The sequence below is a fragment of the Sphaerodactylus townsendi genome, linkage group LG13 (assembly GCF_021028975.2).
Source record: "Sphaerodactylus townsendi isolate TG3544 linkage group LG13, MPM_Stown_v2.3, whole genome shotgun sequence".
Lineage (NCBI taxonomy): Eukaryota > Metazoa > Chordata > Lepidosauria > Squamata > Sphaerodactylidae > Sphaerodactylus > Sphaerodactylus townsendi.
In genome coordinates, this window is record NC_059437.1 from 44,382,321 (window position 1) to 44,525,135 (window position 142,815).

A 142,815-nucleotide genomic window follows, 5' to 3' on the forward strand; every position below is an offset into this window, starting at 1 on the left:
GCCCTGCTGGCCTTTTTAAAAGATGGTAACATCAAGGAGAGAGTTCACAGCAGAACAACAAACATAATAACATGTGTGGAATGCAGGACCACTAAGAAAAGGTGGAATGCACCGGGAATTTTTAGCCCTGACAAGAAAAGACCCATATGGGGATATAAGGCTCTTTTCAAACAGGTAAAGAAAGAGAAACAAAGCCCTCAGAGTTGCAGAGTCTGAGGCTCATTCCGCACATGCAAAATAATGCACTTTCAAACTATGCACTTTCAAAATAATGCACTTTCAGTGCTCTTTGAAGCTGTGCGGAATGGCAAAATCCACTTGCAAACAGTTGTGAAAGTGGTTTGAAAACGCATTATTTTGTGTGTGCGGAAGGGGCCTGAGTTTCTAGTTTAGGTTGCCTCCATATGGAAGTTTTGCTTTGCCTTGGATTCCTTGATGCAGCACTGCTTTCAGAAGCATCCACTTATTATCATATTTTTGTGCTTTCCCTTGATTTGCAGCAGTCCCTCCCAAACCTGGTTTTGCATGACTTTTTTTTTAAAGGGAAAGATCACAGTTAAAACACCTTTGCGCACCATGTGGAATGGAAGGTGTGCATTTCTGCAACTCCTTCTCAGTGCCACCATTTTTCTTACCTTTCTCCCCTACTGTCACAACTGCTAGAAACAGAAGGAAGTCTACCATCACCACCAAAGGAGGGATTTTACAACTTCAAAAAAATGGTACTACTGACATCACTATAGCTGTATAGAAGTCAGGAAAACCCAGAGGTGGGATCCAGCAGGTTCTCACAGGTTCCTGAGAGTAGGTTACTAATTATTTGTATGTGCCGAGAGGGGGTTACTAATGGGTGATTTTGCCATGTGATTTTTGCCTTAGTTGCGCCCCTCCTCTCAGCAGTAGCACGCAAAACTTGAAGAAGTGTAGCAGGAGGTGCACCGGCGTGCGTGGCAGCCTGCGCCTGTGTGCATTCGTTTCCCGCCCAAGGACCGGTGCAGCGGCTGCGTCCTTGCCACAGCCCCGCCCAGGAATGCCCCGCCCCCGGAATGCCCGGCCATGCCCCCGTCGTGCCCTGCCCAGCCCCATTGGCGCTACGCCACAGTTTGAATCCCACCACCATGGGAACCTGTTACTAAAAATTTTGGATCCCACCACTGGGAAAACCACAACTGGTATATTACAGATCAGGAGAATGGGTGGGTGGAGGCTGAAGGTAGACAGAAGTCCAACAGGTTGAGTTTTCTGCTGGGTGGATCAGTCATGAATTTCCCATGTCTCATGTAGCTTGTCCCCCCAAAGGAAAATAGAAGAGCCCAACTGAAAAACCTGCTCTGCCATTTATTTTATTTATTTTTTATTTTATTTAATACCCCACCATCCCCGGCTTAAGCTGGGCTCAGGGTGGCTAACATACATGACTTAACAACAATAATACAATAATAATTTAGATAATTAATGGTTTGAATCATTTTATAAAATTCCCTGATGGCAATTTAAATCAATTAAAATTATTTGCCCACACAGAGTCCCAATTTTGCCCAATCTTATAAAATCTTATTTGGGTGAAAAAAAGGGGTGTAAATTTCGGGGCCAATATAAATTCACAGAAATCCATATCAGCTTTGATTTTATGAACTATGAGGTTCATAAGGCATTTATCCTCAACCTAAACCTGCAGACCATTTTGGAATTTCAGGAACAGATAGTGGTCCCCTTGGTGAAGTGATTGCCATGGAGGGGGAGTGTGTACAGCCAATAGCAAAATGTTGGGAAGTTCCAAGCCAAGAATTATCTTATGATGAAGGCAGCGGCTTCTGAATATGTGCTACTTGCAGATACGAAGGCAATGCTTTCTGTAGATTTATGAAGCCCTCTTGCACCAAGTAAATGTAGGAAAGTCAAGATTGTCTCTTTACACTGAGAATTGGAAGAGGCCAAAAGGGCCATCAAGTCAAACCCCCTGCCATGCAGGAACACACAATCAAAGCACTCCCGACATATGTTCATTCATCCTCTGTTTAAAAACCTCCAAAGAAGGAGACTCCACCCACTCTTGAGGCAACGAATTCCACTGTCGAACAGCCCTGATGGTCAGGAAGTTCTTCCTAATGTTTAGGAGAATCTCTTTTCCTGCACCTTGAATCCATTACTCCATGTCTCTGAGGCTGCAGAAAAGGGTTTCTTCCCTATGTGACCACAGGAGAGGTTGCCTAAGGCAGAAGAAAGTCCCTGTCTGTAGGTAGAATGAGGGAACATGGTGGTAATTTGTTTATCCAGGAAGGCTTCAGCACTTGACTAGTCAGTCGGGCTGCAGTTACCTGTTTTTTTATGTTCCATTCAAGAGGCTTTGGATTTTATCCCCCAGGTTTAAGAAGCAAAAGGTTCCAGGAAATGTATCAAGATGCCCTGGGGCACCATGTTAAGAATTACTGTAATTGCTAGCGAAGTTGTCTATCCTGTCTTGGAGATCTGGGGGCACTTTACACAATACAAAATCCTTATGACTGTCACAAAGACTTTGTATAGCCTGCAGAGGGAATTCTAAGCCTCCCAGACCTATGTGGGCCTGATTCCGATGGTGACCACAGAACACACAGAGAAGGGGTTTCATCCTGCTTTATCCCTGGGCCACATTCACACCTTGAAAGGGCCTTCTGCTATTTGCTCCACTATGAATATAACATAATGTACCCATCAGGCCCGTGGCCAGAAAATTTGCATGAGAGGGGAAGGGGGAATCAGAACACTGGTCAGCCCATCATTATTTATTTTCTTTATAATTTATTTATTTGTTGCTTATTTACCAATTTTGTACTCAAGGTGTATACATAGTACAAAGCAATGTAGTTGAACAGCATGAGGGATCTAATAAGCAATGCAATAGGACTAGGATTACAAAAATTAGAAAAGTGCTAAAAAGTTTCAGACATTCTATATCACCACCACCACCACCCCACTTTTAAAATTAGGACCCTTCAGCCCTGCCGGCTGTTAATTCTATTCTAGCCAGTTGCATAGAAATTTCACATTTGGAAGATTTATGATTGGATTCACATCTTTTTACCTCATCTCTAGGTATCACCTACATTGGTAATAAGGGGGCTCAATACCTGAACCAGATAACCGTGCCCAGGCTCCGTAGAGCAATGATGTTGGCCCGTTGCAATGCCCTTCCATCAGCCGTATCAACAGGGAGATTTACTAAAACCCCTTACCGTCAAAGGCTATGCATATGCAACGGGAATCGTGTTGACTCTATAGACCATATTTTACTTTATTGTCCACTTTACACAGTACCCAGAGTCAAATACTTGTCACCCCTGCTACTCAAAAAAGAGTATGCATCTGACTTGCAAAAGATTACCTTTCTGTTGGACAGCCCCAGTAGTGATGCAAACGATGCAGTCACCAAATTTTTGGATTTGTATATAAAACAGTGCTTTAGGAGCAAATCCTGAACATCAGCCTCTCTACCTGTACATTTATTTTAGCTTCCCTCTACTTGGTTAAGTGGATCTGTGTATATAATGTTGTTATGCCAATAAAGGTTCTTTGTTTGTTGTTGTTACCTTATCTCCTTCCTTTTATTCACATAGAGAATTTGTACTTTGAAGATTCTTGATGGGTTTCACACCCACCCTAGTGCTGACTGGAGGGGCACAGCAAATGATTGATGGGCCCCAGTTGCCTGTTGCGCCACCCTGGCTGCGGGCCTTGTACCCAGACTTTTTGCCCCAAAGAAAACTGCAGCTCCCCCCAGTCATTTCAGGAGACAAAAACACCCCACAGCGAGAGGAGGCTCACACATACCATATTCATCAGAATCAAACCAGGGTTGCCAACTCGGATTTGAAAATACCTGGAGATTTAAGGGTGGAGCCTGGGGGGGGGGCGGGATTTAGGGAGGGGAGGGACCTTGGTAGGATATAATGCCCTGCACTCCACCTTCCAAAGCAGCCATTTTTTCCATGAAAAGTGGAATGAATGTTTTAAATAAATATATATGAAATAAATAAGTGATGTATGTAGTTGGGAGATCAGGTGTCATTCAGTGGCATAGCGCCAACGAGGCCTGGTGGGGCATGATACCCTGGGCGGAGCAGCGGAGGGGATGTGGCCGAGCTGCAGCAGGGACATGGTGGGGGGCGTGGTGTGGTGTTCCGGGGTGGGGCGGGGCAGATGGTGCAGCAGCAGGGGTGCAGGGTGCGCGCGTGCCCCGGGCACAGTTCCCCCTCGCTCTGCCTCTGGTGTCATTCCAGGAGATTGCCCGCCCCCGCCTGGAGTTGGCAACCTTAAAGTGAGCTCTTGTGCATTTGGAAGGCAGAGAACTCCAGATTTGCATCCTATACAAAGTTCTCAGGGTAGCCCCGAGGACGTCCGACTGTGCGAATTCCCTTGGTGTGATGATTTAAAACAATGGATTTAAAATTTTGGACGGATAATAAACATGCCACGTTTCGGAGTTCGGAGTTCACCAGCATTCCAAACATCTTAGATTCCCCTTCTTTCACGTTTGAGAGAATACCGAAAATGATTCAAGGGAGGTGATGAATGTTCACAAATAAAACTGTTTTGGACAGATAGCCTGGGGCTGATTAGAACAGCTAGGTAAGACAGCTGGGCAAGTATTTATCAAAGACTCTAAGACCTTGCAAAGCAGTTCGAACACAAAGGGCTTCTAGGCTTCCCCCAACCGAGGAGGCTGTATCGCTTCAAGAATTCCAGGAATCCATGAGGCTGTTCCATTAAACACCCCTGATTAGTGAATGTGCTGATAAAACCTCCGGGGTCAAAGGTCTCCCTGTGGAACTGAAGGTACCCCAGGTATCAGAGAATGTCTCCGGAATTTGGATTCCTTTGGCACAGTTAACCCTTGCTGCACTCTGTGAAAAGCCGCAAAGGAGGGAGCGATGCTACAGATCTGGCATCCTTTTCTACTTGTTTTGAGAATCTCTGTCGGTCTTGCTGAAGTCATTTTTGGGTCCCACGGATTTCAGCAGGAGAACTAAGCAGGATGTAGAGCCCAACTGGATCATTCACCTGAGATTTATGACCTGGTGACTTTTTTTTGGGAGGGGGGAGCAACATCAGTACAGGAGGCTGCAGTCCAGCGCCCAAGAGTGGGAACAGTAAGGAAGAGAAGGAATACTTAACCCCTTTCATTCCTGCTGTTTTTGCGTTTAGAAAAATCATATTTAGACAAACCGCATTTCTGTACATGTATCTTTTCTTCTGCGTGGTGAAAGCAGCTGGGAGGGGGTGGTGGTCCTTCATAGACACGAAAGGGAAATGAAAGGGTTAAGTACAGGGTTCCCGAACTCCAAGAGGAGCAGTCTGTCCCAGTTCTTCCCCATAAATACCATCATGAAATGATTTGTTTTGGTTAGAGATGCCAGGTGGGACTTGGGGATCCCCCAGAATTACACCTCATCTCCAGACTACAGAGGAAAAAACGGATGCTTCAGAAGATGGGCTCTGTATTGCACCCCATTGGGGTCTAAGTCTTTCTCAGACTACATCCCCAAATTACCAGGAGTTTCCCATCCCCAAATTACCAGGAGTTTCCCAACCTGGATCTGGCAACTCTACCTGGTAATCTAAGTTTAGATTCATAAGGCTATAAATGTGTGTGTATTTGTATTTATCTATTTCTATCTGCATTAAATTGGGCTAGGACATTGGCCCGTTAAGATTAATACTGTCTACTTAGACTGGCGCCATCTCTCCATGGTCCTAGGCAGAGGTCTTTTGCATCACCTCTTAAGGTAAAGGTCGTTCTCCACGCAAGCACTGAGCCATTACAGACCCATGGGGTAACTTTGCATCACAGCGTTTACTAGGCAGACTTTATTTACAGGGTGGGTTGCCACTGCCTTCCCTAGTCATCTACACTTTCTCCCCAGCAAGCTGGATCCTCATTTTACCCACCTCAGAAAGATGGAAGGCTCAGTCAAACAGCGTGGTGGAGTGGTTAAGAGCAGGTGGACTCTTATCTGGTGACCTTGGGCTAGTCGCAGTTCTCTCAGAACTCTCTCAGCCTCACCTACCTCACAAGGTGTCTGTTGTGAGGAGAGGAAGGGAAAGGAGTTTGTAAGCCACTTTGAGTCTCCTTACAGGAGAGAAAGGCAGGGTATAAATCTAAAGTCTTCCTCCTCCTCCTCCTCCTCCTCCTCCTCCTCCTCCTCCTCCTCCTCCTCCTCCTCCTCCTCCTCTTCTTGAGCCAGATACCAGAAACAACCTGAAACATGGGGATTGAACTCACGTCACGAGCAGAGCTTTGATTCCAGCACTGCAGCTTCCTGCTCTGTGCCACGGGGATCTTCTTCCTTAATCCTTTTAATTGGAGATGCCAAGGACTCTTTGCATGACAACTGGAAGCTCTACCAATGAGCCATGAGCGGTCAGGCATTTGTTACTTCACTCTGGGATCCAGAGACCTTGGGGAGAAAAGTAAGCCATGAGAAATGGCAACTGTCCTGATGGGCACTATATTTTTAGGAAATCTCACACAGGCAGGGATGGATTAACCCTTTAATTTCCTGGTGGACCACTGCCTTGGAGACCTCTGAAAAGCCAACAGAAAGCTGAGCTGAGCCCCAGCAATGCTGGCAGTGCCGTAGGGACCCTTTTGGCCCCTATGTGACCAGTGGCCGTGTGATGAATTTAAGCTTTCATGTTGCTTCATTCTGCACCGCTGCAGCTCAGGATCAAGCTGAGTGACCCCCAACAGGGCGTCCAGAATTTCAAGGGCTGCTTGGTTTAGCTTCTCCTTGCCTGTGGGTACTTCCCAGTCACCTCCTGGCCGAAGGCAAAACAGGAACAAAATAAAGACAGTGATTTGCCAGAGATGGCTACTAGAAAACACAGACTCTCTCTGGTTAAAAGGGGCAGCCGCCACGCATGCGATGAAGGCCATAATGAGATGAATGGGGGAGAAGCACAGAGTGATACCAATTACATCTTCGGCTCGCATTTTTTCCCCGAGTCCCTCCTGCCTCCGACTTCCTTCCAGATGTGTTCCTGCTGGCCTGACCCGGCTGTCAATACCTGTTAATTTCATTGCCATCTTTTCAAACCAGCTTGGAAACAAACAGGAAAAAAGTAAATTGGAGAAGGGCGGGGTCACCAGTGAGACAACTATTTCTGGCCCAAGGAGCAAAGCTATTAATGATGACAGGAACAAAACTTTGTACCCCTGCAACTCCATCCGGCAAATAGTTTCGCTCAGTATTCAGAGTTCAACTCTTGCCCATTGAGGGAAAGGAGCAGCAGATCTCGCAAGAGGGAAGGGGAGGTGGGCTGGGTTTCTGGGGTTCAGGTCTCGGGAGGGCACCCTGAGTTCGGGATGAATCTGTGTCTCCCTTGCAGAAATTCAGAGGGGAATGAGTCCTTCAGAAGGCCAGTGTGAACGCTGTAAATCCCCAGTCTCTCTGCCCACAAATAAATAGTTTATAGACAGTTTACACACATGGGGCCTTTTAGATTTAACTTTTAAAACATGGCTCTATTCCTCTTGATAAAGCAAAGAACTTACTGAAGAACCTCTGCTAGAGAGTCAGCTCTTCTGCAATTACTAGTTTATTTTAATTTTAATTTTATTTTTCGATTTGTATCTCACCCTCCCCCGTAGGCCTCAGGGTGGCGAACAACAACATAAACAGCAAAAACATCAATAAACATAGCATCATAAACAGCAAAAAACATCAATAATCATAGCATCATAGACAGCAAAAACATCAATAATCATAGCATCATAGACAGCAAAAAACATCAATAATCATAGCATCATAGACAGCAAAAACATCAATAATCATAGCATCATAGACAGCAAAAAGCATCAATAATCATAGCATCATAGATAGCAAAAAGCATCAATAATCATAGCATCATAGATAGCAAAAAACATCAATAATCATAGCATCATAGACAGCAAAAACATCAATAATCATAGCATCATAGACAGCAAAAAACATCAATAATCATAGCATCATAGACAGCAAAAAACATCAATAATCATAGCATCATAGACAGCAAAAAACATCAATAATCATAGCATAGTTGTCAAATCACATTCAAATTTACTGAGTGCAGTCTTAGACCAGCCGTATAAATATAATACATATAATGGCAAGCACATAACCACTACGTAGAGTTAAAACATTCATCAAACTAAATACAAAGTTTACAAAGTACAAAAACCATGATAAAATAAATATTACCCTTTATGATGAAACACTTGCCCACTTGTTTATTATTAGTTGTCGTTTTAATATCTGGTAAAGAGTCTCCAACCATTTTAAGCTCATGGGTACCTTTGGAATTTTGTGAGGGACTGGTGAGCACGCCCCTAAAATGGCCGCTGCAAGAGGCGGAGCCAAACTCAAGACCTCCCTTTTCGTTTTGCAAAAGAATTGCAGAAGAAGGAGGAAAAGAAATGTGAGAAAGCCAAAGGGGAAGAAAGGAGAGCGAAAAAGACTGTGGAATAAAAAGAAATAAAGGAAAGACCAGAGAGGAGGAAAGGAGAAGGAACAGAAAGGAGGAAATGCCCATTGGGAAGTGGGGTGGAGATGGCCATCAGCCAACTGTACCAAGTTTCAACTTATGACAAGGGATCTCCTGCCTCTAACATGTCCTTCCCAACACTGCTTGGAGTGACATCAGCACATTGCCAACATCACTCTAGCCTTCAGTCAAAACTACATAGAGTTTTGTCCAAATGCTAGAGCACCCTGGTGACACTATTATGTCACTGGCGAGGCTCCCCAGCGGCACAGCTATGTATCACATCCCTAATGAGCTACTTTCCTTGCCCAAACACCACCTTGCCCAGACATCACCCACAAATCTCCAAGCATTTCTCCAGAGTTGTTCTGTCTTGTGGGGTGGGGTGGGCTGGCTCATGACATGGGGCAAGTGTGAGCCACGGTCTGCAGATTCAGTGGTCCGACAAAACCTGGGAAGAAGTGACCTATTAGCTCATGGTACCTGAAGAGAGACAGGAAGGGGGAGGAAGTAGCCCCAGTGAGCATGATACACCTTCCAGGCTAATTCTCCTGATTCCCAGCTATCATTTAACACTGCGCCCGAATAGAACAGTGTGTTTTTACCCTCTGCATTCGTCTTTTCTCACCTTTTAGGTTACTTACAGTATGTGGTATTTTTAGCTTCCAAGTAGGTGAAATTTTCATTCTTCCCAATTACCTTCCCATCTGTCTCAAGTTTTGTTGTAGACCGGGCTTAGATCAGTGTATGCTATTGCTTTTGTTTATCTGTGTTTTCAGTGCCATTCCAAAAAGGTTTGCTCCCCAGTTCATTAAGCAGTCTGACAGGTCCAGGGAGTATTGGATTTATCTTAGGTAACCAAGCTAATGGTATCAACAAGAGGGCAAACTTTATCTGGGGGTGGGGTACAAGTTGCTTCCCTTTTCTATAGCACCCCAGTCAGAGGGCTATTGAGGTTAAGTGCCATTTTTATTCTTTTACAAGCAGTCGCCCCAGACAAAGAGGGTGACTGGAGGGAGGAGCAGAGCAAATGAATAGGGTGAGGAGAGATGCAACGTGGTTGAGTTTAAAAGGACACCAGCCTAAAGGGTGGCCCAGGGAGTGCCCCAAGTGACTTACATTGTTCTCCCCACCTTCGTTTTATCTTCACAACAACCCTGTGAGGTAGGTTCAGCTGTGAGTCTGTGACTAGCCCTGGGTCACCCAGCAATCTTTCATGGCGGAATGGGGATTCAAATCTGAGCCTCCACCAGAGCCAAAGTAAGGGGGAACTATGTCCGGGACATGTGTGAGCCCTGCGTCCCCGCCACGCCCTGTCAGCCACTGTCCCGCTTTGGAATGCCCCAGCCAATGTTATTATTGTTACGTTGTTTTGGTTGGCTTATTATTGTTACGTTGTTTTGGTTGGCTACTGTACATTCTCTGTAAGGCTCTTTATGGTCTCGGGCCAGGATGTTAGCTGGGTTGGTGCACAATATCAGCATCCTACCTGCTTAGCATGATTTCTGAGGTCAGCCAATGCCATCTAGCTTTTAGGGAGAAATATGTGCATCAAATGCAACTTGCTTCTTGGAATGCTAATCAGAATTATTTTTGTAAAGCTCGGCACCCTCTCTTGAAGAGCACATTCTCACAGAATTATACCCTTCTAAGTCCACTGAAAACAATGAGCTTACAAAGGTTTAACTCTGCTTAGGATGATGCTACTGGATTCATCTTCCCCTCCCATAACAAATTGGGATATACCACATAATTTTAGCTGTGCGTAACTATATTTTGAATTATGTCGTAAGCTCTCGTGAATCTGAGACCTCTTCCCACTCCCTTCTGTATCATCAGGACCCTGAACGTTCTTTGTATACAGCTTAAACCTGGTTTTAAAAAACCACTGCATTTGTACAAGCTTTTTAAAAAATATCTGTTGGGTGCCACACATGTCTTTTGGTTGTTGTTGTTTTTTAAACGCATCCTTCAATTCATAAAGAGGGACTGTTGTGCAAATAAATGGAGTGAAAATGAGGCTGTCTTGGTCAAAGGTGATCTTTTGAAGATGGGCCCCAGATGGATTCAAGCAGATATCCTCAGGGAAGGAATCCCAAAGATAAGATCCTGAGGTCAAGCAAACCCTAATTCAGAAGGAACGTGAGGACTGGGTGGGGGTGGGGGTGGGGGGTTGGAAAAGGCAGGACCTGTCAGTTTAAATTAGTGGGTCGAAGCTATGTTTCCTTTTGACACAAAAGCGGCCAGATTGAATGCAAATGAAACAAAAATTCTCTTTTCTTTTCTTTTCTACACTTTTCCCTCCTCAGTTGGTCCTCCTTGTGGGAGCAAGGTTTGGCTGGGCAACGGCTGACAGACCATAGGGACAAAAGGAGATAGCAGCTTTTGCAAATAGAGACAAATGCCTGCAGAGTCACTGTTTCTAGTTTGTAGGAAGAGAGGGGAAATGGCAGTGGTATTGTAGCATCGTAAAGGTACAGTGACACCAGACAGGGAAATGCCTGTATTTTAAATTGGGGTGATTGCTTCTGGAATACAGCAGGGCTTGGGGAGAGGAAGATTTTCAAAAGAGAAATAGAGTGTTTTTAATCATTCTTCTTCTGGACACATGGCCCCTTCCACACACGCAAAATAATGCATTTTCAAACCACTTTCAGAACTGTTTGCAAGTAGATTTTGCTATTCCGCACAGCTTCAAAGAGCACTGAAAGCAGTTTGAAAGTGCATTATTCTGCATGTGCGGAATGAGCCATTGTTATTACACCTGTTCCCCTTTTTAAAAGTTTACAGAGTGGGGATGCCAATCTCCAGTTGGTGGCTGGAGAGTACAACCAATCTCCAGGCAACAGAGGTCAGTTTTCCTGGGGGGGAAATGGCTGCTTTGGGAGATGTCCGACATTATACCTCATTGGAATCCCTCCCCTCCTCTGGGCCCAGGCTCCACCCCCAAAATCTGCAGGTATTTCCCAACCTGGAGCCAGCAGCCCTATTGCACAGACATGCTTGTGATGTACTTGCACCCTAGAAGGGGAGAGAAATGTGTCTGGGGGAGGGAGACAGCATTGCCCCCGCTCCAGGAGGGGGATGGAGATCTCCCAAAATTACAACTGATCTACAGACGATAGAGATCAGTTCCCTAGGAAAAAAAATTAGCTTTGAAAGGTGGTCTTTCTAGCATTATATCCCCACTGAGGCTCCTTCATTTCCCAAAGCCCCCTTTCCCTTGGTTCAACCCCCAAATCTCTAGCAATTTTCCAAGCAAGATTAGGTAATCCTAGAGGGAGATGCTCCCTGACCTGGATAGCCTAGGCTGGTCTGATCTCATCAGATCTCAGAAGCTAAGCAAGGTAATCCCTGGTTAGTATTTGGATGTGAGACCACCAAGGAAGTCCAGGATTGCAAGAAATAGCTAACCGCCTCTGAAGGCCTCTTGCCTTAAAAACACTATGGAGTGGCCATAAGTCAGCTGTGACTTGACGGCTAAGAACAGATAAGAGGGAAGTGCAGTAAAGACGTGTTGCAGGGAGAAGGGTAAATCTGGACTTCTCTCCCACCAGCAACTCTTCACTGAAAATTGCCCTCCCTTGAAACTACTTTCCTCTACAAGAAACATCCCATCTGAGTTTTAAAACACATGCATGTCTGTAACAATGCCACTTCAGCAGTGGCATAGGAGGTTAAGAGCTCGTGTGTCTAATCTGGAGGAACCGAGTTCGATTCTCCACTCTGCCGCCTGAGCTGTGGAGGATTATCTGGGGAATTCAGATTAGCCTGTACACTCCCACACACGCCAGTTGGGAGACCTTGGGCTAGTCACAGCTTCTCGGAGCTCTCTCAGCCCCACCTACCTCACAGGGTGTTTGTTGTGAGGGGGGAAGGACAAGCCCCTTTGAGTCACCCACAGGAGAGAAAGGGGGGATATAAATCCAAACTCTTCTTCTTCTTCTTCTTCATGGATGGAGTAAGATTAGTATCAATCACATTTACAGTCAGTGCACCATCAGTACTAGACAAGAACTGCTTATGTGACTTACAATAATGTCCTTGGATACCTTATCTTACCAGTAGCTTTTGATGGGTGGGTTGTACTCAGGGTCTGGTTTCCACAAAGAGCCAGCGTGATGTAGGGGTTAAAAGTAGGGATTCTAATCTGGAGAACCAGGTTTGATTCTCCACTCCTTCATCCAAGTGGCAGAGGCTTATCTGGTGAACCAGATGTGTTTCCGCACGCCTACATTCCTGCTGGGTGATCTTGGGCTAGTCACAGTTCTCTCAGAACTCTCTCAGCCTCACCTACCTCACAAGGTGTCTGTTGTGAGGAGAGGAAGGGAAAGGAGCTTGTAAGCAGTGGTGGGATTCAGCAGGTTTGCACCACTTCGGCAGAATCGGTTGTTAAAATGCTGCTTGTAAACAACCAGTTGTTAAATTATCTGAATTCCATTCCCACCACCGGAACCAGTTATTAAATTATTTGAATCCCACCACTGCTTGCAAGCCACCTTGAGTCGCCTTACAGGAGAGAAAGGTGGGATATAAATCCAAACTCCTCCTCTTTTTCTTCTGATGCCCTTGTTGCTGAAGTTATATGGATGAAACACAGAAGTCTGCAAGCATTGCTGTTTGCTTTGGGCATTCCATGCCATGCCCTGGACTATGGTGTGGTATGCCCTGGAGGCAAAGCAGAGGCTTTGTGGTGCCTTTGTTTTTGCAGATCCTGTGGCCAGCAAGGAATACAATAAACTTTTCCCTTTGCCTTATATTGGTTTGCCTTCTGTATTGTGGACACACTTGCAGTTGCCGTGTCTCTGCCCTCGCTGGACCAAATATCTACCAAGGATGTGCAGAGATGTTCTCCTGTGCGGTTCTTCTGGGACTACAGCTTTCTGCCAACCACTTCCTCAGAGGAGATAAAAAGAAGAAGGTCAGGCCATTGTAAACCACTTAAGACTATAAACCAGTCTAAAGGCCAGTTTACCTGATCAAATTGGCATGCTGAGAATGTGGGTTGGTGGGGACCTGTGCAAAGCTCGGCATGCGGAACATTCTCCACATGCCCGTCAGTTGCCCTATGGCTGCAACTGTGTGCGCCTCCTGGGAATAATGTCCCAGTGGGCCCATCTGGACTGACTTCTAAGAAAACATGCTTAAGATCAGGCTCCTTGTCATTTGGCCAGGATGGCTTTACTGAGCATTCAGCTATGAATCAAATTTTCATCCACCATGCTGTGATTGTGCAAAAGCACAGAATATGCACACAGCTTTTGCCTCTTGTGTTCAGTCTGGGGTATCCCATATCACACAATATATTACTTCTTATTTGTCCAAACTCCTCCTCCTCCTCCTCCTCCTCCTCCTCCTCCTCCTCCTCCTCCTCCTCCTCTTCTTCTTCTTCTTCTTCTTCTTCTTCTTCTTCTTCTTCTTCTTCTTCTTCTTCTTCTTCTTCTGTTGTCTTTGCTCCTATGCCAGTTTGTCAAAGAGTTGTCACTGTTGTCTCCGCCATCAAATATCTGTTCTTATGTATGATGTGTACATTGGATTGTTATTCCACTTTTACAATATGAGCGTTTTCAAAATAGTGTGCGTTTAAATAAACAATGTCCAAGGAAGTTGGAGGGAATGGAGCCTCAGCAGAAGGTGGGATTAGGCTGCCCATCAGTGATACCTGGAAACTGAGAAACAGGATTCTTCAGTGTTGGGTCTAAGGACAGTCAAAGAATAGATTACCTGCTCATTCAGATGGCCCTATTGATAGTAACTGGAAGCTGGAGCAAAGGGGTCTTCAGCGGTCAGTTCTGGCATGATACAGACATATATGGCTGCTGTCTCCTCTCCTTTTGATGGATTGGACTAAAGAGGAGGTGGTCTCGGACAAATCACATAAGTGTTCAGTTCCTGGCATCTCTAGTTCAAAGAATTCTGAAAGCAGAGCTGGGAAAGAGTGAAGCACCTAAAAACAGGGGAAAGGGACAATTCCTGGGTTAACTTAGATGGATCAATGTTCTAACTCAGTATAAGACTGTGACTATTGGTCACCCTAGTCAAGACCATCTATTCTATTCTAGATAGTCACAGTTCTACCATGGAGGTGGGGTAGAGGGGTAGGGTGCATGCTTCTAGTCTTGGGATTACACAGTATAAAACCCCAGAGACCAGTCCTAGAAATGCATATACCCAAAGCTCTGAAGCTTCCTAATACTTCTTAATGGTTTACCTACAACTGGGCAATGTGTTCATTAGACCAGGGAAAGAGGTGTATCATGCTAGGCTCTGTGGAGAATCTAAAAGGTCCCTCCATAAATATGGCATCCTCCTGATGCGGTGGGGTGGGGGTGGTGTAGGGGGTTAAGGGCCTACTCCCTAGCTTGGGAAACATGGATCCTGATCTAGCAGGTTTCTCATTTTGTTGGAAAAATCCTCCCCAAACTGGGCAAATCCCCCCCACATCAGGGGAACTCCCCCCCCCACATCAGGACACAGTGTTTGCATTGATATCATCCTTGTAGGGGTCACACGTCCTTGTATGTAGATGCTTCCCACTGCAAACCACTCATTTCTAAAGTGAGGTTGCAGATAGTCATGTAGGCCCCCAATCGTAAAACAATTTCTGTACTCCAGTGAAACCTTGGCATTACAGCAGACTGCAAGGATGCTTTAACTTTCTCATCGGCCCACCATAATTCCCAGTCATTACAGTCAACATGTGGAAAAGGGTGTTTGGAAGGATTTGATATTTGTTTCCTCCTTTACTATATGGCAACTGCATACTGGCCGAAATGTGCAAAATCCTAACCATGCTCAACCTAACTTTGGTTCCGTGTGTAAGTTCAGTACAGGGACCAACGTAACTCCTTCTAATCACTTGCTGTGTGATACTACTGCCCTCTAATGGACTCCAATACAATTGCTTGACTATTACATTTTACTTTATGATATGGGTTTTTGGAATCTCTTTTTTAATCAATGAACACAAATTGGACATAAGAGATCAAGTTTTATTTCCCCGGATCTGAGTGTCACTGTTCCACACTCCTGTTCCCCCCAAAAAACCCTCCACAAGAAATATAACGAGTCCTGAACTGTGTGTGTGTGTGTGTGTGTGCGCGCGCGCACGCATGTGAAAAATGCCATCAAGTTGCAGCTGATTATGGCAACCCTATGCAGTTTTTAAGACATGATACTAAAAGAAGTGGTTTGTAATAGACTTCCTCTGCATAATAATTATGGGATTTCTTAATGATCTCCCATCCAAATGCTTGAGTAAACTCTGTTTAGCTATTGGAATCTGAAGATCAGGCTTAATGACACTTTCCATCACAGCTCCCAAGTGTTCTTAGAATTGCATTATATGTTTATCAAATATAATAGTGACTGTATGGCCCCTATAAAGATAGCAACATCTACACCTAGATTTAGGATTTTGAAAACATCAGGAACACCTCCCTTCAGATCTGCAGAAAATTAAAGTCTCAAAGCACTTGTGTGATAACCTCTCCCCTCCCCTCTCCTCCCTCCCTCCCCCAAACCAAAGCAAAAAGTTTCTGAAGTCTGTGCATCAACCAAGATCACAAAAAGCAAAGCACTGGGGATTGAGCAGCATAGTTCCACAGTAACTCCAAATGGTGTGTAAAAACTGGGGATGATCAGGACAGGAGGAGGAAGAGGAGGGAAAAGTGGTGCAACCAAGGGAAGTAATGGTAGGGAAGCTGGCTGCAACAGGAGTGGTGTGGGATGGGATATCTCCTTTGGCTGGAGCAGCAGTGGCGTAGGAGGCTAAGAGCTCATGTATCTAATCTGGAGGAACCAGGTTTGATTCTCTGCTCTGTCACCTGAGCTGTGGAGGCTTATCTGGGGAATTCAGATTAGCCTGTACACTCCCACACACGCCAGCTGGATGACCTTGGGCTAGTCACAGCTTCTCAGAGCTCTCTCAGCCCCACCTACCTCACAGGGTGTTTGTTGTGAGGGGGGAAGGGCAAGGAGATTGTAAACCCCTTTGAGTCTCCTGCAGGAGAGAAAAGGGGGATATAAATCCAAACTCTTCTTCTTCTTCTCTGCCACTTCTCATGGATACTCCACTTGTAGATTTAATTTGCCAACTGATGACATACCTCATACCTTTGACAAAATGGGCTGTGTCATTATGGCCCAGTTTGCATGGGGTGTTTTCCTTGGGGCTCTTGGTTGTGCAGTGGGGTGTCCTCGCATTTCTCTGTTTACACACAACCACTGCCTGCTGAACAGCTTGCCTGCACCCACTTCTGGGTTGCTCCTGAACATCCGCCCCAACCCCCAGAATTTGTCTCCTGCATCCAGAGAGTGGAGAGAGGTGCCGTTGCCCTGGCAACGGAACCCACCTGCGGACGGAGGACCGGGGATGCAGGAGTCTGCGCATCTCCCTCGCCCTCCTTCCCGGAGCCTAGAGGAAGAAGAGAGGAGGAGGCGGCGTCTGGGCTTGAGAATGACCCGGCAGTGGAAGCAGCAGCGGCGGCAATGGCCGCCTCCTGAGGCTCCGGCGCCTGGTGAGTCCTTAGCCTGGGCGATGAAAGGAAGCTGCGGCCTGGGTCGCCATGCAGGGTTAGGCCGCGGTCGCCTTGGCAACCAACCAGTCTCTTCCCCCCATCCCACCCCACCGGCCATATTCTCGGGGCGAAGGAGGACTTTTGGCTCGTTTGAGTTTCTGGGGAGGAAAAACGGGAGCCTCGGGGAAGCGGGACTCGAACCCTTTGCCCTCGCGGGGGGGGGGGCCTCGCCTCTCAGCCCCCCTTTCTTTGTGGAGGAGTGCTGATAATGGAGAGGGGTTTGGAAGTAGTTGGGGGTCCCTACCCCCGTCCACCCCGGGCATCATGTTTGCTTTTCCCTGCCTCCACTAGTACAACGAAGAGCATTTGGAGGAGGATGCAGCGTGGAAATGCAACTTTCAAAATCCATTCCGAACTTTTGTTCATGGACATTATAAATGTTTTCAGTTTTATCCTTTTCCTAATCTGAGCATGAAGTTTGCCTTCTTCATCTCCACCACACATTGAGTTGATGTTTTCATTGAACTATCCACTCCAACCACAAGATTTCTTTCCCTCCAGTTCAGACCCATCAACATTTTATTTATTAATTAAAATGTTCAAAACCTGCCTTTCAAAGCAACTTCAGCTGCTGTATCACTATACATTTATAAAATACTTTAGCTGGAATCCAGGGTCACTTTCTAATATTTATTTGGATTTGAGCATCAGTATTTATAGACATATATGTATCTCTAGTAACGTACTTGTTTCTACCACTGATCAAAACAAGCAAATACATAACAATAACAGCTGAGAAGCAATAGTTGAATCCATATAGTATGTGAAGGGGCAAAGGAAAAATGAGAGTGGGGGGAATCATACCTTTGCAGAATAAAAACATAGCAGAGTTATTTGAAGTCCATACTAACAACGGAAAAAATAGTGTTTGTTACTTGCAGATTTTTTTTAATGTTGTCACAAGTCTCTGAGGTACATCTCACAGAGCTCATACTTTGTCATGGTGAAAAATAAAATAGAATGACACTTCTCCCTTTTTTAGGTTGACAAATTAAATTTGAACAGGGAGAAGCTTTTTAAAAATCAGTTCTTTCAAAAGGTTTTGTGAAGATGTGAATGTTTGGATATATGATCAGTGTTTATGTGCTTGTGAAACAAAGACATCTAGAAGGGTATACTTGAGAATATAATGGACTAACAACATAACAGAAGTTGTCTTTTTTCTCTAGGTTGATATAAGCCAACTTTTTTTAAAGATTTGAAGGGGCTTTTCATTACTCTGCAAAATGAAGACTGTTCTTATGGTAGCAGAGAAGCCATCTCTGGCTCAGTCTATAGCAAAAATCCTTTCTAGAGGTAGGAGTGAAAATCACATTTGTCTTGTTTGTTCTTTCACAGTATCTCTCAATAGTAATGTTTAATTCCATTAGGACCATAGATTGACTTGCTTGGGAGTAAGTCTTGTTGAATTTCCTGACAAACACACAAAGGGATCAGTTGTTCAGTGTATTTGGCTTTATTGATTATTGAATGATTTTATATTCTGCTGTTCAGACAATCAAGGTAGATTATGGTAACCTTGCTGCCTAAGATACAAATAATGCTCTCCAACTTCAAAGGAAATAGCAACTATAGGTATCCTTAGTTCTTACTCAAACATCAAGGTATACGTTCCTGAATAGACACAGAGAAGGGGCAAAGATATATATATATATCTCTGCAGGGAATTCCACAACAGTTGGACTATTACAGAAGTGCCTCGGCTCTAATCAACCTGCCACTTTGCATCAAGTTTTCCTTGCTGTAATTATTGTATTAACTGAACAAAACATGTACTCTGGTTGCTATAAAAATAAAACTGTGAAACTATTTTGGGAGTAAGAGATTTCCCCCCTTTTGCTGTCCATTAGAATTTTAAGCGGAGGTGCCCAAGATTGATATTGGGATCTTCAGAACAAAAGCTCTGTGTCATGAACCTTCATCCAACCAAGTTGTGTTTAGCGAATGGTATTTTTTGAACCATAGGTTGGCATCTCCTGGACTCTCATGTCTGATAGTGTCCAGGAGGAAGGCCACAGTAATAAATATAATACATATCTTATTGTGTCTTTACAATGTAAAGCATGGGTGTCCAGCTCTGACCCTCCAAATGTTTATGGACTATGATTAACAAATAAATTTTTTCCCCCAAAGATTAATTTTCCCCAACAAATTAGTTCTTTCCCTACTGGGAGTAAAGTTCTCTTTAAATGAAGTTCACTATCTTCTGTCCTAAGATGGATTTAACTTCAGGAAATTCCTTGTTTGAAAAGGCCTATAGTGCTCATTATTGCTATCAGTATGCCTATTTTTTGTTGTTCTTGTTGTAGGAAGCATGTCCTCTCGCAAAGGACTCAATGGAGCATGCTCAGTGCATGAGTACACAGGATCATTCTTGGGACAAAGTGCCCGCTTCAAGATGACGTCAGTTTGTGGTCATGTGATGACCCTGGATTTTATAGGTACAGCATTTACTGTTGTCTGTTGACAATTTTGTTTGGCATGGTCGGGCTACTGCTGTTTCAGGTCAAAAGGGAAACAATACTGCAAAGATAAGTGCAATTTTAATAAGCTGGACTCTAGCTGAAATATGTGACAGGCCTGATTTTTTAAAATTCTGGATTTAGACCAGCTTAGCATTTTAAAAGCCTCACACTTTTTGCCAGGATCCATAGCTTGTTTATGGAGTCTGGTATCTTTTGTTTTTGGAATTCCTGTGCAAGACAAAAGCACAAATGGAATAATTACACAATGTATTCACATTCCGTGGATTTATTGTTTGCAGTACATGCCTTAGGTTCTTCAGGCTATGCACCTGCTGAAGCATTTGTATGGCACAATGACTAGCAGAACCAGAAAGCACAAAGGTCTCAGAAGGTTGCTGTGTTTGTATTACAGTTCTACTTGACATTTTATTCTCTTGACTTTCTCTAGGCAAATACAACAACTGGGATAAAGTTGACCCAGCTGAACTTTTTAGCAAAGCACCTACAGAAAAGAAAGAAGCTAATCCCAAACTGAACATGGTGAAGTTTTTACAGGTATTTGCTTTTCAGACAGTTTTTAAAGCAATCATTACACTTGTCTTTAAATTATACTCTGTTCCACAAAATGATGGTAGTTCGGTCAGTTCAGGTGCAACAGCTGAGAAAATTGTATGCTTCCGCATTTCATATAGTCCTAAACGAATATGAAAATTATCATTCATTTTTACACACTGCCTTTGTCAAAACCATTATTTTGTGCATTATTGTACATGATACTTTGAAATGAGCATTTATGCCAAAATGTATTTTTTACTTTCAAATGGATGGGGAAAGCAGGGCTAGATAGACACTAGGACCCAAGCAGGGGATTCTACAACAAAGAAGGTCCAGCATGCTTTGTTTTGTGGCAGAGGAATATATAACCCTACTATGCCACCCCTCCCCTTTCGGGCTTGTGGAACATGTGTGTTTTACTTTAATTTTAGGTAGAGGGAAGAGCCTGTGACTACATTGTTCTGTGGCTAGATTGTGACAAGGAAGGTGAAAACATCTGCTTTGAGGTATGATTTTCGCTATAAAATATTAGTGTGAATTGTATCAAATTATTTTCATATTTTATTGACAGCAGTATTGGTGAGAACACACTGGTGGTAATCCATCATCTTTTAACTCTTTCGCAAATGTTAAATGTATTACATTTGATGTATAGGGACTTTTTACATCACAAATATGGAGAGGAAAATGAGGAATTTGACCTTCTTTTTCCTTTCATGATTATTGAATATTTTTGTGAGCATATTTTAAAACTTAGCTTACCTGATGACTAAAAAGTAAACTTAGATTTTCTGGAAAGTCTGCAGTCACATACAACTATGCATTGCAACTAAATGTAGCCTGCAAGTTATAGATTGTATGTCTCTGTATTTAAACTTACTTATAATTCGGTGGCTACAGTCCTATTCACACTTACCTGGGAATAAGCCCTAGAACCTTATGGATGAGGTGCATAGGATGCATCTGTATGTTTTTCGTGCTGCAAATTATGCTTTGTTGATCTTTGCATTTTACACATATTTATATTTTACCTGTTGTTTGAACTAAAGGTAGCTGGGATGGTTAAGTTTCTGCTGATAATCACTGAAAAACTAGGGTGATCGTTTGAATTTTGTGCCCATGGCAGAGTTGTGGTTCAAACCAAGAACTCCCTAATGTTTCCCTGTCTCTTGACCACACTTTCTCAGCTCATGAGGATCATATAAATGAGGAGAACATTTTAAACGCATGGGTTCAGTATAGAAAGCATAAACATTATTTCCTTTAGGTTCTGGATGCCACTGCTCCAGTGATGAATAAGCCCCGTGTCAACGAAAGGACTGTTTACAGAGCTAAGTTTAGCTCCATTACTGACACAGATATTTGCAACGCCATGAACCACTTGGGAGAACCCAACCACAACGAGGCTCTATCGGTGGATGCTCGTCAGGAGCTGGATCTGAGAATTGGGTGTGCATTTACAAGGTATCCCACTTGTCCACCTTCGATAGGGTGTTCAGCTTACAATGAACAGCAGCAGTTGTCCAGTTTAATGTGAATAAATCAAAAAATATTATGCTGAAATAGCAGTGCCTTCACCTGGCTTCTGAAGACTAACGAAGAGCGTTCCCACCCACCATAACCTCACTGGTGATGAGTTGCAGAATTGTCATATCAGGTTCAGACCTGGGGTGAAGCTGTTTTTGTGTTCTCTGAAATTGGTATGTATGTACACATGTAGTATGTGCGGTCCCTGACAGTCTTCTGTAGTAATTACTGATAGGGCCAATCTCCAGGAAGTGTCCTACTGAAACCAGTTATAAGATTGGTCATTTTCATCCCTGAGAGAGAAGCAGTGGCGTATTGGTTAAGAGCAGGTGCATTCTAATCAGGAGGAACTGGGTTTGATTCCCTGCTCTGCCACTTGAGCTGTGGAGGCTTCAGTTGGGTGACCTTGGGCTAGTCACAGCTTTTTGGAGCTCTCTTAGCCCCACCCACCTCCCAGGGTGTTTGTTGTGAGGGGGGAAGGGCAAGGAGATTGTAAGCCCCTTTGAGTCTCCTGCAGGAGAGAAAGGGGGGATATAAATCCAAACTACTACTCCTCCTCTTCTTCTTCTCCTTCTTCTCTTTCCTTTCCTCCTCCTCCTCAAATTCTGGGTACAAAAATTGGTATTTTCATATAATTTTATGAAAATCAATTATGGATCATGAGCTTTATTCCTATACGCATAATATTGTTTCTTTTAGGTTCCAGACCAAATACTTCCAAGGGAAATATGGCAATTTGGACAGCTCACTAATATCCTTTGGGCCCTGCCAGACTCCAACATTGGGCTTCTGTGTAGAACGGCATGATAAAATCCAATCATTCAAGCCCGAAACCTACTGGGTATTGCAAGCCAAAGTAAGTTATAACCCTCTTTCTTGTCCTGGACATATGATTTGCACAGTAGAATCATAGAGTTGGAAGAGACCACAAGGGCCGTCAAGTCCAACCCCTTGCCATGCAGGAACAGGCAATCAAAGCACTCCTGACAGATGGCCATCCAGCCTGTTTAAAAATCTTCAAAGAAGGAGGCTCCACCACACTTTATGGCCCTTGTGGTCTCTTCCAACTCTATGATTCTAGGATTCCATTGGACTAGCTTGCAAATCAGTTACTAGAAAGAATCTGAAGATATTTTAACTTATTTTTATTCCCTTCATTCCCAGGTTAATCATGAAAAAGAATGCTGTCTGACTCTGGATTGGGACAGAGTGAGGGTATTTGACAGAGAGATTGCTCAGATGTTCCTGAACATAACCAAGGTAGCAAAGGAAGCCAAGGTAAGCATTTAGAATTGTTTATATGGTTAGTGGCCTGTTTAAAACTCCCGTTGTTTAATTCCGTGGGTATGACCTCAAAGGCAACAACAGGTAGACTTTAAAGAGACACAGAACTGGGTGGTGGGGCAGTGCAATTCAAAATGAGACCAAAGCGGAGCCAGCTTGAAATGCAAACAAGCTGAACTACTTGCTGTGCTCTCGGCCTTGGATTAATAGAATGTGTGCAAAGAACATGGCGGGCGTGCTTTTGGGGCACAGCAGCAACACCTTCTTTTTTAAAGTATGCTGGTAAACACTATAAAGTTAAGAATCATAAGCAATTAATGCACATAGTAATTAACTGAAATCATTACATCATGTGGAGGTTTGCTGTTTTTAAAGCAAAATAAGTAGTAACAAATCCTTCTGGTTGCCCCCTGTCTAGTTAAAGTAGGCCTTTGGATTCCATTTAATTTCCCTAGGATACAGAACTGCATAACTATATCCAAGGACATTTACATTTCAGGCAGATCCTTAAACTAATTGGCAAGCCCTTGAAGGTAAAGTGTGGGCTTTGGAGAAACCCAGTTCTATCTGCTAGCTTCTACTCATGCGTATTCTCCCTATCAGCCCCTTGACACATGTCAATTTCTTCTCTATTAAAGAGAGGAAGCATGCAGCAATTCCTTCAGCCTATACTATAGTGTCCTCCTAGCTCATGACTTTACAGGAGCGGAAACACAGATCCTTAACTGTGCACCTTTTAAGTGGAAGGAAACCCTAGCAATTACACCCATTCAGTGGCTTCTGGGGCATCTGTCCCTAAAATGTCATCCCAGCTTACTTGAGGATGTTCTTTTGTGCCATAGGTAGAATCCATGAGCAGAAAGGAGAAGGCAAAGCAAAGACCTCTAGCTCTGAACACTGTGGAAATGTTAAGAGTCGCCAGCGCAGCTTTGGGTAAGTTTAAATCACAGGAGTGTAACTCTGGTACCTCAAGGACTTTTCTTGCAAGCCTTGTCTAGATGCAAGCAAAGGGAAGCTTTGCAAAGTATGCAGTGGACCCATTAGTCGTAATGCAGAGGGTACAAGCAGGAGCTCCAGAATATCCATGCCTTCCCTTGGCTGCCGTTCTTTCTCTCTTCAACACCCTAAGCATTAATTTTAATGCCATTGATTGCAGCAGAGCTCAGTTGCTTTATCTCCTGCTTTGGGTGGCCCTGCCATCTAGGCCTAGATGAGTGACAACTTGTGTAGTCAACCCCGCAGGGTCGTCGCTAAGGAATAGGCGAGACGCGGAGGAGGTTTCATCTGGCGGAGAGCGTCAGCAACAGGAAGCGCGGGTTTTCATGATCCTGACAACTCTGCCCTGTGCTGGTCTCTCGCACCTTTTATTAGGGTTTCATTGTGGGCGTGTAAAGGAGGTGGGTAGGGAGATGAGCGGGAGACCGGGAGACCTGGAGATCATCATGTGATGCATGATCTCACCTGGCTACGTGCGGAGAGGAGCGTAAGCGTCTGAGCCTAATCCTCACCTGGGGGCAAGACCATTGTCCCTGCGCCCGGTGACTGAGCCAGACAGTTCATGACCCGTGACTCATAGGGGGATGAGGAGTGGGGGGTGCGGTGCGACCAGCAAGGCCGTAGGTCCATTGGCGTCCCAACGTTCTACCACGGTGCTGCTGGGTCAGCAGTGCATCACTACATCTCCTCCTTTTTTACATTTTAGAAAAAAGGGGGACCGAAATGCTAAGGGGCGATTTAAAGGGACGCTTGACACCTCCACCAACTGGTCAAGCTGAACAAGCGGCTTGTGGAACATTAGAACTTGGCTGCGGGGTAAGTGAAATTCGCGGGGCTCCTTGCACACGTTACAGGCAATATTAGACACACATTGAACGAAACAAGATCCGATAACGAGGCACACAATTAAACCAATGCAGAGCTGTACAATAACACTCAACCATCCTCCCGGCAGCCAGCTCCAGAGGGCTGACCACCCATGCGGCAAAACATAATACTTCAGATTCGCTACAACTTCCTGCAGCTCACGCACTTTCATATGAATCAATTGGGGAATTATCAGAAAGATTAAAACAACACATATTATGTACATTCTCACAACCTTGGTGATGTAATAACAATAAGTAATCAATAGCGGCACGATTGTCTAGGGTCGCTTGACGAAGTTCCTGCTGCTCGGAGGCCAGAGCGTCCAGAGCAATGGAGGTAGAATTGATGGGCTTCGCAAGGGCACAGGCCAGCCGGCCAATAGTCTTGGTGTTACAGGAAACAAGTCGGGGGGGGCTCCCACAAGGGAAGTTGCGAGGGGACAGGCTCCGCCTTGGAGAGGGATGCGACTGCGTCGTTTCGACAGGAGGGATCGAAAGGCAGAGCGGAGCGGCGGCGGCGGCGTCCGGGCTCCTGGGGTGGAGCCTGGGGTAGCAGAGAGTCCCGGCAGACAGACAGGCGGAAATGCAGCAATAACAAATAACATAACTTCAAAAACTAGGGCATGCAATAAATTTAAACAGCAAAACATGGCTAAACGATACATAGGCTGGATGATGGGCGGAAGGAAGGCAACCCGTGGTTGCATAATTGTCCAATGCATGGCTCTTGCTGTTTGACTACCAAAGCTACAGAGCGATGACGTTAGAGTCCATGGATTTCTCAAGAGCGTAGGGAGAGCTACTGATAGTCTTTAGCATTGCGGGTTCAGTGATTCTCACGAGCAAGGTTGTGAGAGAAGGCGTGTTCCAACAATTATTCAAGCCGGGCTGAAAACAGCGGAGAGTTCCAAGGGTTAATCTATCAGGAATGTTCCTGGCTGCAACTCCAAGTTCAGCCAGGAGGCGGCAGAGAGGGAGAGAGAATGGCGGCTGTAGATGAGGAGCAGCGACACACAGCGTCAACCTTTGAGCCATAGCTGGCCCGAATGGCAGCCTGGGTTGCGATCTCCGCGGGAAGAAGGGGTGTACTGGTTCCAGGGAGGGCCCTCCCATCTTGGCCCAGGCTGGAGGGTGATCGGGCTCTCTCAACAGGGCGGCGGGGTCGGATCCTCCAGGGAGGCCCCGCTCCATCTCCGGGATGGGGCTGGCCTGGCATGGCGAGCTGGACTCCTGTATAGAAGAGAAAAACAAGCGACGCTTTCCCCCAGGGGTTTTGCGTGCTGGCTGAGTTAATTCGTTCTTATAGATGACAATGGAAAGCCCGAGCCCTGAGTAGCAATTTTGATAGAGAATAGAGAAGAGTACTTTGGATATGGTCTGCTGGATGAGACCTTGATTGGGGCAATAGGGGAACTACTCCCTTTTTTTCGCTTGTTTTGGCCAAGCTTTCGTTAGGCGCAGTTGGCCCATTCCGTAACGATCACTTGCAACATTCAAGGCGCAGATACAAGGCAGGGAATTGCCCGAAGGCTTAGGAGAAGGGAGAGCTCATCTCCTTTTCGGATCTTTGTTTGTAACACAATCCCAATTACAGCCTATGGTGTCGCTTTTTTGCAAAGCAACTTGAACAATTCACAATTATAGTCATATCGTAATATAGCGTCTATAGGAAAGATATAGAGAAGATGCAAAGAAAACAGTTCCTGGGCTTGAGGTTTGATCACAGGAGCAAATTGGAGAGGGTTTTGCAAAAAAAGCCCTTTATCACGAATCCTAGATCTAGAGGTGGGGAAAGGTCAGCCCATTAGAAAAGAGGGAGGGTGTGCAGAAAGGAAGGCGGGGGAAGGAGTTTGGAAGTCTAGCTCTACCTTCCCCTCCCGTGAGGACTTTGGCCGGTTTGAGCTGCTTCCTACCTTCACAGCGGAGGCTGTGTAAGATAGGGTGAATGTGGCTGAGAGACCCCCCCTTGGCACTGTGACTCAGCCAGGGAGCCCTCAGCAGAAGAATGTGGGAGCATGAAAATGATTTTGGCTTCATATGTAAACTTGCGCCACGCCAATGTGGCAATGATGTAGGCTCCAGATGGACCCGAGAAGGAAAAGGTTCTCAAAGGAGAGGTTTGGAAGAAAAGTTTTGAAGGTTTAAACTAAAGATGGAAGTGACTTGAAGCAGGTCCCCATCCCGGTATCCTAAGAGCACCTTGCACGAAGCTGTGTGTCCACGTTTAAGGCGGATGCTGTAATGGGCGAAGCCTTTCAAGGCATTGGCACACATAATCAGAAGGAGAAAAACTTTAATTGGAAAAGCACAAGAGCATAGCTTAGAAGCAATGGAAAAAATCCCTATGAGGGGAAACTTTAGGGGTCCTCTTGAGAAAGGGGGGCAAGACATACAGAACATACACTTAGGCATACAGAGCACATATAAAGTAGCGAGGGAGGATTTGGCAACTCTGATTTGAGATTTTGCTCTCTCTGAGGGTGCTGGACGATTTTGCTGCCACTGGGAGGCTTTGAGCTTAGAGGCTTTGCACACAGGCTCAGAGGCTATGAGATCTAGGTTTGAACCCACAGCTGGAGAGGGCCAGGGAGGCTTCTTCTTCACGAAGCGACTTTTGGCTTAAGGCCATTGTGCGAGCATCTTCCCCTTTCCATGCCTCATTGTCCTGTAGATTGGCTATGGGGCATTCTGAGGAGAGGCTCAAAAGCGGCAGTCCTCTTCCTGGTCAGCATTTCCTTTCTGCTGCAATTCAGTGACTGTGGACTCTGCAGAGATTTTGAAAATGCGTGCCATTCTGGGAGCACTAGGCCAGGAAGGCATGGAGTGACTTTGGAAGTAGAAGGGAGCTAGCAGAGCAGGAAGTATAGACGTAGAGGGGGAGCTGAGCAACGAGATTTAGATTAGTTGAACTTAGATTAGACTCAAGTGAGAGCATAGAGGCAGAGAGTGTTTCCGGTGAAACTTGGCAGTTTCTGCAGGATGTTTGTCCATACTTGGATATGTGGATGGCTCCCTTGGTGCATGGGGCCCATGACCCCTGGGATGATGAACAACCCCTGTTCAGCTGCTAAGGAAGCTTTTGGCAAGACCCAGCCTAATGGTCTCCGCGGGGGATGGGATCACTATACTCGAGCTGGGAGCAGCCGGGCGATCCCATGGGGGAGCTCTGGGAAGGGGTTTGAGGTGCGGATTCATCTCCGGGCTGGGAGGCTGCCCGGCTGGCCTCCCCAGCTGGCATTGGGAGCGCCCGGCCCTAGACTCTCCTGGGGGGTCTTCAGCCTCTGGGGAGAGACCCTCCTCCGCTAGGGTTGTAGGCCTCTCAGCCGGGCAGCCTAAGCACTGAAATGTCCTGGCTTGCCGCAATTGAAACACTGCCCTCGCTGCCTCATGGCAGCGGAGAGGAGCGGCTACTAGAAGGCTGGCTTGATGGGCTTAAAGACCCGATATCCTGGCAAGCTTTTGGCATGTCGCGGGCCAGCTCGGGTTCCCTTCCTAGGCCTGTGATCGCTTTATGCACTCAGCGGAGGCGCTCTCCCGGCAAGGCGCCATGAGTTCCTCGCCCCGGGCCTCGTCAACCTGCCTCTTGAGGGCCTCCTGGAGCCTGTTCACAAACTCAGCATAGGGCTCTTTGAGTCTGCCGGGTGCTAGAAAAACTTTGGGTTGGTTGCCCGGGCATTGGGGATTCTTTCAAAAACGCCTTCTGTAGGCGCATTCAGAGGCGCACTGTGGCAAGTGTGGCCACCGGCAGGACGCATCTGATTGTTGGGGTTAATGAAGCTGCATCAAAGCCAGAAGTTGAGCGGTTGTGTAGGCGCCGCCTGAGGCGGCTAGCCCTGCTAAAGCATTGCCGTATGAACTCGCTCTCCCAGATCACAAATTGTGCAGGGCTCAGGAGCATGCGGAAGGTGGTCTTCCAGTCGCCCGGAACTATTAAGTGATTCCTCGCGACCGCAGGCATGCCTCTCACATAGCTGGTGGACTCCTACGTCCCCAAGCACTGCTTTGGCGGAGCTTCCAGTGAGGATGTTGCAGCTTAAAGGGCGGTACTCGACAACTCACCGAATGATCTACCCTCCCCCTCAGTATTCGTGAAGTGGACTCGGGCACAATGCAAGAATCTCGGCATCGCCTTCCGTCAGGCTGTGGTTTCTTCTGCAGATCGTGGCACGCTCTGGCGAGAGTTTTGAAACCTCCGCCATTACGCATACTGACGGAGGTGCAGTGGCTTCGGTTAGGCGCGAGCAAGGTGAGGGGGCGGCTGGAGAGCCGGAATTGGGTGAAGGAGCAAGGGGGGCAGAAGGAGGACAGGCATCCACCAGTGGATAGAGAAAATTCCTGGGTTGAAATTGAAGAAGGTGAAGGATCGAAAAGGAGGGCGGCCTACAAGGGAGCCATAGGTCTGCAGGCTTACGGCTAAAACATTGTCTCCACGCCAGTAGCAGCTTACATCTGGCGCCAGCGAGGCTCCCCAAGAGTGCGCTCGGCGTTCTTCCTATAGTCCCAGATTCAATGTCCCCCCCTCTGGGCACCATGGACACTGAGCTTCAATCTCAACCAATTTGCGCAGCTCTCTTTACAGGGACCCTGCCGCGATTTCGCTAACGCTTGAAGTTCGCCAACGTGCTTGTACTATGTTCTGCTTTTGTAAGCTCCTATACTCACCGGTGTTCCGCTGGCCGGACGAGAGAGTGTCCTAGGACGCGTGTCTCTGGATGCGCCGATCCAGAGGGACAGGTATGACACCGAAACGGGGTGGGTCCCTGGACGCGCCGATCCAGCTGGACTTCCCTCGTATCGCCTTCCCCAGGCGCACGGTGAGCAGGGTGGAGGTTCTGCATTCCCTGGCTCGGCACCAGCTTGTAGCGTCAACCCCGCAGGGTCAAGCCGCTAAGGAATAGGGCTAGACGCGGTGGAGGAGGTTTTCTATCTGAGCGGAGAGCTGCCAGCAGCCAGTGGTGCTGGTTTCATGATCCTGGACAACTCTTGCCCTGTGCTGGTCTCTCGCACTCCTTTTATTAGGGTTTCATTGTGGGCGCAGGTAAAGGAGGTGGGTAGATGACTGAGACTGGAGACCTGAGATCATCATGTGATGCATGATCTCACCTGGCTACGTATGAGAGGGAGCGCATGCCTGAGCCTAATCCTCACCTGGGGCAAGACCATTGTCCCTAAGGCCTGTGACTGAGCCAGACAGTTCATGACCCGTGACTCATAGGGGGATGAGGAGTGGGGGTGCGGTGCGACCAGCAAGGCCGTAGGTCCATTGGCGTCCCAACGTTCTACCACGGTGCTGCTGGGTCAGCAGTGCATCACTACAAACTTGAGCAAGAACTCTTTCCCAGGGAAATTCGTCTGTCTCCCTCTAATGTTGCCTTCCACCAGTGGGTGAAGGCTTTTTTGCTCTGTTTGCCACACCCCTAATAACTGTTATTGGCCTCCTCCCTGGTTTTTGGTGGGATGTGTGTTTCTGTGTTGTGATCTTGCTGCGCTGCTGGCACATTGGTTGTGAATGTTTTGATGCTAACATCTAAGAGTTTCCTTTCAAATTACATTTAGGGATGGGGCCGCAGCATGCCATGCAAATAGCCGAACGGCTCTATACCCAAGGTTATATTAGTTATCCTCGGACAGAAACTACCCACTATCCTGAAAACTTTGATTTGAAGGGCTCTTTGCGACAGCAGGCTAATAACCCTTACTGGGCAGAAACAGTAAGTTTGTTTAAGTTTTAACTTTGATACCTACTCATATTTTATTAACCGGAGATGCAAATGTCAAGCAATCATTTCCTTGAAATGACTCTTACCCTGCAAAGGTGAGTGTGGGAAACAGTTGGGGCATGATGCAGTCTTCCACATGATGTGACTTCCACATGATGACAAGTCCCCCAGGCTTCCTCTTTGTGGCCACCAGTTCTGCACAATGGCAGTAGGGCTTCTACATGGCAGATCAGCCCATTTTTTCCCTGACCCAGACCCCTGTGGTCCCCCTCACTTGTCACTGCAGCCCTTTTTGTTTGTTTGTTGGGGAAAAAAAACACTGATTGAAAAGCCACTAGCGTTTTAACTGTGGGGCAGTAAAAATGGCATTGATATCAGTGTGACTTGGAAAGATCTAACTTTTCTCCTGTCCACAGTTGGCACCCTGGCTTTGCTATAGTCTTTCCAAGCAAGTCATCATAAAGCAGGTTTTGGAAAGATCACAGGAAAGCCAGAAGGTACAGATAAGCACTGTGGTGCTGTGTGGAAGGAGGGGAAGAAAACCCAAATTGCTTCTCAGTAGCATCCAAGCCGGGCTGAACACCTAGTATGGAAGCAATGTATGTTAAGAACTTCTGAGTCCTGAAGTGTTGAATTTTTTTATTCTATTGGTTTATGAAAATTTGTATCCTGCCTTTCTCGCCCTGAAATTGGATCGTGTCCATTGAATCTAACCCTTAGCCCATAGCACATTCATGCAGCTTTTCTTTTTTCCCCTTAGGTAAAAGCATTACTGTCGGAAGGTATTAACAGACCGAGGAAAGGCCATGATGCTGGTGACCATCCCCCAATCACTCCAATGAGATCCGCCTCGGAAGCGGAACTAGGTGTCTAATCATTCATCACTCTGACCTCCTAAGAAAACCAGTAGACCACAAGGAGGAGAATAATAGTTAATCATACTTGGAGCTTTGTCCATCGGGCAGACTTTGATGGAATAGTCTATGTCCGTGGTGGCGAACCTTTGGCACTCCAGATGTTATGGACTACAATTCCCATCAGCCCCTGCCAGCATGGCCACTTGGCCACGCTGGCAGGGGCTGATGGGAATTGTAGTCCATAACATCTGGAGTGCCAAAGGTTCGCCACCACTGGTCTATGTCATGATACCTTATATCTGCAGACTAAGTAAACACCTTGTGAGGCCAATACTGTAAACAGCATCTCCTTCATGCCAACATATATGCTTACACTACGTCCAAATGCATCATCTAGTGTTAAGATCAGACCTATGTCTGCAATGAGAAACTGGAAAAAGCTAGATTCAACAACAACTGTGTGCTCATCTGGTGTAGTAATGGGAAAATTTTTTAAATTAGACCTATTGTGTTGCAAAATTATGATGGGTATGGAGCATGTATAAGTATTAAAATAAGTGGTTTAAGAGAGGAAATAAGTTGTTGCCTACAATTTCCCCAATAGACCTCTTGTTCGTTTCTTCTAGAGCGAAATGCAAATTGAGTTGTATGGGTAACCATCCCTGTATCTTTCCAGGCGGTGATGGGTGGAGATTATACGAATATATCACGAGACATTTCATTGCCACTGTCAGTGCTGACTGTAAATACCTCCAAACGACCATTGCTTGCAGCATCGGTCCTGAATGTTTTACCTGCATAGGAAAGACTGTTATTTCACCAGGTAAGGGAAAGAAAGAATAAAAATTGTGCTTTTCATGCCTTTTAAATTCAAACTGAATTTTAATCCTTTTGCCTGTGAGTTATTGCTGACTGTTATAGAATCATAGAGTTGGAAGAGACCCCAAGGGCCATCAAGTCCAACCCCCTGCAATGTAGGAAAATGTGGTTATTATGTGGTTGGTGCTAGTCAAGACAACAAGGAGTGAAATAGGTGCATGTGTGTATATACATGTATGCTCCTACATGCACATTCCCAATGAAAAAACATGTTCTAATGCTTTTTTTTTTACCTGCCTTCAGGTTTCACAGAGGTCATGCCCTGGCAGAGCATTCCCCCAGAAGAAAGTCTTCCCAACTGTGACAGAGGAGATGCTTTCCCCATCAGTGAAGTAAAGTTGTTGGAAAAACAAACCAATCCTCCTGATTATCTGACTGAAGCAGAGTTGATCACCCTGATGGAAAAGCATGGCATTGGTAGGAGCTCTCCTCTGTTCTAGCATCATCAAACGGAGAAAGAGAATCCCTGTAAAAAATATTTACATCTCCATTGGCTGGTTGGATAAGTGATTGTGTTGTCAAATACATTGATTCAGACCAACCAGACATCCCATCAACCTAAAGCTCACGAGTAAGGAATCCAATATGCAGTTAGGCACTCAGGCATATATTGAGATAATTGGTCACATGGATGGGGAATTATAAAACAGCTAGCAGTAAAGCCCGTAGTACTAGCAAATACAATGGGCTCTAAAAATTGTTGGTGGGTTAACAGTGCCCACTGGGGTGGCCAACCCCTCCTAGTTTTCCTCTCCCCTTGGCCCCGTGTCACCAGCTCCCTCCTCTTCTTCCCGGACACCTGTATTGCCATTCAACAATTAATGGCGCAGTTGCGGCCTCCATCATTCATGACCCTCCCACAGGGAGTGGCCAATGCCTGCACCCGCTCTTCCTCAGGCAGCGGTAGACTGTACAATGATTGTAATTATTCAGCAGTGGGGGAGAAAGGTGAGAGCATGGGAGTGTGAGTTACCGCCACATTCTGCTGTTTTGTTTGTGTTGCTTTTTACCCGTTCTGTGTAAGCCATGGGTGCATTGCCATTGGCTGGAAGTAAGTCACAAGATGGTTGGCTGGAGGTGAGTGGTTGCCATCACAGCTAGCCTTTTACATAATAGGATACTGTTTGTATATTAGGAACGGATGCCAGCATCCCCGTTCATATCAACAACATCTGCCAGCGCAACTATGTCACCGTGGAAAGCGGCCGCAGACTGAAACCTACAAACCTGGGCATTGTTCTGGTCCACGGCTACTACAAAATAGGTCTGTTGGTTTCATTTTTTAAATACACCAGCCACATTCTTATTGGCCCCAATCTGCCGTGGAAGCCCATTTTGCAGTGTTGTACATTTCCTGTTCTAAGAACTCTAAAAGTGTCCATAGCTAAGGGGAAAATGGTTAAAAAAAAAAAGGGGGGGGGGGCTAAAAATACAGTCTGCTGATCTCTCCTATGCAGTTTTTATAGAAGTGAATAGAATTTGTTTCATTACAATGGAGCTTGGGTAATTGTCCACATTGCCCCCTATATATACCTCCGGTTGTTCTTATTAATACATGTCTTCTGTTGGGTTTTTCACTTAGATGCTGAGCTGGTGCTCCCCACAATCCGCAGCGCAGTGGAGAAACAGCTTAACCTGATTGCTGTGGGTAAAGCAAATTACCACCAGGTCCTGGAGCACACCCTGGACATCTTCAAAAGGAAGTTTCACTACTTTGTGGATTCAATTGCTGGTAAGAGTTTCTTTACACCTGATTCTCCCAAACTCTGGCTTCAGTGATGCAGACAGTTTTATGTCAAACATGCTGATTGTTTGTCGTATTCTTTAAGGGAAGGCAGCAGAAGTTGGAAATTCTAGTTTAATCGTCCTAACACTCAGATAGTGTGAGTTTTACTTTTTAATTTTTTTAAATTAGTTTTATTTTTTGCTTTAAATTAGAAGCAGTGGACCATGTTTCTTTGGACTATTTTTGGAATTGTCTTAAATTCCATTTAGATTTTAACAAAAAAAAACACAACTCCAGGGTTGATGAAAGAGACCAGAGACGAGTAAAAAGAAAACAACCCTGATCTTGTCAGTTTAAAAGAAACCTAGTTTGGAGAGGGCAGGCTCATGGAATTTGAAGATTTGCAGGTAAAATATTGTCTGTATTCAATAGAGCAGTCTAGAAAGTTCATCCATCACTAGAAAAATTGTTGCACTGTACTGCAGTGTTGGTAAAAATGAACTTACTGACAGTCTTCAAGCGCATTAAGTTCCCGGTGTTCCCGGTGTTGCTTATGGTGGCAAAGTTTTTATTTAGGCACAGTTGTGTTGGGCAGCTCAATTCAGGGGGTGGGGGAAGGGACTTGTGGAATTGGTGTGAGCTTGTGCCAACACATCACCGGCACCAGTGGCAAATGTGCCAGCAGAGGGGGCAAACTGGGCAATTGGTAGGTGCTGCACAGCTCAGCGGCACCTGACTCGGAGGTGATGCCTGGGCTCAGAGTTGCACTGGCCAAAATCTGGACACAGCTGGGGGCAGTTGGGGGTGGGCTAGGGGTGTTCCCAGGGTAGAGCCGACCTTAGCTTGCACTGGGCTTTTGGCCTGGGACCATCCCTGGAGCAAGTTCTGACTTACGCCACCAAGAGGGTAATGTAAGTCTGTTTGCTGCAATGGGGGCTTTTCAGGCAGCTTGGGATTTTTGGATGTTTGCTGCCTTCCCACGCCACTTGGAAGCCCTCTGGAGGTGGCTCAGTGTTAGAGCATCTGCTCAATATGCAGAAGGTCACAGGTTCAGTCCCCGGAATCTCCAGTTAAAAGGACCAAGCAGTAGGTGATGTGAAACTCTGGAGAGCCACTGCCAGCCTGGGCAGACAGAACTGACATTGATGGGCTAATTCTGTATTAAGATACAATATAGTCTTAAGATTTAGCTGACTGCTATAGCGTTGGGCTGGGTTGCAGAGAAGAAAATGAACAGCACTTGTGAACTGGACATACCTCAAATAGTCAAAGGGCACGAACTGTACACACTTGGCACCATGTTCCAATTTCCTTTCCCGTTGTTCCCTCCTCCCCCAACACTTCTAGTCTCTGACACAAATGTTTGCTTCCCCCTCTCTCACCCCCCCCCCATTTCTCAGAAAGAATACACTTGAAAACATTGATTGCACTCCTAACAACACTTCCAAATCAATGTAATTCCATTCCTAATGATCACACTCCTAATGGAACTTCCAAATAAATGTAGGCTTGGGTGCTTATAAGCTTGGCTTGCACTGTAGAATTTTATAAGGCACAGATCTCCAAAATGTTGATTGGAAAAATGCTGAAGATTCCCCAAATGACTGTCTACAGGGCAGATGAGGGTTGGGGGTTTTTTTGTCTGTCTGTTTTTAGCATTTCACAAGTTCATTTTTTTGTTTTCAAGGAAGGGAATGTGAAGCTGGTACTTAGGATCTAACATGTCTTTGACCTTATATTTTTGGCAGGTATGGATGAATTAATGGAAGTGTCTTTTTCGCCACTTGCTGCCACTGGCAAACCTCTCTCCCGCTGTGGGAAGTGTCATCGTTTTATGAAATACATCCAGGTAAAGCGAATCTGGAATTTAACAAAATGCAAAGGAGAAGAGTTATAACCAAGTATTGGATAAATCAATTGTGCAAACATCAGAGTCATGCAGGGGTCGAGTTAAATCTGTCTGCTGACTGAAGAATTTCAACTAAAACGAGGAGATGTGTATCTTAACGGGGTTGGTCTACTTTGTTCCTTCCAGGCCAAGCCGAGCCGCCTGCACTGTTCTCACTGTGACGAGACATACAGCCTTCCCCAGAATGGTACCATCAAACTGTACAAAGAATTGCGATGTCCCCTGGATGATTTTGAACTGGTGCTGTGGTCCTCTGGATCTAGAGGGAAGAGTTACCCCCTGTGTCCTTACTGTTACAACCACCCCCCTTTCAGGGACATGAAAAAAGGTTTGCCTCTACATTTAAACCTATGCTGTTTAGGTCTTTTGTGACACGTTTTTAATAATCTCCCTGTCATTGCTTCTGGAGACTTTCCTCAGTTGTCAGCCTCGCAATTCTGAAAAAACATACTCAAATACTTGAGTGTTAGGATTATTACTGATAGTTCATATCATTATAGAAACCTAGAGCTGGAGAGGACTCCCAGGACCCAACCTGCCCCTGCTCAATGCAGGAAATTCACAGCTACCTCTCCCCAGACCCCAGTGACCCCTGCTCCATACCCAGAAGAAGGCAAAAAACCATCCAGGTTATCAGCTTATTAGGGCATCCACACTCTTATCTTCAACTTCCAAAACCACCTGGCCAGACCCGCTGTATGGTGACCACAGATGGAGAGGGAATGAGGAGGGGTGGCAACATAAAAAGGAAGGGAAGGAATTCCCCTTTAAATAAAAAGAGCAGGCTTTGTACCTTTTCCCACCATTGTCACTGCAGCATAAAGGACCAGGAAGTAGGAGTTTGTCTTCCTCTGCTCAACTCTGGGTTATTAGCACTATAAACACCCCCGACCCACTTTTCAGTAGCAACTGAAAAAGCACACTGCCTCTGCAGACAAAGTACACTGCTGCCTCTCTAGTGCTCACAGTGCAGGAGCTCTTGAATCTCTCTCCATTTATAGGATTCAGGGGTGTTCCTGTTTTCCCTCTTCCTGGCTTTTTACATAATTGTCTTCGGGCAGGAGGAATCTATGAGCCTTTAGGGCAGAGGATACCCTGTGTGTTCCACCCAGTTGGTAGAGCCTCAGACTGCCTTTGCCTTTACATAACATGAGCAGGAACCAGTCCTCAGTCAATGGAGCAAGTCTGTGCCACCCTGCAACAGAAATAATTTTGGCTCACAGGAATGTGCTTGCCATTCATTCCTGTCATATGAGAAGGATTTCTGCTTGTGTTTACTTGCCAGTCAAACACAGGAATGCGAGCACATACATTTCTAACTACTCTCCAAAAACAGACATTAAGCAGCTTCTGACAGCATGATTTCACATACTTGAGTGAATGCTTTGGGAGTATAAATGAAGGTTGTAGGGGTCTGAAGATGTTGATTAATGAAAGTTAAGTTGGACTCAGAAATCCATAAATCCTGATTGGTCTCCTGGACAGAAGGGACCACTGTTGATCTGATCTTTCGCAGCAGAAGGAGACTGAAGCCAACTGGGACTGATCTCATGGAGCAGGCTTTCAGGGAACATGTAGGTCCACAAGTGTACCAGAATCCACAAAACCTACACTCTATGTCAGATCTGATCACTTCTGCAATTCCACAAGATTCCAACTTTTACTGTTAAAAAGCTCACGTTTCAAGTCTTCGCTATTGTGGAGAAAAAAAACCGAGCTGTCTTTGAACAGTTTCAAGAACACATTTCTTATTTAAAATTTCTAGTTCTCCTCAATTGGTACAGATCCCATTGTTTTCTCCTTAGCATTGAGTGCTCATGCTCTTACGTACCCAGCTTCCAAATTCCCACATCTCAGTCATTTTTTTCAAGATCTCTCGCAACATTTCTAAAAATTTACAGAAAGGAAGTCAAATTATGCAACCAAAATAAGTCAATTGTATACCTAATTGATAGAACTTGAAATATTGTGTTGCAGAAATTGTTGGCATGTGTGCATACAGAGATGCAAAATTCTAGACTCATCACATTTTTATCCCTCCCCCCAAGGATTTTAGGATGGTGCACAGGGTTCTCTCCATTCTGTCCTCCCAGTAATGCTATGTGATCATTCAGGTTGAGAGTGACCTGAGGTCACTCAGTGAGTTTAATGACTGAGTAGGATTTTGAACCCAGGTCTCCCTGACCCTAATCTGATATCCTCAGACCTAGCCATAAACACCAGGGAGGGGCTTTAGCCCAGTGGTAGAGCACATGTTTGAATGCAGAGTGTCCCAGATTCAGTGCCAACATTTCCTTTTAGTCTCTGCAAGCAGGTCTTGAAAGGAATTTCTCTGCCTGAGACCCTTAAAAAAACACTGCTTAAGAGTAGACAGTGCTGATGCAATGGTTTGAATGTTTCGAAAGCAGCTTATTTATCCGTGGTGGCTAAAGTGAACCTACCTGTTCAGAGGCAATAAACCTCTGAATACCAGTGCCAGGTGCCAACATCAGGGGAATGCCTTGGTCTCCATGCTTTCTTGTTGGTCCTCCAGAAGAACTGGTTGGCCATTGTGTGAGATGAAACAATAGATTTGATGGTCCACTAGTCTGATCCAGCAGGACTCTCCTTATATTCTGATCTAGCTTTGGTGGCTGTTTTTTTCTCCAGCACAGGAGGAGCCAAAATATGTCATCCAGGTTTTCTGATCGTCTGACCTGTTTTGTTCTTTCTTCAGGAATGGGCTGTAATGAGTGCACCCACCCCACATGCCAGCACTCACTGAACATGCTTGGGATCGGTCAGTGCGTGGAATGTGAGAATGGGGTCCTGGTCCTCGACCCAACCTCTGGGCCGAAGTGGAAGATGGCATGCAACAAATGCAACGTGATTGTACACTTCTTCGAAAACGCCCACAAGGTACGAGTGTCAGCAGAAACCTGCGAGTCGTGTGATGCTGCCCTGGTGGACGTAGATTTTAACAAAGCCAAGTCTCCCCTCCCTGGGAACGAGACGCAGCATTCTGGGTGTGTGTTCTGCGACCCTGTCTTCCAAGACCTGGTCGAACTGAAGCATGCAGCAATGAAGCATCCTATGCACCGGGGAGGACAGGGGAAAAGGCAAGGCCGAGGAAGAGGGAAAGGCAGGCGGCCCGGAGGAAGGCCAAACCCAAAGAGGCCAAAAGACAAAATGGCTGCCCTGGCTGCTTATTTTGTGTAACAGTCTCTAATAAACAATAGAACTTCATACAAAGTCTTTGTTCTCTGTACTCCTGTCAGTTTCTTCAGCCATAACAGCTTTAAAATTAACTTCTACATATTTGTCAAACAAGATTATTTTCTTGTGCTGCAGCATTGCAAACTGGCTGCTGCAAATTTCATTTGGATCAACGGTATTTATTTAAGCAACTTAACTGTGCTCAGTAAAAGTTTCTCGTGAATCTTTTTTTTCTGTCGCTTCCTTTAAAAAATTTTTTTATTGTATAGTATAGTTATATAACAGATACATGCTATGCTTTTAATCATACTATACATTTTTCCCCTTTTCTCCCTCCCCCCTCCTCCTTCTTTTTCTTTTTATTCAAGCAAGCAGCAGAAAGTTCATTCTTCGTATCCTTTGTTCCCATTTTTCTTCGTTAAAGCCAGCTTCTCTCATCCATTTCTCAAAAGTTAACCAAATCTTCATAATGTCTCTTAGTTTTTCTTGCCCTAACATATTTTTGACATCATCTCAAAAATTTCTAACTGTATTTGTTCCCAAACATATTCGTTTCTCGTGAATCTTGAAGGATTTTGCTGACTATTTTGAAATAATCATTCACTTCTAAGCTCTGTTCGGTTAAGCATTTTCTACTTCAGTTTGAAATGATGGAATAACGTGGCTGCCCCCTGCCAACCACCAGTCAGTGCCCACATCCAGTGAGAAGCTAGGACATTGTTCTAACTGCCCTATTCATTGCCACTGGCTTCCCCTTCCCAACTTGTTGCATAGGTTGAAGAGAGGAACAAAGTATCTTCTCATTTGGACATGCAGCTGAGTAAGATTGTAAGAAACTTAAGTGGTTAAAATTGAATTCATGACTATGGAATCAAAGGCCACATGGAGAAAGCAAGACATAAGTGAAAATATACAACATTACTGATGATTTACCTGTTGAATAATAATCCGTAGTTTCTGCAGCCCAAACACTGGTTGTTGTGAGTCTTTTTAAAAAAATTAAAATTACATTCAATAAGAAAAAAAGCTGAATGTAAAGCTTTACAAATTTATCTCCAGTTCTATAAACAATCATACAGATGTTAAGCTTGTTTCACCACATTAGTCAGAACAACACTCCATTTATCAAGCATCAAACGTTTTACCATGCAGTACATGTTACTCAGTGATACACATTCTTGTACTCTCTCCAACCACTTCTGCTTATTTGGAATGTTCCTTTTCTGGTATCTAGCAAACTAATCTTGCAAGTGCTTTATTAGAGAGTGGCACACACAATATTTCATTAATGAGTAACAAATATGCACTGGAGCACCCTGTGTGACAGTTTTGATGCACAGATATGATGTTGCAGAATACAGCCCATGGAAACTTTATAATAGAATAAAAAATCTGATAGCGTCATAAAAGTCTTGTTTTCGCTGCAAAAGAATCTGCATTTGCAAGGGACGATTCTGACCTCTAGGAAAGGAAAAATTTCCAGATTAAAACATGGCACCTTAAATACTAGCAAAAGTTTATTCCATCATCATTCACACACTTCTTCAACCAACGATGCTGCAAGTAGGGAAAATGCTCTGCGAGGTTACTCAAACCCAACCCGTGCTGATCTCCACAGAGTAGAAGTGGAGTAACGTTACAAAATAGTACAAGTGGAATGAGAGGTTTGGGGCTGCAGAGGCGTGGGTTCAAACCTTACCTGAAGCTCACTTTGGACCAGTCTCAGCTACTTCATAGTTTTTGGGGGTGGGGGGGATGTGTGTGAGAAATCATGTACGTGTCATAAACGTGTATGGAAGCATTTAAAGGGTTGTGGGTTGTTTTTTTAACGCCCTCCCTCTGAGTCGCTGTCTGAGGTAAATCCCGCTCTCGTCGCCCTCTCCCCTTCCTGAGAGACCGATTCCCCTCCCCGGCAGGAACCATTTCTAGGCGGGGCAGCTTCCCTCCGCGGCGGAGAGAGGCGAGAGGGAGGCGGAACGGCTCCGCCACAGCCAGCTGCCCTCGCCCGCCCGCCCTTCTGGCAGCCCAAAGGCCCCGAGCGGCGGAAACGGCAGCCATGGCCGCCCTGGACTTGGAGGCGGCGCGGGGATCCCTGGGCTCCCTCCTGCGGGATTTCCCGAGGCCGCTGGGCCCAGACGACGCCTTGCCGTGGAGTCCTCTCGGCCGGGGTGGCGACCTCAGCCAGGCCGAGGCGCCCGCGGAGATGGGGGAGTTGGCCCGGAGCTTTCTAGGCAGCAGGTAGGGCGGCACGGGAGCCATCGGTGGTGGGAAGGGGGATTGTCAAGGATTTGCCAGAAGTCGGTGCCCATTGCTTCTGCAGGGAAAGGGTGCATAAGGTCGCAGTAAGGGTGCATAAGGTGTGCATGTCGGTGCCCATTGCTTCTGCAGGGAAAGGGTGCATAAGGTTGCAATAAGGGTGCATAAGGTGTGCATGTCGGTGCCCATTGCTTCTGCAAGGAAAGGGTGCGTAAGGTTGCAATTCCAAGGAGAGAGTACTTCTTGAATGGGGGGAAAAATGAGAGAAAGTTCTTATTAGATAACAGACGTGGTGGGGGGAGGCTCCATCCCGCAAAGGGGGAAAGAAGCATCCTTGGCTCACGCGGAGATGGAGTTTAGGGTCATCCTCAGTGCACGCCTAGGGATCACTGCTGTGTCTTGCCTGGCATCCAGCTCTTCTTTCTTGGTATTGGTTCTGACTATTGCATTCATCTTTTCCTGGCCTTGGTTTTGGCTGTTGCATTCGTGCGCGTGGCAAGGTTGGGTCGAGGGGTGTGAGGAGCGTGGAGAAGCGCACGTGGGACAGGGTGCAAAGCGCGCTTAGTTGTGTGCGGTGCGAAGCAGTATTGCGGCATGCTTCCTGCTCTGGCTGCTTAGAATATTGTCTGTCAATGTGCTTGTGGATGAAGCGAGGAGTATGGACGAGCAGCGCAATGTGGTCGAGGATGAAGGGCGCATGAGGCCGTTGGTGCTCATGGAGCAGGGAATTCACGATGCATGTGGCTGAAAAGCGTGGGTACCCTGCATGAGAACTAATGAGAACTGAGCCCTTCGGGGGTAGGGCGGTCTATTTAATAATAATAATAATAATAATAATAATAATAATAATAATAATAATAATAATAATAATAACAATAATAACAATAATAACAATAATAATAACAATAATAACAATAATAACAACATAACAGTGATAGAGAAAAAACATGTTTGGATCATAGATGTTGCTGTGCCAGTTGACAGCAAGGTAGAGGACAAAGAGCTGGAAAAGATCACAAAATACAAGGACCTACAAATTGAAGTTGAACGATTGTGGCAAAAAAGAACAACAGTAATCCCACTAGTAGTCGGTGCTCTAGGAGGAATCCCAAGAAATCTTGAAAAACATCTGGAAAGCCTAAACTTGGACAGAACATCAGTCCACATGCTGCAGAAAGCAGCACTTCTAGGAACTGCACACGTTCTACGCAAATACCTCTAATATCCTAGGTCCTTGGGAAGGACTCGATATTCCTCAGAGGATGAAATTCGCCAGACACTTCTGTGCTGGGTGGGTTGTTATGTGTATAATAATAATAATAATAATAATAATAATAATAATAATAATAATAATAGAAGTTTACGGGTAAATTAACCGCGACAATAAATAAATAAAATAATTGAAGCAAGTAGTGTGTATGTCTCTTTAAGAGATTGCCACTGGCGTTTATGGAGATTGTGCGAAAAGGAGGACGCAAGTTTACTTCGCCTTTTGAGATAATGAAGACGAAAGGATGACATACTTACAGATTGGGTATGGAATGCTTCACATTTGGCACCTGTATGTGGTAGTGGAAGCAAAATGGGTTCTGAATTAAATGCCTTTTTGCTACCAGTGAAAAATAGAAGTTTACGGGTAAATTAACCGCGACAATAAATAAATAAAATAATTGAAGCAAGTAGTGTGTATGTCTCTTTAAGAGACTGCCACTGGTGTTTATGGAGATTGTGCGAAAAGGAGGATGCAAGTTTACTTCACCTTTTGAGATAATGAAGACGAAAGGATGACATACTTACAGATTGGGTATGGAATGCTTCACATTTGGTACCTGTATGTGGTAGTGGAAGCAAAATGGGTTCTGAATTAAATGCCTTTTTGCTACCAGTGAAAAATGAAGGTGAATTTGTTTGTAGGGAGCCGGGCTCTTCAGATGTGCTTCAACAGACACCACAGTAGCGTTTTACTGAGTTAATGATTTTGGTGGAGGGTCTTGTGGGACGATCTCTTACTTCTTACTTAGAAAGCGGTATGGGGATTGAACTGGCCGCTGTCTCCATGCAAAGCCTATGCTTTTCTAAGCCTCAGCTTCACCCCCCCAGTTCATAGAATAGGAAGTAAGGAGAATCAAAGAATATTGTTTTTGCTCTGGCTGCATTGATGTCGTGTGTGTGTGTGTGTGTGTGTGTGTGTGTGTGTACGCATCATGTATCTGTTTCGCCTGCATCTGTGTGAAATTGCATATATTTGGTTGCCACTTGTGTTTCTCACAGGTGTTGTGGCTTGCTAACTTGGGTGCCTTTAATGGGAGATGCTGGGGGTATAAATGTGTCAAATACGGGACTTGTCTGACTGTGGGTAGTCTAGTTAAGTGCTGTTAAAAGTTAAAGGCAGCAAGAAGGAAAGCCAGCATCCGCTACACAATACTTATTGGGGTGGGTGGATTTGGGTGTTCTCTTAAAACCGGGTGAAGATCAGGCACATGCAGAATTCATTAGGATGGAGACCCGAAAGTGCCTGTTTGGACAAAAGTTTGCCGATGTGATAATTGTGAAGGACATATTTTTTAATCGTTCAGGAGTACTTGGGTTGGGGCCTGCAGGCCTTCATAGGAGCTTCAAAGCTTTTGAAGGGCTTTCTGTACTGATGTATTGTCAAAGGCTTTCACAACCAGATTCAACTGGTTGTGGTGGGTTTTCCAGGGTGTTTGGCCGTGGTCTGGTAGATCTTGTACCTAATGTTTCGCCTGCATCTGTGGCTGGCATCTTCAGAGATGTATCACAGAGACATGCCAGCCACAGATGCAGGCGAAACGTTAGGAGCAAGATCTACCAGACCACGGCCACACAGCCCAGAAAACCCACCACAACCAGTTTCTGTACTGAGTCTCTACAGTAGGCGAAAAAGAGTAATCTATCCCTATGAAGGGGAAAAGATGACTGAGAGTTCATGACTGTGAATGTTCAGACTAAATTACAGGCACCCAGACAATGGATCAAATCTTATCAAGTTATGGCCAGTGTTTTTAGCCATTAAGCTCTTGCATATTTGTGGCCAATTACACAAATATTCTCCCGACTCAAGTCTGCCTCTGTTTTTTTGATTGAATTTTATGTGTGTGAGTGTAGCAGAAGCTGTCTCATTAAAGATATTGACATAAACCAGAACCTTTCATGTCCTTTCTTGGCTGCTGTCTTAACTCTTCTCTTTCACCTTCCAAGCATTTGACTTTTTAAAATCAAAGATGTTCTGGTTGTTGTACCCCGGCTCCCTTTGCATAGCCCACCTTGCTCATTTTGGCTCCCAGCAGTTGTACAAAATTCTGACTTCTTCTAAACAATTTGTCTCGTAAGGCCCTAAATTACCTTTCTTGTTCTTGTTTAGTACATTTTAATCTTGCAATAACCCTGTGAGGTAGGTTAGGTTGAGAGGGGCAGGCCCATAGTCACCCGGTGAGCTTCACGGCATACTGGGAATTTGAACCTGGTTTTCCCAGATCCTACTCCACCACTCTAGCCATTGCGTCACACTGCCAATCTAAATAAATGCCTTACAAGTTGTGCCTTTGTGCACTGGGGGGAGAAATGGATGGAGCGGATTTATGTTGGCACGCTACCAAAAGACCTGAGCTGAACATTTGTTTTATTTAAAAATGTTTATGAACTCTACTTCCCCAATAAGTGGGCCCAAAGAGGTTTACAAACCGTTCTGCAGCATATACATTAAAACATTACTTCATCATACTAAAATATAGCCTCAGTCCAAATTGCAGTGATAAGATCTACTAAAGGGCCTTCTTGGGATAAAGTTCCATGGAGCAAGAGAATCCTCCAAAAGGGGATGTACAAGTGGCATTTTGATTTGGAATTCAAGCCAAAAAATTCATTTATCTTCTTTTTCCAGACATAACACGTTCTTATATTTCCTTGGCAGGTAAGTAGCTCATGTATAATATTCTCAAAAGAGCTTGTCCAGGACTTGGTCCCATTATCTCATAGTCGGGTTTACTTCTGAATACATGTGCATATATTACATTGCTAATAGACGTCTGTGATGACTTGGTGGTGGGTCAGACCAATTTTGTATCTGCCAATAAGGGCCAACCCAGATGATACTACGAATAACTAGATGAAGAGTAGAAGAAGAGCTTGGATTTATACCCACTTTTCTCTCCTGTAAGGAGACTCAAGGCAGCTTGTAAACTCCTTTCCTTTCCTCTCCCCACAGCAGAGACCTTGTGAGGTAGGAGGGACTGAGAGTTCCAAGAAGATGCATTGCCCAGGGTTCTGTAATCATGATTCTTCAGATGTTTCATGGACTTCTAAGCACTCCTATCAGCCCCTGCCATCATGGCTGATGGGAATTGTAGTCCATGAACATCGGGAGAGCTGCAGGTTGCAGACCCCCTGGACTAGCCCAAGCTCACCCAGCGGGCTTTCATGTGTAGGAGCAGGGGGGAAAATCCAGTTCACCAGATAAGAGTGTGCAGGTTATGTGGAGAACTGGAGAACCCTACCAGGTTCTCCAGATTAGAATCTACCACTCTTAACCACTGTGCCACTACAGAACAGACTGGGATCTATGAATTATGAATTTCTTCTCAAATTCTGAATCTGGTTCTTCTTTGTTCTGACTGGAAAAAATAATCTGATATTTGTAAACATAGCTTAAGGGTATTGTACATTTTCCTGGTGGAGGGCAAACTGTAAAGCAGATTCTATCTTTATCTAATTGCCAGTAAATACATTCTGCAATCAGGGGCCAATTTCTGGCTGCCCCCGAAAATCTCCCCTCCCTACACCTTAAACTGCATTTAGAACCAGACTGTTACAGTAGAGGTCTGTGCTTTGATCTCCCAACATGTATTTGATCCTAAATAACAGCTGGGGCTGTGGTATCTAGCACAGGCAAAGGTGTGTGGGGTGTGGGGTGGTAACCTTTCCTACACACACAATTTTCCTGTCAAAACCTCCCTACCCATTAGCCCTGATGGGAAAAGAAGACAGGCATCCTATCTGTGTCTGTCTGCTTTTTTTCTCCTACCAAAGCTCATTGCAGTCTTGGGGTCTGTTTCTACTGGGAAAGCAGGGTGGAGGGGGAGATAGTTGAACCTCCCTTTCCCCAGTACTGTAATTAGATTCAGGGCCAAGAGTCAAAAACACACACTGGAGATTCATTCATGGATCTCCAACATGGTATAATTTGGCCCTGGGGTGTGCAAACACAGAATTCCCATTCAAAAAGGCTTTAGGACTTTTTGTCTGTCTGTGGTATTTCTACTCAGCTTTTTCTACAAAGAAGTCGAGTATTACTCATACCAAGAGATGCTGATTGTGTGTTGAAGGAAATTCTGGGAGGAACACAGATGCTGGGTTACCATCTCAGTGCTGATATAGAGTTTCTTTTGTTAAGAGAAAATGATGGGAAATGCTTAAATGTAGCTGAAAACTGGGAATGGCCCTCTATCTGCGAGTGGAGAGGGACAATAAACGTGAACCGTAAAATAAATTGATTTAAGTTACAGAGTTAGTCTGTAACAGAGTTAAGTTAGTCTGAGTTACAGTTGATTGACAGTTTCAGAGGGTAACCGTGTTGGTCTGCAATGGGACAGTTTCATTCAAGTCCAGGACCATGTTAGAGACCAATGAGGGGTTCAGGCTGTGATCTTTTGCAAGTCGAAGCTCCCTTCTTCAGACACAGGTAGAAATGGAGCTTTCTGAGTCTTTATATCTCAGTCAGAAGGTGGGAAGGGTATTGCAAAGGTCCAATACTTGTTGTAATCAGCTTGATTAGGCTGGTTGTGGTGGGTTTTCCGTGGCTAGCATCTTCAGAGGTGTAACAGACTTCCCTGTGTGATACACTTCTGAAGATGCCAGCCACAGATGCAGGCGAAACATTAGGAACAAGATCCACCAGACCATGGCCACACAGCCCGGAACACACACCACAACCAGTTGAATCCTGCCTTGAAAGCCTTCAACAATAGCTTGATTAGAGTTTGTCGTGGTAAATTAGCATCTAGTGAGATAAGACTCCTGTGTTCCTGTTTAGTTGGAGGGGGGCGGGGTGTTCCAGTGTTCCAAACTTATGAATTAACCCAAGTACAGCAGTCTCCTTTATAATTTCCCCTTGGAATGTTTTTGTTTGAGGACTGCCACTCTTACGTCAGACCTAGACAATTAAAATGTTCTCCCACTGGTTTTTGAGCAGTTTTTAATGTCAGATTTATGTCCATTTATTCTTTTGCTTAGGACCTTTCTGTACAGCAAAGCAGGTTGCAGGCAGGATACATGAATCTGTCCTCGCCCCAGGCTGTTCTTGTGGCTGGCCGTCCTGTGGCCAAAAAGTGCTTTGACTAGGAGGGGGGGGGGGGGCGTGCCTTTTTTTTTCTTACCTCCCACTGATGCACAGCTATGTAGGCAGGCACACATGAACCCCTAGAGCCTTGCTGACACGTCATGTCCCCAGAAGTTCCTTCGTGGCTCCCCAGATGGGAGCCAGTAGTTAAACAAAATGAGGAAACCGCAGCCACGCCTCCTGCCTGCCTGTTTTCTCAGCCGCAGCTGCAAGGCACGTTGAAACAAAAGAATCGCACAAATCGCAATTATTGAAAAACCCGGGTTGGGGGGGAACACAGAGTGGACTCTAGGAGCGGAAAAATCCCCCCCCCGCGCCGCAATCTGGGTTTTATCCTGCCCTTAACCTGTGTTTATTGGCCCATGCGGAAGAGAGAATAAAAGGGCACTTCTGACACCTGATTGCACTGGAAAACAATCAAATGAATCCAAGATGGCACGGCTGGTGTTGTTAGGGGGCAGAGTTGGCATCTTGGTTTGTTGCAGGCCCTGGTCTCAAAGTCTGCATCCATGTTTGGAAGGGTATGGCTGTGGGTGATCAGTTGTTTAAGGTTAGGAGACTGTCTGTGGTGAAGAAAAGGTTTGCCTGACTGCAAGAGAGGAGTATTGTTGTCCACCGTAGGTTGTATGTTATTAATGATGTATTGACCCGGCTTGAATTGAGAGCAGTATGTGACCTTCCCAGTGGTGGTCTGTTGTTTCATTGATTGACAGTATTTACTGCTAATTTGCATAAATACGCCTTATGGGTCTATTTTCCATCTGGTACATTTTTGCTCCCAGCACAACCCAGAATAACTGCAAAAATGTCAAAATAATATTGTTTATTGTGTAGAGTTGGCTAAAGGTATTCGCAGTGATCGTCAAAATATTGTATTTATATGAAGGATTTAAATGTAGTTACATGAAGTCAGTTTTATATGAAAATAGTGTATTTATATAAGTTAGTTTTCCAGAAGGTGAAGCAAACTGAGATGCGTTCAGCTGTGAAAACTATGAGGAATGGAAGTGTGATTCTGTCATGTAAAACGTATGCTAATAACGATGGTTTATGAAAAGCTGCTCAGCTAGCATGAATCCTGTATTCTGCAAAGCTGTCTGTGTGATTTCACGTTGGTATAATATTGTTACTGTTTTTAGATTTGAATAACGAATAAAATAGATATGCCTTTACCCTTGTTTGCATTGATAACCATCTCAGCATGCAGGAGTACATGCTGATAAATACTTGTTTGATCCACTTGCTTTCACACATGGATCTTAGCACAGGTATGCTAATCATTGACTCTGAAGTCCTTTTCTGAAAGAACAAAGGGGCATTTCATCAGACTTGCAGAGGAACGGAATGTACAAATGCACTTGTTTAAATTCATCCAGTGTGGTTCCTGTCCTTTTTTTCATGAGGCACTTCTAGGAAGATGGGCTTCCTTCTCCTTTGCAAACCTACTGAATTTTCAGACGGGCACAGTCTTGATTTTTCTTCAACCTGTGCTGAAAACTTCAAAAGCTTGTGTGTGAAATTTTAAAAACCACCCAGTTTGACTAGGTTTTCACTAGATGCTAATACACGTTTCCTGATGGCAGTTGTGACAAATTCCAGTACTTAGTCATATTTATTGCGGTTGCAGTGCAGCACACAAGGAGTTAAGGGAGGCTTCTTGTGATTGACTGGCTGCTAGAAGCAGAGTTCTTCAGTCTGTGTGTAGAGATTTTGAAGGGAGTTCTGTTCAGAGTGCGCTAGTGAACACCTGTCCAAAATGAGTTCCGTTCTATGGTGGCTTTAAAGCTCCTCTGATTGAGGGACTGGAGGGTCAGATTAAAGAGGAATCTGTACTGAGTCCTTGGTGTAACAGAACAGTCTCACTCAGGAAACACACAGGTTACGATTTTGATTTCTCTGAAGGGAATCCACTCTCGAATCCTAAGCAGTGAAGCTTATGAGAGTTGTGGGGGTTCAAATAGAGAAAAGGGAGGAAATTTACTTTCTCCCTTGGAGCTCTGAGGACACCTTTGGATGATTTCCGCTGCTTTCTAGGGAGGCAGGAAATAGAAATCTTCTCCCTCCTGTTTCCTGTGAAGATTGCCCTCCTCTTGCTCAGTTCTGGGACTCAAGCCAGCCTTTAAAATAACTTGCAATAGAAAAACGTCAACTTTAAATTTATGACTGTGTTAATATCAACAATGAAGAGCTACGAGAGAGTATAATAGTCAGAATAAGTAAAAAAGGAGTAATAGATAAAGGTATAGTGCCTCCTGATAACCATGACAAGATGCCTTCATTTGCTCAGAGGAGGACCTTTCACGGGTAAGTAACCAATGGTCGTTCTCACTCTGAGGACATCTTGGGAACCTCCCATAGCGCTGTCCCTATTTGTTGGGTAGTCATCATTGTCTAACTCTCATACATGCTGCAAGACTTTTCTCCCAAACGTAGCATCTGCAGAACTGTACGAGCTGATCTTGTCGTGTCTGATAATGGTAGAAGAAGAAGAAGAGTTTGGATTTATATCCCCCCTTTCTCTCCTGCAGGAGACTCAAAGGGGCTTACAATCTCCTTGCCCTTCCCCCCTCACAACAAACACCCTGTGAGGTAGGTGGGGCTGAGAGAGCTCCGAGAAGCTGTGACTAGCCCAAGGTCACCCAGCTGGCATGTGTGGGAGTGTACAGGCTAATCTGAATTCCCCAGATAAGCCTCCACAGCTCAGGTGGCAGAGCTGGGAATCAAACCCGGTTCCTCCAGATTAGATACATGAGGTCTTAACCTCCTGTGCCAATGGTGGTAGAGATTGACAACCAGCTAGCCGCCTTGTAAATGTCCTCTATAGAAGCGTTCTTGCTTAATGCAGCATTGGAAGCTGTACTTCTGATGGGATGTGGTGACACTGCAGGGAAATTAGTCATTCCAGAGAAACTTCCGATAACATACTAGACATTTTTCTAAAGCTGAAGTCAGCTTTCAGAGCTCAGTGATTGTCTCGACTTCCGGTTCCTAAGCAGACCCTTTTAGCATCTTTTCCTTTTCTTATCAGGAACGTGCCACCTCTTCTTGCGGCATCTCTGATTCACGCAGCAATCAGTGATCTGCTGCAGGCCGATCTCAGTGATTTTAAAAAGCAGCGCGTGGAAGGAGAAGAAGCCGGAGATCCTGCGATGTCTTTCTGTGAGTACACCTCACTGATACTGGGAAAACCTGTATCCTGAAGCCAAACTTTTACTGCTGTTCTGTAGCTGTTCAGCTGTCTTGTATAGTTCAGGGTCTTGATTCAAGGTTTGCAAATACAGCTTTTCATTTCACAATTTCATAGCAGTTGCTTTGTGCAAGATCTGGTCCACGGGCAGAACAAAACTGAATCTTGATACAAACTGGTTGCAATAGACCTTCAGGAAACAGAGAGACAATGCTGGCAAGTATGATTAGAACGTTGTTCTCCCCACTTCCGGGAACTGTTTGCTGCCCAAGCAACTGCCAGGCATCCGGCTAAAACAATTCGAGTAACTCAGTTTTTGATGAGTCAGTGAAGCTACCACAAGGTAATAGATCAGGGAATTCATTTCCCCCTCTTGCCACTCAGATCATCCAGCTGCCGCCTCCTCAAATCCTTATGCTGGGTTCCTGTATCTTTTCAGCAATAAGAAGAAGAAGAAGAGTTTGGATTTATATCCCACCTTTTTCTCTTGTAGGGAGACTCAAGGCGGCTTATAAGCTCCTTTCCCCTCCCTTCCCACAACAGACACCTTGAGAGATAGATGAGTCTAAGACAGTGTGGGATTCAAATAATTTAACAACCGGTTCCGGTGGTGGGATTCGAATAATTTAACAACTGGTTGTTTACAAGCACCGTTTCAACAACTGGTTCTGCCGAAGTGGTGCGAACCTGCTGAATCCCACCACTGGTCTAAGTGTGTTGGGAGAGGACTGTGACTAGCCCAGGGTCACCCAGCAGAATGTAGGAGTGCAGAAACGCATCTGACTCACCAGATAAGCCTTCGCCACTCAGGTGGAGGAGTGGGGAATCAAACCCGGTTCTCCAGATTAGAATCCACCTGCTCTTAACCACTACACCATGCTGGCTCTCAGAAATTTGCACAGATTTCTCTTTCTTACTCTCGGTGGTTCCCCATACCTCATCTTTCTGTCTGTGTTGCCTGTTATAACCATGCCTGTGAACTTAAATCACCTGACTCTCATAGCCTCTATTAGCCACAGGTCTTCTTTTTTAAATGGCTTTGCTCATTTCCTCTTGATGCCCCTTATGACAGAGACTCCCTCATGGAACATCTGGGTGGTCATCTATCTTCCCTCAGTCAACCCCCCCCCCCCCCCCCTTTGTACGCTTAGCAGGCCAATTGAATGGAACTTGAGAAGAAAAAGAGTATGTGGGGTGGGGGGTGGAAGCAACATTATCGGAATGAATGGGGTAAGCTTGAAGCATTCCTGAAAGTAAACCCAGTATGGAAAAGAAAATATTCCTTAGCTGTCACAGAATCAGGAAACACCAATCTAATTGAACAGGAAGTGAAAAAAGAATGCTTATTGGGGGCTGAGGAGAGTTTTCGTAATAAATGGTAGAATGAAAAGAGGGTAGAGAGTATGACTCAAAGAAGGGGAAACGTGTTGTAATGTGTACAGATGAAGGGGAAGAGGGCAGAAAATGGAAGCACAAGAAAGGTTGTCAGTAAAGATTGGGACAGAAGCCAGAATGTGGAGGGGGAGAAGTGAAAAAAAAGGCTGATTTCACTCCTAATTATCATAAGAAGGCACTTGGGAAACATAGGGAAAATCTGGATCAGAGCACTTTTTAAATATCCCTCTTCCTCCTTGTGTCACTTGTTGAAATGTCACATCTAAATTCCTTGGGGCAGGCTCTGCCTTTTCTTTTTTTCCTTGTGTAAATGCTCTATGTACATAAGTGACAGTGAGCAGATATCAAAGAAAGTGAAAAGGAACCCCATGATTTTAGCAGATGCTAGAAATCAAGAGCCAGAAGGTGTAGAGCAGGGGTAGGGAACCTGCAGCTCTCCAGATGTTCAGGAACTACAATTCCCATCAGCCTCTGTCAGCATGGCCAATTGGCCATGCTGGTAGGGGCTGATGGGAATTGTAGTTCCTGAACATCTGGAGAGCCGCAGGTTCCCTACCCCTGGTGTAGAGGATAATGTATAGGACCAGGTAGGACCTGAGAAAGCCAGGTTTGAATCCCCACTATGCCTTGGAAACCACCTGGGTGACCTTGGATCAGTCACACACTCTCAGCATTGACCCTGGCAAATATTTGGATGGGAGTCCTCCAGGGAGTAGCAGGGGTGTGATATAGAGACAGGCAATGGCAAATCAACTCTGAACATCTCTTGCCTTGAAAACGCTATGGAGTTGCCATAAGTCAGCTGTGACTTGACGGCAAAAAAGAAATGACCTGTTCTTGTGCCCAGACATTCTTTTGGACTTTTTCCTCTGAACAAAGGGAAGTAACGTTGGCTCCATCTGCTGGGGCAGCTGAAAACAACTTGCCATTTAACAGCATTCAGAATGACCCACTGCTTGATACCACTAGTCCATATATACTGTGCTTTTCAAAGGCTTTTCAAGATGAATATGCATTTTGGGACATGTGGTCATTCCTAAAAATGCTCATCTCTCTTTTATTATTCAAGGCTTTTTGTCGACAGGATAGATCATCCCAAATCCTCAGTGTTGTTCTGTGAATCAATTTGGGCCCCAATGTAAGATTGGACTGAGCAAATTTAATTTGGTCTTTAATCAAGAGGCAGCCACTATTCCACTGAGTATTCTGACAGGGGGTGAGCTCGGGGTGTCCCGAAATAGTCCAGAATTCATTTTCTTTCTATGCACTAAACCATCTTTGTTATATGAAATGTAATGTATCCCGAAAGCAAGGCTTGTTTTGAATAATCCAGAGACAAAAAATGACCATTGAACAGTCTTAATTAATCAGGAGAAAAGTGCCTGTTCTTAATATCATAATTTCTAGCAATGTTTATGATTGCTGTTTATAATAGCTTCCTGTTACTGGTAAGTTGCCTCCAGTTGCTAAAAAAATTGATCACTTCAGGTGTATGAAATCAGTAAGAGATGGCATTCTACATAATATTTTGACTTTAATAAATTCCATGGATCATATGCCATATTTCAGAGTGATGAAGAATTTGTAGCTACTAAAACCATCTTTGGCTCAATTGTGTGTAACATTATCATGGTTAAGAGTTCTGAACAGGCCCTAGAGCAGTGGTGGCGAACCTTTGGCACTCCAGATGTTATGGACTGCAATTCCCATCAGCCCCTGCCAGCATGGCCAATTGGAGTCCCTTCTCTTGGACTCCTTGTTGAAAGTGACAATTATTTATCTTGCTTAATCATAAACTTTGCATTCGGAGTAACTTCCATGTTTTGACATGCAACGGTGGTTATTGATGCAAATCTTATTAAAATATGATACCATCTTAGGTAAATAAGCCAGAATAGAAGGCTTCAGGTAGCTGGAAGAGCTAGAAGGGGAGCAAATGGTGCAGTTTTTCCTAGATTTGCTTCACGGTTTTTTTGTGTGTGTGTGCTAGTGCTTGATGGAGGCCCCTTGCAGCACCATTTCTTTAACAAGCTCTGGGACGTCTGTTGCAAATGGCAGAAACAGCTTCCACCACTGAAACCCCTTGAACGCTACCTCCAGATCTCCACCCACGCAACACGCAATTCCCGCCGGAAGATGGAGGACAGGCATGTTTCTCTTCCAGAATTTAATCAGCTGTTTGGCATGATGGTAAGGCGTCTGAAATAGAGAGTAAATGAGCAAGCTGCAACTACCGTGTTTCCCCCCAAATAAGCCCTACCCCGAAAACAAGCCCTATCATGATTTTTCAGGATTTTTGGAGGATGCTTAAAATATAAGCCCTCCTCCAAAAAATAAGCCCTACCAATCGGGTAGTTACAGTATCACTTAATTGCAGAGAATGCCCTGTGCTCCCTGCCAATGAGGAGGCAGCTTGTGTCACATGGGGAAGCAACGGGTTGCCAAGAGCCCGCCGTAATGAATTGTGAAGGTACCGTATTTCCCCTAAAATAAGCCCTACCCTGAAAATAAGCCCTAATGCATTTTTGGGTGCAAAAATTAATACAAGACCCTGTCTTTTTTTCGGGGAAACAGGGTAATAAAGATTCCTCTTCCACTGGCCATGTTGCAGATTTCGATTGCTTTGAGTAGCCATCTCAGGCCCTGGGATGGGACTAGAGAAGACTGGATCTTCCAAATTGGGAGTTCCTTGATTGCTTCCTTTGTCAGATCAGGGTGAAGTGGGGTGAACCAAGCCAGCTCAGCCTGGCCAATGTAAGGAAACCCTGAACCATATTGAATTTCTAAGATCTCCAAAGAACATGCTGTAGCATAAATATATACATAGACCCTTCAGTTGCTGTCATCTGTTGGGGGACCTTGGAAGGAATGTGTAACACAGAAGTTAATGTGTTAATGTCAGGTGACTTGCTTTATGAAAATGAGAGAATTGGAACGATAACTGAACATTGATAGTTGCTGAAAAGAGAAGGAACCAGTTCCTTGAAAGCAGTTCCTTTGCAGCCATGTTAATACAGAAAATACGTGAAGCAGACTCTCAGTTAACATTCCTTTTCGCAGTTGCTGGTGTGGAAAAACAGCTGCATGTGGTAGGAGTGTTTTCCAGTGATGCAAATCTCCAGTTATTGTATATTGTGTGCTAACATAATCAAGGCCACAGAATTTGGAATCCTGAAAGATGTCTGCTTTTATTTTTTTCTGGCAGTTGCATTTTTTGAGAAATACAGCTTTCAGAATTAAGGGTACATGACTGAAAAATCAGTGAGCGAGTTTATGCCCTGCATTCTCAGCCATTAGGGATGATTCGATACTATCACGAGCTGGGGCATTACTTACACGTCGCAAAAATTCTTTGTTCCACTTGTGTTTAATCCAGTAAAACTAGAGGGGTTTTGGCACCTCAGATTGCAGATGTTAGCAAAGATCTCTCCTTATGACCTTAGAGAACCAGCATGGTGTAGTAGTTAAGGGCAGGTGGGCTCTAATCTGGAGAACTTTGATTTCCCACTCCTCCACCTGAGTGGCAGAGGCTTATCTGATGAACCAGATTTGTTTCCGCACTCCTACATTCCAGCTGGGTGACCTTGGGCTGGTCACAGTTCTTTCTGAATCCCTCTCAGCCCTAAATCTCCAGTGAAATTCCAAGGATCCAAAAAATTCTTGAAGCTTGTCAGGTTTCCCTCGCCAGCCCCCCTTCAGCAAAGGGGGCAGAGTACCTAGGCAAACCTGAGCCCTGGGTAAAACCTGAGGTTGGATGCTCCCCATGGGCAAGTTCACCACACCACGACCCCCCCCAAATTTTTTTGCACCAGGTCATTTCTAAATCATCATTATAGAAAATGCCCCAACTCGCAAATCTGAACACAGCAATGGTGAAACACACAGGTTCTTTGATAGAGACTGGTGAGATAAAAGGTACGAAAAGCTGAAAATCAATGAATTGCAGTACCTGAAAGGGATTAACCCAGTTCAGGGAGTTTAAGCATTATTAGTTGCAGTTGCTGCATGGAACCTCTCATGTTCAAAGGCAGTATAGCCTCTCGGGGAGGCGAGGGCGAGGAGATGGGAAAAGCTTGGACCCAATTAGTAAACCCCCCCTCTCGGCATAGCTACTAAATAATTAGTAACCCACTCTCGGGAACTGGTGAGAACCTGCTGGATCCCACCTCTGCCCACCTCCCTTACAAGGTGTCTGTTGTGGCGAAGGAAGGGAAAGGAGCTTGTAAGCCACCTTGAGTTTCCGTACAGGAGAGAAAGGTGGGGTATAAATCCAAACTCTTCTTCTTCATAAAGAATGAACAAGTAATAAGTCTGGTAGAGGCCAAAGCCCAGTAGTAGAGTTCATGTAACACATACAGAAAGGCCCAGGCTTGATCTCCGGCAACTCCAGTTCATAGGATCTTACTAAGGTAGAGAATGGGGAAAGTCCTCTTTCTGCTGGAGATCCTGTAGAACCGTAGCCTGTTGGAAGAGATGGTCGTGAGGTCAGGATGCACATCGTTCAAGCCGTCTCTCTCATCTCTTGGCATGCCCCTATTGGAAGGATGGTGTGGACAGAGCATACTTTGCTGTGTTTGACGGTCACAGTGGGGTCGACGCCGCTAATTATGCAGCAGCTCATTTGCATTTCAACATCGCACATCACCACGAGATTGTGAAAAATCCAGCAGAGGCCTTGAAAGACTCTTTCCAGAAAACAGATGAAATATTCCTTTCTAAAGCCAGAAGAGAGGTGAGTATTTTGAGGCAAGCCAACAATACTTTTGGACAGTTATTTGCATGCTGGTGAGGGGAGGGGGGAATGAGGAGCAGTAAGATAATATAAGAACGAGCCTGCTGGATCAGACTAGAGTCCATCTAGTCCAGCACCCTGCTACTCGCAGTGGCCCACCAGATACCTTTGGGAGCTCACATGCAGGATGTGAAAGCAATGGCCTTCTGCTGCTGCTGTAAGTTCATCCCCAGACAATAACTATTTTGAAGCATCTTCGCTTCTATTAGTATGCTGAATATCCCAAACAAATATTTTATTGGTTCACTTAATACACATTATCCTATCAAGCGCTGTCCACAAATCTGAGGAAATGAACATTTTAATTCGGGTCAGTGTAGATCTGTAAATGGGATTTTTCAGAAAAGTAGCCATCTGTCTCTACCCAGTCTGATAAAACAGTGTTCTCACTCTTCTTCACTTAAATTCAGACTAAGAGGGGGGTGTTGACAAGGTATTGTATGCAAGCCAAGAATGAGGAGAAACACAATCCCCTAAATATGTGGTTTAGCTTCTACAACTGATAGCTTCTTTATTTCTCAGAAGGATGAGGGGGCTTGAGATACAAGCACAATAATTGCTCTTTAAGTCATTGATTTCAACTCATTTTGGGATTATTTCCTGAACAAGAGAATGCAACAAACAAAAAATTAGTTTGCAACTAAACAGCACTTAGGAGCACAATCCAAAACGTTGGACAGACATATAGTTTGTCTGTCTTTTGCCCTACAAAATTATCTATGTGGGGATAAGTTGAGTGGTTCCACAATTAATAAATTACTGTTTAGATCTCTTAAGACTCATTTATGAATTTAGAGCAAAAACACTATATTTGGGGATGGGGCGGTATAAAAATCCAAACAATAAATAAATAAATAAATATTTGATGGCTGAATGACTTGAACATTCCCAAAGTAAAAGCTGATTGTTTTCGGGAGGATCGGTGTGCCCCTCCAGAAGATGGACCGCGGGGAACTGCCATCTTTCAGCCATCTTTTTTTCCAAATCCTCCCAGCGGATTCAGGAGCAGCAGATGGCGAGGACGGTTAAGAATGCTCGTGTAACTAATCTTGGAGGATAACGGGTTTGATTCCCCGCTCTGCCGTATTTGAGCTGTGGAGCCATCTTATCTGGGAATTCAAGATTAGCCGGTACACTCCCACACACTCAGCTGGATCAGATCTTGGGCTAGTCACAGCTCTTCGGACGCTCTCTCTAGCCCCACCCACTCCCCACAGGGTGTTTGTTGTGAGGGGGGGAATGGCTATGAGATTGTCATCAGCTCCCCCTGGAGTCTCCTGCAGGACGAGAAAGGGGGGATATAAATCCAAACTCTTCTTCTTCTTCTTCTGTTTCTTGGAATCTAAGGGTTTTGGAAACGAAAACCTTAGAAGCACCTTAAATGGGGCCAAGAACTTCCATACAGAAAATGGTCTGCAATTACCTGCCAAACGCTCTCCAGATGTTCTAAACCGGACTGCAATACCCTAAACAGCCCTCAAGCCACCATGGTATAATAAAAACATCTCCCTTCAACTCTTCTCTGCAGCCTCTAAGGCCATGGTGGCAAACCTTTGGGAATTGTAGTCCCTAACATTTGGAGTGCCAAAGGTCGCCACCACTGCTCTAAGGGATGAGGAACCCAGTAAGTATGATGAGGTCAGAGTCCTGTAAAAGAAACTGAACCTTTTGCTCTAAAGCTGTTCAAGAAAGTGTGGAACTTATCGGCTAAAACACGGTACAACTTATTCTTAGCCTCATATCAACCCTGGAGGCATCAAGCAGAAGGATGGCAGACTGGAAGGGGGCCGAGGTCACAGCCTGAATCTGAAAAAGTGAATTCCAGCAGACAAACCAGTAAAACCATTGAAATCAAGTGTGTTAAACAAACGTCGCATACACAGAAGGCATCAAGAAGCCAGCCTATACTGGTAATGCCTGCAACCTGCTGCTTAACCAATGGCAGTGGGTAAATAATTCCGGCATGCCCGGAAACAAAAGGCTCTGCAAGCAAATTACTCACTTGACATTGAGAGGAATCTATGGCTTTGCATGATGCGGCTGAATCTCTGTCAAACACACAACGAACAGAGCCAAGGATTGCAATGTGTGAATTTGCCCCAGGTTTTTTTCTTCTTCATCATCCCAAATGGGATGTTTGCCTTTGGCTCCCTCTAATGGCGTGCCTGGTTCAGTAAAGAGCACCAGTTTCCCCTCCACAGTTAGCATCACACATTCAAGCACATTTTAAGACCCCCTCTCCTCTTTCTACTCCACAGAAGCTGCGTAGTGGAAGCACTGGAGTGGCTGCCTTGATTGTGGGGAACAAGCTCCACATTGCTTGGCTGGGAGACTCCCGTGTCATGCTTAGTGCAAACAGGAAAAAAGCCATAAACCCTAATGTGGATCGGCTCACAAGCTCAGAGAGAGGTAAATTCTGCAGCTCCTTGATCTCCCTGCTGTGGTCTTTGAATGGATTTTTGTTTTTATTTTTGTGCTTTTGTATCATATCCTTTTCCATATATGCAGAGCTGGATCTACATTTTTTGAATGGGGACAAGAGGATGAAAGGATGCCGCTTTGTATATCATATACATCCTTTTTGTGCTGATACCTGTCAATTGTCAATGAATAATTGCACTTCTACATTATCTAATCCATCTGTTATCTATGAATTCCTCCTAGAATTCCTTTTGAGTTCAAGGAGCAAGGAAGTCCATAGCCAGACAATGTATGTTAGATTTTAGGAAGATAGATTTTAATGAACTCATGGCAAAAATTCTGGAAGGGAGAGCGGCAACAAAAGGGCGGGCTCTCCTAAAACAAGAGCTTGAGCCATCAGTATTCCAGTAAGACGGAAATGTGGTTGAGCATTCACCATGACGGGGGAAATTTAAACTCCCAACGAAGGGAGCCAACTGCCCAAATAAAAATAGATCCAAAGTCTTTTTTTCTAGAAACTGAGATAGATGATTATTGATTATGCTATCAAAAGCACAAATCCTCCTATCTGGAAGAGACACTTATATTACATTCCACATGAAAAAAGGTTTCTTAACTGAAAACAATTCTTTTTTTTTTTTGTGATTTTAGTGTGTGTGTGTGGTGGTTTTTTGTTTTTTTTTAACAAAACTTGAATCAGAAAAGGCTATGCATTGAATTGGGAATGTAAACACCACAAAGTGGTGGTTAATCCTTCCTTGCTCTTCATCTCAGACCTTTTTTTGGTCTTTGCCCTTCCACTCTGCATCCCTGTTGTTTTTGAACTAATACAACCAATGAAGCTGATGGGCAGGACACTTAACAGTAGACATAAGGGAATAATTCTTTACACAGCGAGTGACTAAAATATGGAATTTTGTTTCTGGCCAGGGATGCTGAGCAGTGCTCAGCCAGGCTCCAGTTGCACAGCAGCTGTAAGTGCAAGGAGGCATGGAATGGATTCATCCGTTTTGAAGAAAGGTCTGTATCAAAGTAGTCTGAAAACAAGTAGGTGGTGCAAGTTTCACCTGTGGGCTGGTTATTAAAACAAACAACTCCAGTTTTAGCATAGAGATCATGAAAGAAAAAAAAAATTCTACTCCTACAGCTTAGATATTGGTTAGACAGTATGATAAACAAGAATAGTGTGGAGAATATGCATCCCATCCTGCAAAAACGTTCATGTCTCATCATTCGACTGAAGGTATGAAAGCTGAAAGAGACATCTTCTACAGATCTGGCCTGAACAACCAACCCTGTTCTCATTCTCACACAGGAATGCCCAAAATTTTCTCGCCTTTGTTGCTTTGGTAATTTGCCCGAGGCAGAATACTGGCAAGGTGTGCTTGAATAAACCAATCCCAGAATTCTACTCTGGTATAACCCCCCTCCCTTCCTCATTCAGACTCCTTGGCAAATCTGTGATAAAACTCTAGTAGGTGAGATCTTCAGACAAGCTTATTTCTGAACAAACTTACTTCATGATACACACACACACACACACACACAGCCCCAGGCTTGCCTCTTTTCCTCTATGCACAGTGTGTGCAGCAGCCAGGTGGGCAGCCACAACAGTACCCCCCCATTTGCCCAGCCCCCAAGGCAGTTGCCCCCCCCTCGCTCCCCCCAGATCCAGCCTGCATATGTGTGGGAATAATATGACTCTAAATATATTTATGCACGTGTGTAGATACATATTTGAAAGCAGTGGTGTTTAAGAACAAAATGGAGGAACTATGAGAGGGAGATTATTACATGTAAAAATATATATATCCGTTGAACAGGTAGAATAGAGAGATGTATCGAAAGGTTGTGAATGGAGCCCCGTTGCTTGGTGTCCTTGCACAATTCCAGCCCAGCCTCCTTCCTAGAGTTCTTGTGAGGACAAAATAGACAAGGGGAAGAATGTTGGGTCCCTATTTGGAAGAAAAAACAGGGTATAAATGCAGTAAGTAAATCAATTGATGTTTTTCCAGTTAACTACAGATATGGTAAAAACACTTCCAGTTTGGCATACAAGTTAAAGACTAGGACAGGGGAGACCTTTTGAGGATGATCTCAAACCCAGCCCATGTTTCTCTTTCTGCCCAATCCACCTCATAGGAGCGTTGTGAGGGTAGAACAGAACACTGCAATGAATATAATGTAACGCAATGAACAAGAAGTGCCTTCGCTTGTTCCCTTCCCAATGCAGCCAGAATATAGAATATCCACTTCCTGGGATTTTTCTTTATTTTGCCCTGTTGCAGCCCCATGTGCATTGGTAGTGTGATATGAATAGAATAATACTAATGTATGCCAGGAATAGCCATATTACAGCTGATTCGATACATGCAGCTCCTGTTCACTCTGTGAAACAGAAGAACTATTGATTAGAATAGGTGTCAAACTCGCACCCCTCCAGATGTTATTGACTACAGTTCCCATCATCCCCTGCCAGCATGATGCTGGCAGGGGATGATGGGAACTGTAGTCAATAACATCTGGAGGGGCGTGAGTTTGACACCGAAATGTTGATCTCGCCCATCTTCCAAAAGAATCAGAACGGCATACAGGATACCACTGTTTTATCCTCACCACAGGATAAGCTAGAGATATCTACATCCCCTGTGAGTACGTCCCACTGAGTTGCTCAGAGTAGAATTTGGTTGAGATCTGCTCAGTTCTTTGAGGCTCAAGCACTTTTCGCACTCGCCACAGCAGCAGCTCGATAAGATGTTTATTGGCTGATTGTAGGATGAGAGACAACGGATTGAAGCCTTAGGGGGCTGTGTAACCTATATGGACTGCTGGCGTGTCAATGGAACCTTGGCTGTCTCCAGAGCGATTGGTAAGCAAGATTCTTGAAGCTGCTCAGCCTGTAGAAGAATGATCCTTTGATGGGGTCTTCTAGCTTGTACACTGTGACTCAGAAGTTTCTGTGTGTTGGTGTTTCCACAACCCCAGATTTTGCAATTTAGTGGAGGAAGCTATGTTAAAGTACACTCTTAGCTCCAGACAAAGAAGAAATAAAAAGTGCAATCCTATGCAGAGTTATTCCAGTCTAAACCCACTAATTTCAGAGGACAGGCTGGAATAATAGTATAGGATGGCACTCCAGATGACTTCCAGGTGAAGGGAAATAGCTGTTTGGCATCAGCTGGCTTTTCTGGAAGTCTGAAACGAACAGGACAAATCCTCCCTTCCTTCCCCCAGATTTGCACAGAGCCATTTATTTTTCTTATTAACAGAGATGGCAGCATTTGCTAACCTTGGACTCAACTGCTGCCATTATTGCTCCTGCATGAACAGAAGACTCTGTGTAGCACACATTGCCATAGCAGCGCATACCTGACAGCACAAGTTGAAGAGGAGAGCGTTCTCAGTTCCTTCCCTGAAGCATCTCTAATAATACAGTGCTGAATTCTTGAATGGCTCAGGTGTATGTTAATACCAGAAACCGGTGCTGATGGCTGCTAATCTGTTGCTCGTTGGAATATTTAAATATGCCTTTAATGAGACATAATGATTTAGAGTGTTTATTGAGGACCGTGAGAAACAGGCTCAAATCTCCACTCAGTCACTTCAGAGTGGTGAGCAGGGCCGATATCTCTGGGGCAGTATTTTCCAACCTTTTCAACGTCACGGTACCCTTGACCTCACTCTTCATATCTCACGGTACCCCTGCCATCCTCCCCTCACCTTCCCCTCCCAGTTCCCCTGCTTGCCACCCCCCACCTTCCCCTCCCAGGGTGAAGGGAAGTACGGAGGGTGGGAGTGTGGGTGGGAAGTGGCTGCTGACCTTGCGGCAGGCCCTGCCCCCTGGGCCAGCTCCATATCCTTGCCAGTAGGAGACACCACAAAAGTGAGGGGGCTGGTAGCATTGCCGCGGTACCCCTGGGACATAATCACGGCACCCCAGGGGTACCACAGAACCCTGGTTGGGAATCGCTGCTCTGGGGTGTGCCCCCCTTTACCCATTAAAATCACACTTGTGGACCCATTTTGAACATGATGGGGGTGGGAATAGACCTGTGTTTAATGTCATGGGCCATACACATTCCAGCCTTGTAACTATTAGAACCTGAAAAATAAATTGGAGGTTTCCAGACCCAACAGAGGTACTGGGGGCAGGGGTGTTCTATATTGTTTGTGAATGTTACCGTTTCTAAATATCCCTCATAAATACAAGGTGAATGTGGAAGTTCTGGCTTGGGCAGAACATCCAAGGAATGTGGAAGGAAGCTAAAATGCCTGGCAAGGGTGGGTTTTGCATGCTGCTTTCTAGGTTTGACAAGTTTGACATAAGCAAAATGTGTCAAGTTTGGTTTGACATGTTTGTCAAAAGCAAAATTCAAGGGGGAAATTGGATGCTTTTTTCTGAGCTAAAATTTGAGCACCTCAAAGAAAGCCTTTAAAAGTTCCCATTTATTTACTTAAAATATTTCTGTGCCCCTTCTCAGTGAGACTCCTCTGATGGCTTTGTGAGCATCCTTTTAATGCTTTAAGCATTACATCTGCCCCTTAAACACACATCATGTCCCTGATGGAATTTTGAGAGATTTTTGTTTTAGTGTGTGAAGTGCTAACAAGTCAGTTCTTTTTTTTTCTTTTACATTTTATTGAAATTAAAAATACATTTAATTAATAATTCCATACAGTCATATAGCGCATATAACACATACAGTCACGACAAAGTAAGTAAGTAAATAAGGACATTATTCCGCCTCATAGAGGTATCTAGTTTTGTCGAAGTCTTTCACGGCTGGATTCAACTGGTTGTGGTGGGTTTTCCGCGCTGTGTGGCTGTGGTCTGGTAGATCTTGTTCCTAATGTTTCACCTGCATCTGTGGCTGACATCTTCAGTGGTGTATCACTCTCTGTGATACAGAGCTGAAAAAACAATGTATTGTCAAAGGCTTTCACGGCCAGATTCAACTGGTTGTTGTGAGTTTTCCAGGCAGTTTGGCCTTTCTCAGATCTTGCAGGCTGAGGCTGGTGGCTTTCTGGATTAGTCCATCTCATCCTGGGTCTTTTTTCCTACTGCCTTCCACTTTTCCTAACATTATTGTCTTTTCCAGTGACATTTGTTTTCTCATAATATGAATAATAGCCTCAGTTTAGTCATTTTAGCTTCTAGGGAGAGTTCAGGTTTGATTTGATCTAGAACTCACTTGTTTGTCTTTCTGGCAGTCCACAATATCTGTCAAACTCTCCTCCAATACCACATTTAAAAGGAATCAGCTTTCCTTCCTGCCAGTTTAGTTTTCACACTTATACATAGTAAAACAGAACACTGTCATGGTATGAATTATCTTTTGGTCCTTCACCTTAATTAAAGGAAAAGCTTGGGGGAAAGTAATTGGGATGGTCAGAAAGCAATACCACAGATGCATGTTGAGATCTCTTCTACTTCCATTTCTTAGGTGACCTGTTACAGAAGCCTTATATCTCTGGTTGCGCAGACGGTGCGTCGTTCGAGTTGACGGGCGCTGAAGATTACGTGCTTCTGGCCTGTGATGGGTTCTTTGATGCCATCAGACCCTTTGAGGTGGTGGACCTCGTTCTGGAGCACTTAACCCAAAGCCAAGGGGATGGCCTTAAGGCTGCCGAGAGGCTGGTGGCCGCGGCCAAAGAGAGTGGCTCCAGCGACAACATCACGGTCCTGCTGGTGTTCTTGCGGGAGCCCCGGCACGTCTTGGCCGATTGCCTCAGAGACCCCAAAAGCTGCTCTGCTGAGGGTGGTGCACCAGACCCGCCCTTTAACTTTTTCAGCTCTGAAGTAACAGGGTAGAGGCCACAACCAAATCCACTCAAACTACAACATCCAAATGCACGCAAGTAAAACAGACCTCTTAACACTGGCGACAAAGACTATTGAGCAGTGGACAAAATGACCCGACTGCATTTGCTCAAGTGTCCAGGTTTTCACAGTCTAGATGGACAAAGCAGCCTCATGTCACAGCGGGGTAAGCTGCAGTACTGCAGTCAAAGTTCTGATCACGACCTAAGTTTGATCCCAAAGGAAGTCATTTTAAGGTAGCTGGCTCACAGTTGACTCAGCCTGTCATCCTTCCGAGGTTGGTAAAATGAGTACCCAGCATTCTGTAAATGACTGGGGAAGGCAGTGGCAAACCACCCCCATAAACAAAGTTTGCTTAGCAAACATCATGATGTGATGTCACTTCATGTCTCAGTAATGACCTGGTTCTTTCACAGGGGACTACCTTTGCCCTTACCTAGATGGACAGACTTGCATCTAGATTGTGTGGCTTCAGTGCAGATAAGGGTTCACTGGACAGCTCTGCAAACTTCTTCTCTTCCCCCATCCCCATAGAAAATTAACATGTCAGGGGAAGGGATTTCAGCGTAGCTTTCTCCCTGATGTGCTGCTTTTTTCTTTATGGGGAAATTTGTATAATGGAGCTCTCAATTATGTGAGCTTTCCTTCTGTAGTCTGATGCAGCCCAGATGCTGTGAACTAAACCTCAAGAGAGCTTGTGCTTTTACAGTCTCAGTTGTTAGCTCTGAGCCAGGCTCACATGTCTTCAGAGGTGGTGAAGACCATATAAGCTATAGATGAACACTTGGGACTCTCTGGGATCATTTGGAATAGCACTTAAAGAGGATTGCATTTAGCTGCTTATTATTATGTCTGTGAATAAGCTACCGTTGCCACCACCAAAGACTTACTAATTCCTGTGTACAGATTCAGTGTTAAAGTGTTGGAGAGCAGGCTCTTATACTCTAGTCCAGGGGTGGCCAACTTCCAGATGTTCATGGACTGCAATTCCCAGCCAGCCCCAATTGGCCATGCTGGCAGGGGCTGATGGGAATTGTAGTCCATGAACATCTGGAGCACCATAGGTTGGCCACCCCTACTCCAGTCTATAACATGAGCCAAAGCTCTCCCCTTGCTTCACTGCATACCAAAGAAAGAAAGTGAATAATGTGTTTGTGAAGCTTAAGGGAAAAGCGATTTAAATGAAAAATGTCAGCAACCAATAATCCACTAAGACGCCAAACCTCAAATTCCTCTATGGACGAGCAGTTGCCCGTAAACTTCATGGCGGCAATGGAAATGCAGCTGATTCACCAAATGAAAATTCCTACACAAGTCTCATTTGTTCTCTCGAGTCTGCAAAATAACAAGTTGTGGCTTTTCAGAGTTTTGGTGTATCCTTTTGTCATCCAGTTGGAGGAAGGATGGAAACCTGTGTTCCTGTCTTCCCATGGTGAAGTATGTACAAAATTAAGTATTTGGGGGATGTTTTATACTGTTTTTCTGTGGTTGCAAATTTTTATGTTTGGAGACTTTTTAAGCATTGTATTTTACAAAATGCTATATTTAAATCAGGTTTTAGATGTACATAGGTTATTTTTTTCTTGGTTTTGCTGTTGGTTTTTTTTAAGAGGCCATTCTCAAGTGCCACGTGCCCTTCTGACAAGGATGGGAAAGGGCTGCTTTTTTCCTATAATATTGTATGGAGCATGTGCTAATGTCATATGCATTTAGGCACTTAAACTATACCTATTTTGATGTATGCAACAATTGAATATAGTTCCCAAACATTTCCGTTCCCCACCATAGCATAGTGGTTAAGAGCAGGTGCACTCTAATCTGGAGAACTAGGTTTGATTCCCCGCTCTGCCACTTGAGCTGTGGAAGCTTATCTGGTGAACTAGATTAGCTTATGCACTCCCACACAGTTGGGTGACCTTTGGTTAGTCACAGTTCTTTGGAGCTCTCTCAGCTCCACCTACCTCGCAGGGTGTTTGTTGTGAGGGGGGAAGGGAAAGGAGTTTGTAAGCCCCTTTGAGTCTCCTTAACAGGAGAGAAAGGGGGGATATAAATCCAACTTCTTCTTCTAGGTAGGGTCCGCCGCAGTTAGTCTTTGGATGGGGAACCTCCAAAGATGTCTAGGGTTGGTATGCAAAAGAAGGCAATTGCAAAGCCCCTCCGCTTTTCTCTTGCCTGGAACATCCTGTAAATGGGGGTCACAATGAAATGGTTGTAACCTGACAGCATGTTCTTCTCACCTCTCATTTTCACGCGTGTATTTTTTAAATCCTTACAATGGAGCTCCTACCCTCTGCTTTCAATAGTATTAAAACAGACTCAGTTTTAATCCAGTGGGTCTTCTGCCAGCATATGTTGAGCTGGGTTCAGGATCTGACAGATGTGTTCTGTAGTATTTATTCTTGTTTCATTTGCTGACTTGGAAAACCACTTGGCAGGTGGTCACATTTTGGAGCCATGCTTTCTGATTCGTGATCCAAGATGCCTCCGAGATAAAAGCAGGCATTGTGTTTGTTGAGTCACAGTCTCGAAAGGAGACGAGAGGCCAAACGTCAAAGGCAGAAACACCTCTATTGAAGTGTTCATTTTACTTGGGAAGTAGCCAGCTAACAGAAGATTAACAACTCAGAAAATGTGCCAACGTATTATAGAAACGGCGAGTCAAAAGTGTTCGACTAAGAAGAAGATGAATTAAATTGCACTGTTGAAGATATACCACCAGCAGATCCTCTTGGACAGCGTCTCACGACCCTTTCACAGGTAAGGTATCTGCTGTGAAAGGAAATCAGGAAAACATTCTTGCCTGATTAGCGTTGACAATGGGAAGCTGGAATATCAATAGCTTCTTCTTTCTGAACTGGTTTCCTGCACATGCCGGGTCAATTTTGTAACTGTCTCTTCCAAAGGTCACAATTTTGAGTGTCTTCTGGGGTAAGGTTCTTTGCCCGCAGGTCTTCATTGATTGTGTCCATCCACCGTTTTTGGGGTCTGCCACGTGGGCGGCATCCACCAGGTTCTGAAAAGAACCAGACTAAATTTCTGTCGGGTGGTCCAGGCTAGCCCAATGTTACCAGATCTGGGAAGCTAAGCAGGGTCAACGCTGATAGTACTTAGGTGGGAGACCACCAAGGAAGTCCAGGGTCACTATCCAGAGGCAGGCAATGGCAAACCACTCCTCAACATCTTTTGCCTAGAAAAACTTATGGGGTTGTCATAAGTCAGCCATGCCTTGATGCAGCTTTTCACCACCAAATTTCAGCCTAAATGCAGTCAGGCTAAAATCCAGCCTAAATTCACAATTGCTACCCGTTTGCCCTTCCAGCTGCAAATCCCCCTTGTGCTATTCCCCAGGGTCTCCTATCCCACAGTGTTTTTTGGCAATCAGTACAATAGCAAATTTAGTCTGAATCGAACCTGCCATTTTCCTTCATCATTTCGCTGCAATGTTAATCTGGGCGAAGTCATGAAAAAAAGGGGGGGGGGGTCGTCTGCATTGCACCTGAACTGGGGTGGCAAAACTGTTATTTATGTGCCTGGTTCCTTCCCTGGCTGCTTGCATCCCCCCCCCCCCCCCCCCCCCGGGCATACTTCTGTGAAGACCATATTAGCAAGCTAAATCTGCTCAATCTGCCCCCCACCAGATCATAAACAGTAAATGGGCAGCGTGCTGATGTAAACAAGGAGAGCTCTTTGAGGGGAAAAGGCTTCCTGTCATAACCTGTTAATCTGTTTGACACGCACTGTTCTGCAGAGCTGTTCGGAGAGCGAGAGAAATGTGCAGAACCATTTTTAGAACCGTGGGGGAGGGGAAATTAAGCACATCCACCCTCTAATAGTGGTGATGGGAGCTGAGAGGATGGGAAAGCATTTAAGGATTATTAGGTGCCTTTTTTTAAAAAAGGGGGGGCCTACTCCAGAGATTGGATTACAAACGTTAGTTTCTTGCAGATAAATGCAAAGTGCTGAAAGAAGTGAGAAACCTGTGCAGGAAAGAAAAACCGAAAAAGGCATTAAATGAACGAGTGAGAACACAGACACTGCCTTATGCCCTGTCAGACCATCAATCCGTATGTAACCTATTGTTGCCTAGTGGGAGCAACTCACCAGGGTCTCTCCCCCAGGACTGCTACTGGAGCCCCCTTTAACTTGTAGTGGTGGAAATTGAGGCCTTTGAGAGCCAGAGTGCACTCTAATATGGAGAACCGAGTTTGATTCCCTGCTCTGCCACTTGAGTTGTGGAGGCTTATCAGGTGAACCAGATTAGCTTGTGCACTCCAACACATGCCAGCTGGGTGACCTTGGGCTAGTCACAGTTCTTTGGAGCTCTCAGTCCCACCCACCTCACAGGGTGTTTCTTGTGGGGAGAGGGGAAGGAAAGGAGATTGTAAGCCCCTTTGAATCTCCTTACAGGAGAGAAACAGGGAATATAAATCCAAACTCTTCTTTGTGTGCCCAGTAAATGCTGGATCACTCAGCCATGACCCCTCCCAAATGCCAGGGCTGCTGGCGAACAGCATGTGCCAAACAGTGTCTTAAGTGACACTTGGCCGCCATTGAGAGAGTACATATGCCGTGGAATATGTACACAAGTGGAGGGAGAACCACTTCCATATATGCAGATACTTCTGCACACCTGCAGCTTGTAAGTCAGTGTCCTTGGCTGCTTTTGGCTTGCTTCTGCATGCAGGGGAATTCTGATAAGATGAATATCTGCATATTTGGCAGCTCAAACAGCACTAATCATGGCAATGACTTTAATAGGCGACACTTAGTGAAACTGAAGAGTGGGAAGGCGTATTGCTCTTATTCCCCCACCCTTACTTTTTAAGTGCTCTGGAAGCTATTAGCATCTTTGTGCTAAAAGCCCTAAAAACTTGCAAAAGAAAAGTTATCCCTGCTTGAATTGAGCCTGATCTGCTGCAGCTCCATTAGAACCCATTAGTTAGGTCAAACAATCGAGGGAGGAATGAAATCATCATCAAGTGTTAGCCCAAAGTGGTCATGTTTGGGGTTTTGTGAAAACTTTTGCTTGCTGGAAATCAGGGGCGTTTGGGGGGAAATGGCACCTGGGGACAAACCTTCTCTGGGTGCTGCGCCCCCGCCCCTGCTCCCTCGTCTCCCTGCAGGCCGACTCCTACAGTCCCCAGGGCCTGGGGAGGGCAAAAGCTGGCCTGCACAAAGGTCTGGGGGCGGGGCTTGGGGGAGCCGCCCATCGCCTAACCCCGCCTGCCTGCAAGCCTGCAGCAGGCTTTCTTTTGGCATCTCTCCCCATGCATACTGTAGACGCTACCATATCTTGCAAAGTGTTATGTATGGGCAAGCATATTGGTACTTGCACTTAATTTTCTATGCTATAAACCTTCAACTTCAAAAACTCTGGCTGAATTAGGTCCTCTTGTATTCTTTAATTGCAATCAACAGGTAGGTGAGGGGAGAATTGTGCAGGACTGCAAAAGAAACATACCCTAACCCTTCCAACCTCTAACCTTTGGCTGCTGCATCATGTACTCGATCACATATCTTCAGTAACACATGACTTGGCCTTTTCAAAAGTGAAGCTTGCAGGCTTCTTAAAAAGAAACTGAAAATAGATTCTCAGGAATCCCATTCTGCATTTTCTACCTTGTGGACTGCATAAAATACGATAGCAAATAAGCCGCTTGTGCACTTCAGCCTACCTGGAGACAATCAAATAACTAACATTAATAATGTAGCAGGCTCAGAACATGTTGCTGGCATTTGGCATCTTACATAACTATAGAAGTATAGACAATGAACTGCTTCAGTAACCATGTACGTTGATTTAAAAATGTCAGTATTAAGGGCTGGGAGAATACTGGATTGCTGCTCTCTGTTGGCAGCGTTCCCTCCTTATTTGGGGGCGCCTGAAAAGGAAGCCAACCCCAGAGGCAATTGCATTTAAAATTAACAAAACTCTTCTGTGTGTCATTTAAATGCAATCCTATTTATTTGGGAAGACAGTCTGCATGTGTAAGATTGAAACAAGGTGGGCTTTTTATAAGCTGTGGCTCTAGCTGTTAATCAGTATTCTTTTCTTCAGTGTAAAGTGTGTGCGTGAACTGTAACCTCATCGTTCGATCACAATTTGTTAATGCAGATTGTATATTTGCTTGGATCTTTCTAATGGTGCTCATGCGCATTTTGCAGTTGTTGTTTTTTTTAATTGCTTTGACCGTTCTTTTGTATCTATGCATATCTTTCCCCTCTATTTGCAGAGTGTGTTGTGGAGAAGGGAAAAGGAAGATGCCCTCTGGCTTTAGGATGTGATGTTTTGGAGTGTTAATAAAGGACTTAAAGACTGCATTTTCAGTAGCCTGTGCTTCATTTATAAATGGCTGGAACACAAGAACTAATTTTAAAAACAGTGTGTTCAGTTCCCAAAACCACAAATGCCAGATGCATGCTTTTTCTTGCAGTTGGTACTTTGGAAGCCCTTCCCCCTCTCCAAACTGTCGAAGTATTTCTTAACAGGGAGAATGGAGGATGCTTGTGCTGTTACCCTGCATGCAGCTGGATCCCTATCAGCTAAATTGCAGCTCCTTGGGTTTTCCAGCTGCCATGATAAGAATTTTTTCTGGTGGAAATTGAGAAAGGAAACCCAAGCCACAGTGCATTAGTCTGACAGTAGTTCTGAGAAGGATGAACATGCACTCTAGGGACACCGCCCTTGAAAGGAGCCATAATCACTGTAATGTTTAGCATTTATATTGCGCTTTGGAGTGTTCAAAGAGCTTCATGCATCTCGTATTGCAATCCTTATCCACCAGGCTCACTGGCCTTGCCCTGCTAGGATCCTGGTACATTGGCTTGTGGCTGCACAGAAGGGAGTAGGGGCGTACCGCCCAGGGGGACATATGGGGTTCAATGTCCCCGGGCTGCAGCCATTTAGTCACATGGGGTGGAAATCGCCCCCACACACCTCTCCTCCTTCCCCCTGGGTCATACACTGACTTCAAGACAGTCCCCGCATCTTTCAGAAGGCTGGAAGATGGTGCAAAAAAAGTTGTTTGGCCACCCGGGGGGGGGGGGGGGGGGCAGAAAACTCAGATTTTGCACCAGGCTACATTTTCCCTAGATTTGCCTGTGGAGGGGAGCTAAGGGTAACATGCTTGTTACAATTCAGATTCACAACAGTGACTTCTGGTCTCTCAGTCACTTAATTACACAGGGAAATATTTTGTAACCCAACTAGATGTCATACAGAAAGTGCATGAAAAAGATAAGCCCTGCTCACAAGCTTACCACACTGGATGAAATTTTGCACAGTGATCCTAGGGGTGCAATCTCACCTTTGGGTCTGCCATGTGGCTATCTGTCATCAGCACCAGGTAGCTCTCCCAAGCAAGTTGTGACAAAATCCGCTGTGCCTTAAGAGCTGTGAGGGGGTCTCTTGTAGAAGATGGTCTGTGATACACAGTATTTGGTTGAGACATCCTCCCAAGAGGGTAGCCTTTATCCAGCAGGGAGATTGACCATTGGTACTTACCTGGGAAGGGTCCTTCTCTGAATGGAAGGAGGACAACCTGTCCACTGTGGTCTCTCGACGACTGCTCTGGCTCAGGGCAGATGACAGGAGATTTATGAATTCATTGGCCATTTCCTGGACCGTCTTTGTTCTAGAATGCTCCGCTTCACAGCATTCTAGAACAAAAACGGTCCAGGAAATGGCCAATGAATTCACAAATCTCCTGTCATCTTTATCCGGAAAAGGGTATAGCAGCTGGAAGGCGGGGGTGAGTGAGATGGGCTGAACTCTGAAATGTTTCCTCCCCTCCCCGCCCCCACCATTCCTGCCAGGTGCTGCTGCGTTCTGCTAAGCCTGTTGTGTGAAACAACAAAAAGAAAAAATCTGTGAATCTCAGCATCTGGCTTTTATTAAAAATGGTGATAGAATTTAATTCTGTGTTGCTTAGGGAACCAGCCCAGTTGAAAAGGGATGGGGAGGATAAATGCAGCGACTCAACAGTCAACCCAAAGCGCCAGAAACCGGCACTACAGATAAGTTTTTACCCAACTCTCTGGGGGTTATGCGCCCTCCCAATCAGCCTCAGCTTTCTCTCTGCAATAGAGGAAAGAGCAGTACTACAGTATGCGAGGCGGCTCGTTTTGGGGGACAAGGAGACCAGCTTTAAAAAAAAACTACATCAGGAATTCCGCAAGCTGCTTTTATAAATGGGAAGTCAGACCATGCGACCCTACTCAGAAGTAGCTTTGTCACGCTTCTGGTAACCAGCAGCAACTCTCCGGGGTTTCGGCTTAACTCTTTCACAACCCCTACTGCCTGATTCTTTCAATGAGAGATGTTGGAAATTGAGCCTGGGACCTAATGTATGTCAACCAGATGTTCAACCCCTGAGCTACAGGTCCTTGCTCTGTTGACTTCTTTGACTACGCAAAGGCATGGTTTAATTTTGAGCATGAAGCTGATAAGGCAGAGAGGTCCCCTGTTTGGCCTTGCATAAGTTCAGTATCTTGTGTAAACATGGGCACAATCTGGGTATTGTGGGTTTTCTGGGCTGTGTGGCTGTGGTCTGGTAATTTTTTGCCTGTATCTATGGCTGGCATCTTCAGAGGCATGTCATAGTATGATGTGTTTCTCTCCATGGCACAGTGCGGAGTGATTGTGTGGTGAGGAATGTGTTTTGTCTACCACATGGGGATGGGGGTTTATACGATGCATTAGCATGTGCCTGTGTATAGCATCTTTATTATAATTTTAACCAATATTACATCACATAGCAGCACATCAAACATCAAGTGCATCACATACAAAAAGTGCATTAGCATGTGTCTTGGTGGAATTCATTTGCAGTTGCCTTGAATGTCTCTGGATTTTGGTTTTGGTGTTTTCTAGTACCTGTATTCAGGTTTTCTTTATTTTCAGCCTCTCTTCCTTTTTGTTGAAACTGTCCTGGTGTTTGTGGATTTTACTGGCTTCCCTGTACAGCCTGACGTAGTAGCTGTCAAGAGTTGTCAAGAATTTCTGTGTCTTCAAATGAGATCTTATGTCTGACTTGGTTTAGATCATGTTCATTTCAGGTCAGATTAGTTGGCAGCGCCTTTCATGTTCTTTAATTCTCATCCGAATACTGCGTTTTGTAGTTCCTACGCATACTTGTCCACAGCTGCATGGCGTGCGATTTCTGCTACTTCATTAGCATGCCAGCAGAATATCAGCAAGGCTACAAATATCCAACAAAATATCCAAGCAAAGCTCACATAGCTCTTTAGATGGGATGCTGAGTCCATTTGAAGCTGCTCGGGGAAACTCTGGGTGATTCCGCACAGGCCCAATATAACTGGTGCGGGCCTTCCTTTGAAGCAATACAGGGGAGAAGTTCCCACAACTGCCCCCAAACACTTCTAACCTGTTATATTTGCCTGAATCTGGGTTAAACCAAAGTTGCTAAATTAGCAACTGTTTCCCCTTCAACCCAGGTTTTAGATGGTTCCTGCTTGCCTGTCCAAACTACGGCAAGCAGGAAGCGTTCTATTTTCCCCCTCTTCCATCCACTATTATGGTGGATTCCCCAGGCAGCCACCATTAGAGTGGATTCTCTAGGTGGCCTCCATGTTGTTGTGCTGATAAGTGGGGGGGAGGGGTTCTTGGGTGCACGGTTCACAGGGAAGCAGCGTCTCCTGCCGCCAGGATCCCAGGAATCCCGGCTGGCTCCTGCACCCACCATGCAAACCTGTTGCCTGTGCAGAATTGGCTTCTATTGTTTTGCCTACAACACATTAAAATTGGATCCAACCTTGGGTGGGTCTGTGCATGCAGCAGAGTTAGGTGGTAGATAGTTGAGGATGGACTGCCCAGTTTCCTACTGCTAGTAGGGATACTCCTCTTGAAAGTTCCTCCTTGGGGGAAGCAGGAAACACCAACAAACTCTCAACAAAGAGAAAGCTAGTACATCAGGGAGAGAAGATTTAACCTTTGGGCGCTATGCTGCTTTTCTGGCTAAGGGATTTTTAAAAATAGGAAAATATTAGAAATGTGATATCTACCTGCAGCTTGTACAATCCAAGGTACCATCTGAACACCGCCCCATTCTGCATAAACCTTAGAGATGTGTATGGCCATTTGTATATACTCTCTCACCCACTATCTTGGGAGCAATACGAGGCCTCTCATTTATTTTACAAAATTTATACCCTGCCTTTCTGCCCTTATCAGGGCCACCCTGACAGCTAACTAAAATATACATCATAAAGAGCCATTAAAGCCAAACAAAACCACGTAGTTAAAACCAAGCTGGATGGATTGCTATCTGTGTAACCCAACACAGGAATAAAATGTTGCTGTATCAAACCTAATTAGATTTTCCTTTTTTAAATTTGCAGAGTCTTTGTTTGAACAGGTGAAAAGAAAAAAGATAGTTGGAACCAGTTCTGGCTTGGTAGCTAGCTGTGTTAGGCCATCAGTGGTAAAACTACAAAGTGTTTTATTGTACTGTCTTCACATTTATCAGAGCATAAACTTTCATGACTCACAGTTTACTTCCTTAGAAGCACGGTTACTCTGTAAAGAGCTGCTGAGTTGCAATTGCCGGCAGATTTGATATAATCAAACTGGAGCTCAACAGGGACACGAAATGGTTAGCTTGCTCTATGTATTTCCTTTTTATTTCAGACAAGCCAAAAGCCTCCCCCCCCCCCCCATCATTGATGAAGCTATGTTTGAAGGTGCATGAAGAGCTCCTCTTCTAGAGTTCATTTTAGGAGTTCTCTTTCTTGAACTCAAACGAAGGCAGAGTGACAGTGGTGGGATTCAAATAATTTAACAACTGGTTGTTTACAAGCACCATTTTAACAACCAGTTCTGCCAAAGTGGTGCGAATCTGTCGAATCCCACCACTGCGTTATACTCCACCTTCCTTCTCTTTGGAAATCCAAAGAGGTTTACATCATTCTCCTCCACTCCCATTTCACCCTCACAACAACATTTCTGTTAGGTAGATTTGGATAGCAAGCTTGATTAGGGAGCAAGCTTGTTTTCTGCTGCTCTGGAGACTAATATCAGGAGTAATGGGTTCATGGTGAAGGAAAAGAGATTCCACCTAAACATCAGGAAAAACTTCCTGACAGTAAGGGCTGTTCAGCAGTGGAATGCACTACCTTGGAGTGTGGTGGAGTCTCCTTCTTTGGAGGTTTTTAAAGAGAGGCTGGATGGCCATCTGTCAGGAGTGCTTTGATTGTGTGTTCCTGCATTGCAGGGGGTTGGACTTGATAGCCCTGGCGGTCTCTTCCAACTCTTATGATTCTAAGAGTACATGACTGACCCAAATACATCCAACAAGCTGTCCTACCTCACAGGGTGGTTGTGAGGAAAAACAGAGCAGAGGAGAATGTAGCAAGCAGCTTCGGGTCCTCCTTGGGTAAAAGGCAAGGTAGAAAATAAGTCTATAAATAAAGAAGAGACTTTGCCCTTCCAGAGGCTGTCTTTATCAGAGGAGGATGTGTGACTTGGAACCTTCTACTATTTTGCACCCCAACGCCAACATCAGCCATCTTGCCATTGTGTTCGCAATTGTTTCCTCAAGAGTGCTGCAGGGTCAATGAAGAAGATTCCTGTTCTATGCATCACAGAACCCTGGTTACAAGCCTTGGGGCCCCCTTTTAACATCAACATGTTTCAAGGACCCCCACGCAACCGTCATTGAACTATTAGTGTCCAACAACTGAGAAAGTACATAATGACAAAGAAATCAAAATGGGAAGGCTTGATGCGCATATGTATTTGTGGATCCCGGTTCCCTGACCCTCAGTTTGGGAACCGCTGCAGGAGGGTAAGGCCCCTTCCGCACTCGCAGAATAATGTGTTTTCAAACCACTTTCACAACTGTTTGCAAGTGGATTTTGCCATTCCGCACAGCTTCAAAGAACATTGAAAGCAGTTTGAAAGTGCATTATTCTGCATATGCGGAAGGAGCCACAGACAAGAAAGGTGGGAAGGCAGGCATTCTCCATTGGAACCCCCTCCCACTGAAGATGGTCCAAACCCTTTTCAAAAAGCTTTGCAAGACCTTCCTTTGGACTAACTTCCCAAGGCTTGAGAAGGAGTAAAGATGGGGCCCCCTCAACGTATTTGATTAAATTTGGGAGCAGAGTTGCTTTTGTATTAGCCAGAGCCCTCCAAATGTGAAGGTCTATAAATGTGACCGAACAATGTGGTGACTTTTGAGGCAGTCCCTTCCACTGTTAAGCGCGTGCACACCCCGCTCGCTCGTATGAGGTTCGCAAACGCTCAGCGGCAGCCAGGATTGCCGTGTTGCCATCTGGTCCTCCCCCTCATAGTGAAAGCTGCTGGGATTATGTAATAAGAAAATGAAAAATATTTTTGTACCAAGTCATCTGTGCTCCCCCCTCCCTCCTAATGTTCCTGACCAAATTGAAAAAGAAACAAAAATTGCCAAGGAAAAAAAATTATTTCATGCTGTTCTACAGCGTTAAGATGGAAAACTTTCAGCAAACAGGTGCGTGGCGGAGATGAAGAAAAAGGGATGGTTTTCATATCCCACTTTTCTGTACCTTTTAAGGAGTCTCAAAGCAGCTTACAATCATCTTCCTTCCCCACGACAGACACCTTACAAGGTTAGGGGGGACGGCACTGAGAGAGTTCTGAGAAAACTGACTAGTCCAAGGCCACCCAGCAAGCCTCATGTGGAGAAGTGGGGAATCAAACCCAGTTCTCCAGATTAAAGTCCACCGCTCTTAACCACTGTACCACGCTGGCCTGGGGACTCTCCTAGCTTTCCCAGACTATATGAAAATCTTTCCCAAATGGCATTAGCAAGGAAGATGTTAGGGGAATACTGTGTAAAGTGATTTTAGTCCCTCTAGTCTTCATTAGTACTTTGTTGGTAACTTCTGTGGTGGCATAGAATTGGATGTTGGGGCAGGTTGTGTATGAGGCTGGGCTGTCCCGGTTTCCTGGGCCTCTCCATACATTTGATGTATAACTAAACAGAAATTAATCACTGGTGAACCACTGGAATATAGCAAGGGACAGTGTAGTATAATCGTTAGAACGTTGGGAGGGTTCAAACGTGTCGATCTTGTACTTATAGGACCTCTTTCTCTGTCTCTTGCGCGCGTGCGCGCACACAACATACACACATATCAGCCAGCGGAATGAGTTCATCAGCCAGCTCGGCGATCAGATTAGGATAGCAATAATCGCAATGGCCAAGTTTTGCTATCATGTTTGGTTGCACTCTGGATGTTTCTCACGCTGATCAAATGTCTCATGTGATTTGATATGTGCGCACTGAAGATCCAGAAGTCAGCAAGGTAGAGTCTTTCATTGACTTTATTCAGTTACACAGGAAATCAGCTGATATCATTACATACCAGATTTGTGACAAGTTGCAAATAAATGGCCTTAAACTGGAATGCTGCTACGGCCAAGGATATGACAGTGCCACAACTATGGCTGGACACATTAGCAGTCCACAGAAACGTATTTGGGATATGAATCCCATAGCCGTGTTTGCGCTACGTAACAATCACTCGCTCAGTCTTATTGGCGTGTGTACAGCTGGTGCTGGGACACAGTCTGTGACTTTTTTTGGCACTGTGGAAAAGGTCTACACATTCTTCTCAAGCTCCACCCATAAGTGGGATGTTATTAAAGAACGTGAACCAATGCACTTAAAGCAGCCATGTGACACAAGGTGTAGTACAAAGCATGAAGGAAATAATAGAAGCTTTGGAAGTGTTGAGAGATAGACCAGAAGAAACCTCTGAAACTAAGGGTGATGCAGGAAGTCACAGAATCATAAGAGTCGGAAGAGACCCCAAGGGCCATCAAGTTCAATCCCCTGCAATGCAGGAACACACAATCAAAGCTCTCCTGACAGATGGCCATCTAGCCTCTGTTTAACAAACCTCCAAAGAAGGAGACTCCACCACATTCCAAGGTAGTGCATTCCACTGTTGAACAGCCCTTAATGTCAGGAAGTGCTTCCTAATGTTTAGGTAGAATCTCTTTTCCTTCAACCCATGACTCCTGGTCCTAGTTTCTGGAGCAGCAGAAAACAAGCTTGCTCCCTCACCAACATGACATCCCTTCAAATATCTGAACATGGCTAACATGTCACCTCTTAACCTTCATTTCTCCAGACTAAACATCCCCAGCTCCCCCAGTCTCTCTTTGTAGGGCATGGATTCAAGACCTTCTACCATTTTGGTTGCCCTCCTCGGGACCCATTCCAGCTTGTCAATATCCTTCTTGAATTGTGGTGCCCAGGACTGTACACAATATTCCAGGTTAGGTAAGTTTGAGGCACACAATATTCTAGGTGAGGTCAGTTAGCTTGCATCGTGACCTAACCTTTATCTTATTCTTGCATTTTTGGAGCCCAGTACCAACCTAAATTAATGATGCTCAGATCTACCTGCAGCAAGAAGGACTTGTGTTAGATCAATGTGGGCAAAAGTTGAAACCCTTGGCTCAGTCAGGAAAAACTAGACTGTCTAGTGTCAAAAGGCAACTGAAAATGCTTTGCAAATGTGCAAAACGTAAAACATTTCTACAGAGAGAAGAGTTGGAAGACATAAGATTCCTGGCGAGCAGAGTTGTAATGCTTGCTTGACCTTCATACAAGAAACATGCAGAGAACAACTGGAAGCAATTGATCAACTTTTAGATTAGATTAGATAAGATATTTAATTTATATACCGTCTTCCCCTGGAGGGCTCAGAGCGGTGCACAACATAATAAATAAACAATAACATAACAATACAATAGGACTAATAATACAGTAGGACTAAGCAAAACAACAACCAATGTTACACTAGCCCTACAATGGGCCAACAATTCAACAAATACTTATCAATTCTATATCAGGTTAACAGTCTAATAACAGATTAATGAGCTATAACCACATCAGCAGACAACAACATAATATTTCATAACAACAATAACATAGCACAATAGCATAGCATTGACAGAAATTACAAAACATACAATGCAGGTGAATACGCTTCACCAGCGATTTGCTTTCCTGCTAATCCAGACGTCGTTGGATACTGAAAAGATAATTTTATCAATGAACAAATGTAGCACACTTGTGCTAAGTTCACAGGGTCGAATGCTGCAGCTACGATTGCCGAAATAAAGCACCTTTGGTGCCACGTTGTCAATCCTGATGAGCAGACTGCTAGGTGGACAGCCTTAGATTTGCTTTGGTGGGTGTACAAGTGGCAGCTGTAAGACAGTTTGATGAACTTTGTTGTGAGTGACAATGAGAATCTCTTTAACTATCACGATCACTGTTTCAACTACCAGTTGTGAAAGAAGTTTCTCAAAACTTAAATAAATCAAAATATATCAGAGATCATGATGTACAATGAGTCAAGAAAGGCTGAGTAACCTAGCAATACTGTCAATTGAGAGAGATTTCAAGGTAAGTTTCAGTACTGTTATTGAAAAAAATAGCACAAATTAAAATCCCGCGATTTAAATAAATTTGAGTATACTACCATTAAATGCATTTTACTTTAATTACACCAGTATTTTCTTAAAATGCAATACACATGCCTGAGGGGTAAGGGTTCAATACTGGACTGGTGGAAGAGACACAGGGAGTGCTAACGGCAGGGCTGGAGTGAGAGGAAACTGCGCACCTGCCATGCCCCCGGCATGCCCCTGCCCCGCCCCAGCACGTGCCTGGTGCATCAGCAAGAAACCCCACGCCTCCCTTGGCTGCTTGGTGGCGTTCCTGCCTAGGGACGAAAGAGTGCCCTCTGTCCCAGGCTCCCCTCCCATTTGGGGAGTCCTACGTGGGGGCGCCACCATTTCAGGGTCATTTGTGTGATTTTTAAATTTTTTTGTGTTTTTCACGTTTTTTTTGGCCTGCAGGGAAGCATTTTTAAAGCTACTTAAACACCAAATTTTGGGTACCATCAGATACTGTGCCGATGATACCACCCAAAGTTTGAGTGATGTTTAGTTCAGAAACAAGTTATGGACCCCCCAAAGGGTGCCCCATCCCCATTGTTTTCAATGGGAGGTAACAGGAGATGGGGGCTACCCATTTGCGAGGGACCATAACTTTGAAATTCACCATTCTTCACCAAACTTGGGTGGTATCATAGAATATTACCAGATGATACCCTGAGGTACCTGTCATCACTAGCTAAAGATACAGGCACCCAAGAAAAGTTACCCAAGATTCTTTGTTTTGCAGTGACTTTGCTCCATTGTAGCCAATGGGGAATTTCTGGTAGCCAGGCAGGCTGCACATTTTTTTTTGAATAGAGGCACCAGACTTTCCAAGGTGGCTCAGGGAGGCCCTCCTATTGGCATCAGCAGGCATAGAGACCTTTGCTGAGGTTCCATTTTATGGACCCCAAAAGGCTTATTTGTTTCCATGCTCCTGCACATGAAAGCCTGCGGGCTGAGTTCTCCCAGAACTATCTCCAGCTCGTCCCCCCCCTCCACTCCAGAAGCCAAAGCTCACCAAGCAGTGCTGTGCAAAACCTCTAGGAGCCACCTTGAAGAGTCTGGTGCCTCCTACTCCAAAATGTACAGCGAACCTCAATCCCAGAATCTATAGGCTCTTCAGCTTAGGATTCTGTGGTGGGAAGAATTACTTTTACCACCATAGACTTCAATAAGGGCTTCTGTTATGCCAGATGGCTCTGTGGTAGAGGTTCAATGGGAGGCACGGGGGTAGGGGTCTTGCTCTGGGTGGGGGCATTCCCTGCCGGGCTGCTTGGTAGTCCTGAGACCAACAAATTTGCTAAAATGCTGGGCACCAAGTTGAGAAGGTGAACCTGATGCCCACAGCATTAGAGCCCATCCCAGGCAAACTTTAGTGCCCCCACCCAGAGCAAGACCACTACCACATTGCCTCCTGTTGACACCACCACAGCCAGCTGGGCAACAGAAAGCCCATTGAAGTCTATGGTGGGAAAAATAATGTTCCCACCATAAAACTATGAAAAGAGCCTGAATTCTGGGAATTTCTGAGTATGTAGCACTGACCACACATTTTAAGATAGAGCCAGACTTTTCAAAGGTGGCTCCAAAGGGCCAGCCCTTCAGGTAATATCCAAGCTTGGTGAGCTTGCTTCTAGAGAGGTAGAGAGAGTGAGTTGAGAGAGTTCTGAGAGAACTCAGCCACTTGAGCTATGGGCAGGAACATGGAAACAAAAATAAGCCTTTGGGGCCCATAAGAATGGAACCCTCGAAGCAAAGGTCTCTATGCCTGGATGCTGCTATTACCAGGAGGGCTTCCTGGAGCCACCTTGAAAGTCTGGGTATCATCTTCAGAAATGTGCAATACTCTCAGAAATTTGTGGCTACAATGGGCCGTCACTGCAAGCAGAATCTTGGGCAGCTTTCTTGGGGTGCCCATAGCAAGAGTTAACCATTTTTAAAGCTAGTGACACAAAGAATTTCAGGGTATCATCTGGTAGCTATTCTTATGATGCCACCCAAGTTTGGTGAAGTTAGGTTAGGGACAAAGTTATGGTCCCTCAGATGGGGAAGTAACCCCATCTCCCTATTAACCATTGAAAACAATGGAATGAAGCATTCCGACGGAAGTGCTGCTGAACAAACATCCTCAAACGAATTAGTATCGAGAACGTCTCTGAATGATGCCCCTGAAATCATGGTACTGTTAACTTTAAAAATGCCCTCTGAGGCCAAAAAAAGCCTAAAATACCCCAGCCAAATGCCTTGCATTCGCATTTGTTCATATTTGGGCAGGACATAATCAGACAATTTTTATCCGAATGTGCCCAAATTTGCCCAGATTCCGGCTGAATCTGGTATTTGTTTCATCTAAATCTCCAACCCTCAAAAGTGATGTTGTTTCAAGGTGGGGGAGAATCTGAGCTCCCTAGTTTAAACACCATTGAAAGTGATGCTGTTTGGGGGTGGATTCCACTGGAGGTGTTTTGTGAGAGATGATGCTGACATTTGTTTGGTAAATGTTTTGCTGGGGGTGGTTTGTGAGAGATTTACATGCTTAATACCCACTTGCACTGGCTTGGAGTTGTTTCTCAGGCTAACAACCTACCTCATAGGGTTGTTGTGATTAGGAAATTAGGAAAAGAGTTGGTGGGGAGAGAGCCATGTATGTTTTGCTGGGAGTGGGAGGTGTTTTGTTAGCTGGTGCAAAAAATTATTGTTTGTTCATGGTGGAGGCGGGTGGCCGCCCATTGGCGGGGGTGGGGGGGTGGGGCGCCAAACTCAGGTTTTGTCCCCGGGCTCCAGTTTGCCTAGGTTCGCCCCTGGCTACGCCACTGGCTAACAGTCCACACGTTAGGGGATGCAATACTTGTTTTGCCCTGGGTGGTGGCAACCCATGACATCACTTCTCTCCCCTTCCCAAACTCCATCCTTCCCAATCACTGCCCCCAAATATCCAGGAATCTTACAAGCCACAGTTGTCAACTCTGCTCTGAGCGCCTAGGAGGAAGGGTGGGATAGAAGCTAAACAGACAGAGCATAAGGACTGTTTCCTCAATCAGACCACACTCCATCTAGTCTGGCATGCTTTATCTAACAGAGGCCAGCCAGATTCCTTTGGGAATTAATAATCAAGGCATACAGGCATCTTCTGCTATTTGTCTTCCCAGTAGCTGGTAATTAACTGACTACAGAGGTTCCATTACTAGCTCTTAGGGCAAACAGCCTTTCAAAGTGGAAGGGAGCCATTTCAAAACCAAATGTGCATGTCAAGCAAGAAATGCAACAAGCAAACAAAACTATGGGTTCAGCTTGTAAAAATTAATTTACAGCTGTCATTGGTGATGACAGAAGCCAGACTTTGCTGATCTATACAGTCAGTCCAGTGCAAGAAGCTTGCAAAACCAATACATTTCTTTTTGCTTTGTTTATGATCTATCACGTCTGATACTTTTTGGCACTGTTTCTAATTTTTGGATCCTGGTCCTATGATATTGTTTGTTGGATGTCTCGGGCTATTTGTTTGCATGGTTTTACACTGTGTCATCTGCCTTGAGATTTAGTGAGAACGACAGACTATACATTTACATTTATTTACTTTATGCTCCTTGTTTCTCACAGAAACTTAAAGCGGAATACAGACAGTGAGTCAGTACAGTCAACAAAATGAGACATTCAACAACCAGTGCATTAGGATTTTAGAAGTCTGGAACCACCAGAAAGAACTGAAGCATAGTATTAAGTATTAAGATGACACATTAAGCCATACAGAAATTACATAATAGGATCCTGCTTACAGGATCCTCCTGAGGCCTCCAGGAGATTTGGCGGGGTAAAAATGCAACAAACAAATAAATAAGCTACACACAACAATAAAGACCAGAACTCTCACAGCCCCATCCACACAGCCAGGCGCCTGGATGCAGCACTGCAGCAGCACTGCCCAGCCATTCCCAGGAGGGTTTTCTGGTGGCGCGGAGAGCCAAACAGGCAAAAGAAACCACCAGCCATCGGAAAGGCCTCCAAAGCGCTCCCACTGACTTAGGCCACTAAAAAGGTAGCATCAGTCCAGGAGCAAGGTGTTGGGGTTACTGGCAGTGGAGCTGGGGTGGAGCAGACTACTGTTGTCTCTGCCCCCAACCATGCCTTCAGAACACCCCTGCAACCTGTTGAAGGCCATGGGGGCAAATGCACCACTGTGCCTGGCCACCTAGGCAGGCAGCGGTGACTGCTGACCGGCAGATCTACCCCTCTGCCAGTGCCCTGGTATAGGTCGCGCAACCTCCAATGCTAGATTCCTGCTTGATGCCCATATCTTCTTCCAATCAAATTAATTTTAGTTGCACTAGAACATAGGTGTCAAACTCGCAGCCCTCCAGATGTTATGGACTACAGTTCCCATCATCCCCTGCCAGCATCATGCTGGCAGGGGATGATGGGCCCCCCACCCCCCCCCCCCCCCACCCCCCCCCCCCCCCCCCCCCCCCCCCCCCCACCCCCCCCCCCCCCCACCCCCCCCCCCCCCCACCCCCCCCCCCCCCCACCCCCCCCCCCCCCCACCCCCCCCCCCCCCCACCCCCCCCCCCCCCCACCCCCCCCCCCCCCCACCCCCCCCCCCCCCCACCCCCCCCCCCCCCCACCCCCCCCCCCCCCCACCCCCCCCCCCCCCCACCCCCCCCCCCCCCCACCCCCCCCCCCCCCCACCCCCCCCCCCCCCCACCCCCCCCCCCCCCCACCCCCCCCCCCCCCCACCCCCCCCCCCCCCCACCCCCCCCCCCCCCCACCCCCCCCCCCCCCCACCCCCCCCCCCCCCCACCCCCCCCCCCCCCCACCCCCCCCCCCCCCCACCCCCCCCCCCCCCCACCCCCCCCCCCCCCCACCCCCCCCCCCCCCCACCCCCCCCCCCCCCCACCCCCCCCCCCCCCCACCCCCCCCCCCCCCCACCCCCCCCCCCCCCCACCCCCCCCCCCCCCCACCCCCCCCCCCCCCCACCCCCCCCCCCCCCCACCCCCCCCCCCCCCCACCCCCCCCCCCCCCCACCCCCCCCCCCCCCCACCCCCCCCCCCCCCCACCCCCCCCCCCCCCCACCCCCCCCCCCCCCCACCCCCCCCCCCCCCCACCCCCCCCCCCCCCCACCCCCCCCCCCCCCCACCCCCCCCCCCCCCCACCCCCCCCCCCCCCCACCCCCCCCCCCCCCCACCCCCCCCCCCCCCCACCCCCCCCCCCCCCCACCCCCCCCCCCCCCCACCCCCCCCCCCCCCCACCCCCCCCCCCCCCCACCCCCCCCCCCCCCCACCCCCCCCCCCCCCCACCCCCCCCCCCCCCCACCCCCCCCCCCCCCCACCCCCCCCCCCCCCCACCCCCCCCCCCCCCCACCCCCCCCCCCCCCCACCCCCCCCCCCCCCCACCCCCCCCCCCCCCCACCCCCCCCCCCCCCCACCCCCCCCCCCCCCCACCCCCCCCCCCCCCCACCCCCCCCCCCCCCCACCCCCCCCCCCCCCCACCCCCCCCCCCCCCCACCCCCCCCCCCCCCCACCCCCCCCCCCCCCCACCCCCCCCCCCCCCCACCCCCCCCCCCCCCCACCCCCCCCCCCCCCCACCCCCCCCCCCCCCCACCCCCCCCCCCCCCCACCCCCCCCCCCCCCCACCCCCCCCCCCCCCCACCCCCCCCCCCCCCCACCCCCCCCCCCCCCCACCCCCCCCCCCCCCCACCCCCCCCCCCCCCCACCCCCCCCCCCCCCCACCCCCCCCCCCCCCCACCCCCCCCCCCCCCCACCCCCCCCCCCCCCCACCCCCCCCCCCCCCCACCCCCCCCCCCCCCCACCCCCCCCCCCCCCCACCCCCCCCCCCCCCCACCCCCCCCCCCCCCCACCCCCCCCCCCCCCCACCCCCCCCCCCCCCCACCCCCCCCCCCCCCCACCCCCCCCCCCCCCCACCCCCCCCCCCCCCCACCCCCCCCCCCCCCCACCCCCCCCCCCCCCCACCCCCCCCCCCCCCCACCCCCCCCCCCCCCCACCCCCCCCCCCCCCCACCCCCCCCCCCCCCCACCCCCCCCCCCCCCCACCCCCCCCCCCCCCCACCCCCCCCCCCCCCCACCCCCCCCCCCCCCCACCCCCCCCCCCCCCCACCCCCCCCCCCCCCCACCCCCCCCCCCCCCCACCCCCCCCCCCCCCCACCCCCCCCCCCCCCCACCCCCCCCCCCCCCCACCCCCCCCCCCCCCCACCCCCCCCCCCCCCCACCCCCCCCCCCCCCCACCCCCCCCCCCCCCCACCCCCCCCCCCCCCCACCCCCCCCCCCCCCCACCCCCCCCCCCCCCCACCCCCCCCCCCCCCCACCCCCCCCCCCCCCCACCCCCCCCCCCCCCCACCCCCCCCCCCCCCCACCCCCCCCCCCCCCCACCCCCCCCCCCCCCCACCCCCCCCCCCCCCCACCCCCCCCCCCCCCCACCCCCCCCCCCCCCCACCCCCCCCCCCCCCCACCCCCCCCCCCCCCCACCCCCCCCCCCCCCCACCCCCCCCCCCCCCCACCCCCCCCCCCCCCCACCCCCCCCCCCCCCCACCCCCCCCCCCCCCCACCCCCCCCCCCCCCCACCCCCCCCCCCCCCCACCCCCCCCCCCCCCCACCCCCCCCCCCCCCCACCCCCCCCCCCCCCCACCCCCCCCCCCCCCCACCCCCCCCCCCCCCCACCCCCCCCCCCCCCCACCCCCCCCCCCCCCCACCCCCCCCCCCCCCCACCCCCCCCCCCCCCCACCCCCCCCCCCCCCCACCCCCCCCCCCCCCCACCCCCCCCCCCCCCCACCCCCCCCCCCCCCCACCCCCCCCCCCCCCCACCCCCCCCCCCCCCCACCCCCCCCCCCCCCCACCCCCCCCCCCCCCCACCCCCCCCCCCCCCCACCCCCCCCCCCCCCCACCCCCCCCCCCCCCCACCCCCCCCCCCCCCCACCCCCCCCCCCCCCCACCCCCCCCCCCCCCCACCCCCCCCCCCCCCCACCCCCCCCCCCCCCCACCCCCCCCCCCCCCCACCCCCCCCCCCCCCCACCCCCCCCCCCCCCCACCCCCCCCCCCCCCCACCCCCCCCCCCCCCCACCCCCCCCCCCCCCCACCCCCCCCCCCCCCCACCCCCCCCCCCCCCCACCCCCCCCCCCCCCCACCCCCCCCCCCCCCCACCCCCCCCCCCCCCCACCCCCCCCCCCCCCCACCCCCCCCCCCCCCCACCCCCCCCCCCCCCCACCCCCCCCCCCCCCCACCCCCCCCCCCCCCCACCCCCCCCCCCCCCCACCCCCCCCCCCCCCCACCCCCCCCCCCCCCCACCCCCCCCCCCCCCCACCCCCCCCCCCCCCCACCCCCCCCCCCCCCCACCCCCCCCCCCCCCCACCCCCCCCCCCCCCCACCCCCCCCCCCCCCCACCCCCCCCCCCCCCCACCCCCCCCCCCCCCCACCCCCCCCCCCCCCCACCCCCCCCCCCCCCCACCCCCCCCCCCCCCCACCCCCCCCCCCCCCCACCCCCCCCCCCCCCCACCCCCCCCCCCCCCCACCCCCCCCCCCCCCCACCCCCCCCCCCCCCCACCCCCCCCCCCCCCCACCCCCCCCCCCCCCCACCCCCCCCCCCCCCCACCCCCCCCCCCCCCCACCCCCCCCCCCCCCCACCCCCCCCCCCCCCCACCCCCCCCCCCCCCCACCCCCCCCCCCCCCCACCCCCCCCCCCCCCCACCCCCCCCCCCCCCCACCCCCCCCCCCCCCCACCCCCCCCCCCCCCCACCCCCCCCCCCCCCCACCCCCCCCCCCCCCCACCCCCCCCCCCCCCCACCCCCCCCCCCCCCCACCCCCCCCCCCCCCCACCCCCCCCCCCCCCCACCCCCCCCCCCCCCCACCCCCCCCCCCCCCCACCCCCCCCCCCCCCCACCCCCCCCCCCCCCCACCCCCCCCCCCCCCCACCCCCCCCCCCCCCCACCCCCCCCCCCCCCCACCCCCCCCCCCCCCCACCCCCCCCCCCCCCCACCCCCCCCCCCCCCCACCCCCCCCCCCCCCCACCCCCCCCCCCCCCCACCCCCCCCCCCCCCCACCCCCCCCCCCCCCCACCCCCCCCCCCCCCCACCCCCCCCCCCCCCCACCCCCCCCCCCCCCCACCCCCCCCCCCCCCCACCCCCCCCCCCCCCCACCCCCCCCCCCCCCCACCCCCCCCCCCCCCCACCCCCCCCCCCCCCCACCCCCCCCCCCCCCCACCCCCCCCCCCCCCCACCCCCCCCCCCCCCCACCCCCCCCCCCCCCCACCCCCCCCCCCCCCCACCCCCCCCCCCCCCCACCCCCCCCCCCCCCCACCCCCCCCCCCCCCCACCCCCCCCCCCCCCCACCCCCCCCCCCCCCCACCCCCCCCCCCCCCCACCCCCCCCCCCCCCCACCCCCCCCCCCCCCCACCCCCCCCCCCCCCCACCCCCCCCCCCCCCCACCCCCCCCCCCCCCCACCCCCCCCCCCCCCCACCCCCCCCCCCCCCCACCCCCCCCCCCCCCCACCCCCCCCCCCCCCCACCCCCCCCCCCCCCCACCCCCCCCCCCCCCCACCCCCCCCCCCCCCCACCCCCCCCCCCCCCCACCCCCCCCCCCCCCCACCCCCCCCCCCCCCCACCCCCCCCCCCCCCCACCCCCCCCCCCCCCCACCCCCCCCCCCCCCCACCCCCCCCCCCCCCCACCCCCCCCCCCCCCCACCCCCCCCCCCCCCCACCCCCCCCCCCCCCCACCCCCCCCCCCCCCCACCCCCCCCCCCCCCCACCCCCCCCCCCCCCCACCCCCCCCCCCCCCCACCCCCCCCCCCCCCCACCCCCCCCCCCCCCCACCCCCCCCCCCCCCCACCCCCCCCCCCCCCCACCCCCCCCCCCCCCCACCCCCCCCCCCCCCCACCCCCCCCCCCCCCCACCCCCCCCCCCCCCCACCCCCCCCCCCCCCCACCCCCCCCCCCCCCCACCCCCCCCCCCCCCCACCCCCCCCCCCCCCCACCCCCCCCCCCCCCCACCCCCCCCCCCCCCCACCCCCCCCCCCCCCCACCCCCCCCCCCCCCCACCCCCCCCCCCCCCCACCCCCCCCCCCCCCCACCCCCCCCCCCCCCCACCCCCCCCCCCCCCCACCCCCCCCCCCCCCCACCCCCCCCCCCCCCCACCCCCCCCCCCCCCCACCCCCCCCCCCCCCCACCCCCCCCCCCCCCCACCCCCCCCCCCCCCCACCCCCCCCCCCCCCCACCCCCCCCCCCCCCCACCCCCCCCCCCCCCCACCCCCCCCCCCCCCCACCCCCCCCCCCCCCCACCCCCCCCCCCCCCCACCCCCCCCCCCCCCCACCCCCCCCCCCCCCCACCCCCCCCCCCCCCCACCCCCCCCCCCCCCCACCCCCCCCCCCCCCCACCCCCCCCCCCCCCCACCCCCCCCCCCCCCCACCCCCCCCCCCCCCCACCCCCCCCCCCCCCCACCCCCCCCCCCCCCCACCCCCCCCCCCCCCCACCCCCCCCCCCCCCCACCCCCCCCCCCCCCCACCCCCCCCCCCCCCCACCCCCCCCCCCCCCCACCCCCCCCCCCCCCCACCCCCCCCCCCCCCCACCCCCCCCCCCCCCCACCCCCCCCCCCCCCCACCCCCCCCCCCCCCCACCCCCCCCCCCCCCCACCCCCCCCCCCCCCCACCCCCCCCCCCCCCCACCCCCCCCCCCCCCCACCCCCCCCCCCCCCCACCCCCCCCCCCCCCCACCCCCCCCCCCCCCCACCCCCCCCCCCCCCCACCCCCCCCCCCCCCCACCCCCCCCCCCCCCCACCCCCCCCCCCCCCCACCCCCCCCCCCCCCCACCCCCCCCCCCCCCCACCCCCCCCCCCCCCCACCCCCCCCCCCCCCCACCCCCCCCCCCCCCCACCCCCCCCCCCCCCCACCCCCCCCCCCCCCCACCCCCCCCCCCCCCCACCCCCCCCCCCCCCCACCCCCCCCCCCCCCCACCCCCCCCCCCCCCCACCCCCCCCCCCCCCCACCCCCCCCCCCCCCCACCCCCCCCCCCCCCCACCCCCCCCCCCCCCCACCCCCCCCCCCCCCCACCCCCCCCCCCCCCCACCCCCCCCCCCCCCCACCCCCCCCCCCCCCCACCCCCCCCCCCCCCCACCCCCCCCCCCCCCCACCCCCCCCCCCCCCCACCCCCCCCCCCCCCCACCCCCCCCCCCCCCCACCCCCCCCCCCCCCCACCCCCCCCCCCCCCCACCCCCCCCCCCCCCCACCCCCCCCCCCCCCCACCCCCCCCCCCCCCCACCCCCCCCCCCCCCCACCCCCCCCCCCCCCCACCCCCCCCCCCCCCCACCCCCCCCCCCCCCCACCCCCCCCCCCCCCCACCCCCCCCCCCCCCCACCCCCCCCCCCCCCCACCCCCCCCCCCCCCCACCCCCCCCCCCCCCCACCCCCCCCCCCCCCCACCCCCCCCCCCCCCCACCCCCCCCCCCCCCCACCCCCCCCCCCCCCCACCCCCCCCCCCCCCCACCCCCCCCCCCCCCCACCCCCCCCCCCCCCCACCCCCCCCCCCCCCCACCCCCCCCCCCCCCCACCCCCCCCCCCCCCCACCCCCCCCCCCCCCCACCCCCCCCCCCCCCCACCCCCCCCCCCCCCCACCCCCCCCCCCCCCCACCCCCCCCCCCCCCCACCCCCCCCCCCCCCCACCCCCCCCCCCCCCCACCCCCCCCCCCCCCCACCCCCCCCCCCCCCCACCCCCCCCCCCCCCCACCCCCCCCCCCCCCCACCCCCCCCCCCCCCCACCCCCCCCCCCCCCCACCCCCCCCCCCCCCCACCCCCCCCCCCCCCCACCCCCCCCCCCCCCCACCCCCCCCCCCCCCCACCCCCCCCCCCCCCCACCCCCCCCCCCCCCCACCCCCCCCCCCCCCCACCCCCCCCCCCCCCCACCCCCCCCCCCCCCCACCCCCCCCCCCCCCCACCCCCCCCCCCCCCCACCCCCCCCCCCCCCCACCCCCCCCCCCCCCCACCCCCCCCCCCCCCCACCCCCCCCCCCCCCCACCCCCCCCCCCCCCCACCCCCCCCCCCCCCCACCCCCCCCCCCCCCCACCCCCCCCCCCCCCCACCCCCCCCCCCCCCCACCCCCCCCCCCCCCCACCCCCCCCCCCCCCCACCCCCCCCCCCCCCCACCCCCCCCCCCCCCCACCCCCCCCCCCCCCCACCCCCCCCCCCCCCCACCCCCCCCCCCCCCCACCCCCCCCCCCCCCCACCCCCCCCCCCCCCCACCCCCCCCCCCCCCCACCCCCCCCCCCCCCCACCCCCCCCCCCCCCCACCCCCCCCCCCCCCCACCCCCCCCCCCCCCCACCCCCCCCCCCCCCCACCCCCCCCCCCCCCCACCCCCCCCCCCCCCCACCCCCCCCCCCCCCCACCCCCCCCCCCCCCCACCCCCCCCCCCCCCCACCCCCCCCCCCCCCCACCCCCCCCCCCCCCCACCCCCCCCCCCCCCCACCCCCCCCCCCCCCCACCCCCCCCCCCCCCCACCCCCCCCCCCCCCCACCCCCCCCCCCCCCCACCCCCCCCCCCCCCCACCCCCCCCCCCCCCCACCCCCCCCCCCCCCCACCCCCCCCCCCCCCCACCCCCCCCCCCCCCCACCCCCCCCCCCCCCCACCCCCCCCCCCCCCCACCCCCCCCCCCCCCCACCCCCCCCCCCCCCCACCCCCCCCCCCCCCCACCCCCCCCCCCCCCCACCCCCCCCCCCCCCCACCCCCCCCCCCCCCCACCCCCCCCCCCCCCCACCCCCCCCCCCCCCCACCCCCCCCCCCCCCCACCCCCCCCCCCCCCCACCCCCCCCCCCCCCCACCCCCCCCCCCCCCCACCCCCCCCCCCCCCCACCCCCCCCCCCCCCCACCCCCCCCCCCCCCCACCCCCCCCCCCCCCCACCCCCCCCCCCCCCCACCCCCCCCCCCCCCCACCCCCCCCCCCCCCCACCCCCCCCCCCCCCCACCCCCCCCCCCCCCCACCCCCCCCCCCCCCCACCCCCCCCCCCCCCCACCCCCCCCCCCCCCCACCCCCCCCCCCCCCCACCCCCCCCCCCCCCCACCCCCCCCCCCCCCCACCCCCCCCCCCCCCCACCCCCCCCCCCCCCCACCCCCCCCCCCCCCCACCCCCCCCCCCCCCCACCCCCCCCCCCCCCCACCCCCCCCCCCCCCCACCCCCCCCCCCCCCCACCCCCCCCCCCCCCCACCCCCCCCCCCCCCCACCCCCCCCCCCCCCCACCCCCCCCCCCCCCCACCCCCCCCCCCCCCCACCCCCCCCCCCCCCCACCCCCCCCCCCCCCCACCCCCCCCCCCCCCCACCCCCCCCCCCCCCCACCCCCCCCCCCCCCCACCCCCCCCCCCCCCCACCCCCCCCCCCCCCCACCCCCCCCCCCCCCCACCCCCCCCCCCCCCCACCCCCCCCCCCCCCCACCCCCCCCCCCCCCCACCCCCCCCCCCCCCCACCCCCCCCCCCCCCCACCCCCCCCCCCCCCCACCCCCCCCCCCCCCCACCCCCCCCCCCCCCCACCCCCCCCCCCCCCCACCCCCCCCCCCCCCCACCCCCCCCCCCCCCCACCCCCCCCCCCCCCCACCCCCCCCCCCCCCCACCCCCCCCCCCCCCCACCCCCCCCCCCCCCCACCCCCCCCCCCCCCCACCCCCCCCCCCCCCCACCCCCCCCCCCCCCCACCCCCCCCCCCCCCCACCCCCCCCCCCCCCCACCCCCCCCCCCCCCCACCCCCCCCCCCCCCCACCCCCCCCCCCCCCCACCCCCCCCCCCCCCCACCCCCCCCCCCCCCCACCCCCCCCCCCCCCCACCCCCCCCCCCCCCCACCCCCCCCCCCCCCCACCCCCCCCCCCCCCCACCCCCCCCCCCCCCCACCCCCCCCCCCCCCCACCCCCCCCCCCCCCCACCCCCCCCCCCCCCCACCCCCCCCCCCCCCCACCCCCCCCCCCCCCCACCCCCCCCCCCCCCCACCCCCCCCCCCCCCCACCCCCCCCCCCCCCCACCCCCCCCCCCCCCCACCCCCCCCCCCCCCCACCCCCCCCCCCCCCCACCCCCCCCCCCCCCCACCCCCCCCCCCCCCCACCCCCCCCCCCCCCCACCCCCCCCCCCCCCCACCCCCCCCCCCCCCCACCCCCCCCCCCCCCCACCCCCCCCCCCCCCCACCCCCCCCCCCCCCCACCCCCCCCCCCCCCCACCCCCCCCCCCCCCCACCCCCCCCCCCCCCCACCCCCCCCCCCCCCCACCCCCCCCCCCCCCCACCCCCCCCCCCCCCCACCCCCCCCCCCCCCCACCCCCCCCCCCCCCCACCCCCCCCCCCCCCCACCCCCCCCCCCCCCCACCCCCCCCCCCCCCCACCCCCCCCCCCCCCCACCCCCCCCCCCCCCCACCCCCCCCCCCCCCCACCCCCCCCCCCCCCCACCCCCCCCCCCCCCCACCCCCCCCCCCCCCCACCCCCCCCCCCCCCCACCCCCCCCCCCCCCCACCCCCCCCCCCCCCCACCCCCCCCCCCCCCCACCCCCCCCCCCCCCCACCCCCCCCCCCCCCCACCCCCCCCCCCCCCCACCCCCCCCCCCCCCCACCCCCCCCCCCCCCCACCCCCCCCCCCCCCCACCCCCCCCCCCCCCCACCCCCCCCCCCCCCCACCCCCCCCCCCCCCCACCCCCCCCCCCCCCCACCCCCCCCCCCCCCCACCCCCCCCCCCCCCCACCCCCCCCCCCCCCCACCCCCCCCCCCCCCCACCCCCCCCCCCCCCCACCCCCCCCCCCCCCCACCCCCCCCCCCCCCCACCCCCCCCCCCCCCCACCCCCCCCCCCCCCCACCCCCCCCCCCCCCCACCCCCCCCCCCCCCCACCCCCCCCCCCCCCCACCCCCCCCCCCCCCCACCCCCCCCCCCCCCCACCCCCCCCCCCCCCCACCCCCCCCCCCCCCCACCCCCCCCCCCCCCCACCCCCCCCCCCCCCCACCCCCCCCCCCCCCCACCCCCCCCCCCCCCCACCCCCCCCCCCCCCCACCCCCCCCCCCCCCCACCCCCCCCCCCCCCCACCCCCCCCCCCCCCCACCCCCCCCCCCCCCCACCCCCCCCCCCCCCCACCCCCCCCCCCCCCCACCCCCCCCCCCCCCCACCCCCCCCCCCCCCCACCCCCCCCCCCCCCCACCCCCCCCCCCCCCCACCCCCCCCCCCCCCCACCCCCCCCCCCCCCCACCCCCCCCCCCCCCCACCCCCCCCCCCCCCCACCCCCCCCCCCCCCCACCCCCCCCCCCCCCCACCCCCCCCCCCCCCCACCCCCCCCCCCCCCCACCCCCCCCCCCCCCCACCCCCCCCCCCCCCCACCCCCCCCCCCCCCCACCCCCCCCCCCCCCCACCCCCCCCCCCCCCCACCCCCCCCCCCCCCCACCCCCCCCCCCCCCCACCCCCCCCCCCCCCCACCCCCCCCCCCCCCCACCCCCCCCCCCCCCCACCCCCCCCCCCCCCCACCCCCCCCCCCCCCCACCCCCCCCCCCCCCCACCCCCCCCCCCCCCCACCCCCCCCCCCCCCCACCCCCCCCCCCCCCCACCCCCCCCCCCCCCCACCCCCCCCCCCCCCCACCCCCCCCCCCCCCCACCCCCCCCCCCCCCCACCCCCCCCCCCCCCCACCCCCCCCCCCCCCCACCCCCCCCCCCCCCCACCCCCCCCCCCCCCCACCCCCCCCCCCCCCCACCCCCCCCCCCCCCCACCCCCCCCCCCCCCCACCCCCCCCCCCCCCCACCCCCCCCCCCCCCCACCCCCCCCCCCCCCCACCCCCCCCCCCCCCCACCCCCCCCCCCCCCCACCCCCCCCCCCCCCCACCCCCCCCCCCCCCCACCCCCCCCCCCCCCCACCCCCCCCCCCCCCCACCCCCCCCCCCCCCCACCCCCCCCCCCCCCCACCCCCCCCCCCCCCCACCCCCCCCCCCCCCCACCCCCCCCCCCCCCCACCCCCCCCCCCCCCCACCCCCCCCCCCCCCCACCCCCCCCCCCCCCCACCCCCCCCCCCCCCCACCCCCCCCCCCCCCCACCCCCCCCCCCCCCCACCCCCCCCCCCCCCCACCCCCCCCCCCCCCCACCCCCCCCCCCCCCCACCCCCCCCCCCCCCCACCCCCCCCCCCCCCCACCCCCCCCCCCCCCCACCCCCCCCCCCCCCCACCCCCCCCCCCCCCCACCCCCCCCCCCCCCCACCCCCCCCCCCCCCCACCCCCCCCCCCCCCCACCCCCCCCCCCCCCCACCCCCCCCCCCCCCCACCCCCCCCCCCCCCCACCCCCCCCCCCCCCCACCCCCCCCCCCCCCCACCCCCCCCCCCCCCCACCCCCCCCCCCCCCCACCCCCCCCCCCCCCCACCCCCCCCCCCCCCCACCCCCCCCCCCCCCCACCCCCCCCCCCCCCCACCCCCCCCCCCCCCCACCCCCCCCCCCCCCCACCCCCCCCCCCCCCCACCCCCCCCCCCCCCCACCCCCCCCCCCCCCCACCCCCCCCCCCCCCCACCCCCCCCCCCCCCCACCCCCCCCCCCCCCCACCCCCCCCCCCCCCCACCCCCCCCCCCCCCCACCCCCCCCCCCCCCCACCCCCCCCCCCCCCCACCCCCCCCCCCCCCCACCCCCCCCCCCCCCCACCCCCCCCCCCCCCCACCCCCCCCCCCCCCCACCCCCCCCCCCCCCCACCCCCCCCCCCCCCCACCCCCCCCCCCCCCCACCCCCCCCCCCCCCCACCCCCCCCCCCCCCCACCCCCCCCCCCCCCCACCCCCCCCCCCCCCCACCCCCCCCCCCCCCCACCCCCCCCCCCCCCCACCCCCCCCCCCCCCCACCCCCCCCCCCCCCCACCCCCCCCCCCCCCCACCCCCCCCCCCCCCCACCCCCCCCCCCCCCCACCCCCCCCCCCCCCCACCCCCCCCCCCCCCCACCCCCCCCCCCCCCCACCCCCCCCCCCCCCCACCCCCCCCCCCCCCCACCCCCCCCCCCCCCCACCCCCCCCCCCCCCCACCCCCCCCCCCCCCCACCCCCCCCCCCCCCCACCCCCCCCCCCCCCCACCCCCCCCCCCCCCCACCCCCCCCCCCCCCCACCCCCCCCCCCCCCCACCCCCCCCCCCCCCCACCCCCCCCCCCCCCCACCCCCCCCCCCCCCCACCCCCCCCCCCCCCCACCCCCCCCCCCCCCCACCCCCCCCCCCCCCCACCCCCCCCCCCCCCCACCCCCCCCCCCCCCCACCCCCCCCCCCCCCCACCCCCCCCCCCCCCCACCCCCCCCCCCCCCCACCCCCCCCCCCCCCCACCCCCCCCCCCCCCCACCCCCCCCCCCCCCCACCCCCCCCCCCCCCCACCCCCCCCCCCCCCCACCCCCCCCCCCCCCCACCCCCCCCCCCCCCCACCCCCCCCCCCCCCCACCCCCCCCCCCCCCCACCCCCCCCCCCCCCCACCCCCCCCCCCCCCCACCCCCCCCCCCCCCCACCCCCCCCCCCCCCCACCCCCCCCCCCCCCCACCCCCCCCCCCCCCCACCCCCCCCCCCCCCCACCCCCCCCCCCCCCCACCCCCCCCCCCCCCCACCCCCCCCCCCCCCCACCCCCCCCCCCCCCCACCCCCCCCCCCCCCCACCCCCCCCCCCCCCCACCCCCCCCCCCCCCCACCCCCCCCCCCCCCCACCCCCCCCCCCCCCCACCCCCCCCCCCCCCCACCCCCCCCCCCCCCCACCCCCCCCCCCCCCCACCCCCCCCCCCCCCCACCCCCCCCCCCCCCCACCCCCCCCCCCCCCCACCCCCCCCCCCCCCCACCCCCCCCCCCCCCCACCCCCCCCCCCCCCCACCCCCCCCCCCCCCCACCCCCCCCCCCCCCCACCCCCCCCCCCCCCCACCCCCCCCCCCCCCCACCCCCCCCCCCCCCCACCCCCCCCCCCCCCCACCCCCCCCCCCCCCCACCCCCCCCCCCCCCCACCCCCCCCCCCCCCCACCCCCCCCCCCCCCCACCCCCCCCCCCCCCCACCCCCCCCCCCCCCCACCCCCCCCCCCCCCCACCCCCCCCCCCCCCCACCCCCCCCCCCCCCCACCCCCCCCCCCCCCCACCCCCCCCCCCCCCCACCCCCCCCCCCCCCCACCCCCCCCCCCCCCCACCCCCCCCCCCCCCCACCCCCCCCCCCCCCCACCCCCCCCCCCCCCCACCCCCCCCCCCCCCCACCCCCCCCCCCCCCCACCCCCCCCCCCCCCCACCCCCCCCCCCCCCCACCCCCCCCCCCCCCCACCCCCCCCCCCCCCCACCCCCCCCCCCCCCCACCCCCCCCCCCCCCCACCCCCCCCCCCCCCCACCCCCCCCCCCCCCCACCCCCCCCCCCCCCCACCCCCCCCCCCCCCCACCCCCCCCCCCCCCCACCCCCCCCCCCCCCCACCCCCCCCCCCCCCCACCCCCCCCCCCCCCCACCCCCCCCCCCCCCCACCCCCCCCCCCCCCCACCCCCCCCCCCCCCCACCCCCCCCCCCCCCCACCCCCCCCCCCCCCCACCCCCCCCCCCCCCCACCCCCCCCCCCCCCCACCCCCCCCCCCCCCCACCCCCCCCCCCCCCCACCCCCCCCCCCCCCCACCCCCCCCCCCCCCCACCCCCCCCCCCCCCCACCCCCCCCCCCCCCCACCCCCCCCCCCCCCCACCCCCCCCCCCCCCCACCCCCCCCCCCCCCCACCCCCCCCCCCCCCCACCCCCCCCCCCCCCCACCCCCCCCCCCCCCCACCCCCCCCCCCCCCCACCCCCCCCCCCCCCCACCCCCCCCCCCCCCCACCCCCCCCCCCCCCCACCCCCCCCCCCCCCCACCCCCCCCCCCCCCCACCCCCCCCCCCCCCCACCCCCCCCCCCCCCCACCCCCCCCCCCCCCCACCCCCCCCCCCCCCCACCCCCCCCCCCCCCCACCCCCCCCCCCCCCCACCCCCCCCCCCCCCCACCCCCCCCCCCCCCCACCCCCCCCCCCCCCCACCCCCCCCCCCCCCCACCCCCCCCCCCCCCCACCCCCCCCCCCCCCCACCCCCCCCCCCCCCCACCCCCCCCCCCCCCCACCCCCCCCCCCCCCCACCCCCCCCCCCCCCCACCCCCCCCCCCCCCCACCCCCCCCCCCCCCCACCCCCCCCCCCCCCCACCCCCCCCCCCCCCCACCCCCCCCCCCCCCCACCCCCCCCCCCCCCCACCCCCCCCCCCCCCCACCCCCCCCCCCCCCCACCCCCCCCCCCCCCCACCCCCCCCCCCCCCCACCCCCCCCCCCCCCCACCCCCCCCCCCCCCCACCCCCCCCCCCCCCCACCCCCCCCCCCCCCCACCCCCCCCCCCCCCCACCCCCCCCCCCCCCCACCCCCCCCCCCCCCCACCCCCCCCCCCCCCCACCCCCCCCCCCCCCCACCCCCCCCCCCCCCCACCCCCCCCCCCCCCCACCCCCCCCCCCCCCCACCCCCCCCCCCCCCCACCCCCCCCCCCCCCCACCCCCCCCCCCCCCCACCCCCCCCCCCCCCCACCCCCCCCCCCCCCCACCCCCCCCCCCCCCCACCCCCCCCCCCCCCCACCCCCCCCCCCCCCCACCCCCCCCCCCCCCCACCCCCCCCCCCCCCCACCCCCCCCCCCCCCCACCCCCCCCCCCCCCCACCCCCCCCCCCCCCCACCCCCCCCCCCCCCCACCCCCCCCCCCCCCCACCCCCCCCCCCCCCCACCCCCCCCCCCCCCCACCCCCCCCCCCCCCCACCCCCCCCCCCCCCCACCCCCCCCCCCCCCCACCCCCCCCCCCCCCCACCCCCCCCCCCCCCCACCCCCCCCCCCCCCCACCCCCCCCCCCCCCCACCCCCCCCCCCCCCCACCCCCCCCCCCCCCCACCCCCCCCCCCCCCCACCCCCCCCCCCCCCCACCCCCCCCCCCCCCCACCCCCCCCCCCCCCCACCCCCCCCCCCCCCCACCCCCCCCCCCCCCCACCCCCCCCCCCCCCCACCCCCCCCCCCCCCCACCCCCCCCCCCCCCCACCCCCCCCCCCCCCCACCCCCCCCCCCCCCCACCCCCCCCCCCCCCCACCCCCCCCCCCCCCCACCCCCCCCCCCCCCCACCCCCCCCCCCCCCCACCCCCCCCCCCCCCCACCCCCCCCCCCCCCCACCCCCCCCCCCCCCCACCCCCCCCCCCCCCCACCCCCCCCCCCCCCCACCCCCCCCCCCCCCCACCCCCCCCCCCCCCCACCCCCCCCCCCCCCCACCCCCCCCCCCCCCCACCCCCCCCCCCCCCCACCCCCCCCCCCCCCCACCCCCCCCCCCCCCCACCCCCCCCCCCCCCCACCCCCCCCCCCCCCCACCCCCCCCCCCCCCCACCCCCCCCCCCCCCCACCCCCCCCCCCCCCCACCCCCCCCCCCCCCCACCCCCCCCCCCCCCCACCCCCCCCCCCCCCCACCCCCCCCCCCCCCCACCCCCCCCCCCCCCCACACAGCATGGCCAATTGGCCATGCTGGTAGGGGCTGATGGGAATTGTAGTTCCTGAACATCTGGAGAGCCGCAGGTTCCCTACCCCTGATCTAAATCATTGTAATATATTATACATGGAACTTTCTTCAAAGTATTCAGACTGGTCTGAATGTCCCTTCCATCCAAGATTAGGCAGATAGCACTTAGGGTCTTCTGTTGTATGACTCCGTGGAACACTCTCATCATCAAATGCCAGGTGAAGAGTATTTTCCATAGTTTTTGATTGATTAAAGTGTAATTGTTAGATTTCTTGCTCCTGGATTTTTTGTTCTATTTTTGTGTTGTGCTGATTTATTTTTAAAAATTATATACCGGTAAGCCTCCTTAAACACAGTGTGAAAAGGAAAAGAAAAATATTTTAAATAAAAAGCTGGCTTTGCACAGCAAGGGGTATTTATGCACTGTTCTGAATTTTGCTGTCTGTAGCAGAGTCTGGTGGCTCAGGCAAGGCAGTTATTAAAACAGTGCAGATAAAACCCACAAATACACCACCACCACCCCAAAAAGTGCTGTTTATACCCTCTCAGAAGTTCACGCAAACAAGCCTTGCAGCACCTCCTGAAGATTTTCACTATGGTGGCTCCCCAGTGTGGTATCTGTGGGCACCATTTGTGGCACTTGCAAGGCGTTGTTAGGAAATAGGCAGGGCCAGGTAAGACTTTTGCCCAGCAAGGCTTCTGATTGACTATTGAATATTTGATTGGCTGTGCAGATTTTTTAAAAATGCTGCTTTGGCAGCAGGTGCCATTATGGCATAAGGATCTGCTTTGTGCTACTGAAGTGAAGCTGTGACCATCATTGTGCTGACTGGCTCCACCCTCCTGTGGTAGCCATTTTGTTTCTGTGCCCACCATGTCCATGGGCTCAAAAAGTTTGGGGACCCTTGCATAAACCCAGCTACAGTGTGGCAAAAGCATGGAGGAGTATGGCTAGATTGACTGTGTCTACAAATTTGCTTTGCCTAGTCTGTAAAGAGACAAGGTTCTAATTTGTAGTAGCAAGGAATCTGGATTGTCAAAAATGCAAAAGTCCAGAACAGACGGAAAATGAGGCAGCCACAAGAGGCCTGAATGTGTGTGGGGGGGGGGGGGGGATGTGCGCAACGTAGGTAAGAGGAAAGAGCCAGGAGGCTTAAAGTTCTAAAAAGTGGTGGTCATGGAGTGTGTAAGCATGCAGAATTTGTTTTAAAACTACTGAGGAACAAGAAAAGGGACTATAGGGTTTTGAAGAAGTGTGTAATCATGGGGCGTGGTTGATGCTATAGTCCAGAGTTTGGGGTTTTGAATAGTGAGAGAGGGGCAAGCGTTTACTACGGGACATATTTGCATGCAGTGATATCTGGGTTTTAGCAAACTGCTCCCACACACACCAAGTATTTTGTGCATGAATGACTTGACTTGTTTGCTCTTTTAATGAAACATTTTATGAGCTGTGATGTTATTCCCATTTCCTTAATATGAAAGGTGGGACCTACAAGTAAATGAGGAAAGCAATCTGCAAAACAGGCTGTAAATTTGCTTTCTATTTTATAAAGCTTATATTGCATTATGTAAAAATGAGATCATTTTAGTCATATTAATATTTAGAATAATAATGCCTTTTTTCTGTTATTAGATCTGTGATTTTGGATTGGCTCGTGTAGCAGATCCAGATCATGACCACACTGGTTTCTTGACAGAATATGTAGCCACACGTTGGTACAGAGCTCCTGAGATCATGTTGAATTCTAAGGTGAGAGGCCAACTGCGTACAGGGAAAGATTAAATATGTGTTTGAAGCATTTCTATACTGTGTGTTGTGGTAGAATGTTCTTCTGGATCACATACAGATTGATGTTACCAAGCAGTTGAATCTGGGGCTGGAAATCAGGTATCCTGTAGCCACAGGAAGCTAAAACAACTACCACTCAATTGCTGAGGAAGTGGGAAACAAGCCTTTCTTCCTCCCTTGTATGCCATTTGAACAGACTGGTCTGCATTTCCTTTAAATCCTTTAGATGTAGTCTTTCTTACATTCTTGTATCACAAAAGATTCTGTACATAACAGTCATGGATCTTGCTAGTAGTTGTGTCAGTGAGTTCCCTCTGTTCTTGGACCCAAAATACAGTTGAAGACTTTGTCAGACCTTCTGACTTCAGAAGTCTTCATTCTAATTCCAGTTTTCATCATATCCAAATCTGGGGATAATTTTTTTTCTCCCCACAAGTGGAGAGTCTAAACAGAATTCAACTAAAGCTTGGAATCCTAGTTTGTGGGGTACATAGGCATAACTACTGCAGTGTATGTACTCAAGTTCCAGTAAGAACCACTTCACATTACGGGGCAGTGGAATTCACTGCCATGAAGTGGAGTGATGGCCATGGACTTATGGGGATGTTGGACTTATGGGGATGCTGGATAGGGAGGAGACATCTATAATTGGCTGCTAGCCATAATAGTTAGATGGGACCATCATGTTCAGAGGTAGAATGTCTGTGATTGTCAGATTCAGGGGAACAATCTGGAGATAAGGGCGGTTATCTGTTGGCATCTGACTGACCACTGTGAGAAACAGAATGTTCTGGTGACACCATAAACAGTGGGGTTGAATTAGCCAATGTTGTCATTCTCCTGTAGGTGGGGGGCATCTCGGATGGGTTTTCTTTCACTCTATTATTAGGAGTCAGGAACTTGAATTTCATCACTTCCTGTACCGTCCTCCGCCTCTCTCTCTCTCCAGTGTAGTTCCTGACTCTAATAGGAGTGCAAGGACTTTGACAGAGCTCCGTCACTTTTTGGGTGATTTTGGCAGTTCTAACCACCATCCTCCATGCTGTTTTTTCCCTACTGTGTGTTTGTATACCCAGTCAGTCTTTCCCAGTATCTCATTCTCCCCCCCCCCCCTTTCAATCAGTGGCAGTTGATTCCCAGTGTTCCGTCAGTTCGGGCGCCATTTTGGAGTCATTTTTTCCAGCGCTTAGTTCCAGATAACCCCATTTGACTCGGAGATATGCAGCTTCATTTGGGGGAGGGGGACTGTTAAGTAGGTTTTTTTTAAAGAAGAAAATTGCCATGCAGATCTCTGTGCCTGCAAAGACAAGTGCTTCAAAATGTACCAGTTTTTCTTCCTCTTTTAATTATTTACCTGTTTCTGGATTGAGAAAGCAAACTAACGTATAAGACAGGTAGGATCATGGACACTCTGAAACACCGCAGTGGGTCCCCACACACACAAGCAATATTTTATCAGTTTGTATATTTAACTGTGGAGGTTCAATATCAGCAAGGTTTTTTTTCCTTCTTTTCTGTAGGGTTACACCAAATCTATTGATATTTGGTCTGTTGGCTGTATTTTGGCAGAGATGTTGTCAAACAGACCCATCTTTCCAGGAAAACACTACCTTGATCAACTGAACCATATCCTTGGTAATGATTTTATATATAAAGTGTATGATTGCCTTGACCTACAACCTCCCAATTTAATGGTGCCAACTCTTTGTATTTTTATTTTAAAACATATATAAGACTTCTTCTTTGTATATAACATTTTATAAACAAGGTTGCAGACCACTGGAAGCCTCGTGTGTGAACTCCAGTATCTAAAATGGGAAACAAGGAAACAAAAGTTGCTTTATTGTTTGATACAAATGTGTTTTTAGACTTTAGGCTTAAGATGCACTCACACTAGCATATCATTTCTTGAGAAATGACTGCTTTGGAAGGTGGACTTTATGGAGTTATATGTAGCAGAAAGCCCACCCTCCCCAGGCCCCAACTTTCAAGATCTCCAGGAATTCCCCAGCTCCAAGTTGGTAATGCTACCGCAGAGACTTGGATGTCTCATTAACAGCTGCTGTGGAGTTACTTTCTTTCTGTCCACCATTTAGCTGAGCCGCACAGCTAATCTGCATTCTGTGCTGAAAAGAAAATGAAGATCTGGCTAGAATAAGCTTATTTTGCTCAGCAACAGACCTTTGTTTTATTCTGAAGGACATTATTTCTTCTAGAAGGCAAATCTTCAATTTGCAAAACAATAGAAACATGTGCAAAGCCCAATTTAGAGTCCTGATATCTTCCAGAGAGCAGCCCAAATTCAAGCAAAACAAACAGGCTTGTAAGAAGAAAAATTGCCACGTTTTGCACCTCTTCATGACAATCTGCAAATGAAACGGGTCTCTCTCCTGCAAAATCATGCAGCTTTTCTTTTTCTCAGTTCTGTGAAAATCTAGTTTGTTTCATATTAGATTACCAATTAAAATAACAGCACTGAAACTCCCCTGCGTATTGTGCATAACAATGTAGCTAGACTCTTAATAGCCACCTTTATTCCTTGGCTGCACAGCTGCTCTGGTATTGACTAGAAGGTGAGCAGTTTTTCTGCAAAAATGCTCCTTCACCAAGCTCCAGTTTTTAGCTGCAGAGTACCTCATTGAGAACAATGGCTCATGCTGCTTAAAGGCAACTGTTCTTATTAGGATTGGGCTAAAATGGTGGGCAGCCCCATCCAAAGCCATAGGCAGCGGAATGCGGCAATGCAGCACCACCCTGCCACCTCCAAGAAGGTTTTCTGGAGGTGTGGGGAGCAAAAAAACCTCCCCTGCTGCCGGAAAGCTCCATAGGGCTTAGTTGGAGGGCTGGGGTGCTGCGCTCCCAGCCCAAAACCTGGGAGAGAGCCAACAAAGCTGGCTCTGTCCCCGGGAATACCCCACCCCCACCCCCCAATGGCATCCATTTGGGATGCCAGCACAACCCTGACAAGGCTTGTTCTCCCTGCTTTTGCCACAACAGGGCTGAGTGGTGGGGGGCCACCAGCACGTCTGCCTCCTCCACCGGGGCAAGTGCCTTGGGGAGGGTTGACTTGCTGCCGCAAGGCCACAATTCTCCTGCAAGCCCTTTCACCTCCCCCACTCATTGGATGGGGCTCTAAGTTGCACTCATGCTGAAGTGCTGACTGCTTTTTCTTGTCACAGCTATCGCAGAGTAAAAGAAAATATAACACAGTGTTACAAAAGGAGGAGTGAAATCTTCAAAGATAATTCAGCTTGTCTTGTCTTCAGGCAAAAAGTTAGTGATTCAGATTAATTTTCGGTTCTTAGTTTTGCGACATTAGGCAAATAATTTGGGCTGGAAAGGACAATTTCTTTTTCACTCAGGGCAACAGGGGGATTGATAGCTGTTAATGTCAAGTGTGAAATGTGTGAATGGAATTATGTTCTCAAATGGTTGCCAAGTTCCATCTAAACTCAGTTCTGTCTAATGATACTAAATTTGTGCAACTGTTTAACAGTCCTGTTTTGTTTCCATAGTAATTTTTTTCTGCATTTTTAGGAATACTTGGATCTCCTTCTCAAGAAGATTTGAACTGTATAATCAATTTGAAAGCCAGAAATTATTTGCTTTCTTTACCATACAAAAATAAGGTGCCGTGGAACAGGCTGTTTCCAAATGCTGACCCCAAAGGTAACATATAAGATACAATGTGAAGGAATGTTACGGTCAATATGTCTTGAGCATTCATACTTGTCTTCCACGTGCGTCATAGAGTGCAGTTTTATAGATTATAAACAAGCTTAGTCTAATCTCAAATTCAATGACTATTTTTGGTAATCAATCCAAACATTTGGTTGTGGTAGATTTTCCAAACATTTGTTGCATCCAAATCATTGTTACCAGTTCATATTTCTTTAGGCTGAATTCAGAAGGTTTACTATGATTACACAGCATTTACTCAATGGTTAATCATCAAGATACCAAATCCATGTAATACCTTTTTATTAGGACCAATCAAATGGCACATAATATTTGGTTGCCCTGAATCAAAAGGTGGGTAAAGATGGATTTGGTTTCTTGTCTGGATTTGCATGAGCCAAGACACCAGTTTTCAGTTACTGTGGTTGAAGTGTGAATTGTGAGAATTGATTTAAAGCATGTCCAGTATCTAAGTGGGTTGTAGGCTCACAGAACTTGGCAGCCCTGTCATGTATTCCAAAGTCCATTTCACATTTTGGTCACATTTTGGCCAGTTCTCACACGCGCTCATATTGACTGACTTATTTTATTGTGTTATTAATAAAATGCCTCAAGCTGATTATTATCCTTCAGTAATGTACTGTAATTGACTAATTCAGCACTAACTAAGGAGGGCTGAGTTATTAAAACAAATTGGCTGACTGTTTTTTGGCCAGTTTCTTTAAAGTTTTAAATTCATTTGACAAATTTGTAAAGAAAAGGCTTTCAGTGTTATGAGTTGTGGTCAGATACCTCTGTTTTCATTATTGGCATAGACTAAGGAACAGGCAGCATGAACTCACGTATGAAATGAAAACTGAGATTCAGTGTCCAACAGAGATGGGAAGCAGTGATGTATCCAGAATCTATCTTATCACCCTAATCACCATATAACGCTATTTTCTTGCATATTCATGCCACGTTTCACATGCTGTGCATGCGCAACACTCCTGTTCAGTTTACCTTCACAGTATGATGGGGCTGAGTCTTGGCCTTCTTCTCCACTGTATGTCATTGTGTTTATACATTTGGTGCAAGGGCTGTAGGAGGAGGAGGAAGATCTTTCCTCTACCCACAAATACTTACAGGTAAAACGCATGGGTTGGAGCAATGACAAGCTGAATGTGCCAAATCCAGTCTCCTACATAACACTCAGAAGTGATGCCCAGTTATCCCTGGGGGGGGGGGGGGGGGGGGGTGTGTGTGTGTTTTTTTTTACTTCTCACACACTGTGTTCCTGCCAGGGCAGCATTCTGCCTCCCGTCATTCACACAAAGCTGAGTATGTTGAAACTGAGATACCTTCTGTCATGCACAGGAATAACTTGTTTCAGAAAACACTATGTGTAACATGATGTCGAGAGAATAGCACTACTAAGATGACTGCCACACAAGACTGATTTTAAAATTATCTCCTCTCCAGCACTTGATTTGTTGGATAAAATGTTGACTTTCAACCCTCATAAGAGAATTGAAGTAGAAGAAGCGTTGGCCCATCCATATCTAGAGCAGTATTATGATCCAAGTGATGAGGTAAGGGGTCCTTTGCTCATCAGAGGTTGCTGCATTTTATCTAAACTCTTTTGGGTGGACTGAAGTACAAATATAGCTACTTCCACAGTTCAGACTATATTGGAATATTTATTGCTTTTTTACTTTATACACTGTCTTTCTCCCCAGTGGGTTTCCAGAGGTGCTTATAGAATTCTCCTGTCATCCATTTTATCTTCACATAAATAACTCTGTGAGATGGGTTAGCCCGGGTATGACTGGGCTGGGGTTAAACAGCAAACTTCTGTGGCAGAGTGTGGATACAAGCCTGGGTACAACATTCTACTCCTACACTCGCTCCAGAATAGAATATTGCATGAAAAGTACAACTTCAAAAATGTTGGAAGTAGTAGCAGTAAACATCTGTTTAAGAACTGAATGAAACTTTTGACCTTGATCTGCTTCAGTATTTGGCTTGTTTCTCCAGTATTCAGAGTATTCATCTATGGTGTACTCTTTAAATATTGACTAAAATGATGTAAAATGCAAAATCTTTATGTTATGGAAGTATTGTAACTGTTTAACTGCATTTAAACTGAACCACTCTGTCTAAATGCCTGGCAGCAATTTCATGTGTTAAAACGGACTTATTTATTTTTAAAGCCTGTAGCTGAAGCTCCCTTCAAGTTTGACATGGAGTTGGATGATTTGCCGAAGGAAAAACTGAAAGAACTAATTTTTGAGGAAACTGCCCGATTCCAGCCAGGATACAGATCTTAAATTACAGATGGTACATAAAATCACACAATCTAACCTACAAACACAGAATGTATGATGACACTTCTTATCAAGTCAATATGCTAATAAGTGTTGAAATATTATACTTTATGTTTAAGTACTGTAGCTTTAAAATCAGCTCAAGCATTTTGCTTGTTGGAACAGCCTTGCAAAATCACTGAGCACCTCATGAGTATTCAAAAGATATTCAGAAAGTGCTTTAATAGCAACTTGTGTAAATTGTTTAAGGTAAATAAATACTTTCCTCTCTTTAATGAAATATGAAATCATTCAGGTATCTGATAACTGGTATAGTGTTCCTGAAACACCTCTTAAAATATTTTCCCTTAGCTTCTGTGTCAGGGCAGAAACCTCACTGTGCTGTCTTATACTGAAATAGCTCAAACGTCTGTAGCCAAGCGTATACTAAAGGTGTTACAAGAAATGCTCGAAAACAGTATTTGTTTTTTGCTGAAGCTCAAACTATGGCAGATCAGAATTTAGAACATTAGAAATGGCTCTTAATACATGTTTTAATCAGAGTTTTGTGGGTTAGAATCACACCTATAGTGGCACCATTTTCTATTTCAAGTATAGACTTTTGCACAAAGTCCCAATGGTGCAGTCCTCCATTCAATAAGGGCTTAATACTTGGCTACGATGCACGGACTGTGAGGTTTGCAATTGTGTATTAGGGCAGTCCTGTCAATGCTTGGTATGTTTGGCTATGAACTGCAACCCCAAGATACTACACCAGAAAACTGGAATTCTCAGAGACATTTAAGTAAAATAACTGTAGTCCTTGTTCTGCTTAATTATTGGCAGTCATCAAGAGGAACAAAAAACTATTCTGGACATTCCCAGATCATTTGACACTCTAATCCCTAAATCTCTGTCCCTTGCTTTTGGACTCTTGACTCTTTCAGACTTTTTTCACCTGTCATAAAGTCTATAGAAGTCTTTTCAAGTAATGGAAATGTTTCATTAAATAATGAAAGTTCATATTTACCAGATGTTGAGTTCTGTACCCAGCATTTAATTCTGCAGCTGAATAAAGTTGAGAATAAAAACTGTTCCCACTTTAGTAAATAATCTGATAAAAAAGAAATCCCTCAGTAGAGATATTTATTCATAACTAGAATTTAATTTGCATTTAAAAGATGTCTGACCAGTGTTGAGCTAGGAAAGGAACATATGTAGGGATGTGGAGAAGACAGTGATTAATCCTGTTTGATCTTCAATCCGAGCCATTTCTTGCTTGGATTTTCAGAATCCAAGCTGTGGTTCATCGTCTTTAAAAGTCATGTGCATTCCAGGTAGAGCATAAGTTAAATAATCATCTACTATAATTGTATGTCTTCATGGGATACTAAATCCAATGTTGTTGTAGAAGTATTACCAGGGGAGGGGGGGGGGGGGCAAGATTTGAAAACATTTTCTAAGACTTTGGCGGTGGTGCTGCAGCTGCTGCTGCTATTGAAATGCTGAAATATGATTATTGTGCCCCAAGTTTGATCTTGGGTATATAATTTAAACTAAAATTCTGAACAGTTGGCTCTGTATCCAAGTAAGCATGCAGGTGAGGCTGTTGATCAGTGAATGTGTGTTGGTTTCGTGATTAAAACATGTTTGCTCTCTTCTCCCTTTTCTTGCAGGAGAAAGGCATCAAAGGGCTGGGCATACATCACAAATGTTCTCTTCCTGGTTCTCTGGCCATGTCAGGTGGCCTCTCTCAGCTTATCCACTAACTACTTCAAGCCATTCAGGAGGGCAGTTTCTGGTAGTCCTGGCTTCTATGCTTTCAACGGATTCTTTATTTATGCCGGAGAAATTGACACTCCTATGTGTAACGTCCTTCATTGGCATTTTACAGTACTGTCCTTTCACGTACATCTACAACTGATGCATATGAACTGCTCCCTTTCTGATTTGAAAGATGCAGTGTTTCGTTTCTGATTTTAACCAAGATGATCAGTAACAAATGTTGGCGCCGTGAACCATTTTCTCTCCTAGGTTTTATTAGCGGCATTTTTAGGAAAAAGCTATGATTTAAGGCACTTTAAATCAGTGGAGTCCCTATTCTTTTGCACTTGTGTTAGCAGTAGTGGTTTACTTTAACAATACAGACAAGCAGAATAACACCATAGTCTACATTAATGTTTATTTGCTTGTTCTGGGTTTTTTGTTTTGTATTTTACCTATCAATTAATGCAGGACATTTTACTTTAAAGGCATTTACAAAACTTGCTTTGTTAACAAAGCTATGGGGAAAAAATCTCCCCTTCAGAGATTCTAGGTACTTATGCACTGTTAAAGGAATGGTACTTCCAGAGTTCCTGCTGTCATATTTACGCGATGCGTGTTGAGAGAATGATTTTGGACAAAGCTTGCAATTTCCTTTTTTGGAAGACATCCATGTGATGTGTATCGGTAGCTAGATTCTCACGTGACTTATTGTAAACTCAGTCTACTCTCGGGTACCAATGAAATACTTCAGGAGTTCCTGTTAAGTATAACTTTTGAATTTTATGTGGAGGTCTTTGTTAAAGGAACACTGCATCTTTAAATTAGAAAGTTAGGGTTTACCGTTTCTTTCCCAGCATGTCAACATCTCATGTTTATTTCTCATAACTTGCCCTTGTCATGGACTCAGTGAATTTGATAGTACGTCACACGAACTGTTGTCGGATACTTATTCCAGCATTGTACCTAATGCTGTGTTGGGCCCACCGAACAAAGCTATCGCTAAATCATGTTTCATCTATACCTTTTTAAAAAATGATAGCTCTTCAAGTATTTGTTTCTGGAATTGTATACTGTGGAGTTGACTAGATGTTATGTTTCAGTGCAGTGCCTCCTTTCCCCACTGCTCTGTGGTGAGAAATTTGCCTTGTTTGAGATAATTACTGTGCCCTCGCATGACTGTTAAAAGCTTCCTGTGCAAAGATGACTGTCTAAGTGCCACATGCCTACAATTGAAAAAAAAAGTTACCTCCAAGTTGTGTTAAATGAAATTGGGGGGGGGGGGGGATTAGTTTTGCTCTAGCTATTCATTTCTCTGCTCTGTTTTATCTTGGCAGTGGTGAAGAACGGATTGTACAAAGACTGCTTACTAATATAAAAACACACTTGTGATTAATAAATAATCCTGTATCTTTATGTTAAGCTTTCAAATAGCTTGATTTGCTCTTTGATAAAGTGTTTAGATGGAATTATGGCTTGTTTGGCTACTGTAGTATTTAAGAACTCTTGCTGATGTGTAGCACTCATTCTGTTTTTCATACATTTTAGAAACCTTGATTCTTGGGATGTTTACTCAGAATAAAGTCCCACTCAGATCAATAGGACTCACTTGCATGGAACTGTATATAGGACTGTAGTTACCAATTTGGCTGAAGTTAGTCAAGTTCCATAGAAAGCAATAGGGCATAAGTTAATCATGACAAACTTGGTTTTCTTGGTTTCAGTGAGATTTAGTCAGGTGAAACTTCAGTTAGATTGGGACTCTGGTGCACAAGAATGCTTACAAGACTCAAAAATTTAAGTTTTCCTTAATGTATATTTGAAATATCAGCCAGCTGAAGCTAATGCTAATAATGTGTTTGTCTTCAAAGGGCTTTTTCTATGAATTTCTGTGGTCCATAATCCTACTATGTAAAGCACACATTCAGAGCACTGTAGGGACAATCCTGGGCAGATGTCAACTCCTCTGTGATCCCGCACTTGGCTGCTTGTACTGGGTGTGGAAACTTTGCCTTTCTGCACATTGTCCGTTACCAAAACATTGCCCCTTGCTGAGTTGAAAGCCCCAGCTGTCCACCTGCATGATGGTTACAAATTTAATCTGGTGAGTTTTGAAAGACAACTGTTAATGAAAACTCTGGTGGTGGTAGAACTGTGATCTTATGATGGAATGGCTTTGGCAGATTTTTTTTTTTGTGTGTGTGTCCCTGTGTTGGTTTTGAGTTTTTAACTTTTTGTATTATAAATTACCTTATTGACTTTACATCCCTACACAAGAAGACATGGACATGATGGTCTCATATCTGGTGCTTTGAGGCATTCTTTCTGTCTGTTGCAGCAGGTTGGCTTGAAACCACTAACTGCAGTCATTCAGTGCCGCTGTGCTTGAGCCGCTGCCTGATCTTGAGTGGGATTTTTGGCAGAATGGGAAGCCTTTTAAAAGAAAGAGCTTATAACAGTGTGCTTTTTAATAAACACTTTTAATACCGATTCTGTTTCTACTTACCATTTCTAAAACTTCTTACGAAAACAACTACTGTGAGGTCATGTAAGAAAAGTGGTGTAGAAGTGTTCAGAGATCTTGGGTTTGTGGACTGCATCTGCTGTGGTTGATGTGAGCTGAATGGAGAAGTGCATATTGCCTGGTCCACTGTGGGGAATCCTTGAATTCGTAGTCAGTTTGGAGACTATGCATATTGAACAGGCAATATACTAAACTAGTAGTAAAGTAGGGGAAGAAAGACAGCGGGCCTAGATAGGGCAGGGGGGTGAGGGCAGGTAGGGGCTGGGAGGGCTTGCTTGTGGTGGTGGGGAGGGCAAGGGGACTTTTGGAGCTCCAGGGCAGGGATGGAATATTCAACAACAAACCCTCCACTAATAAGGGAGCAGGACGTGAAGACTATAGTTACCAATTTGTAGTTACCATTAGTAGAGGGTTTGTTGTGGAACATTCCATCCCTTAGTGCTTTATATATTGGTAAGAGTCATTTTGTCAACTTGTGGATATTCTCCATTCCACTTCTGCTAACTATGACACATTCTGGCTGTCAAACATTCCAGCCATAAGTTAATAGTACCTTACAGGTCATTTGGGCGTGATGTAACGATATCGTGTGTCCTGGCTGTGATTGAACTTCGCTTTAAGGCCTAAACTCTTCTAAAGCCATATTTTATGTGCCATTCATGGGGAGCCTTGTAATGTATGCTTTGTTTTCAAGAAACAGTTAATGGAAGACAACCTGTTTCCACTGTAAAATTTTAAAATATGAAGTTGCCTTATACCGAGTCGGACCATTGGTCCACCTAGCCCAGTACTGTTGATCTTGATTGGCAGTTGCTTTCCAAAGTCTGGGGCAGAAGTTGCTGCCAGCTCTGCTAAGATGCATTTTTGACTGGACATGCCAGGGTAGAACTTGGGTCCTCCTGGCATGCCAGCTTTAAGCTCCGCTGCTGAGCTGTCGCCCTACCCATTCTATGATCTATTCATAACTTGCCTGAAAGATGTTACCTGACAGAATGTAGTGGGGATTTGATAACTTTTGTGAATAAACTGGTTTCTGTACATTTTTACAGCCCCATTGCTTTAACGTAACAGTTTTAAAATGGCTCAGATATAGCATTCATAGTATATGATTTTATTCCCTTGCATAGTACTTCTATATTTATAAAGCAATGTTTTGAAGCAATTCCAAGTTTAAGGGAAAGTATTTTTGTAAGTGTAGTGGTTCAAGTCCAAGAATTTCTTTAACATAAGTTCAAAATACTTTAATGCTTTAAAAAAAAACACTGAAATACATCTCTAAAGAAATGAAAAGTGCACATTAGTAGAGCATTCTAGTCATCTGTATTGTAGCATGTGCTGTGACTGGAACCGAAATGGAATATTGGATATGGCGACAGAGCTGATTTTGTGAGCTCAGAACAAACTTCTCCATGGTTGCAGCAGGTTTACTTGGCTATTGTTGCCTTTTCTTGTGGTGTTTCAGTGTCGAGTGAGCACTCCTGAGGAAATACTTTGCTTTGTATTTGCTTTGTACTGTCGGTGCCTTAGTCATGTACTCCAGACATCCCACATAGCTAATTTTTAGTTCATGTTTAAGTTAAAAACTAAACTAAACTTAAAACTAAAGCAGAGTTTTATAAAAAGTTTTCTGTATGTTACATTATAACTAAACATTTATATTGTGTGACAGATTTGTGATTTGGTTAATATAATATGTATAGAATTATTGTAAGTAGAAAAAGTTTATATTTTGTCTTAATTATGTTGATGTAAACGTATAATTTTTTTAAAAGAACATCAGTTAATTAAATTGTCTTGTTAGTATATGCCACCAAATTCTTGTAAAAACAAATGTGACAAAATCATTAAATTGTGATCTTGTGTTACCAAAATAGCATAGTACTGTACATATGTAGAATGCTCAGAGACTGTCTTGGAGCAAAATAAACCCCTGTTAACTGTTGTATATTCGGGTACATATCAGACTTTTATAGCACATCATGAAATCCAGTCTTTTAATTGATTTCAAGTTGATGTGGGTAAATAATAAAGCTATAATTTTCTTCTGCTTATGAATTATGAAAGCTCACTGGCTGTAATGTCTAAACTGAGCCAGTTATGTCAGCATGTACACTAGTGTTACCTTGGATCAGCTTCAGAAGTGACTTTGATTAGTGCATTTCATGGTTTCCACAACACTCGTGATAATAAAACTGTTAAATGGAACTAAAGGATGCAGAAGTTTTGACTGCATTCTTGTTCTTTTTACCAATTAAGGCCTTCCTCGTGCAAGTGAAGTAGGTGTTAGTCCTCGGGTATTGAACATTTTGCAGCATGCTCAGAAGAGAGCACTAAAAGACTGGCATCTTCCCAACTGGGATAAATTAAGAGGCCAAAATGGCCCTGAAAGAGACTCCTCCTGCCTCCACAACAGACCTGGGCGGGAAGAAGGAAGAGAATCTTCCCTGGCCCCACTGGGGTGGGGGGTGGAAAGGAACTGTAACTTGCACCTGTCCACTAAATGCAGATGGAGGCCACTGGCTCCTGTGAGGGGAGCGTCAGCAGCTTGCAGAAGTAGCTCCCACCCACCGACCCCTTGTACAAGGCAAGGACTTGGAATAGTAATCCCTGCCCCAGAGTCAGGGTAGGTGCTCTTAGTGCATTTTAACATCTCTGACAAGGAAGTGATGCACATCACGAATGTAAAGGTTCAGCACATATATGCAGAAAGACTTTTAAAAACCAGGTCATGGCATAGGAAAAAGATCTGAAGTATGTCTCAGGCCGTTTCCACACGGCCTGTTTATGGCACCCTGGGAACGGTAAAAACGCCGTTCCCAGGGAGCCATTCGCACAGGCGGCGCCGACCTGGCGTCGCTCCCCCTCCCGGCGTCAAGCCGCCCTGAAAAACAACCCTTTAAAGGGTTGTTTTTCCCTCAACAGCGTGTTCCTGGCGGCGCGGTGCAAACAGCACCGCCGGGAACAACTGTTTCACCCCGATCCGACTCACCTTGTCCCGTCACCGGCCTGCTGGCCGTCGAAGCCCCGCCCACGCTGTCCTCCGACCCGGAGGGCAGCGTGGGGGGGCTTCGACGGCCAGCAGGCCGACGATGGGGACAAGGTGAGTCGGACGGGGAGGGGGGAAGAGGCAGCTCCATGTGGAGCCGCCTGCCGTCTGCCGGCCTCTCCAGAGGCCGTCCGCATGCTTGCATGCGAACGGCCTCCGCCTCCACGCCGGCAGAATTCTTGCCGGCGTGGAGGCGCCTGGGGGGCCGTGCAGAAACGGCCTCAGTGAGTTGCAGGTTGAATTTTACTTTTATAGCTGTTATACCATAAAAAGCAAATGGGTTATTGCTTGATTACAGCAGACTAGTAGCAAGTTGTGTCCTAAGCAAGCAAGCTTCCCCCCCCTTTTTTTTTTCAATAGACATTCACGTTCCCCTCTGTTCACCCTACATAGACTTCAGGAAGCACTGCTGTGGCTAATGTCTGACTTTAGATCCCTAGTACCAATCTTATCCGTATTCTGTTAGAAAACATTAATTAGTATTTTACCCAAGGTATGATGTGGCCCAAAAAATCACAGTGGAACAGGGTCATTTCCATCTTGTCCTAATCAGATTGGGTATACGGGATTATTTTGTAGAGTCTGAAAATATTAGGTAATACTGGATAGGTGTAGCCTGTCTTGCTAGATGTAGAGGCGATACTTGCAAATGCAGGTATATATGTCAGGACAGAGACTATTTAATATACCACATAAACTCAGGGTACCCTTCATATTGGTTGTAGCATCTGACAGAAAGTATCTTGTATAAAAAATAGCAGTAAGGTTCTTGGGGCAACATGAACAGCTGAGACTGAACTACAGCCTCTATCAGCCAATCTAGAGGGGTTGAAGTTCATCTTTAAATAAAGATCTGGCTACCCACTGTAAGAAGCCAAATGATGGAACACATGGGAGTATTTGTGTAACTCAGTATGGCTGTTGTTAACATTATTTTGATGAGAGACCACAGAAAGGAAAGATTTGCCACGAAGCAGGCAGTTCACAGAGCTCTTTCAGCCCCTTCTTTCTCTCCCCCCTCCTTCCAATAATGTCCATGGTTTCATTACAGATCTGAGGATGTTCAGTATAGAGACATCTGCTTCCACGGTTACAGCTACATCCTCAGGAGATTAGTCAACTGTTACAGATTTTAAAAGGGATGCTCGCAGATGCTGGTATTGAAAGCCGTAGCAAAATATGTGCCGCTTGAAGCAAGCAGTGGAAATAATAATCACTGTGGTGTTCTATTTTTAAACTGCTTATATTGCTCCGTCAGTTGCTTGTCACCAGCCTGGGAACAGTATAGTTTACAATAACTCTTACAGCTGTGAGAGCATTCTGTGTGCTAATGGGTTTGCTTTTAGAAGGCTGCTGCTACCGCCCTGTTAATTGGACTTTAAAGCAGCCAGCCATATTTATTAATACACTGTGCGCAATAACTCTGGACTGGGTGATTTGGTTACAGCTCGAGAGCCGTAGACTCTTCCCAAGCAGCTCAGATGGGAAGACCTGCTCATTCTACCTTGCCACAGTACAGCCGAGACAGCTGCCGTGGACCTGGAGACTGGAGGGGAGAAGGAGTGCCATCCAGTCATAGCCAACTCCCAGTGTCCCTTCATGGGGTTTTCATCCAAATGCTAACTATGGCTGGCCCTGCTTAGTATCCAAGAACTGATGAGATCAGCCTAGCCTGGGCTATTATAGCTGAACTGGGTTATGCAAGACCTCCTGGAGGAGAAACTTGAGAGACTTATGGGGGCAGGTTCAGGGAAGAGAGGAGGGTTAGAAATTGACTGGATCCCCCCCCCCCCCACACACACATGATCACCTGCTGCTTTGTTTCCTTGTGGCTTGTGCAGGCTTCTGCTTATTGGGGCAGCAGGGTAATGTGCAATGTGAGCCCACCAAATGCAGCAGCAGCAACTGCCAGGGTCTTTCTGATTTATAGATGCTACCAATCTTGGGGGAAGATACCGTCTGGACAGTGAAATCCCTTACAACTATGAAACTTCTATGGAAATGTCAGAGCTCCCTGTACAGATTCTGCTGCTGTGGTCCTCAAATGACATGGCTTGTGAGTAAATCACTTCCATGAATGAAAAATGACACAATGCAAAGTGGTGTTTGGCCATGAGATTGAAAGAAACAGGAGTTGCCATTGGAAAGAGAGTAAGCTGCAGGGGAACCGTCTCTAGCCCCGTGCTTGCTTTTGATTGTGGCTCTTTAGGCTCAGGGATGCTGGCTGCCCCTGTAATAGAGGAACAGTCTTGCCTCTGTAAGGAAAGAGGTCCTGATTGCTAAAGAAACCGCAGGAATAGCTGAAGCTGTGACTTACCTAAATTGGCACGGCGTGTGCTTTCTTTTCCTGTACTTTCAGAAATGGGCTCCAGTTGTGCTAAATCCCACTTCAATAGAGGCAGAGCTATAATTACAGCATATAATTAAATTAGACAGCGTGTTCTGCACTATGGGGAAATGTTTCAGAGAAGTAAGTACTGTTTGGGAAAGATCTCACATTTAAATGCCTCTGTTTGCTTCAGTTGTCTGAAGACAACATGGTACTAATAATATGTGACCCAACTTAACACTGGACTATACCCGGGAGGTAGGTGATCTGTATTTTTATTCTCCAGAACGTTCTGCCTGGCTTTTGGGTGATTGCTACTGCAAGGATTAAGAACAGGGCATTAAATTAAGGGGAGGTAGACTTTAGGTGGACATTTCTTGTCACCAGAGAGCTATGATGGGAGTCTGTTGAAACTCCCAGCATGCCTAAAAAAGCACCGTTAGCCCCCCAGTAGCTTTCTGCATGGTCACATGCTTGCTCTAACGGTCAAGGGGTTTGCTGCAGGAGTGTGAGGGCTGGAAACGAATTTCAAACTAGTTCGGGCATGCTGCACTATATTCCTTTCTTCTTCCCACCTTCCTCCCAAGTTCAAGGAGAAAGACAGTAGTCAGAGATTCTACAAAGGTGGAAATAAAATTTTCTTTCACGTATGTGTATCCTACATGAAAGAAAATAATACTATTGGTCCTATATAGCTATTTAAGGGAGGACATTATTTCAGCCCAATGTTCGAGAGTTCTATTGCCCCTTTTCCCCATCACTATCACCAAAGTGTACATCTGGTAAAGATCTGGGTGTTTTTTAACACATGTGCATGCAACTAACAAATTCAGCAGCACACTGTATTTGTTAGTTGCGTGCACATGTTTTATTAGCTTTAAAAGGGGCTTGGACAGATTTATGGAGAAGTCGATCTATGGCTACCCATCTTGATCTCTGTGATCTGAGATTGCAAATGCCTTAGCAGACCACATGCTCAGGAGGAGCAGCAGCAGAAGGCCATTGCTTTCACATCCTGCATGTGAGCTCCCAAAGGCATCCGGTGGGCCACTGCAAGTAGCAGAGTGCTGGACTAGATGGACTCTGGTCTGATCCAGCAGGCTCTTTCTTACGTTCTTAAGCGCCCAGATCTTTACCAGATTCCTTAGGTTAGGAAGTGAAGTTGGAGAGGTCTGAAATGCATGTCACTATTCATGCTATCAAAGGCCAAGGTGAAGAACAAACCAGGGACACATGGAGTCCGCTGCTCTTAGAAACTGCTTGCAGGGTGAAACTGCTTGCAGGGTGAAACTGTGTTTTGGCAACGGCAAAACAAGAAGCCACTCTTCTGTCCAGACATATGAATCTCATTATGGAAATTCTGATTTGGCTGTACTTTTTTCCTTGCACTGTTAACTAAGGTTTGATGGCTCTTAGCACGAGGCTGTTTGCGACTGCTGCTCAGGCAGCGGTAATGTTCTGTCTCCCAGCAAACAATAGTGCCATTGCCGCAGCGGGTAATTTCGTAGAACAATTTGTTGCAGGATGGCAAAATGCACAGATACTTCAGCCGAGCTGTTGATACAGCAATTATATCATTTCATTATTTTAAACAACTCCAGCTTTCGAGGGGGTGGGGGAGAGAAGAAAAGAATGTGTTTCATTTACGGCAAGAGAAACTGATTTGGAAATCTGTTGCTGTGGTAGCGCATTGTTCTTGCAGTCTGGCAGCTGTGAAAAGAGATTGTCAATTTTCTGACACAACAGCGAGGTTTTTGAAAGGAAGGGTGGTGGTGGAAGAGACCTGTTGAAGTCATGCAGAAAAAGAAAAAGCACCCTGCTTTCATTTAATTTGTACCTCTGTTTCTTTCCCCATTCAGAGCTGCTTTTGTTCTGCTATGTACATTCCTAGCCAGCAGAACAGTAATCCAGAAAGTATTGGATAGAAGGGCCATTAAAACAGATATCAAAAGGGCAGTGTGGGGAACAAGGTTTTGGCTGTTTACTAACTTTCCTTCCTGCTATTATCACCCTGTTTCATATTACTGGAGTAGCAGTGAAGCTTTAGATACTTCTATTCACACATGAACTGTATCACTATAACAAAGGGGTTCCACATGTTCTACAAAGCTGGACTATTAGTTCATAAGGGCAAGCATTATTTTATGTATGTACTGATTTATTTATTACATTTATTGGCACCCGTTCCCTTTACGGGCTCAGGGCAGCATCCAACAATATATAAATACAGTGACAATATAAATACCATAAAACGAGTTAAAATCCATATTGCTATCAATAAATTGTCTTAAAACCCTATGGTGACTAGCACTTGGCATTAAAATCCCTGTTCTGGAAGCTGCAAAAAAAACAGGAGGGGGAGAGATGGAAACAAAGAGGAGGAAAGGGAGGCCGTTTGATGTTACACCCTCATGGCCTCAACCGTAAACCTGTTAGTCTGCTGTAGCAAAACTAAAACAAGATTTTATTGGCACTCTACAGACTGACCAGGTTTTATTCCAGCACAAGTCTCTGTGGGATGGAGACCACTTTTCCACAGCTGTGTCATGATCTGAAGATGCAGGCTCTAGTTCACTAAAGCTTACACTGGAATAAAATCCTGTCTTCTAGATGTCACCAGACCACAATTCACACATAACTCAACATACGTACAGGTCTACGAAAGCCTGAAAGTGAGATTCTCTCTCCCTTGAAACCCACCTGGCGTGCTTCAAACCTTTATCCAAACCTACAAGAGCAGCAATTGGGGCTGCTTTGGGCTCGAGGTTGCCACCATTACTGAATCACAGAGCAATAAAAACGCTACTAAGCCTATATGTGAAATCAGGGAAGTGGCGTCTCTTATCATCTGCAGTTGTAACCTGCTGTCTGTGGGCAAAGACGGAAACCTCACAGGAAATAGTTGTTGGATTTGAGGCTGCATTCCAAAAGTGTATTGGTTCAATATGATGGAGATAAAAACTAATAACGCTCTTGCTCACAGAAGTACTGCCAATGGAGTTTTCTGCCTCTAAAGAGTTGTTTCTGGTTTGTTTGGTTTTTTTGTAATACAAAAGGTAAGATCATCTTCATAAAGAACAATAGAAATGAGCTATGACCTTTCTTAGTGGGACGCCTTCCAGATTTTTACTAACTCCACTAAGGTGACTCAACTAGATGTTACAGACTGTTCAAAAAATTAGGAGCACTATATTACGCTGGTCCTTGAGCGGATGGCTAAAGCTACACAATGGGCTACTACGATACCACAAGGGTCTCCATTCACTCAGGGAGCACCTCAGATTTAAGCCCCCAAAGAGTGGAAAGAAGAGGGGGACAAAGATGGAGAGTTCCTCACTTTTCCCTGCTCACCTGCCTTCTTCTTGCCCCATGCACCCATCCTCCTCCTTCCCAGGGTACTTTAGGCATATGCCCATCATTTGCTGGCTACTATTCTAAACTATGCAGGAAACCCCCATCAGCATCTCCCAAGGACAGAAGTTACCTGTGCCTCATCAACTGAGGTAAGGAGGTGGTCGCTCTTGTGGCTGCTATGTTTTGAGCATACAAAGGAACTTTGTATTTATCCCCAAAAGGAAAGAGAGCAGATTGGATTTAAAGGCACTAAGTTGGAGACCCGCCTCAATCTCCTAGGGTTGATTTGGGGGCTACAGTGGATTGAGTGTTGGAAGGTGGCTGACAAACCACCCTAAGACAGTACCTGCCCCCTCCCACTGGAGATACTCCCAGATGCACAAGAGTAACACAGACATGCAACTCCAGGCCTACAATTTAGGATGTTTTGATGAAGGGAATTTTTTTTTCTGCAAAGAGGTGATGTTATTGGTTATCGCTTCTCGGCCTTTTGGCTAAGATCAAGTGTAGTATTGGTGCAGAGGTTAGAGCGTTGGACTAGGATCTGAGAAACCCAAGTTCAAATCCTCCCCCTGTCACGAAAGCCTACTGGGTAGCCTTAGGCCAGTCACTGTTTCAGCCTAACCTACCTCACAGGGTAATTGTTGTGAGGATAAAGTGGAGGAACAGAGGATTATGTAAGCTTTGGGAAAAGTAGGCAATAAACAAGGGTGTCACCTTGAGCTCCTGTATGTGGTCACCTGAAGGGGCTGATAAATATATATTTCTCAGAGTCAACAGCTGCAGTAAAGCATTGTGTGAGATAACCACTGCATATATGTGATAGGACAAAACAGATCCTTGTGCCATCAGGCCTATGTTGCTGCAAAAAGTAATATATTAAGTCACTCAGTAGATGCAGAACAGACAGAGCTAGCTGTGAAGGAGCAGTTTAGAAAATTGACACCTAATAGGAGGGGGCAAATTAGTTAGAAAATAAACTTTAATATTCTTTACCCTCTGAAAAAAGACAAAATTGTTTTAATCCACAATGTATGGATTGTGTGGCTAGAGGATGTGGTGATAGCCACTGGCTTAGATGACTTTAAGGATTTGATGGCCACATTAAGAAGTGGCCTCAGTTGGACCGTTTGTTCACCGTCCAGCAAAGCATTGCCTCTGCTCTGATTCGCAGCAGCTTGGCAGAGTCTTGGGTGGGGGAAAGCCTTCTCCAAAACCTGCTGCCTGAGTTAACTGAATGGAGATGACAGGGATTGAACCTCGGACCTTCGAATTGCAGAACAGGCACGCTCCCAGGGACGGTTCTATCCATGACTATTTAAAAGAGAGCCTCCATGTTCAGAGGCAGTATAGACTTCTGTGCACCAGTTGCTGAAGAAAAATAACAAGGGATGGCTATTTCTATTGTGTCCTGCTTGTCAACAGGGATGTCTGGCCAGCCCAGTAGGACTGTCAGATTAGACTTCTGGTTTGATTCAATAAGGTAATTATGGGTCATGTTAATATCTCATATCTGAATGCTACATAATAATTAGATAATAAATAAAAGCACCAAGCAGGTGGGTCTGTTCAGTGTCTGGAAATTATCCTGACTTGCACTGAATTGGAGTAAATAGTCATTTGCCTTTCCTCCAGGATTCATCATCCCATTTTTTAAAAACAGATTATGTAAAATGACTGCTTGACTATTTTGGGGTGCTGTGTGGTTTCCGGGCTGTATGGCTGTGTTCTAGCAGCATTCATAGCACGGCCATACAGCCCGGAAACCACGCAGCACCCCAGTGATTCTGGCCATGAAAGCCTTCGACAATACATTGACTCTGTTTTATTTATTTATACCTCACTGGGTACACAAGGCAGCTTACATCATGCTCCTCTCCTCCATTTTATCCTCACAGCAGCCCTGTAGGAAGGTTAGGCAGGGACAGTGACTGGCCCAAGGTCACTCAGTGAGTCCATAGGCCTCAAGAGTGGATTTCAACCTGGGTATTATACTAACCATTATACCACACTGGCTCTCATATCTAGTAGCAGCCAGTGGTCCTGAAGGCAGAACATTGGGGGGGGGGGGGGGGATATAGCAGATTTGACCACAAGATGGAGCCACCATAACACCACATGTGCACGCAACAGCCTATTGCTATAAGTTTATTGTTGGGATCCCACACGTAAAATACACTGTTCCAGGCAATTTATCTTTCTGTATTTCTTCATCAATGGAAATGGAGCAGTTGCTTGCCTGTAATCATGGGCACAGGATGGGTGAAATACTTAGAGCCTGGGACGCAATTCAGATGTAATTCCATAATGCCAAGCCCTGTGCTCACGTCTTTCTTCTGGCTGCGCTGAGTTTATTGATAACCTCTGTTTTAGTGCAAACTGTTGTTTGCACTTGCATCTGAACTTGCTTACTGTTCAAACCCAAGATAGCAAACCCTGTTTTGAAAGTGGGCTGTAATTCTGGTTTGGAGGGCAAGCACCATAATCTGTGAGTTCAGATGTAACAGCACGCTATGGTTGGTGTTCAAGCAGAGATCATGAAGTGGCTCCCCGGTGCTCAGACGAAAGGGCTCATTCCCATAATGGCAAAGAAATAATTTGGTGTTACAGCTGAACCTACCCGTGGCATCTCGCTGGGCACACTGATGTTCGAAAGGAAAAGCTATCTCTAGTCTTGATCTCATAAGGAAGGTTCCAAAATTGTTTCCCCCAAGAGATTTATCTGTCCGCAGGCCCAAAGAATGCAAAATGTTCCTGCTGATGCTCTTGCTTGGCTACGCCTCTGGCAACAGAAGCCTCTACTGCACTACAAATTCCTCTTCACATGCTGGCTTACCTACAGTTGAGAGAGCAGTGAGCCAAAAGTCCCAGCCTTTGATCTGCAAGAGCCCCAATCTTATTTGAAAGTACTGATCCAATTTTTTTCCCCACAAATTGGGACTCACCCTAGGAATATCTAAAGTTAGTTTTAAAACTGCTTTTAAAAAATCATTTGGGGGGTTCTCTGATGTGTCCTTAAAAACCCTTTCTCTCCCCTCCAGCTGGTTGTACTCCAGACTTCTGTACAGCTCGAAAGTGGTGTGACTTTTAGATGCTCTTACTAAAAAGGCATTACAAATGGATTTTCTGTATTTCCCATGGACTTACAAATACTTCTGTAATAAATACAATTTCTGTATTTATTTCCACAATTCTAATCCTATTGGAAATCTTACTGGATGCCCCATCCTGATTGCACTACACACTTTAAGTCTCAGTGAGAAAGGTGAACTACAGAGAACATAAACAATTAAAAAAATTAACTATCCAAAAGAGGGACCCTACCAACATATGGAGAAAGATAATCTTCTACCACCTATTAATAAAACTTTATTTCAGAAGTTTCATGCCTTCCCACAACTAGATAACGCTAACCAAATTTGTTTCTATTAAATTTTAACCAGGTTTCCAATGCTTGTAATACAACCACATGTTCCTGCTCTCTGCTTCACGAGATTTAGTGCTGGGGTGAGGTGTCTGTTGTATATTGTTGTGCAATTAGGAGCCTGCTCTGCTGACAACGATGGTGGGTGGAGGGGAGAGAAATTATCACTACTGAGAAACCCAGCATTATATGAGAATCTGACAGCAGAAAACGCTGAAAAAGTTTCAGGGCCACTTCGCATACCAGTGGTGTATTCTGGAGACTCACTGTATGCTGTCAGTATGACATCATACATGCTCACAAGTAGAGCTTTCACGTCACGCTAATTAACATACCTCTCTAACTTTGTCCCCTGGGGAGTTTCTACAAAGCTTTACTTTGCGGGTACAGAAATCCTTCCCAAATTAAGGTAAAGTTAGCTCTTTTATCTGTGGGAATCTGGGGGCAGGGTGGAAAATGCAAGTTGGAAAAATGAAATAGAAAAGTGGGTTTTGGCTATATAGCTTTTGGTTGCAAATGCCTCTGTTTGTCACTGACTTTAAGCATTTCATATTCACAGCCAGCAAACAAAGACCTGCCGTTGGGCTACTGGATAACTTTGGATCACTACCAACCCTGTTCAGGAAGAGCAAATAGCCAGAGGAAATTACATAGCCTTTACCTAACTCCTTGCCACTGCAGAAGTCTCTCCCTGGCTGGAAATAACCATGGGCTCCCAGGGTGGCTGCCTCCCCCAGCCTTTGTTGATTTTTCCAGCCATGGGAAACAGTCTATGATTGCGTACTCAGCAACTCTGGGAGGGTGTTGCTCTTTCTCCTACTTGGAAAACCATCTGGTGTTGTTGATAGGTTTCCTCATCTGCGATTGCTGCCTGAATTCTCTTTCTCTGGCGCTCCAGTGACAACTGGCAAGAAATAACGGAGATGATCAATTTTCATAGAAAAGTTCTGCAAGGCTTGCTCTGCTTAACCATCCACTATTTTGTGGATCCTGGAGCTGTCTCTGGATTTGGAGGACGTGTTTGGTCAAAATGTGTATGGCTCAGTTGATTCATATTTTTCCAAAATTAAGATTTTCCAAAATTAAGATTAAGATTTTTTTTTGAAAGGTAGGGGAGGTGTTTATTCCAGAAGCTCACTTTTACACTAACAATGCACACCTTTAGAGTCCGCATGAAACAGTACACGTAAGGCATTCAGTGAGGCATTCTTGTAACAGATTGCCATGCAGTTTCCTTTCTGAACCCCCACCCCACCCCACCAAAAAAGATTTGAGAGCAAGAACGGGGAAGAGCTATACTGCCTATGACTGTCTTATGTTTCAATAAATTGTTATTGGCTTGTAGCCCGTCCTGAACCCTGCGGGGATAGGGCGGGATATAAATTTGAATAAATAAATAAATGGAGTCTGTGTGAGTTGTCATAACCCTGAGCTTTTTCTTTCTGTCCAGCAGCCCTAAGAGGAGTTCAGAACCCTGCTGCTGTTTTTACGTCCAGTAGTAAACAAAGGACAAGAAAGGTAAGGTAGCACAAACCCAGCCAACTCACCAAAGTTCCAGGTTTCACAGAGGGGAGTGGCTTATTGCAGCAGTTGGGTTGTGAACTTTTAACAGGAAGAATTAACTACAATTGTCACCATCTTGCTGCCCGTCTTTGAGGTGAGGAAGGATGTAAGAATAACCATCATATTATTTGCATCGTGTGCGCATAGAGGAGATAGGGTTCCTCTCAAGGCCAAACAAGCTCTGCAGGCCTAGCTCAAAGCAAGCCCCCTTGGACACTCAAGAGGGGCTTACTGCCAAGTAAACACGTGCCATCGGAGCGTAACCTCACAGCGTTCGTTTAGCAAACGGAGGCAAAACCATAACCGGAGCAAGCGGGAGGAAAGGGGAAACGGAGGTTTCCTATTGGCTACAGTGTTGCAGCACGCGCGGGGAGCCGGATGGGGGTTGGCAACAAAGAGTCCATCGGAGTGCACGCGGATTGGCTGGCGGCTGGGACCGAGCACGCGCGCCTGTCACGCACCTCCTTCATTCTTCCAAAGAAAGAGATCAAGGCTGGGAGCGGAGGAAAGAACGGTTTGCGCGGGAACGGCGCTGCTCCCCCCCTCCCCCGCCCTTTTCTATCTGAGCTGATTGGCTAGCTCCGTTTCCTTTCTCCCTTTTCATCCTCATCCCGCTTTTCCCCCCCAAATCTGCGCGCGCAAAGGATGGACCGCGCGCCACGCGCTCAGCTTCTGCTATCCATAAGCACTGCGTTGTTGTTTCAGGCTGTGGCTGGACGCCAGATGCTTCTGGCAAGCTAGTCGGCAGGGTCAGAAAGCGGCGGCCGCTCGCTGTTCGTTTCTCCCTTTCTCTCCCGTCCCCAGTAATCTGCTTGTTAGAGGTAAACTGCTACAGAAAACGTCATTTGCACCCCTGTTTAATACAACAACCATGCGAGGTAGGTTAGGCTGAGAGGGAATGGCTAGGCAGGGTCACCCTGTGAGGTTCTATGGCACCAGTGGGGATTCGAACCTGGGACTCTATCTAACTCGACATTCTTAAGTACCACACCACACTGGAGAGCGCCTCTTCCATTCGCCGCTGGAGAGGGAGGCGAGGTATGAATGAATAAATTAAAAAATCATCATCATCCACTACACTGTCACTGTTACTACCCTGGAAGTTCTTAGCTGTTGTGCTTCGTAGCTGCTGATCGCCCCACTATTCTTTCTGACCAAGGCAAGAGAAGCTTCCAAAAGTAGGACTCCTCTGTATTCAGGCACCTCGTTTTCAGAAGCCAAACTCATCAGCAAACCGGACCAAAAAAGAAAGGAGAGGATGGCCACTTCTTGTTTGTGACCCTGGTTTTAAGAGGTAGACTGCCTCTGGACATGGAGGCTCCACTGGAGAAGGCAGCCTATGGCCTTCTGCAGAAACTCATCAGCAAACCAGGCCAAAAAAAGAAAGAACGAAATGCGACCCTGGTCTTAAGACTGCCTCTGGACATGGAGGCTCCATTGGAGAAAGTAGCCTACCCTCCTGAACATGGAGGCTCCACTAAGTCACCTTAGCTGTGGACCAACGTCTCTCGCCTTCCCACGGGACGGAGCGAGAGTTTCAGCCGCCCTCTGCAACAAAGGAACCATGAAGGGCCGAGCCGAAGGCCTTCCAGCGCCGCCAGTCACGCGCCTCCCAGAAGCTCCCCCTTCTGTTCCAACCCCCAAGGCCAGGAGGAGGGAAAGCGGGCGGTAACGAGCTCTCGGATTGGCTGCCGGTGCGGCTCTGCCTCTCCCCGATTGGCTGCCGGCGGCTCCCCAAAGGCGGTTTAACGGCAGCGGAGCCGAGCTCTCCGTTAGTGCGCGTGCGCGGGAGAAAGTGGGCGGAGGAAAAGCCAGAGGGAAGGGGGAGGGCGTTAAAAAAATCCAAACAAAGCCAGGAGGGTGAATAAAAAACGGCGAAGCGCGGAATAAGCCGCGCGCGGAGAGACCCGGAGGACGGCGCGGTGGCGAGTCGGAGCCGGCGAGCACGATGAGTCCTTCGCTTGCGGGCCCTGAGGCGAAGGGCGGAGAGCGGCTCTGTGGCGACGGCGGCAGCCCCGGCAGCGCTGGGCGCTCTCTATGACACCCCCCCTCGCCAGGCTTCTTCGGGGAGGGTCGCGGTCGCCGCCCGTGAGCAGATCACGACGACGCCCCCCCTCCGGTTCTCGTGTGAGGGAAGGGCTGCAACCCCCCCCGCCCCCGCACCACTGTACGTATCGACTCCCCCAACCCCCTCCCTCTGCCTTCCGTGTTTTCTTGCGCCAGTGTCTGCGGGGTCCTGGAAAGGGGGAAACTAATTTTCGGTGGGGGGGTTCTCTGACCCCTTTCTGAAATCTTCCCCTCCCCGCGAAAAAAATCCACTTGACTTTAATGGAGCGATGGAAAGAAGTTTGACTCCGTTTTTTAAAGAGACATTAAGTGACAAGTCATCACCCCTTCCTATGTTTGTATGATGTTCCTTGTTTATTTTTCATTTATTTTCTCTTCCCAATAATTTGATATATTTCGGGGTCTGGGGTTGTGATCTCATTATTCACTCTGTTGTTATTGCTGTTTTTAATATCATTTAAGTTAGTTGATTTCTTAATTGCACTTTTGCCCTGATCTAGGTGGAAAGCAGGGTGCCAGCTACCCTAGGCAAATACTTATTTTTTACTTCTAGTCCTGTTTTTAAAGCTATGGGAAATTGATTTTCTCCTCCCTTCTCCCCCATAATAATAATAATAATAATAATAATAATAATATTGTTCCTTATCCTAGGGGTCAGTTAAAACAGTCTCAATAGTTTCTGCCTCTTTTGCCTTCTTCTTGGGGGTCATATGAAGAATCTGCATCTTGGGGAAATGGAGGGTACACGCTAAAATGTTTTCCTCCCCACCCCAATTTTTAGTATCTTTCCTGTATTGTTTTCCTGCAGTTTTGGTGGCAGTTCTATTAATAGTTTTCCGCAGGAGTCTTAACTCTGCTTGATAGAGTAGAGTATTGTGGCACCTTAAAGGTTAACAAACACATAAGCATTCCTCAAGCTAAAGCCTTTTTCATTCACTGTTTGGTTTATGACTGGCTTTATTCATGATTGGGGGGGAAGGGGAGTCTGAGTTCTGCATTATTAAATCTCATAGCCTTCCAAAAGAATTTTTAAAAAGCCACTTAGTTGGTGAGGGGAGGGAGGAAAGCCATCACTTCAATGAAAGAAAAACAAAACCTTCCATAATAGTTCAAACCTGGACTTTCAGTAGAAGTAGGTTTTTGCTTGCCTGAACAGTGGTGGTTCATAGTTGTTAGTGAACGGGGACTTGCCTGTTTCTTTAATTTTGAAAGGTGTACTCTGTCATCTATAGGGGGTGAGGGATGGGTTTGTAGCTACATACAGGGAAGCACTCTGTACACGCACTGTTCCTGCTTTGTTTCAGGGCAAGTGTTGGCACCGAAAATACTTGTGGGACTGAGTCTGGCGTTGGGTTGGACTGCCAGTCCGCATGTACACATGTATTGCGTTAAGTCTCACTGCTTCCTGCCTCTTTGTTTAATCTGTATAGCAAGAGGGGAGGATGAAGAGGTGAGAGAGATGGCTGTTTTTGTAGCTCATGGAGGTGAGTGGCAGGCAGTCACTTTGGTTAAGGGGTTTGGGGAGAAGAAGGGTTAGTGCAAGGATTTAATACTGATATTGGATGCTGCTGGGGACAGAATTGTTCTGGTCACATCAGTTTGTTTTTCAGTACCTGCACATACTCTGTATGCAGTACATATTTGCTACGTGAATGTGGGTTGATAGTCTATAAATGGGGCTTCATTAAGCCTTTTCCAAACTATTCCAAGGGGCACTGTGCTTACATATTATAGCACAGGTTCCCCGATGGTGTCAGGCAGCCTTTTTAGTCTGTTATGTGGGGCAGTAGACCAGAAAACATTCCTTCTTTGGATCTGTGTCACGCTGACTCCACAAGCTCTTCTCCTTTGGTTTGGAGCTGTGCAGAAGGCTAGATTGTGTTTTGTTTGCTGCAAAGCATTATACGTTTTCCTATGACGACTGCTGCGGGGGTGAGGAGGAAGGGGGGGTCAGCTGTATGTTGTAGTCTCTATTCTGCTTTTTACTGTTCCTGGGTTTGATATGCAATGAATAAAACAAGTATGTACCAGAGGTAAGTGGAGTACTTTGCATTCCACTGTAGAAGTGGATTTTCTGGTTTGTTTTTAACTGCATACTCTGTCGTTCTTTTAGCTAGCTTGCTAGGTCTTTTAGCAGCCATGGGTCTTTTGCTTCACAGAATTTAACCACAGAACTGGGAAGTTGTCTTTCTTAATATTCCAGGCAAAGATGCTTTATATTATCATTCATAGTTGGAAAAGCATCCTTTTCTTCTTCCCTCCCTGGCTTTCCCCCATAGTCCCTTAGGACTGATCTCCCTCCATTGACAGCCCAGGCAAACATGGGTATCTATAAGAAGATAGACCCTGGAGTGGCTGCTTTGCTGTTTGCAAACAATGCAGAAAGGAGAGCTGCTCTCTGCCACCACCAAGCTTTTGTTTTGATAAACCGTGTGCAGGCTGGCTCTGGTGGGGACCGTCTGCTGCCAGGGAGAGGCTGCCTTGGTCTCAGCTCCCTCCAACTTCCCTTCCCTCTCTGTGGTCCAGACTGGGCTGGAGCTCCCTGTTTATTTTTAGAAGATTTGCTCTTGTCTCTTCTTGATGGCAGTTGCATCCTCCTGCCTGTGTTTGAAAAGTTACTGTTTTCTGAAGGCTTCTGTTGCATTGCTTCTACGTGTTGTACGAAGAGTGTGTGTGGGGGGGGGAATGCTTTGCTTAATAAAAGAAGATAGCTGATGTTTGCTTTGTGGGGTGAGTGGTCATGTGCTGATACATTAAGGTTGAGCGTAAAATGCCTAATACCCCAAAGATCCAATATGTACCAGTATGTTTTCCTTGCTTTTCTTGGAATCTGACGTTAAAGCTAGTGAGGCTGTAGTTAGATGTAGAGGCTTGCAATAAGCACATAGTAGCAACTAAGAATAGATATATAATGATTCAAAGCTGTGTGGTATAGGCTGGTAAACAAAGGCTCTTTACAGAACTGAACTCTTACGGTTTGTGTTGGGGAAGATCAGAGACTGGAAAACATCCTATCTTAGCTCATGATTCGCTTTCATATCAAATGCAGAATTACAGCCTCAAGTAAATTAACAATTCACTTGCTATTCTGACATAATTCTTGTGATACCTTTAGTTTAACGAAGACTTGTAGCTCAAGCCTGCTCATTTCTTGTTTAAGTAGGTTTCCCATGTTCAATTGAGTTTATTTCTCTAAGTATGTTTGCAACTGCAGCCTTCATTTTCTTGGCTCATATTTATCGTATGGCAGTATGATAGCCTCGAAATAAGGGTAGCCTTGAAATAAACCTTGTAATATCAGGGAACATCTTGACGGATGGGATGGGGTGGCACTGGTGACAGGAGAAGTAAATGACATTCTATCTGCTGGCTTGTATCTGATAGTCCCTATCTAATACATGTATCTCATATTCTATTGCAGTAGACATGCTTTAAGTGTTTGTTTATACATCCAGGTACAAAGTTAGGACAGCCCACTGTTTCAGATTGGTTGCTGCTTGACTACCAACAGTCAGCCTCCGTTCAAATGATGTCATTATGCTGCCAGGCAGAACTGACATGATACGAATTGTAAGAGCGTTTGAAAATAACACTTGGTACATCAACATCGGTGGCTCATTCATTGCACCATAACTAGGTGATTGATGAGGCACACAGTAAGAGTTGGCCAATAGTAAATGAAAATGGCCTTAAACAAAAACTCATTTAAAAATAATTTTTCTGTGATTTTGATGCTGTTTTTTCCTCTTACATCTAAATATGTTAAAGACTGAACTATGTAGTCTGAATATTCCAAAAATGAATTACTTGTTTAATTAAAAGTGAATTGAATTAATGTAATTGGCACAGGGTTGTTGTTGTTTTTTACTGTTGCTGATGTCAGAAGGAATACAGAGGGTAGAAATTAATATTAGCAGTGGCCAAACAGATTGTTACCCCACCCCCCCAACTAGCAATTTCTTATATTAACATTGCAGTGGCCTTTGACTGTTAACAATGCATTGCAACAAAATATATGCCAAATTGTTCATCAACATGTATTTTAAAAAGGCAGTGGCTGCCAAAATTATGGTTGCAATACTGTGATTTCTGGATTTCCACTCAAGAAACAATGATAGAAACATTTTTAGACTATATCCATTTAAGGAAAGAACTGTGTAGTCAAAAAGCTAGAGTAAAGTTTGATAGTAATCTCATTAGTTGTATAATGGAACAAAGCCTGGCTGGTCTGTGTCTACACTGGCAACCCACCAGGGACAGCACTGCTGCAGTGGTGCCCTTCCACCTCCAGAGGGCTCTTCTGCAGTGTGGGGAGGCAACCCCCCCCCCCTCCTTACTGCTGAGAAGCCCTTCACTGGGCTCAATGGTCTTATGTCACCCAAAAATGGGCTTATGCCACTGACATAAGAACTAGCCTGCTGGATCAGACCAGAGTCCATCTAGTCCAGCACTCTGCTACTCGCAGTGGCCCACCAGGTGCCTTTGGGAGCTCACGTGCAAGATGTGAAAGCAATGGCCTTTGCTTCTGACCATATCTCTGGAATGCCGCTCTACACAAGCAGAGCTGGTGGGGTGCAAGAGCGCTGATGTGACACTCTGTGCTATGTCTGGTCATTGTGGAAGGCCGCATTGGCCATCTGCCAACAGATTTGCCCCTCTGCCACGTTAATTGCCCTGGGGAAAGCAAATCTGCAGGCCTGGGCCCCAACACCTCCACCGCTGCCTCCCCCCTCCATTGGGCTTTAAGAGTAATTTAGATCTTGCTTCTAGAAAATAAGTGTTGTCATCAGGAGTCTACAAACTTTGCCTTGTGCACCTAGCCATTATTTGTCATTGTTGATGATATTTCTTTTCCCCTGAATACTTTGTGAATGGTGGAGAACGGGGGGGAAGGCGGGGCTTTTTAATTTCCTGAACCTGCAGAAGCTTCTGGCTTCTGTAAAAGTTCCATGAACAATGAAACAGTTCCCAGTTCCTCCCCTAAGTCTTCTGTAAGTGTGTGGGGCTGCTGAGAAGAAAGAAGTAGCATTTCTTTCTGCTCTACTCGTTTGCCTTCTCTGAAACACAACACAAGGTGAATCAAGTTTTTTTGTACCCAAAAGTCTTCTGTGTCTTCCAGAGGACTGGAGGTTATGAGTTCAGTTATTTCACTTGTGTGCGTGTTTGTTTTTCCCTCCGGAAAGCAGGATCGTCTGGAAAGGAAAATGAATCACCATCATTACATGTGTTTTCTACAGTATATTGAGCACTTGGGGGGGCTGGACATCAGGGTGTGTGGGTGTTTCACAATTGCAAAAAGACTTGTGAAAAAATGACTTCATCTTAAAACCAGATCATCATTGTGAAGTTCATAAAGCTAGATTTCCAGTCAAGAAGTAATATTGAAGTATTTCAGTCTATAGCCATTTAACAAAGGACTGTGTAGTCTAAAAATTAGACTAAAGCTTAGTAGTAATCTCAATATTAGTGTAGTAGACAAAACTTGGCTCTTCTGTGGGAAGACTATAATAAAGGCAGTACTTTTCAGTTCAGTTTTTTAAAAGTGATATGGTATCTGAAATTATCACAGGCATTTTGAAGTGTGCATTATTTTTTAAACCTGAATCAGTGATTCTGTCAAACAAGAGTTGTAGCTGCTGTTCTGCATAAAAGAAAAAAGGGGGTGGGGACCGGGACCTCGGAGTCATTGTAAATGTGATATAATGAGATAGAGCATTGTATAAACTATAAGTATTCAAACAAGGAGCATTTATTTTCCATGTCACGAGGAACTCTGTTCTGCCCAGTTAATCTAGGCTGTTATTTCTAACCAAGCCTGGACACATTTTTTCAGGAAAATGGTTTTGCCTAGTTTCCATATTTAGTGTCAGTGTAGAAAGTGCCAAACAGAATTTGAAATGTATGAATTAGATGAACTTGTAATTTCAATTGGTATTTTCTTATTCAAGTCATGCTTTACAGCAGTGATTTAAATCAAGTTAAGCTTTTTTAAAGTAATGGCTTTCAAGGTTTTTGAGTGAACTTTCTTCATGTACCTTTGTTGTGGAGGAATTCCTCTGTGCTGTAGAGGATTCCAGAGCATGTCCTGGAGTTTGCATTGTGTTCATGTAGCACATGAGCCAAACCTTTTGGACATCCCAAAAGCCCTGCATACATTTAAAGTGTGGATACTCCAGATACTCCCTTTCAACTATTCTTCATTGCAGAAGATGGTGATTGGGGGTTGGAGCACACAGGTAAGGCCAGGACTTTTCAGTTTTGGGAGGAAAGACTAAGGGGAGTCATGATTGCAGTATATAAAATTATGCATGAGGTGGAGAAAATGGATTCCCTCTCCCATAATACTAGAACTTGGGGTACCGATGGAAATTATTGGCATATAGGTTCAGGACAGACAAAAGGAAATATTTCTTTAGGCAAGAAGTGATTAAAACTGGAATTCTCTACCAGCAGTGGTAGTGATGGCTGCAAGATTGGATTGTTTTAAAAGGGGTTAGACAGATTCGTGGGGGAGAGGTCCATCACTGGCTAGTAGCCATCACGACTGAATGGAGACTCCACCTGTAGGGCAGCAAACCTCTGAATATAAGTGCTGGGAGACAGCAGCAGGGAGGGTCTCAGCCTCTATTCCCTTTTGGCTTGGTCCTTTGGGACAATTAGTTGACCATTGTGTGAAGCAATATGCTGGATTAGATGGAACAGCAATCTGATCCAGCAGGCTGTATTTATGTTCTGATAAGAGAAGTGGTGGAGGGTTTGTGTTTTGCAGTTGTTTGCCTATTGTTTCTATTCTCTGTTGCTTTGAAGGAATAACTGTCCATGTAAAAGTGTTCTTTTAGAAAAGCACTTTAGTATTGGTAGAATACATACCAACATTTTGATGTATCCCAGTGCCACTTAAGGCTAAGTGATGTGTGATTATCGGAAGAAAATGATGATAATTTGAGTGATGTGACTGGTTGCAATCCAGAGCATATTGGTTTGTGAGTAATCCCTGTTCATCCCAATGGGACTTGCTTCTGAGTAAACATATATAGGGTTAGGCTGTAAGTGACAATATGTGATCTGACTTTAATCACGCTCAATGCCTGTCTCAATGCCTGTCTCAAATCTATCTAATTATAACTGAATGCCTGTTCCACTGGGATAGAGAAATGTTAATCAACTTGACTGCCTGTACAACTTCTGTGCCTCTACTCTACCAGCTTCATAAAACAGCTCACAATGAACTTTAGCACGTAAAATGTGTCCCAAGTGTTTTTGTTGAGAACTAAAAGCTGCTGGTTATTGTAAGAACACCGCTCATAAATTTTAAAGCTGAAACTAATACACAGGAATGAACTGCAGCTGTTAAGGTAATACTTTTATTCTACTGTAGTATAGTATTCCCTGACATACTGACTTGATTAGGTAAGGCCATAGGAAATTAATTTGACAGTTGTTTTTAAGCACTCTGAGACTAGCTGGCTTACTAGTGTTACTGCAGGGTTAGTCATGACACTGGTTCTGTTTTAATAAGAACTGTAAATTCAGTGAGGCTTAACTGTTTCAACAGTAGATTGGATTCTTTTCCCCCTTGTGTCTCCCTTTTCCTTAATGTAGAAATTACTCAGCAGTTACCTTAGCTAGGCAATTAACCCAACGGTACTTTTGGGTTAAATGTTGCAGTTTCTGCTTCTAATTTTTTTAGGTCAGTTTAAAACAAATAGGTGTGTTTACTTCAGTAAAAATCAATAGAGTTACTATTTGGTAGGACAAATTTGAACAGGGATTATGTACTCCTGGTCAAAAATTTCACTTAATCCTTCATGGAACAAGTTGTAGAGATTTTTGCTCCTTTTGCTGCTTTTATATAGCAAGACAGACATAAGGTCTTGCTTATTCTGGCCACCAGAAACAGTTTTGCATTTCCTTGGCTTTTGGCACTTCACAATGCCCTCTCAAGCAGAGTTGCACCCTTCTAAATCCATTGAAGGCCTAAAAGGGTGTCACTTTGCTTAGACTGTCCCTATAAATCTCTGTAACCCTTCTGTACTTTGCAATGAATGATAAATGAATGAAGACTGCAAAAAAGGACAGTCACCAAAGGAAAACCTTGTTTTACTGTGTGTTTATGAATCATGACTGAACACTCTTTTTGATATATATGCACTTCAGATCTGTTAGCATAAAGAAGATGGATGGGCTTCACATTTGGGGAGATTCTTTATTTGTTGAACACCATTTTATGTAGCCATTTTATGTTGTGGCTTCTTTCAGACAGAGAGGCAAAACATATGTGGACACACGCACACAAGAAACATGTGTCTGCAATGTAGCCTGCTTCTTCTCTGCTGCTGTGCACAGACTGGGCATCAAAAGTGGAGTGCAGGTATAATGTTCAGCCATAATTGGCAAGACTTATTGCATGAGCCTTCGTTAAGATTCAGAATTTATAGGGAAATCATAGTATTACCTGTTCAGTTAAGCCCTGCCCTGGAGGTTGTTTTGGGAGACATAATGAGGGTTGTGTGGCTAGAGAAGCAGGTAATGCTTAACCATTATTAGCAAACTTGTTTCCAGCGGTGTTTCACATCCTGACTTGGAGCTGATCTTTATTGTTTGCAGGGTGAAATGATTCAAATCAAGGCTATTGATGTCAGCAAGCAACAAGTCAAGTTCCTTGTTTTTAAATTCCTATTCTGTGAATGGCTGTATATGAATTGGTCACTATAACTATTGGAAATTTGTTTGTAATTTCATAAAATATTCGGTCTAGAATCTCTGGTCAAAAAGGCTCATGCTGCTTGCAGCACACATCAAACTTGATTAGGGGAACAATCATAAAATGAAGGGCTTTCTGTTTGGCTTTGTGTTCACATGTGAGAACATGGAGCAAGATCATTTACTTTAAGCAGCAGTGGCGCAGTGGTTAAGAGCAGGTGCACTTTAATCTGGAGGAACCGGGTTTGATTCCGCGCTTTGCCGCCTGAGCTGTTGAGGCTCCTCTGGGGAATTCAGATTAGCCTGTATACTCCAACACACGCCAGCTGGGTGACCTTGGGCTAGTCATAGTTCTTCTGAGCATTCTCAGCCCCACCTACCTCATAGGGTGTTTGTTGTGAGGAGGAAAGGGTAAGGAGTTTGTAAGCCCCTTTGAGTCTCCTATAGGACAGAAAGGGGGGGATATAAATCCAACTCTTCTTCTTGTAAGATCCCTGTTGAAATCTGGTACAGAATTGTGTAGTGGAATCCTGAAGAGGTGTTTTCTTGTAGCAAGGGTGACAATTACTGAATAAACCAGTGGGTTTTCATTCAATGGAACATTCCCATGCTAGCTTTCATGCAATTCAGGATTTGCCATAGTTTCTCCATGGGGTGGTTCTTCTATTCAGAAAAGGAAGCTTTAAGACTGTCTGTCTAACATGCAACCAAATGACATACTTTCCTCAAGCCAATTCATGATGTTTATGTTGCATTCAGATTTTATTTCAAACCTTATTATGTTATATCATTTTTTCCATAGTGAGGACCCAAAGCAGCTTACAAAATTCCCCCTTCTCCATTTTATCCTGGCAACAACCTTGAGATGTAGGCTGAGAAGTACTACTGGCCCAGGCTCACCCAGCAAGCTTCTGTGGCCGTGGAGATATGAATCTGGGTCTCCCAGAGCCTAGTCTAGTACTAACCTCCACATTATGCTTCAGGGATAATGTACCTGACTGATCTAAAAATCTAAAAGTTAGATTTTTGTTCACCCTGTTGATTTTAGATTTTTCCGATGTAACACTTTATGCAGTATTATATCAAACCATGAACCGTACACTTCAAGCCATGCTGGTGCATGACTGCCAGTTAGTCTAACCATAATTGTACAGTGCTTCGGTCCTCTAATTTGAAAGTTTCCTTTCAGACTTTTAAAAAAGGGTGTATGCCCTTCTTTGCCTATGCAAACCTGCAATTTGAACAAGATGACAAGATAACCTGTTTAGTAAACTAGCGTGTTAAGCATTTTTGTAAACTGCCTTGGGTCATTTGGGGTAAGGCAGAGTAGGAATGTTATTAATTCATTTAAATAAATGTTAAGATAAAAGAATTAAACCAATGCATATCTTAACCAGTTTGTGCAGCTCTCCCTTTTAAGAACTTGAGCATAAACTATACCTCGTCATCCAGCAGTAGTTTTGGTTGTCTTTTGTTCTGGCTATAGCTCAATAAATGCTTTGAGAAGCAATTATATTAACCTAAATCAATAAGAGAATGTATTGGTCTACTTAATTTAGCCCCCAATAGCCATGGTGTTTCACAATGGGACTTTAGTGCTTTGTCACAATGTGCACTTCTTAGCGTTTCTGTAATTTAGAAATGTGCATTTAAATCATGTTCCATGAACACATTTCCACCAATTGTTCTTCTCTTAATGTTTCCAATTATGCTATTTTCCAAACTGCAGTAATCTAAACTACATGATGGAAAATGGACTTTATGTTTCATTCTGCAATTATCACGTGTGTATCCTTGCATTTCCTGTCCTTACAAGACTAAATTTCAGGTGCAATTATAATTTTGCTGTTTGGAGGTTGTGATCCCTTTGACATATAACCAGCAATGATGACATAGTTCTGAACTTTTTTCTGACTTGGCAACTTAAAACAAAAATTAGCAAGTTCCTGTAAATTGTTTCATATCTCCAGTTATATAGAAGTACTCTGAAGTACTGTTGCCAGATCTACACACAGGAGTAACTTCCTTTGCCGTTGCTGCTTGCACTATTATCCTTGAACTGTTCTGATTTTTTGTTGGTTTACTGTAGATGGCACAGCCCAGTTTCTCAGTGGTCTGCCAAAACTGATTGAATAGAAAAACAACTTTCATGTGCCACACCATAGCTATCAGGACCCCATGGATGCAAGCAACATATAAGATCCAGTAATACACCACAAAGGTTGCAACAGAATCAAGTAGAAGAATTTGGGTTTATAAGGAGAAAAAACTCAAGGATGTTTATAAACTCCTTCCCTTCCTCTCTCCACAACAGATGCCTTGTGAGACAGGTGGGACTGAGAGAATTCCGAAGAACTGTGGCTAGCCCAAGGTCACTCAGCAGGAATGCAGGAGTGCGGAAACACATTTGGTTCACCAGATAAGAGTCTGCCGCTCATGTGGAGGAGTGGGGAATCAATCCCGATTCTCCAGATTAGAGGCCACCTGGTTCCAGATTAGAGGCCACCTGCTCTTAACCACTGTACCACACTGGCCAAATCACAGAGGCATCACTTTCAAACCAAATTCAAGTGGTCTCTTAACAACTAACAATCATTTCACTATGAGCAAAGCCAGTGAATACAGAATTAAGTGTAAGGAAATACACACACACATGATCAAACAAAAAAATATATGCTTATGTTACTAAAATCTGTTTAGCCTGAAACTGAGGTCCAGTTCTCGTTGCAGGAGAGGAGTTCCATAGACATGGAGCTGCTGTAGAAAAGGCAGCCTTTTTGTGCTTCCCCCAACCTCGCTTTCAATAGTGAGGGTTCCTAGAAAAGAGTCGGAACAGATCTACACAGTCCTTTAAGAATCTGGTACCAGATTATTGGTGCTTTACAGATAACTAGAATTGTGTTTATGAGTGAATAGGCAGCCAGTATAGTTCTTTAGTGTTGGGGTGGTAGATGACTAATATATGTCAGTCCTATAACTGTTGCATTCTGTGCTAGTTGAAGTTTCCTAGAGAAGTAAAAGCCCAGTAGAGAAAAAATCATTTTTTCCTGATAACCTTTTCAGTAAATTTGATGGGAAAAACTTCTAAGAAATGTTTTTATTTAGCCATTTATACTGACTTTTCTCCCCATTGGGAACTAAAGTGGCTTACGCCACCATCCTCCCGTCTTCCATTTGATCCTTGCAACAGTCACTTGCTGAGCCAGGTTTGGGTGAGAGGCTGCAGTTGGCCCAAGGTCACCCAGCGAACTCCCCTGGCAAAATGAGGATTCTAACCTGAGTTGTTGGAACGTGAAGTAGTTTTTAAGGTAACGTGTTAGTCACTCAGAATAGTATGAACGTGTTTGATGTCAGACAGGTCCGCAGCACTATATAGTTACTGGAAGAAAATGCTGTGCATTGTTTTCACTGTCTAGAGTTGGCTGCAATGGTGAGAGCAGTATCAGTTTCGAAGCTATCCTTGAGCAAGCTTAACAACCAATTCTCCCCCTCTCCTTCCAGGCACCCTTAGCATACTGACAGCATGCCTGCTGGGGCACTCCTAAGCAGTCATGCTTCAGTAGCCCTGATAATGGTGGGAAGAGGAGGCAGTTCTATGCCATGCCAGTGGGCCTTTCCTGAGGCTGAGACTGCACCTGCTGGACCACTCCAGCAGGCATGCTCTCCTCAGGGGCGGAGCAAGGGGAAACTGCGCCTGGGGCAGATGTGCGCCCTGCTCCCCTGATAACCCTCTTCTGCCCTGCCCTGGAATGCCCTTGCCACACCCCTTCCACACCCCCACAGGGGAACGCGCCCAGTGCATCATGAACCCCCCTCTCCCTTGGCGCCTTGCCACTAGCGCTCCACCCCAGTAATGGAGGCACTGGAAAGTCCAGGAATTCTTCTCCCCCCACTTCCCAGTTTCAGCATCCCTGCAGAGGAAGGAGGGAGCATCCATTCTCCCCGGCAAAGGATTGCAAACAGGGTGGCCACCCAGCAGTGCTGTGGATCAGCTCCTGCAGCTGGAAGGGTTGGTGCTTTGTCTGCCCATCTTTCCCACCACAATGGCTGCTCTAGTTAGACCAGCAGCACTGGTGGCTCCATGCTTCCCTTGGCAGTGCTGCTGGCTGGCTGGCTCGTTATTGAAGTGGGGAGGCTAGGCGTTTCCTACGGCCCCTAATGTAACAAACAGTAGTTTGGGGCAGAGAGTGAACGAAGCCTCTTCCCTTCTGGCCAGGTGACCGGGGGATCAGATTTGAAGCCCAAAACAAGCTTTCTGCTCTATGCCCAGACTGTTAGATAAGCTGGCTGGCAGGTAGTTTGGAATGAAGTGGGTTAAGGGACTCATTTTATCCATAACTTATAGAGTGAGATGTGTATTATTGTACTCTGTTAAAAAGATAAGTATTTTCAATGTTATATATTCTTAACTTTATAAGTGAGAACCTGTGAAATTCACAGGGGAAGAAAGTCCCATCTGCTTTTCTCTGTGTGTCTCCCCCCCCCCCCCCCCAGCCACAATAATAATAATTGTTTGGATTTAAGACCTCTCCCAAACCCTACTCCTTCAGGAAGCAGACTGATTCTTTAATATGATTGACCAGCAGGACTTCCATTCTGTCTGGATCGAACTTGGGCATATGAGGGTCAGTAAACTCAGTGCTATTTTGAGATATCCGTTCAAAACATTCACAGTATCACCTCGCTTGAAATTAAGATGTGAAGCTTTGAATGTTATCATGGTACTGATGACACTTTCCTCCAGACTGCTGGATGGCCTCTCCCAGTGGTCTCATGTAGAAGCTAATCAGTATGGGAGCAGTGTGAGATGTTGATTGATGCCTCTTGGTAGCTAACTAGTTCAGAAGGTACCATGACTGATGGTATTGAAAGCCACCAAGAAGTTCAGAATCATCCACAGAGATGCGCTCCCCATCTCTTTCCCCTGCTAGTGAGCCATATATCCTGGACTTACACCAAAAACTGTGTGACATGAATCATTTGTGGGAATACAGTGATCTAGAGTTGTAATACTATTCTGAGATGTATGTGTTAATGGTAGCCTTGACATGAATGCTTGAAACCCAAGAATTAAAAACACTGAGACCCTAATGCCATCTGAGGCCATTTCTGGTAGTTCAGGCAGAGAGAGGGGGATGGTATACCAGCAGGATCATGACTCTCCTTGTATTTCTGACACTATTTATGTCATTTCCATATTGCGGTTTTGCATGATAAAGGACCTGTAGAGGGCAATTTTAGCCCAGTGGACTGCAGTCACTTCCCGTCCCCAACTACTGATGCTACATTGATAAACCTGGCAGATGCTGTTAGCATAGAGCAAGCTGCTCTCCTCCTGCTCCCTCCCCACCCCAATCTTCTACCAGACTTTGGTAATAGAATTAGTTAGTTTATTTATTTACAGTTAACAACCAATGAAACAGCAATTCATAAAAAGCCAAATTCCAAATTATTTATAAATGAAGAGATTAGAAAGTTAAAATATAAAGTAAAACTTATTTTAACATTCTATAGTAATTAAGGGGTCCACATGCTCTAATGTATTTGTTTACGAAAACACAAAACTGCGCTACATCATTGGAAACTCTCTTGTCCTTACCCAACAGCAAATAGTTCAGTTTCCATTTATTTTCCTGCCCATTCAGTCAAAATAGGCCCCAGGATTTCTTCTCTAAACTTGTCATATAGAGGGCATTTAAGCAACTTATGTTCTAGCTAATTGACTTCTTCCAAGGAGCAACCACAGAGTTTCTGTTCGTAGGGATTTTCTTGAATCTATCCTCTAAGACAGCAGATGGCAGGGTGTTGCTTCGAGCCAATGAAAACATCCTCCTTTGATTTTTGTTCTCTAGGGAAAAAAGGGGGGGCTGGTAATAGAATGAAAAAAACAACCAAAATATTGACAGTATTTGTACTATGCAAAATATTGACTTGTACTATGCATGGGAAACACGATGATCTGGGACAACCATCTAGGCCTGAGTAGTTCTCGCTTTCATGCAGAATTGAGTTTTGAATGTTGGATGTTTTCTCATGAACTTGCCGGGTGTTCAGCAACAGCTCTTCAGACTTGGTGGCCTGCTGACATGGCCGTTGG

The 142,815-nt window shown here is 49.4% G+C and overlaps 4 protein-coding genes across 6 annotated transcripts in view; all 4 read left to right on the plus strand.

The window, feature by feature from the left end:
- Positions 1-16,885: 16,885 nt before the first annotated feature.
- TOP3B (DNA topoisomerase III beta) lies at positions 16,886-39,093 on the plus strand. Its single transcript, XM_048514887.1, has 18 exons — positions 16,886-17,021; positions 18,251-18,377; positions 19,391-19,522; positions 19,995-20,101; positions 20,533-20,607; positions 21,369-21,565; positions 22,328-22,484; positions 22,793-22,906; positions 23,755-23,845; positions 30,334-30,488; positions 31,258-31,363; positions 32,031-32,177; positions 32,477-32,650; positions 33,369-33,497; positions 33,816-33,965; positions 35,708-35,808; positions 35,995-36,196; positions 38,585-39,093. Exons 2-18 carry the CDS (start codon positions 18,308-18,310, stop codon positions 39,064-39,066), a joined length of 2,589 nt encoding a protein of 862 aa, XP_048370844.1. The 5' UTR covers positions 16,886-17,021; positions 18,251-18,307; the 3' UTR covers positions 39,067-39,093.
- Positions 39,094-40,928: 1,835 nt separating this feature from the next.
- PPM1F (protein phosphatase, Mg2+/Mn2+ dependent 1F) lies at positions 40,929-67,184 on the plus strand. Of its 3 annotated transcripts, XR_007245988.1 has the most exons (8): positions 40,929-41,301; positions 50,703-50,833; positions 54,247-54,446; positions 56,800-56,988; positions 59,307-59,457; positions 62,243-62,338; positions 64,914-66,245; positions 66,330-67,184. XR_007245988.1 is itself a non-coding variant. In XM_048513658.1 (7 exons), the coding sequence occupies exons 1-7, from the start codon at positions 41,120-41,122 to the stop codon at positions 65,279-65,281; spliced, it is 1,317 nt and encodes a 438-aa protein (XP_048369615.1). In that variant the 5' UTR covers positions 40,929-41,119; the 3' UTR covers positions 65,282-67,184. The 3 variants fall into 3 exon arrangements, 2 of the variants coding, with proteins under 2 accessions (XP_048369615.1, XP_048369616.1); XM_048513658.1 differs by having other exon boundaries at positions 64,914-67,184; XM_048513659.1 differs by lacking the exon at positions 40,929-41,301 and adding an exon at positions 49,854-49,978 and having other exon boundaries at positions 64,914-67,184.
- Positions 67,185-101,814: 34,630 nt separating this feature from the next.
- Positions 101,815-114,177, plus strand: MAPK1 (mitogen-activated protein kinase 1). The gene is made up of 6 exons (XM_048514245.1): positions 101,815-101,942; positions 103,502-103,616; positions 105,519-105,650; positions 107,121-107,230; positions 107,852-107,978; positions 109,621-114,177. The coding sequence occupies exons 1-5, from the start codon at positions 101,928-101,930 to the stop codon at positions 107,966-107,968; spliced, it is 489 nt and encodes a 162-aa protein (XP_048370202.1). The 5' UTR covers positions 101,815-101,927; the 3' UTR covers positions 107,969-107,978; positions 109,621-114,177.
- Positions 114,178-127,744: 13,567 nt separating this feature from the next.
- The window catches only part of YPEL1 (yippee like 1), a 42,838-nt gene continuing 27,767 nt past the window's right edge, over positions 127,745-142,815 (plus strand). Inside the window, exon 1 of the mRNA XM_048514112.1 lies at positions 127,745-128,115. The gene's annotated coding sequence lies outside the window, so the exon portion shown is untranslated. The remainder of the gene's footprint in view (positions 128,116-142,815) is intronic.

Coding starts and splice junctions, on each gene's coding strand:
- TOP3B (XM_048514887.1), top strand. CDS start 18,308: ATGAAGACTGTTCTTATGGTAGCAGAGAAGCCATCTCTGGCTCAGTCT. Junction 20,102..20,532: donor ACATGGTGAAGTTTTTACAG/GTATTTGCTTTT, acceptor CTTTAATTTTAG/GTAGAGGGAAGAGCCTGTGA. Junction 32,178..32,476: donor AAAGACTGTTATTTCACCAG/GTAAGGGAAAGA, acceptor ACCTGCCTTCAG/GTTTCACAGAGGTCATGCCC.
- PPM1F (XM_048513658.1), top strand. CDS start 41,120: ATGGCCGCCCTGGACTTGGAGGCGGCGCGGGGATCCCTGGGCTCCCTC. Junction 41,302..50,702: donor CGGAGCTTTCTAGGCAGCAG/GTAGGGCGGCAC, acceptor TTTTCTTATCAG/GAACGTGCCACCTCTTCTTG. Junction 62,339..64,913: donor GGCTGTCTCCAGAGCGATTG/GTAAGCAAGATT, acceptor TCCATTTCTTAG/GTGACCTGTTACAGAAGCCT.
- MAPK1 (XM_048514245.1), top strand. Junction 105,651..107,120: donor TCCAAATGCTGACCCCAAAG/GTAACATATAAG, acceptor TCTCCTCTCCAG/CACTTGATTTGTTGGATAAA. Junction 107,231..107,851: donor ATTATGATCCAAGTGATGAG/GTAAGGGGTCCT, acceptor TTATTTTTAAAG/CCTGTAGCTGAAGCTCCCTT.